The following is a 103,553-nucleotide window of genomic DNA, read 5'->3' as shown; positions in this document are numbered from 1 at the left end:
CCACTAACTAAAACAAGGTTATAGAAGGAGCACCAACCTTGACAGGGTCCTAGGTTATGATTTCCTACTAAAAATTCCCAAGTATTGAAAATGGAGATTGATCAATTTGCTCAAGTCCCACAGGAAATTACTAGTGACCAATTTCAGACATCCCAGCCTAGCTGTATCTCATACATCCATCTCCTTTTCATTTCAGTCTACTGCAGGCCCCTCCCTGACTCTACCTAGGACCACTACAGTTGCATCCTTACAGGGATCTCCCATCTCAAATGGATTCTGGGCAACACTGTCCAATTAATTTTCAAAAACATTACTGTGTCATCTCCTTAATCAAAAATCACCAGATTTTCCCTATTGCCTGCAAAATAATACTTCTTATTCTAGCATTCAGGCTTTCATGAACTAAGTCTGGCCTCAACCTACTTTTCTAATCTCATCTCCCACCACTTTGCTATATACATTTTACATTTCAACTAACTAGCCTGTAAAGTACCCCAAATGCTCCCTTATCTATACCTCTGCTCATGTGTGCCCTCCTTGTCAACAATCTTCCCATCACATCCCAGCCCTTGTTTTAAGATCCTCATCCAAGTGTTGCCAAACCAAACTTGGGTCTGCTCATCTGCACCCAGCAAAGCCAATCTACTGACACCAGGTTGTGGTGAAGGAAAGTACAGTGTTTATTGTAAGGAGAACAGACAGCTCTATGCTCAGAAGACCTGAACTTCCCCAAAGTCTTTCAGGGAAGCCTTTTTAAAGGCAAGGTAGAGGAAAGGGTTGAGGGATGCATGGTCAGCTCATGGACATCCTTCTGACTGGTTGGTGGTGAGGTAAATGGGTGGTATTTTGGGAGTCAGCACTGTCCACCATCTGGTTCCAACCGATCTGGGGTCTACGTGCTGGTGGTTAGCACGCAGTAGACTTCTTCTACCTGGTGGGGGGTTTAGTATCTATAAAACAACTCACGGATATGGCTCAGAATATTATCTATAGCCCTTGAAGGGCAACTAAAGGTCCTTGACTTTGTTCTATTGTTAACTATTATTATTTTGTTTTGTTTGACTGTTTTCCTTTGTCTCTGCATTTTCTCACTTCTCAGATTAAATTTGCTCTTTGGAACTCAGGGAAGGCCTAGGAGGCTACAGCTTTTCCACAAACAACAGGTGGGGGACATGGGCGGTGGGAGTCTATCCCCAGGAAGCCCCCACTGGGTCCTGCTCAGTTCCATATGTACCAGGCACTATTGGGGGTGGAAGAAGGCTTAAATCACATTACCTGCCCTCAGTGAGTTAGAGTCTATGTGGAGAGCTAAGTAATACAGGTGTCTGTAACAAATCCCTTGTTCTTCATTCCACAAACTTACTCTTTTGCCAGTTTTCCTATTCCAGTTAAAGACACTTCTATTCTCCCAGTTGCTTGGGTCAAAAACCTTGGGATTCTTCTTGATTCTTCTCTCTCTAGCTCCACACCATTCAGAATGCACATATGTTTAATTGATCAGCAAATCCTCTTAACTATTACCTACTCCAAAGACTGAACAGGTCAGCCTCTGCTGTAGATTCACCAGATTATGGTCCAGGTCGCCATTATCTCTTGTTTGCATTATTATAATAACCTCCTACTTTGTTTCTTTGCTTCCATTTTGCCTTTCCACATGCTCTTCTCCAAATGTAAGAATAAATAAGTCAGTTATTTCCTTCATAGAGTTTACAATCGGTGGAGCCTAACTCTTAATTAACACGAACATTTATTCATTCACCTTAGAGCACCCCATTCTTCAATGTCCTGGATTAAGCCAATCTCCCAGTATCCCTTAGAGATGCTTACAACAGAAAGCCCCAAAATCTAGGGGGGCAAAGTTTAGAGTTCGTCACAGTTGAGAGATTACTGTTGAAGAAAACTAAGGAAGAAGAAGTAAGGTAATAGAAAGTGGCAGGAAAAAAATGGGCTTTAGAGTCAGACAGACCTAAGGATGAACTCTGAATCTGACACTTATTAATTCCACGACTTGAACAGCAGTCAACCATGGAATAAACATGATGTTGATAATGATATCAGTAATAATATGGGGCACTTGCAACTTACCCAAGCTAATCAATGCTGGTCTGTCTGACTCTAAAAACCACTCTCAATTGATTTAGTGAAATGACATGATAGAGTTGAGGGAAGAGAAACTGACAATGTGGAAAATATATTTATAAATATATTTGATGAGACATTCAAGATGTACTATCTCTTCAGCATTAGAGTATCTCGTGTATAAGACGCCATTTTGGTTTTTTTCCTAGTCATTATTTGGGATCAAAATATTGCACAACTCCAAAGGTCACCAACTGCATTACAATCTATAAGTTTAAGTGATGGAGTCACAGGTATCTTTAGTCAACCAACAGCAGCTATAGTCACAAAGTAAAAGATCTTCCCCCCCCAAAAAAAAAAAAAAAACTGTCCTGAAAGGACCACCGGTTACAAATTGGTCTTTTTCATCCATACCCACACTCACGAGGATCACTCTGTAGAGGTGAATTTGCTAAACTACCGAGGTGTCAAATGTAGCCGTCGTTGAATCTCCTTCCTAAGCTGGGACTGCATTGAGGCTACCTGCTGCTGGGTGAGGGCCTTGTCACATGTCTGGTAAGTCAATCGATAGCAGAGGCTGACCTGTTCAGTCTTTGGATGCTGAAAACGGCTAAGGAATCGTATGGATATGACAGTGTCCTGGGACACTGCTCGGGCCACAGTGTGAAACTCTACTTCATCAAATCTTTTCTTTTCATCTATCCAAAAACTAATATCGTGTACATAGTGTGGAGGATGTAGGGAATAGCTTTTAAAGGGTTCTATTTTCCCAGGGACAAAATTCTTCAGGAAACGGGTATCAAAGGTCCACAACATCCTCCAATCAGAGATACCCCAGACAAGCATGGCCAACAGGTCCAAGTTCACAGACACACACACAAAACACTGGTCTTTGTGTATAGCGCTTGTAGCAGATGTGGTGACAGACCCAATAGTCAGATCCTTGACACAATCTGGGCCAAAACTATGAGACTTCACATTAATCACATAATCTTTCCTATTTGGTTGAAAGACGAATTCTACTGAACTGCTCCGCTTAGAGCCCTCCAGCAACGTCTGGCTCAGAAGGCTATCTAGAATGCACTTCAGGTGGTCCAGTAGTGACCGAAGACAGCCATCCTTCAGATTTTTATTAAACCCAAGGATAAATAAAGTCTCATGAAATGCTGGCATTGTGAAGGGTGAGATGCAGCACTTCTGAAAGACAGGTCCACTAAGGATGTGCACAGAGCCTGAGAGGAAGTCTGGTGCTTGGATTACAGCCTGAACATGAACTAGAAGAGAAGGTCTAAGGCAGACCTTGGCTTGGCCAGAGATTCCATTGTGAGCTTCTTCCGTACTGTCTGTAAGGCTCTTGGGAAGGCTAAGTTCTGAAAATGACACTAGAAAGTCCTCCATGTCTTGTGTTGTGCCACCAGTCAGGGACTCAGCATTTGAGTTATCTTCACAGAGACTAATCCAAAAGGCAGCTGATAGGATGTCATAGTTGCAGGAAGTAAGAACACTGGTGCCTCCCTGTGGCAGCAAAGGGGAGGAACACTTGAGCCGTTTTAGAGGGAAAGCTTTCCCCAATTCACCAATGAGTTTCTCATTTATGGTTTTGACAGGATGACATGAAGGTGCTTCTAGGAAACCCCTGTTTAAACACACACAAAAATGACTTTCTTAACTTCAAATTATAAATATAATGTAGCTAAAATCAAAAGCACAAATAGCTGTGTAGAAAAGAATTATCCTTAAGCTGATCCATAAAGGAAACAGAGAAATCACCTACCATAAAAACAGATATCATGTGTTTCAGGATTCTGATAGCCTACAATATTCCAGAAAACATGACAATTTTTCTTTCTAAAGAGGCTTGTGTAGGCCAGACTGACAAGTATTCACAGCACAAGATCATTAATAATTCATGTAGCACGCATTCAGTATATAATATGGTTGCCTGATTATCAAGCCAATCAGGATACAGCTAGAGATAGAAGTGAATTCTGGTAAAATCAGGTTACCTGTTCAGTTTTCCTACAAGTACTTCTGGTTCTAGAAAAGAAAACCACTGGTCACCCAGTTTGATCCTGGAGATTCTTGGTTGCAAACCTTCAAAGGGTAAGCTCCAGGTGAAGACATGGTTCAAAGCACCGTCTACATGAAAGGACTTATCTTGACTCCTGGCGAAATAGATACCAATTATGAAATCTGTCATTATTTTTAAAAAGCAAGCATTTCTAGAGACTGACTCAGGAAATTGGCCAAATTTTTTTTTAAAAGAAACTGGCAAGGAAAAAAATTTGTCTATGAGGTTTTTTTAAATCATTTATCATTTATCAAAATGGAACACTACTCAGCCATAAAAAGGAATGAAATAATGTCATTTGAGCAACATGGATGGACCTAGAGATTATCATACTAAGTAAGTCAAAGACAAATATCATATTATAGCACTTATATGTGGCATTGAAAAAAATGATACAAATGAACATATTTACAAAACAGAAAGAGATTCATAGACATAGGAAACAAACTTATAGTTACAGGGGGAAAAGAGGGGAGGGAGGGATAAATTGGGAGTTTGGGATTGGCTGATACAAACTACTATGCCCAGAGTAGATAACAAGGTCCTACTGTAAAAAATAATCATAATAATCATAATAATAAAGCATTAAGAACAAATACTTCATAAAATAAGGCTGAGTAATGAGACATAGCAGAACATGGTTACATATTAAAAAGTATATTTTTAATTAAAATCTATCTGTACATGTAGGGCAACAAATTGCAGATTCTATAGAAAAGTGCAAATGAGCAGGACTTTTCTCAAAAATATTAAAATTGGATGCATTCCATGTGCCTCAGATTTCACGAATATTAGATTACATGAAAGATGAAAAAGGCTTATGTCTCTGTTATTATTTACCTATATCCAGTGCACTTGTACCCTGACACAGCCTCACAGCTGAAGGGATGCACATCACTTAAGATGAATCCCCCCAGAGCTGCCATGGCAACCACTTGCCAACTGTTGTGCCATTCTCTCATGGGCTTATCAGCAGGAGTCCCACCTTGTCCTCTACACAGTGCCACGTGGACTTCTCCTTCCTCTGCAAGAACATCCGCACAGCTGATGGGGAGAGGGGAACACCGACCATTTATCAGAAACAAACAGAAATTACCACGGGAGTTAGCACTATATACACGGTTTGGCTGTGAAATAATTTAAGTCCAATCATACCGATTTGCAAAGGTCTATTAGACTTTAAACATGCAAAGAAAGCAGCTGGAAGTAAAAAAGAATTTAAATTCAGTGCTCAACTCATAACTGATTACTAATGACTGACCAGAGTGTTACCCAGCTTTGTATTTGCCTTGTTCATCTATATGTCATTGAAAAGTCAATGTCTGTAAAGTTCCTACATGTGATTCAGTGACTGAGCTGTCCTTCCACATTTAGAAAGTTGTTCTTTTCACTCCCCTCCTGCCCAGTAAAATTCTATCCATACTTCAAATACTAACTTAAAATACTGCCTCTGTGAAAAGTTCCCTGACAACTATGAGCCAAAGAGACCTCCAATAATATCACATGTTTTGGTATACTAGTGTAAAGCACTTTTAAGTTCACAATTTTATGAGGTAGTTACTGCTAATATCTTCAGCTTATGGATGAGGAAGCAAAAGCAGTTAAAGATTAAGTATATGTAATCACAAAAATCACAAACTATCAAGTGGTGAGTGGGGAATTGAATCCAGTTTGTCTCCTAAAACCATGCTCTTAGCCATTAGACTATACTGGCTACCATTACTTTGTATTATCACAAATAGGAGATCCTCCCTTTGCGGGCCCAAGAGTACATTATTTGTACTTTTATTTAGCATTCAGGGTTAAATGTCTTCCTTTCCAGTTAGATTGCAGGTTCCTTTGGAGCTTTACATTCTCTCTAAATCGATCATTACAACTTACACACGTATGCCCTATTTCCCAAACTAACGTGTTTGAGGGCAGTAACCATGTAATGTATATCTTAAACATTTTGCTTGTGAATGAGCGCCCTTCCTCACCTCTGGAAAAACTTGGCAAGCAGTTCCCTGTTCTTAGCTACTCCAGCTTTGCGTCCACAGTGCGGAAAGTTAAAATAAATTCGATCAAATTCTCTGTCGTGCAGTTCAAAAGCATCTGCCAGCTGGGTGCAGTCCACACCAAAACGTACCTCGGTCCCTGACACCAAATAGAGACAAAAGGCTGTCTTAAGATCTAGAACGTGAGAAAGCCCCTCCCCAACCTGAATCGTGCAAAACAACCCAGGTCTAGGCACACAGCGGGTTGTCTGTAGATGTCCGTGGGAAGATAAAGAGCAATCCCTACGTTCCCAGATTCCGCACGTGCCCACCCTCCCACTTAGGGCGGTGCCGGCAGCGGGGCGGGGCCTCGCGGGGGCTGGGCCCTCGCAGGGGGTGGGCCTTGCTACCTCGCTCGCGCAGGCGCTGCAGGTTCTCCCGGACCAGCCGAGACCCGGCGAGGTCGGCCGGGCGCTGGAGGCAGGTGGCGGTTAACCTGGTGCTGGGATCCAGGGTCTCGCTCAGAGCGGCGGCGAAGGAGAAGTTCCCCTCCCCGACCAACAGGAGGCGCCGCGGGGCCATGGCCTCAGCGTGCTCCCTGCCCGCGTTCTCGGAGGCGCTCTTTTTTTACGTCACTTCCTCCACCGATCTCTTGCCGGCCCCCTGTTCGCCGGTCGCTGATTGATGGCTCACCACAGGGCACGGTGGTTTTGACAAACCCGAGCAGCGACAGCCTAGGATGAAAATAGCCATGAGTGCAAAAGCGAGACGCCGACCACCCCTTCCCCTCAGTAACTCACCCTTTCAAGAATGTTCAAATAAATGCCTTTGAGCCCGAGGGCTCGACTTCGTCACACTTGCATGAGGTCACAAGCAGTCACTAGCGCGAAGGGCCAGGCCGAGGGTGAGGCGAGTTCTAAGCGAAGGAAGCAGGGCCGGGCTAAGGCCACGGAGAGGCCGTGTCCTGCCTGTTCCTGTCACAGAGGATTTTGTAACAGCCTTCATTTCACGCGAAATGGCTGCCACCCATTGCCTCTATTCGGAGTTTCTGCAGGTGCTTCTATCTCCTACCTTGTGTTCATTACAGAAATAGTGAGTGTGTGTTATGTGCCAGGCCAACGTGACGGCGATTAATCTGGAGGAACAAGATGTGGCCTATGATTTCACTGAGCGTGTAGTCTGGTGGAGTATACACAGCAAATGAGGCGATTCTGATTTGGTGTGATGCAGCGCTGAGTGGAGTAGTTCAGGATGCCGTGGGAGTGCACCGAAGGGGAACCTCACCAAGTTTAGGGGTGAAGTGGAAAATTTTCCTGGATGAAGTGCACCTGAGTTGAAAGCTAAGGGGGGCGGCGGGAGGTATCATATTACCTGGGTCAAGAGGAGTGAAGAGGCAGAAGGAGCAATATATGCAAAAGCATGATGGAGAGACAGAATAGCAAGTCTGACTGAATGTAGTTGAGGGGAGAGTGGATAACAAATGAGACTGAGAAGTTAAGCAAGTCATACAGGGATTGTAAGCCATTTTAACAGCCTGAATCTTACCCTGGAAACAGTGGCCAGCCACTGAAAGATTTTAAATGGGAAGGTGGCACAACCAGATTTTCATTTTCAAAAATTCTGCTTTCCTTTGGAGAAAGGATAAGAGAAGAACAAGGCTGGTGGCAAGGCGGTCAGATAGGAGGCTACTGCAGGAATGGAGACTGGGGCTAATAGTGATCCGAATTGGAACTTGTTGGTGGAAATGGAGGGTAGTGGACTGATTCAAAACTCAGCAAGACCTACGGATTGAATGGATGTAAACAACTGAAAGAGAAATAAGAGTCAAGATAAGCCCCAGGTTTCAGACTTGGACAACTGAGTGGGTAGTGATATCTGTCCTTACAGGCCCAGGGACAGTGTCATCTTGGTCTGCAGTCTGAGTACAGCTTGCTGGACTTTGTGGGACCAGCAGCTCTTTAGTCATCATGCTGTTTGTTGACATCAGTGCATGTATCTATCTTCACAAAGGCACATGGTGTGAGGGCAGTTACCTTTAAACCTACAGTATTGGCTTTGTCTCTACCTGTGGAAAGGTGGGTGGGTGGTGACTCCCAAATCATGGCCACCTGGTGATCTGGATAATTATACTCTTTCTTTGCTTGGAGAACTGGGAGGGCCAGGTTTGGTGACATCTCTTCCATTAAAGAACATGGAACGACAGAGTAAGGTCTTCTGTCACTCTACTACAAAATCTTCATACAACACAAGCTCCTCAGTTTCAAATAACTCATCTTCAGGAAAGGTATTGTCTTGCTCCTAAGCCAAGGGACCAGACTCATCTTTTAGAAAAAAATTAAAATGGTTAGGCTTTTGATTCTCTACAAAAAACTGAAATTCAGGCATTGATCATCTTGTCTGTGCAAAGTACTGTTGTTTGGGAGGGGAGGCAGAAGGAGAGAATGTGGTAACAAATAAGACACAGATCCTGTCCTCAAGGACTGCATGGTTCAGCATAAGAGATTTGACACTTATTTGAAGAACTCTAACATATGGTACAAAGTTATAAATATAGAAAGATATGAACATAAAGTTCTGTGTGAGACATGTGAGAGAGAAGTTAACTTGAGGGAAGGCATCATGAAAAGGGAATGCCACATCGTGAGAAGAGGCATTTGAGCTGGGCCCAGAAGGAAGGAAATTATCATTTATTGATCATTTATTGTATTATCCAGTTATCCAGCTCTCACTTCTCCCTGTTGACTATAGCAATACTCTTAGTCCTTAAATTCCTCCATCTCAAAATTACTGGAATATTTATCTAGTTCTCAATATAGTATTGGGGGTACTGAAGTTCTGTCTTTTTGAGATGGAAGGAGCATTTAATCTATATAGTCATCTGCTACTGCTGATTGAAAGGGTTGATCAAAGGATTCATGGACTTGGAGAGAAAGAAACAGAATCATGACAATTAATTATGAGGAAAGCCTAGATCCTCAGAAGGTGTGCTTATGTTCTGCTTGGCTAAGGGTGAGTAAGGGATGCCTTTTCTGCTCTCTGATTTGTGCCACAGTCTTTTCTGTTCTCGCCTTTTCCCAGAGACAGTTCCTCGCCTGCTTCCTTACAAACCCACACTGTGGCAGCCTCATTAATGCAGATGGCCATGCTGAAGTGTGGACAGATTGGAATGATATGTCCAAGTTTTTCCAGTATGGGTGGAGATGTACCACCAATGAGGATGCCTATTCGAACCGTACCCTGATGGGCAACTGGAACCAGGAAAGATATGATCTGAGGAATATTGTGCAACCCAAACCCTTGCCTTCCCAGGTAATTGAACTTCCTTGTCTTTGTTTCCTTCTGTTAGTATGTATGTGTGTGTGTGTGTGTGTGTGTGTGTATATATATATATATATATATATATATATATATATATATATATATATCAGTGGCCATTTGAGAGGCAGGAATCCGATAACTTCCAATGTGAGATCTCTCAGGCTTCTCTTCAGTGAAGTGGTTAGGGGAGGGCAGCAGTCCTCAGCTGGAACCCCTCTCCCACTTTACTATCAAGTTGAATATTTTATTATTGTAAGGTAATAAAAGGATGGGTAGCAGGCTTTTCCTCTTGCTTCTCTTGGACCTCATTCATCTACAGAAATATATATATAAAAGGTCTTCTGAGTCAGGCTAGCTTCTCCCCTGGTCTCTGTCTACCTAGACTTGTCATTTATCTGCATCGTGCCCTTAAATCTCCTAAATAGACAAACAAAGGATGTGAAAGTTAGTAGGATACTGACTAACGACACATAGACCTCTCGGCCATCTAAAATGTGACAGAGCCTGTTAGGATTCATGTCATTGTGCCCTTTATTTCCCAATATTGGTTATAGACTCCTGTGTTTTCAATCTATTACTTTTTCTTTCCAGTTTGGACACTACTTTGAAACTACATATGACACAAGCTACAACAGCAAAATGCCTCTTTCAACCCATAGTAGGTGGATGATTCTTTTTACTTCTTTTATTCTCAGGATCTAACTCAGTGCTTGGAACATAGAAGGAACTCAAATACGAATGAATTAAATAAGTGAATAAGTAAATGAATGAGTGAATGATTTCTCAATTTTGACAGCCACTGTCTGTTTCCCTCAGAAATAAGAGTGAGATTGCTTACTAAGACTCCTCTTTTCTCTTCCCTCAGGATTTAAGCGAGAGCCTCACTGGTTTCCAGGACATCAACCTGAGCTGGATCCCCCTCCGTACAAATGCACAGAGAAGTCAGCTTACACGAGGAGCTATTCAAAACCTCAAGTCGAGCATCGCTCTGTGTGTGTGTGTCATCCTCATAAATGTCAATTTCAGGGTCCAGGATTCTAAGAAAGAATACGAAGGTTCATTTTTCCAGTGTAGATTATAGGAAGGAGCACATTCTAAGCACAACTAAGAATTTAGCTGACTGTAGCACAGTTTTACTCTCTGAATAAATAAAGCACAAAAAATATTCTCTATCCCCCACTTTTTAAATTGAAGTATAGTTGATTTACAGTGTTGTGGCTGGTGTACAGCATAGTGATTCAGTTATATATATATATATATATATATATATATATATATATATATATATAATTTTTCATATATCTGTTTTTTTAAACCAAGATTTAAATGTCAAATTTAAGTTAATTATATCTACTGTTAGGTCTATATTAAGCATGGATTTTTCTATTTCTGCAAAAAGCATCACTGGGATATTCATAAGAATTCCATTGAATCGGTAGATCACTTTAGCAATACTGGTATCTTAACAATATTGTTTTCTAATCCATTTGTGTCTTCTTTAATTTATTTTAGCAATGCCTTATAGTTTTTAGTGTACAAGTGTTTTTGCCTCCTTAGTTAAGTTAATTCCTATGTATTTTATATGTTTTGATGCTACCATGAATGGAATTGTTTTCTTAATTCCCTTTCTGGATTGTTCATTGTTAGTGTATAGAAATGCAACTGATTTTTGTGTGTTGGTTTTATATCCTGCAGTGTTGCTGAACTTGTTTGTTAGTTCTAATGATTTTTTTTTTTTTTGGTGAAATCTCTAGGGTTTTCTACATGTAGTATGTCTTTTGTAAATATAGTTTTACTTTTTCCTTTCCAATTTGGATACTTTTTTTTTTCTTGTCTAATTGCTCTAGCTAGAACTTGCAATAATATATTGACTATAAGTGGTAAAAGTGGACATCCTTGTCTTGACCCTAGTCTTAGAGGAAAGGCTTTCAGTCTTACCATTGAGTATGACGTTAGCTGTGCATTTTTCATATATGATCTTTATTATTCTGATCCAATTTCCTGATACCTACAATTGAATTCATAATCTTCTGTCTCAAATTTTTTCCTTCTTATGTATTTCATATCTTGGTGAACTTTTTTTTATGTATCTTAACCACTCTTTCTTATTTTTAGTATTGTATATTACATAATAAGTTCACACGATTGTCAAAAACAGAAACGAAGGAATTATTTTGAATCCCCCTTTCTCATCCTCCCCATTCAAACAGATACCAAGCCCTATAAATTCTATCTCCAGGTTCTGTCTTGATTATGCCCCTCTTTTGTGCATCTCTGTTATTTTTGCTGTATTCCACTTTCCCATTATTTCTTACCCAGTCTCCTGCAATACCCTTTTGGTTGGTGTCTCTATTTTCCATTTTGGTCCCTACTTACCAATCACTGTATTGTTCCCAGACTGAGTCTAAAAATGCAGAGTTGATCATGCTACTCATTTGGTTAAAACCTTTCACTGGCTTCTATAGCCTTCAAAATAAATTCCAAACTCCTTAGCAGAAACCCTTTCTAACTCTTGCCTCATCTCCATTTCCTCTCATGTTTCTAGTGCTCCGTCCAAACATAAATACCTGGGCACTTCAAGCTGTTCCCCCTTCTGGATGCATTTTCTTCCCTCTTCACCTTGCTGAGTCCTATAAACCATTAAGAATTCAGATACCCACTAGAATGACTATAATCAAAAAGATAAATGATGATAACTGTTAGCGAAGATATCAAGAAACTGGAACCTTCGTACACCACTGGTGGGAATTTTAAATGGCAACTGCTTTGGAAAACAGTCTGACAGTACCTCAAAAGGCTAGACAGAGTGTTACCATAGGGTCCAGCAATTAATTCCACTGCTAGATATACACTCAAGAAAAATGAAAAGATAAGTCCACACAAAAACTGGTCCATGAGTGTTCATGGGAGCATTATTCATAATAGACAAAAAGTGGAAGTAACCCAGATGTCCATCAACTGATGAATGGGTGAATAAAATACAGTAGATCCATGTAATAAAATATGATTTGGCAATAAAAAGAAGTGAAGTACTGATACATGTAACCACATGGAGGAAACTTTAAAACATTCTGCTCAATGAATGAAGCTAGTCACAAAGGCCCCCATATTGTATGATTCCATTCATATGAAATATCTAAAATAAGCAAACCTATAGAGACAGAAAGTAGAATGGCAATTGCCTAGCATTGAGGGGTGGGCATTGGAAGGTGATAACTAATGGGTGTAAGTTATCTTCTTGGCTAGTGAAATGTCCTAAAATTAATTGTGGTAATAGATGTACAACTCCATAAATATAAATAAAAACCATTAAGTTGTATACTTTCAGTGGGTGAATAGTGTAGTAAGTGAATGGTATCTCAATAAAACTGTTAAAAAATTAATCAGGCAGAACAATCTCCAGGATTCCTTCCATGTCCAGAGTAGGTATTTCTCTTAAGGATCCTCATATCAGACATTTTGAATGGACATTGTAGCATCTTGAAAAAGTGTCTTAGAATTTTAGAATTGTCTTTTTACTTGTCTGTTCTTCTGCTCAATTCTTAATTGTGTTAGGACAGAAAACATATATTATTTTTGTAGCTGGCACATAGTAGACACTCAAGTAACTGTTGAGTGAATAGTCATTGTAAATCTTCAGAAGAAAGATCAAATCTGGTGCAAAATTCAAATAAAATGTGAAGTATAAAATAGAATTTTTCTAAGCATGAAAATCTGTATCATTCCCAAACCCTTAGGCAAAACATCCGTTTGGTTTCTAAGCGTTACATCTTACTGAAATTATGTGTGTGGACTGTACGTATATTTCCCAGATTTATTCTTTAAAAAATGATAGTTTTAAAAGGGTAAAGCACTGAGCATCACATTCTCATACTCCAACATCCAGAGGAAGAGAAAAAAATCAATCTCTTTCTGTCTCTGTCTCTCTCTCCATCTCCCTCCTCCATCCCTCCTTCTCTCTCTCTCCCCCATAGTCTTTTTAAAAGGTAAAAGGCTTTTCTAGAAGCATCTCCAGCAAACTTCTCTCCTGTCTCATTGACCGTAATTGGGTTGTAGCCCTTTCAAGACTAATCCCTACTGAGGGAAGAAAACTTCCATAATTTACTTGGACTGTTGAAGATATATCAACTGTGAAAAAAAAAATTGATCAACTATGGCTGGAGCGTTCATTCACTTTCCTGAAGCACGTGGCTAGGACGGATATGATGGATACCTAAACCAATCAGGGGTGCTGTTGGCAAGACTGACGGTGGCAAATAGGTTACGTAAGCAATCAACAGTGTCATAAAAATTGGCTCTAAGTTTAGAGAAACCTGACTCCTGGCTAGATCACAGCATTTCAGACTATTAGGAATTTGTTTTTTAAGAGAAAACATTTTGAACCTATATAGATTTGCAATGTAAATAGTCCTAGCTCCACACCCCTGCATCGTGAGAACTTTCAGCAATTATTTCATGAATAATATTTTTAAAGCATAGCCAGTCCCCAACTGTAGGTTTTGCTAAGGTAAGCATCCTTGTGAGAAATCAGAAATCACCTGGAAGCTGCTGCAGACGTGACGAGTTGTCTCTAAGCATTTATGCCAGATAACCTACACCAGGGCTATTTTTCATTAATTGAATCAGAAGTTTGTCTAGACTCGCAAAAGTGAAATAGAGGTATTTTGCAGAGTAACATGTCTTTGTTTAAAATGGTGGATCAAGGAATTGTATATTTCCCAGTCTTAGTTTTAATAGGTGTTTACTGGCTAATTTGGAGACTACACCTGAGAGGCTTGTTTGGTGATAATCACCTGTCTTATTTATCACCCTTGTGAAATCATCTGAAGGCAATGCTTATCAGTAGGAAAATGTCAAATAAAGTTGAGGGCGCCATCTCCTTCCTGGTGACATGATTAATTTCAGAGATACACTAAGGCCTTTTATGCATTGTCACCCAGACTTCAGATTTATTTTTGGAACTCGGGGACAAAATCAGAGGGAGAAGAGAGAGGAACTAATATTCCTTGAACTCTGCCAAGGGCTTTACCTATTTTTTCTCCTTAATTTACTTCTTACAACAAATGCAAAAATCAATACCCTGTGTTATAAATGGAAGACCTAAAGACCATAAAGTTTAAGTGACTTGCTAAACTTATACCATTAGTAAGTGTTGGAGACCGTCATTCTGACTCAAGTAACCTTAGAACCCCCTAGCTCATAATGTGATGATTAATATGGAATATTCAAACACAAGACAGTTATCTGTTGCTGAATGATATTTATTAGCTTAATAATTTGGGCCTGCCCTTAGCATTAATAAGCTTCAGCACTAGTCACAAGATTTTCATTCACTGGTGGGGAAATTTTGTTTTAAAAAATGCATTAGAGAAAGGGCATCTACTTCTTGGGGGCTGCAGTGACAGCAGGCTTCTCTTCGCGGGTGATGGGAATGGTGCGCTCAGGGCCAGAGGCCTGTTTCCTTGGTCCATTCACAGTGAGGACCCCATCAGATGACAGGGATGAAGTAATGGCGAGAGGGTCCACATCAGCTGGGATCCGGTATTTCCTGTGGAACTCCCGGGAGATGAAACCATGTTCATCCTGATCCAAGAGAATAAGGGAAGAGGCAGAGATGAGAACAGGAAATAACACCACTTGCGTAGAACTCAGACATTCTCCTTCCCTTTAGGTGTGACCAGATGCATGGCAACATGAGGAAAAGCTAAGTGGCTGTTCTGTTTGGGGCTAACATGAAATTTCCTAGGCTGTCTCTCCTACCAGTGAGAGTCTGAGAATATTGAACAGCCAAAACTTCATATCTTTCCAAGCCCTAAGGCATGGATGCGTTCAGAGGTATTTCCCAAAGGTTTAGATAATTTGTTGGGCCTACAAGATATGGAATGTCACCTGACATTGAAGATTTGAGTCCCTGAGGAAGCCCAGAAATTGTCCTGACTCTTCAGGAATGTTCCAGAATGTTCCAGAACAGTGGGACTAATAATAAAAGGACTCCATCCAGGGAGACTATGAACTAAAGTTAAATCATATGAACAAAACTGAAACAGCCTGAGGACCTCAAACTGTACTGTTTGATGCACAAGTTTCCGAGTTATCACTAATCAGTAGGGAGCAAACTCAAACAAACAAACAAACAAAACCACAAAAAAAAAAAAACTCCCAGAAAGTAATGAGAAGCTATTCAATTCTTTAGAATTCTGCTAAAGAGTAATTGACCTTAACCCTTGTATCTGCTGAATCTCAATCATTTATCCAGACAGGTTCTCAATTAACTGATTTCCACATGGGTCTAGGGTATTATCAGGAGCTAAGTACAGTTCTGAAACTTAGGCAAACCACATAGTTCAGCATTAAGATGGGCTAAAAAGAAGTAGGTTTCTAAACATCTAAAAGAAAAGTCCTCAGTTCAAGGGCCTTCTGGGGCCACACAGTTAATGTAACTATGTAAAGCAACCAGATGTCTAACAACCACTGTTCCTAAATCAGCAGTCTTCAATCTTGACTGACTGTATATTAGAATTCCCTAGGGAGATTTTAAAAATCCTGATGCCTGGGTTCCACCCCTAAAAATTCTAATTTAACTGACCTGGGATATGCCTGACAATTGGGATTTTTTTAAATTCCTCTGGTAATTTTAACATGACCAAGGTTGAGAACCCCTGGCTTAAGTGGGAAGTTAACATCTCATCCATCCTTCTTAAGGCAATAAAATCAAAACAAACAACAAAGATCACTTCTCTAGCCAACACAATAACTTTTAACAACAATAACAATAGGTCTATGCCTGTTCCAAGACTCTTATGGCTTAGGACTGGAATGTTGCCAGCCTCAGAAGCTGATGGCAGTATCTGGCATATAGTGCGCACTGGATGAGTGAGCAGAAGAGAAAGCCAGCTACTTACCTGGCGTTCTTCATGTTTGCCGTGCACCTCAATCACATCTCCCAGCACCTTGACCTTGAGTTCCTCAGGGGAGAAGTGCTTCACATCCAGGTTGACAGAGAATCTGTCCTTCTCCAGACGCATCTAGAAATAGCAAGGTGGGGAGAGGGTAGGAGAAAGGATGGTAGGAGTGTGGATTACACTAGTACAGTATCATTATTCTGCAAACTTACTTTATGTCCAGGTAGTTTATTCTTCTCTTTTTGGCTAAAAATCCCTTTGTGAGTAAACATGGCTCTCTCGTTCAGAAAAGCTACCACAGTGGTACCCCAGGTACAACACTTGGTCATCAGACCCTAACTTTATTTACAGGGACAGGGAAGAAGACAGGCCACCCAGGGGACAGATCACAAGGATGAGACTGGACATGGCTTCTGCTGCTGCTCTGACCTAATGCCTGGCCTTGTCGTTTGTCTGTGAGACAAAGGCCCCTTCTTCTTTCTCAGGTCTCTGCCAAGTTTCCCACCCACTCACTCTGGAATGTTCTGCTGGCTCTGACTGTCCTTCCAAAGCCCTCACCCACTCAGCTCCTGTTTACTCACACTTGAATATTTTTAAACCAGAGTGTTATCTCTGACAGCTTCTGTCACCCTTTTTTGTTCACCCCATTCTCCCACCCTTTTAGGACAAGTCGTTGGGGTGGGGGTCCCAAGACTAAACCTACATTCTTTCCTCATTAGGCTTGAACCCAGGCCAGTGCCCTGTCACAGCCCTGAGAAACTCGGAAAATCATAAAAGAGGGACTAGAAAGGAAGAAAATAGTGGTTGCTGTGTCCAGCTCCACGCAGCGAGGATAAAAAAAACCTCAGAATGAGGTAGCACTGTCTCCTGGCTCTGAAGTTTGAGATGACAATATTTGTCAGGAGTGTGAGATATTAGAAGAGTGAGCGAAGGTGTCTGAAGGCAGCTTTTCCCCTGTAGATCCTTATAAATCAAACCAGAAAGGACATCCTACTTAGGAGATAAGGAACACAGAGTACTATGCATAGCACATGGGGAAAATGTAATCAGTAGGATACAAAGGCACATCAGATGCACTGGCACTGAGGCAGAGCAGAACTAGGGACCTCATCTTGTTTCACTGTGAGACACACAAGTGCCTATGACACTTGAGACACTTAGACAGAGCCAGATTTAGGCAGGGAGGAAAAGGAAAGTGGATGCAGACGCTTCCAAAATGAACTCTCCTGTCCTGGCAGAGGGGAGACTTACCTCTGAGAGCCCAGTGTCAATCCAGCTGGGTGCCCGCAGAAATGAGGGTGGCCGAAGGTAGAAGGGGCTCAGGGAAGTAGTAGTTGGGAAGAGATCAGACTCCAACAGGTGCTCCCCAAAGAACTGGTCAAAGAGGCGGCTGGGGGAGTGGAAAGGAAAGAAGGGGCGGCGGATCCAGGGGTGGTGGATGGCGATGTCCATGGTGGCCAGGTGAGTGTGGGGGGTCAGCCGGCTGGTCAGCTCCTTCAGCTGCAGCTCCAGCCGGCCCCTTATATACGCAGGCTTGTGAAGCTTCTGGAATGGTGATGTCAGGGGTTTTATTATCCCAGCTCACCGCCCGTTCATGGAGACTTGTGATTGGGGATTTGGCAGTGTGACACATACCCAGTACTCACTGAGCTAAGAAAAGAGAAATACAAACACGTCCGAGCTGGCCAGTGACTTGTCCTGGTCCTGTTTCACTAGCTCTCTGTCCACACCCAATGGCACCCACCTCTGCCCCCTTCTCTGGAGTCGGAAACTGGCTCAGGAATCCCAAGCAGGCGGGCAGTGTGCCCCTCCTCCTCCTCTCCAGCCTAGGATGCCAAGGGAATGCGGCCAGCAACTATCTTGGGCCTGGGCAGGAACTGGAATCTTCCTAGGCTGGGCCCCAGGGACATTAACTCTTTGCGGGTCCCTGGAGGAGAGCCGTGATCATCAACATGTCACTGACAGGTTTCCTGTGGTGCCCTGCGTTGCCCAGAGAGGACCCTGACATCAATTTAGGCAGAAAGGCCCCTCACCTCATCTCAGAGAAAGAGTAGAAAGTTTCTTGCTTGTTTCGCTTTATGTGGCTGGCAGAACGTTAAATGCAGGGGAATTCTGCGAAACAGGGTGCCGGCTGCCTGCGACCGAGAAGAGATGGTGTGGAAAATGTGCACTGTTGGTGAGGGTCTCAGCGAGCCTCTCCAGGGCCTCCAGCCCCAGCCTCGCGTCGCCAGCTGGCTCCCCAGCCAGGACCCCCAGCTGTCCTCTCCGGGAAGGGAGGGGGGAGAGGGGGGAGGCTGCGACAGCTGAAGAGGGTGCGGGGGAGGGGACGGGGGGTCCAGGCAGCGCGGGCCACACGTTGTATCGCCGCGGGCTCCCCGCCCCTCCCCCTGCCCTCGGGCTCCGCACTATTTTGGGTGGTGTAGACCCCGCCCCCGCCTCCGGGTGCTCGCGGGCCCTCGGGCAGCTGCAGGGGTCCCGCCGCGCCTGTTCGGGCTGCACCTCCGACCGGGGCCGCCGGCGCGTCCGCAGCCATGTCGGGCCGCTCGGTGCCACATGCCCACCCGGCCACCGCCGAGTACGAGTTCGCCAACCCGAGCCGCCTGGGCGAGCAGCGCTTCGGAGAAGGTATGGCACGGACGCCACCCCCTTGCCTCCCACCCCCACCTCCTGAAATTCTGGGCTGATCTCCCAACGGTGCTGGCCTCCACCCCACTCCCGGCTTAACTGAACTCCTGGGGCGAGCCATCTCCCACCCCAGAGCCACCCCCCCTCCTCCAGGCAGGCCTCTCTCCCCTTCCCGCTGACCCCGGCGCAGAAGGGCGCCCGCCGCGCGCTGATGCCTGCCCCTGCCCCCTCCGTGTGCCTTCTGGGTCCCCTTCGGACCACCCAGACCCGGTTTGGTTTGCTCTCCTCCACCCCATCTCATGTTCTTTCTCAGTCCCCTCTCCCCAGCCGCCTCTTTCCAGCCGCTGGGACTCCTCCCTCCTCTTCCCTCCTTCTCCTGACTCCCCTCTGGCTCTCCCCAGGTCTCATCTCCTTTCTCTCCACTCATTCACCCACCCTCCTTCCCACCTCATCCTCCTTCATCCTGCTTCTTGCCTTCTCTCTCTCTGCCCTTCAGGCCTCCTGCCAGAAGACATCCTGACCCCCACCCTCTACCATGGCTACTATGTGCGACCCCGGGCCACCCAAGCTGGGGAGGGCAGCAGGGCAGGGGCCTCTGAGCTTCGGCTCAGTGAGGGCAAGTTCCAGGCATTCCTGGATGTGAGCCATTTTACCCCAGATGAGGTGACCGTGAGGACTGTGGACAACCTGCTGGAGGTGTCTGCCCGGCACCCCCAGCGCCTGGACCGCCACGGCTTCGTGTCCCGGGAGTTCTGCCGCACCTACGTCCTGCCTGCTGATGTTGACCCCTGGCGGGTCCGCGCTGCTCTCTCCCACGATGGCATCCTCAACCTGGAGGCGCCTCGGGGTGGCCGACATTTGGACACAGAGGTCAATGAGGTCTACATCTCCCTGCTCCCCGCACCTCCTGACCCAGAGGAAGAGGAGGAGGCAGCCAGTGTTGAGCCCTGAGTGCCACAGACCCAGCACCCAGTGAACCCCTTTCTAGCTCCCGTGGTGATACAGCAGCTGCTCACCACCCAGAGGTAGCAGCATCCTTGCGGGAGGGAGAAGTGCGTGGTCCACAATGTATGGTTTGGTCCCTTGGGACGTGTCATAGCATTTTCCTCTAGTTTTGGGTGGAGCTGAATAAACCCAAATCTCAGGGCCTTGTTTGTGCTGCTCCCTATTCTGCGGCCTGGAGGATGGGATGGGCAGGGAGGGAGACAAAAAGGACCGCTAGACCGAAAGCTCCTCAGTTAGATGCACCCAACGTCACAGCACCCTGAGCTCACACTTGGATGCTGAGATCATACCCGGAAGCTGACACTGGCTCCAGATCAAATTCCTGGCCATAATTTTCTCACAATGCAACAAAAGAGAGAGTGATCCTGGGAGGGAAAAGGGATATGCCATCCAAACAGCCCGGAGGGCACTGTCTGAGCCAGTGATTAGAGACACAAAAACAAGGGTCTCCAGACTGTCTGGCCTGTTTTGGGTAGGGGTTGGGAAAAGAGCTTTTGGTTGCAGAGTTGCCTAAAGCCCTGTTTTCCCGTGCTAAGTTCTGTCCACGAAAAATGGTCTCTGATACTGAAGGACACGGGAACAGTCACAGAAGCCTCTGCCATTGTCACCGAACCACAAAGTCCCCTCACCTCCTGCCTATGAAAGAAAGCATTTATTTCTAACCTTGAAACATTCCAAAGAGAGGAATCACTGCATCGTTCCACCCAATCCAAGGCTAAATGCAAGGGCGCTAGGGCTGTCGGTGTGGGGGTGATGACCAGAGAAACTTCCTTTGGAAGTAGAGTCTTACTTAATACTAGGGGTATGATGTATTAAGGAAAGTCTGGGGGGCTGACCTCTCAGTTACCTCTGTAATTAAGAGAGCATGCATGTATATGATTTGAGGAGTGTCCAGAAGACCCCCCTGCCCCCAAATATATGAGGCTGTGATAGACACCTAAAATTCATCCATTAAAGTGGTTGATTCTTAATTTTTTGGGTTAAAGATCCTTTTGAAAAATCTGATAAAAGTAATAGATCCTCTTACCAGAAAAATACACATGCTCCCAAATTTGGCGTACAGTTTGAATAGATTCACACAACTCTTGAGCTCCATTCATATGCCCCTTTTAGGGAAGCGTGGACCCCCAGGATAGGAACCCTCACTTGAAGAATTCAATTCTTCGTTAAAGGATTTCTGTCTATTAAAAATGAAAGCTTGCCTTAGAGAAATAACTATTGATGTATTCTTCTGTTCATTCATTCAACAAACATTTATTAACCCCTAAGTAATATACTATGGAGGTTATACATTGTAAATATAAATTTAAAACTATGCTCCTTTATGGCCTACTTTCAGGAATCTGAACATCTAGTTGAGAAGAAAAAGAATTTTAAAACGATCCTATTCAGACTTCAACTAGAACAGCTTCAGATTGATCTGTTTTGTAATTAGAATTTTTATATGAGCTTTATTTAAAAAAAAAAAAGGATTCCTTAGCTAGAAGAAATTTGAAAACTCTGATTTAGTTCAAATCCCCATCCCATTCAAATTCTTTGAAGATTATTAGTCAACTCCTGGGACATTTTGAGCGACAGCAAATTTACAACTTCATCAAGTAGTCCACTTCATTTTCTTATTGGACACATGTGTTATAAACTCTTCTACTGAAACAAAATCTGCATGTCAGTAACTTCTGTCCGTTGGTTCCAGTTTCGTCCAGAAAAATAAATGCAACCCTTCTTTCATTTGTGAGTTGCTTCAGATATTTAAAAATAACCATCCTGTCCTCCCATGGCTTCCCTTTCTCAACTAAACATGCCTCCTTCTTTTAAACCTATCTTCTTTTAAACCTATCTAGGACTTTTTCCATACCACTTTTAACTCAGACAGCTTTCTCTTGAACATAATAATGCCTTTTAACAATTTAACTTGAAGTTCAACATGTAAACCTAAGTTTATTATTCCAGTCATGGACTGATTGGCGCAGACTTCAGTGGAATAATCAGTACCCTTGTTTATCACTCTAGACTTCTGTTTGTTTTTTTTTTTTCCTAGACTTCTGTTAACGCTGCTTGGGGTATATCGGGTTTTCTGGCTACCACAAGACACTGTTGGTTCCTTTGGAGTTTCTGGTCATATAAAATCTCAGGCATTTTCCTTTAAGTTTTTTCTTTAGATTAGATAATGTGGCTGAAAAGGGACCAGATTGTGGAGGGCTTTGAGTGCTAGGCTAAGAAGTTTGGGTAACAGGATGAAAAGAGTACAGTGATCGGAAAAGTACAAAATGCATTACCAGGAAGGAGCCTGGCCATGCTTGTTGAGGCTAGTGCAAAGGCCCAGCACAAGATAGCAGAGGGGATGCTTTACCATCTAACAGTGAGCCGAGAACAAAAAAGTAATAATAACAGTAGCTAGGACTTACCAAGAGGGTCCCATGTGCCAGGCTCTGGACGAGAGCTTTATATATATTATCTCATTTAATCTTGTGTAGTTCTATACTGGGGATGAGAAGCTGAGTGGTTAAGAAGTGCTAAGACCATTCCAATAATAGAATCATACGATTTTTGAACAGAAAGGGTTTTAGTAACGAGTTCAGCCCTCCATTTTACAGTCCTAGGGGAAAAAAAAGTGATTTGCCCACATTAATTCCAATAGCAAGGGAGAATATAAAAGGAATCTATTTCCCTACATTTTAGTTTCCAAGAGAGTCCAGTATTCAACCTCAGATTCTGGACAGGGATGATAAGAGACCGATACCGATTACCTTGAAAGTGAAAGTCAATTAAACCTGAGTAGTCCTGGGGAAACGTAGGTAAGCCTCTTTATTATAGAGGATATATTTCAATGACAGTGTGATGTAGCAGAGAGACATTTCCTAAGGAAGCTCAGAGCCCTTTTCTATCTCAGGTTTCTTTTTACTGAAGTGTGAAGCTCCAAGTTCACGGCTTCATCAAAACAGCTCCAAATTGTGAAGGTGAGATTGCTCTCACCTGGAGCCCGTGTGTGTTCCTCTACCCTTTGGCTGGGAGCAGTCACCTGGGAATCTTTCCAGCAGGTGGCTTCCAAAGTCCAACCTGTTAGGTTGAAATCTGACACTGACAGAGGCTCCCTGGGAGCTGCTACTGAAAGCTAAACCAGGAACCAGGAAATGCACAAGCCTCTTTCTGTGGAAAAACAGCTGGACTCCCTGGGAGACAGAGCACCATGGGAAACCGGCTCTGCTGTGGGGGAAGCTGGTGAGTAGGGGCAAATGGTGGAGGGTAATGTCTCCGTCGGTGGACACGGAGGCCTCGAGATTCAGAGAGCGCCTGCAGAGAGCTCTCTGCCAACGTCCCACTGTCACCTGCTTCGCCTGGCGCCTCCAGGAGCCAACACCAGAGCAGCACTCCTTTTTGTGCCCTCTCCTTTCAGGAAAGCTCGAAAAACCCAGCCAAGCCAGCTGTCTGTAGAGTAGCCAGGGCAGGGCTGGAATGGTGAATTGATATCTTCTCTGTCTTCCTCTTCCTCTCCTCTCCCTTTCCTCTCTTCCTTTCTCCTCCAGATAATGATAATAATTGTAGCATTTGGGAACGTATTCTGTTCCAGACACGTTACAAAAAAATCTCATGTAATTTCCCCAACAATTCTGAGGGAGGTGGCCTTATTCCTGCCGTTTTACAGCTAAGAAGCTGAGGCTCAGAGACGTTCACTAATTTGTGTCTGGGGTCACATGACTCGTAAGCAAATAAACCAAGATTCCAACCCAGAGCTATCTGACTTCAAAGCCGATACTTTTAACCACTGCATAATACTGCCTGCCAAATCAAGCAAATCAACTTTGGAGAAATGTTTATGTAAAGGGGCAGAAGTGAGGAGGAGGATGAGAAATGTCCACGGAATATCTGAATTTAACTTTCACACTTATTTGCTGTGTGACCTTAGGCAAACCCTGTAACTTCTCTTTTTCCTCGTATATAAAATATAGATAACACAACCCGTGTTGCTTAGCTCATGGGTTTGAAGAGCAGAGGATGTGCAGAAGTCTCTCAATAAATGAATTATAATGTCTTTATCATTCTTTCCCAGAGTTTGTCATGGCTGTTGTCAAATAACAAAAATACAACCAAATACATTTTAAAGATTTCATTGGCTTTCTTGAATGGTTCATGAGTCTGGCAGCAACTCATCCAGCAAGCAGAAAGGAGCTCCAAGGAGCTGTACAAAATGGAAGGCTTTTATAGGCAGGAGGGGGAAGGGATCAGGAACTGGTTGGGTGACCTCATCCTCCTTTGGGCGATGGAAAAGGTCTGTGTGGCAGATGACCTCATTGGTGCTCACCAGAAAATTCCCAAATGGCCACTTAAGACTATGTTCGTTCCTGGGGAAGGCTGAAACTCTAGTTAGGCTACGTATTGAGTGGTGGTTTGGTGGTGTGAACTTAGCACAAGAAACTCCATTCGGGGCCTGTTGTTTCTTTTTAACACGATAAACCCCTGGACCTGGTTTTATCCTGTCCACTGCATTCTTAGCTCTACCACTCCGTGCCTGCATGAGTCTTAAGGATGTTCTTTATGAGTAAAGTGTCGTTACACTTAGAGAGGTAGGTGAGGTCCATTGAAAAGCACATGTGGTTTGGAGTCAGTACATTGGATTCCAGTCCTGTTCCTCCTACTCATTCATGTATCCATTCATTAATTGAACACATATTTTATTGAAAACCTATGTGCATCAGGCATAGTGATAGGTGCAGAAGACACAGCAATCATTGGAAATTTGGTTCCTGCCTTCTTAAGTAAGATACCAAAGTTCTAGGGCCTTAATTGGCTCATCTGCAAAATAAGAACAATAATATGTGTTTCCCAGAATATCGTCAGGACTGAAAAAAACAGATGAAACACTTTTTAAACTCTGAGATGTCCTATAGACATAGGACATCTGGAAACATAAAAACTTCCAGAGGAGGGGGTATAAAGCACCTTTCCCTCCCTTTCTTCCCAAGTCTTCATAGTCGTTGTCTTCTTTTTTTTTTTTTTTTTTTTTTTGAGTTCAGTTTTTGTTTAATTGAAGTATAATTGCTTTACAATGCTGTTAGTTTCTGGTGTACAGCATAGTGATTCAGTTATACATATATATATATATATTCTTTTTCACCATAGGTTATTACAAGGTATTGAATATAGTTCCCTGTGCTATACCGTAGGACCTTGTTTACCTGTTCTGTATATAGTAGTTTGTATATAGTAATGAAAAAAAAATCTTGATAAAGATGACCAATCAGCAAAACAAAAATAAAAACAACACAATTCACACTTAAGCTAGACATTAGAACATGTCAAACACTATTTTAACAACACAATTCACACTTAAGCTAGACATTAGAACATGTCAAACACTATTTTAAACGTTCTATATATATAGACTTATTTAACCTTCACAGCAACCCTATTTCCATTTTAGGAAATAGATAAGGAAACAGAAAAGTGAGATAAGCTGGTAAGGTGACAGGCTGGTTAGCAGTGAGGCCAGATTTCAAGTCTCCCTGTTTTAACTCTGAAGCCCAGTCCCGCACAATCACTACACTCGACCGAAAGACAGCCAGGTCTTCATAGTCTTCAGTTCTGGTTATTTCTTCCTCTGATGGTGGTAGTCATAGTAGCCAGCTTCTACTGATGCTCATGTGCCACCTAGCTGAATATTTTACATCTATTATTTTATCTAATTTTTACAATAATCCCCTGAAGTTTAAGTTCTATTATTATCTTCATTTTATTAATAAGAAAATGGAAGCCTGGTGAAATAAAAAACTTGCTGAAGGTCATACAGCTAGTTTGATACTGTCAGTAACACTCTAGAGCCTGGTTAGAAACACTACGTCAGATATTCTAACCAAAATATATTTTTTCCTCTTAAAACATGAGTAGGATAGGACAAATACTGTTCTCCTCTCATTATCTCAATAAATTTCCAGAAACTAAAAGACACTATGACACTTGGAGAGATTTTTATTTAAATTTTTTTCCTGATTACAAAAGTAATACACATTCACTGTAGAAAATGTGGAAAATACCAAAGAGCAGAAAATAAGAAACAATCATAAATTTGAGCACCCAGAGATGACAGGAACATTTTAGTATATTTCCATGTCATCCTTTTAAAAAGTCTATCTAACCCCAAAACATGCTATCCTTCTATTATCTTAAGAGGAAAAATTTCCATGCTATTAGGTGTTCTTCCAACATCTTTCTTAAATGCTTGTATGACGTTCCATTGATCGGAGATGCCATTTAGTTAGTTAGTTCCCAATGTTGGACATTAAGGATATTTCCTGCTTTTTGCAATTATAAATAAGCCTACAATGAGCTTCTATATCTGCACCCGTCTGATTATTTCTTAGGCTATGGAATTGCTGCATCAGAGGGTACACACATTTATGTTTAAGGCTTTATCCTTATTGCCAATTGCATTCTAGAAAGATTGCACCCATTTTTATTCCTACAGCCAATATAGGAGAGTGTCCACTTAGGTTCTTTAATTCTGAGCTAAAAATAAAATCCTGTCACCCGTGAGTCTAACTGAATATTCCATTTGGGTTGTGTCCAGGCATTGTGCAACCTCCAACTTGGGAACAGGCTGTGTTCACAAAAATGGAGTTGCCCAAGTCTATGTTATTTTAGAATTAATATTCTCTTTATCCGTTTAAGTAGAAGTAAGTAGGAAGACAAGCGTGACAAGGGACGAGGAATTAGAGGCTCAGGCTATGGCTGCAGCGGTACGAGAAAGGAAGAGCTGAAATGGCAGAAGAGGAAGCAGAAAGACACAGAAATAATTTCAAAGCTTTTCTTCCGAACCACCTGTAGAGTTCAGTGGAGACTAACTGCTCGACCCTCAGCAAGCTGCATTAAAACTGAAAATCCAACCAAAACACAAACCTCTGTCTGATACGTGTGGAAAAATCCCGATTTTTCTACAGTAGTGAAATGAACATGATTTAGAAATCCCTGCCCACCCCTGCCCTCTCTTTTTCTTTTTAATTAGGAAAAGAAAGAAACTTCCTTGAGGAGAAGTCAGACAAGTAGGGTTGGCTCTGGTGACAGTGGGAAATGTACGAGCAAGAAAAAGCATCCGGAGTAAGCCACAAACTATTCAGACAAGTGTCGCTTCTCTGCCCGTCAAACAGTTGACAATCACGTAGACACACTGGCTCCACTGGGGACCCCAGGGGCCCAGAAATGCGTCTGAGAGGCCTGTCCTGCAGCGAGGGCAGTGTAGCTGAGTCACTCACCAGGCTCAGAGCGCCCCGTGCTGTGGACGTTAAAGGTTAAGCCTCTCTCACTTCCTCTGTTAATTAAAAACAAGGACAAAGAAGTGAAGAGGGAGGTCACCTGTCAGGAAAGGGCTTTGCGGGGCCCTAACTGTTAGCCCTGGTGGTGGCAGCTCCTGTGACTCCCAGAATGAGAACCCCGGGTTGGCAGAGACCCTGAAAAAAAGACACCAGAGAAGAAGCAAGAGGGTCTCCGAACCCAGGAATATCCCATTATTTGGCAGGTTTCCCTTACTGTCTGCTGGGAATAGCCTGTAGACAATCCCAGAATAGCCCTCAGCCCGGCTCCATCCCTGGCACGGAGTGCCTGGTTGCCTGAGGCTGTATTTTGGGTTTGGTTATGTCAGTTGTACCACTCCGCCTTCCAGAACCATCCCTTTGGAAGATGTGTGGTACCCTTAATAAATGCTTTGGGGCTGGCTCAGGGTGAATCTTTGTTGGGGGGGTGGTGGTAAGGGAAGGTCATCCCAAAATATTAAGGAATTTACACAGCAAGTGATGTAGAGGGAAGGTAGAGCCCAGGTTCTCACATGTGAGTGATTTGTTTTTCCCTTCACAGGAGATGCCCATCAACTTTCCAGAGGAAAAAGAAAATAGGTAACGGAAGTTGGGAGGGTGGGGGGATTCGGGTGTGGGGGTGCAAATTAGAGAAGAGAATAGAACCAATGTCTTTAGAAAGGGCCTAACGGGCAAGGACTAAAAGGAGACAGATCACCAAAATGAATCTTTAAGTTGCTGGGTTCAAGACCAGTTCTGAAACTCAGAGTCTCATCCTTTCCATCATCTCAGAGTGGCAAGGTTGTTGCTCATTCTTTCATTCATCCAGCAAAAATTTATTGAATACTTATACTGTATGTGAGGCACTCTGCAGGGCCCCAAGGAGGCAGAGAGGCCCAAGAGGAAGGGCACGTGGTCTCGGCCCTAAAAGAGCTGAAAACCAAGTTTGAGAGAGAGATACATGTAAGCAAGTAATTGTAATTCCATCTACTAGTGCTTCTGAAAACACCAGTGAAGCAAGGTCACACGTTAGAAGAGGAGCAGAGAGGAGGGGATATTTTAGGCAGGGGAATTATCTCATGCAGAAAGAAAAAAAAAGAAAGAAAGAGAGAGAGAGAAATAGGAAAGAAAGAAAAAAAGAAAGGAAGGAAGGAAGGAAGGAAGAAAGAGAGTGACTTGACGGAAAGTGACTGAATGTTTGGCGCAGCTGAGCTCTAACCACGTTGCCCTGTAATAGTGTGTATACTCTTATGTGTCTCCCTGAACAGACTATAAACTCCCAGAAGCGAAGAAAACAGCTTACTTATCCTTCTATCCCCAGAATGTGGTACAGAGCCCGGCATACAATCGGCTCTCAACATACATTTGTTGAACTATGTGAGGGGCCAGTGAAAACTTAGGATGGAAGATGTTATGGGCAGATTGTGCAAGGGCCAGGTTGGATACTCTGCGAAGGAGTGAGAGATGAGAGGAGACACAGGGAGATTAGTTAGAAGCCCACCATGATAATTTAATAGAGATTTGAAGAGGGCAATCTTCACAGAGAGCAGGAAGAGAAAATGGATTTAAGTCATATTTCTTCCTCCCAGGGAACCACACAAGTTGGACACCAAAGCAGCAGCAGCAACAGCAGAGTTACACAAAGGTAATGACAGGCCTCGGTCCCTTTTAGGGGATGCTCAGACATGGGATCCTAGGACTCAGCTTTTCCATCCTGGGACAGACACTTCTCAGTCATCTGTAACCTTGCTGGTTCTACCCAGTTTCCTCTGTTCCCTCAACGGAGCAAAGCAAAGAAACATCAGTGTAATTGACCCTGCATTGGAGGTGAGGGGCAAAATCAAGCCAAGAATCTCCCTTAATGTTGTCCATTCCTCTCAGGGCCATGCCACAGCGGGACATACGTATGAGCAACTGTTAAAGCAGCCTGCGTCTCAGGAGAGGAGTCAAGGTCTCAGGTCTGAGGACAGCAGCTTACATTACGCAGACATTCAAGTGTGCAGCGGTACCCAGCCACGCTCTGCCCAGGAGGTGAAGCACCTGCAAATGGAAAATGCCACAGAGTATGCGATCCTTTGCTTCCCCCAGGCCACACCCCGCTATGATAACAAGAATGGGACCCTAGTGTGAGCCCTGGGGAGGGAGGACCTGTTTCATCATTTCATCACTAGGGCTGTGGGGGAGAATCTACTGCTTTGGGGGACTGGCTGGCAGCCCAGAGATGGCAGACGTGTTTTAAGCTTAAAGAACTCCAGAGTCCCTGGAATTGTGAGTGGCTCAAGTCTTGCTCTTTTCTCTAGACCTGTCTCTTATTTGCTACCATTAGCTTGGAGCTGTATTTGAGTTACCTGGGGGTGGACGGAGTTCCACAAAATGAGGGGTCTAGGTTGAGTGTGCAGGAAGGTAGGGTTCTGACCCCCCTACCTTTGCTCCTGCTCTCAAGAAAAGCGCAGATAGAACAGGTTACCCTTGAAGCACCTGCACATGAGCTAATTTTATTGGAGTTAATTTGATGGTATCCCTTTTACACACCTTTAACTCCAAGGCTGAAGAAGAAGAGGTGCTCTGGAAAGCTTCTAGGGCTGGCCAGGGCAATTTCCTCAGTGGCTGGGTCAAGGGTCCCAGACTTAAACAGACAAATGAGGGCAGGGGCTGAGGAAGCGTGTTCTGACCATCAGGTACAAGGACGTCAAATCACCACTCATATCGACAGCACTGAGAGGCCCAGAAACTCCTCTTGGTTGGACTGTTTTCTCTTGCGGGTGCAGAGCCATTAGGATCAATAAATCACATAAGGAACGTGCCTGGTGCCTTTTCTGGGGTAGAGGTCTGCGGGCTCTACTAAGCGCATCGGATCTCACGCAGCCTCAGGGCAGTGCGGAAGGCCAGCCACTTTCCGCCCCACTACCGGCGAAGGCCAGAGTAGAGGCCGGGGTGTGATTTGGCCCCGCGAGAGGCAGGCTCCCATCTGCAGCAGGCGGAGCTCCCTGGGCGGGGTCCGGACTGGCAGGAGGCGGGGTCGGGGCCGGCAAGAGGCAGGTCTGGACAGGCAGGGGGCGGAGTCTTGGCAGTCAGGAGGCGGGGTCGGGGCCGGCAAGAGGCGGGGTGAAGGCCGGCAGACGTTGCGGTCTTAGCCATTAGGAGGAGAGTCTGGATGCGCAGGGGGCGGGGCCCGAGCCGGCAGGGGGCGGGGCCCGGCCGGGCAAGGGCCGGCCCCCGCGTCACCATGGCAGCGGGAACGCAGAGGCGACACTGTAGCAGAAGGAGGCCGTGCTCAGAAGGGCTGGGAACCGAGATGCGGAACCAGACACACAGATGATTTAAGAGGTAGGTGCTAAAAGGTGGCGGGTACCTGGGAAGTATTATCTACCACCGGTTGTACCGTCTAGACCAGAACTGGGGACACACGAATGGGGCGAGGGTATAGTGGGAACAAAGAGGTGGAGATTTCAGGTTCAGAACTCTCTCCGAGCTTTGCAGGTTCCTAGTGTGCAGTTCCTGATTCAGACTTTCAGAGCTTGGGGACTTCCCTTTCTCAATCTATGCACCATCCTCCCCAAATACCGCCGCCGCTGGGTTTGTCCCTGAGAGGGAAGATTTCTTAAGGTTGATAGAGTACTGAAAATGGAATCACAGTACAAAAAAGTTTGAAATAATAGTACTTCTTAGAGTGTGAGATGAAAGCACTTGGAACAGTTCGTGGTATGTGGGCAAATGTTGGCCACCGCGATCACCATCATCATCGCTACCATTATTTTCTGGGCCTGTTCTCTGGCACAGAACTGGTGCAAGTGGATTCAGAAGAGGCAGAAAAGGTGGCTAGAACACTGCCTGCATTGCTAATTGCAGAACAACTTACTAGGCTGTTTCCTATCAGCTGGGGAGTAATAAAATGAACCCTATTTCCAAGAGTTGTTTACTATGGTGGTCAAATAAGACCATATAGGTGATAGCACTTTGTAAACTTCAAGTACTTGATAAAAATTTCTGCCTTGGGATATAAGTTCTGCCGTTCTAGGTTAAAACTTAATTCCTGAGGATGAAGGGAAGAGTGAGCCCAAAGCAGAGCTCCTGGTTATTTCTTCTCATTGTCTTCAGAATCCTTCCTGAGGTCTTTGACTTAATGGAAGAAATTTTTCACGTATTGAGATATGGGGAGGTCATTCTGGCTTATGCATGATTTAACTTGAATTTTGTGCTAACAATAAAAGCCTGTTTGTGGCCTATGAAACATACATTGTACATCTGCTTTAATCGTTATTGAAAAGGGTACATTGACTAGAAGTAAATAATGTCCATGTTAAAAGTAAAGATTAAACGTCTCCTTTCCTGGGACACCAATGCTGGTATTCCTTCAATGATGACTACCTTCCCAGGTGCCAAGGCTGTACTGGCTCCCTGTGTACATGCTGATCTATTTTTTTAAACCTTGAAGGAATGCATCCCTCACTTGTTCAATGTTCTTTGTTCTGACAAGACTTAAAACTGTGCTGAAAACCATGCTTCTCGGAAGCAGTTCCTCAGAGTATTTTGAGAGGCTCTTTCCAGACTATGGTCCTCAATTTGGCTCAAATAAAACTTTTTTTCTCTGCCTATTATAGATTGTCTATTTATTATTTCCATCAACAGACTGATAAATACAGGGAGGAGGGAAAATGCATTCTTGCTTGACTAATGATAGGGAAATATTTCTCTTTACTTCTGTACTATTAAAACTTAAGTTATTAGTATTAAAAATGTTGTTGGAATAGTTCTATTGTAATTATAGTATCTTGGCCTGGATTTCCTGCTAACGAGGATTCAATTTTTTATACTTCCAGATGACTTAAATGGGTAGGTTTGGGGCTGGGACCTGACCCCACTAAATTGGCTTAGCTTTTGGAAGTTTTTCCTGGCCTGTATTTTTGCACATTTCTTTCTCTTCCTATTTTAAGGTAGCCCTGATCCAGCTCTTCTAGGGACTCTGAAGATGGGGACCCAAGTGGCTATGAGACTCTGTAACTCCCTGCTGCCAGCAGAGCCCTCTGTAAGTTTCTGGTGTACTATTGAGAGGCATATGATGACGGTAATGGAATTTCAGTACAATGCTACAGCTAGGGGATTTCTCCATCAGAACTCAGATCCTGGAACAAAACTGTAATATATTTGCTTTCTTTTCTAGCTTCCCCTTCTTGTGGAAATTCTAGCTCACTTGATTTGTATCTTTTTCCAAAATTAATAAAATCAAGCAGAGTTTGAAAATTTCTAGCAATTAATTAGAGCATTTGGGTTGTTTAAAGTATTTTAATAATGTTTGCTATAGAAATAATGCACGTGAATTATAGAGCATTTGGGAAATACTGCAAACCATGATTTAAAAAACCATAATCCTCCCATCTAGAAGCAATCCTGTTAATATTTTAGAATATTTTCTTCTAGTCTTTTTTTCAGTGTATATTATTTACATATTTGAGAGCATGTTATGCACACAATTTTTGACTTCTGCTTTTTTAAACGTAATGTTTGCTCATACGGAATTGTTAAAATGTTTGTTTTAATGTGAAAACAAATGTTTGGTAAACATTATAATGGCTGTGATTTTCTTGACCATTCCTCTGTCGTTGGACTTTTAGATTCCACCCCCCTACATTGTAAATAACTCATTGATTTCCTCATTTAAGACTTATTTCCTTAGGATAGAGTTCCAGAAGTAGAATGCTAGGTCAAAGGATGTGAACCTTTTAAGTAATAAGTTACCTTTCAAAAGAAGAATGGCCCTGTCAGATTTTGTATACGTCTTTCAGAAGGCAGAGGGACATCAGTTGGGAGATGGAAAAGTCTTGGTAGAAATATGGCTACATCTTGCAGTGAGACCCGGGGTCCTGCAGAAAGATTATTTCCCAATAGTATATAATTAGTTGTGCAGAGCCCTAACACATTATGAATAGCGGGTGGGGGGGGGGGACATGGTGGCATTTACAGTTTTGAGAAACTCAGGGTCATTTCCAAAATATCCACCAGGTGTCGCTAGTCTTAATTTAATTTTTACCCACAGGATAGTTGGCAGATAACTTTTGAAATGTGAATTAAAAGAACTCATGTAGAATATATTTGCATATCTGCTTTGGTACAGTTTATATTAAGCACTAGCATCTGGTGATTACTTTGGCAACATCCTACTCTAGTCTGACACCATTCTGTCTCTTTTTTTCCTTTTTCTACACACTCAGTCTGTCACAATCACCCTGAACAGTGTCCCCACATACTAATACTGGATTCTCAGTTTTACTAGTCTTTCTTTTACTATTCTTTTTCTGGGGGTACTGTTTCTTGCCTCTATATGAGTGTGTGTGTGTGTATTTATTTACATGTAACTCTGAGTTCTTGAAGTTTTTGCTAAAAGAATAGGACCTGGCATATAATGATATATATTAGGTGCTCAATATATATTTAATTACAGTTTAATGAAAGACTGCATTGATGAAGGAGAGGAAAATATAGAAAGAAAACAGAAATTATTTATATTTGTCTTGGAAATACAGTAAAAGAGACAAAAATCCACATTCCTAAATTAACTATAATGAAGTGCTAAATGGCATAGTATATAGAGCATGCTATAAACTTTGAATTTTTTTGTTTTTGTTTTTTGGGGGGGAATTAGGTTTCTTTATGTATTTTTAAATTAATTTTTTATTTTATTTTATTTTTTAGTGGAGGTGCATGCTAAACACGCACTCTACCACTGAGCTATACCCTTCCCCTCACCTTTGAATTTTAAAGAGAAGATTCATTCATCCAGCTAATATTTATTGTGTATCAACTATATGCCATGAAATAGTCTTGGTTCTGGAAATAAATCAGCAACAAAACACAAAATTTCCTGCCCCCTTGGAGCTTCATTTTGGGCAGAAGAGAGACTGACAATAAAGAAATAAAAAAGTAAATATGCTGATGACTGTTAGGACGAAAAAGAAAAATAAATCAGGCAAAGAGGATTGGAAGTGCTGAGGTGAGGAGGTGTTGTCATTTTGAACAGAGTAGCAGAGAAGGCCAAACAGAGAAACATTTGAGCAGAGACCTGAAAGACGAGCAGGAATGCACCATGGGTTATCTGGGAGGTGAGTGTTCCAGACTGATTGTGATCGGCTGTGTCTTGATTTTAACAAAATCAGGAGTGGTCAGAACTTGAGCTAGGCATAGTGAAGGTTTGAGTAGAGGAAGCATGGGACATTCTAGGCAGAGGGACAGTCATGAATGTACGGAGGTGAGAATGAGCCTTTAAGTCTGTGAGACAGTGAGGAAATTGCAAACTGAGCATAGGCAGTGAGGGCGGGAGCCCTGAAAGCTGGACACAAGGAATGTATATCTGACATGCTAGGAAAAGGGAGCATTTGAAGACATTTGAGCAGCAAGATGAGTGTGTTGTCTAAGGAATATGAAGGGGTACAGACTGGCAGAAAAACCTGGAGACAAAGAGAGCTGTTTAGAAGCCAGGACACTTTGGGTACCTCTGACTGTAGACATGAGCCCTTTTGTGTGTATGTATTTATGTTGACTACTCTGAAGATAAATGCAACAGAAATTGTAAACATATGTTCCTACCAAGGAACTTGCAAACGTTAAAAAAAAAAAAAACAGAAAAAGACTAAGAAATTATTTCAGAGAGTTATTTAAAATACTTCCATTGACAATTTTAATTATTTGTTTATTCCAACTGCCTTTCTGCTTCTTGATAGTCATTAATGATTGCCCGTAATAGATGTGTCAAATTTTACATAGGTATGAATTTCACACTTCTCTGCAGGGAGAAGTCACAGTCAATATTTTCAGCAAATGACAGTTTTGTTGAAGGTTCAAAGTCTCACTTAGGCTAACATGTTATCATCTGTATTAATAGAAGTGATGAATGACTTTGCCAATGTTTCCGCCACTGGCTCATTCATTCATTCAACTAAAAACATATACTGAGTTCTTTCTATGCCGTAAACATCATATAAAAGAATTGCATAATGGTTAATAACCTGGACTTCGGCTTCACCACTTAGTAACTACGGAGTTGGGGCAAATTATCCTTCAAAATTCTCCTTCAGCATATGTAAAGTGGGGATAATTTTTAAAAAACCTACTGATTATGGTAATTGTGGCCATCAAATGAGCTCAGGTATATAAATGCTTAGTACAGGGCTTGGTACATAGTAAAAGCACAATTTTGCTATTGTTACTGTTGTACATAGATAGTTGGGTAGCTTTTAGTTGGTGAGGGAAGTATCTGCCTTTGTTGTTAAAGTAATGCAGAAATGAGGAAGCCTATAATTTCGGAAATCAGGCAGCATGGCAGAGATATGCAGACAGCAGCTTGCTTGGACTCTCTGCCTCTCCTCCAGGCGGAGTGAATAACAGACCTGCAGCGGTGGGACTGGTTCCAGCTACCCAGACCGGCTTGCAGCTTTCCCATGTTCGGGAGAGCGGATCACTGTCCCTGTTTCAGTTAGCTAACCCACTTACTCCCCCAGCTGCTGTGCTGGCATCACAGTAGCGGGTACCACAGTAGGGAGGATGGAAGGCACAGTAAATGTTAGTGCTGCTTTGAACTAAAGCCCAATTCTTTACCTGGATCCCTTTCTAAGTCAGACCATGATAAGTATGGTGAACGTATTTTTTGAGTAAAAAAGAAAAAAAAAAATTGGAATTAGCTGGTCCAACAAGAATTTTGTGCTTTTTTCCAAGTGTAAGAGGCAGACTATACATGAACATATTATGATTTTTGGGACATTCCGGTAGTTGTGTGGGGACAATGGAACAGAATATTTTGAAATTGTACTATCTAAATTTAAATGAATTAATATTAAATGCAATTTAAATTTTAGTTCCGTACTTGCATTTGCCACATTTTAAGTTCTCATTAGCCACGTGTGTCAGTGGCTGATGGATTGGACGGCATAGATATGGAGTATTTCTATCAGTACAGAAAATTCTATTGGACACTATTGCTGTAGGATATGTGGTAGGTACTATTATAGACTTCCAAAGAATAGTATATTCTTGGACCATATGCCCTGTAATGAATCTTGTGTCTATTTAACATGATTCTGTCTAATTCCTCCAGCACAGGGCAGGGCCTCAGAGGCCTTTGGTTCAGCTCTTAGCTCTTATATTGACTTAAGTGACTTTGAGCACCTCTGCTAGCCTTAGTTCCTTCATCTATGAGATGAGAGAGTTGGGCCAGATGAGATCTTTTTTTGGAGCATTAAAATTCAGTGATTTAATGAGTCTTTTCTTAGGAACACTGAGCTCACAGGTCCTACTTGGACAAATAACTTGTTTGAGAAACAGTGACCTCTTTGTGTAGATAACTGTCAGCACGACCTCCCTCTGATGTCTCAATATTTTCTGTTAAGTGCAAAGCATGATGGGCTGTCAACCAATCAAAATCCTCTATCCACGGACCGCCAACTGGGTGCTCTGGTTTTACAGCACTATGAATGTAGACGTGTTGCATGCAATTTTATGCTCTTGGAAGTTTCACACTTCTCTTTGCAAAGGGCCTTGTTGTGTTAACATGGGCTAGTGACTCATCTGAGTGTATCGCACCATCAGCTGTGGTGGTGGAGAGGGGAGTTCTTGGCAACTGAATTCCCCAGGTAAACGGTGAAGGATGTTGGTCTCCCGACTCGTGGGCTGCTCAGCTTCAGTTTGATTTGGCGCCGTGGCTTTTCCCCAGCTCTAACCCTCAGCACTCAGCCCCTGGCAGCCGCTTAACACCTCGGCTGACTGCTGCTCCCTGCTTGCTGTGGTCAGAGGGAGGTGTGTCGCTTCTCAGAAGCATCTTTCAGTTTGGCGGCTTTAGACATTCAAGCACGATGTGGCTAGTTCTGGCCATCCTGGGTAAGCATTTTCTTCTTCCCTAGTGACCTGTGGAGGAGGTCATTTGGCTGAATAAGGACCATTACTGACTTTTCATGCTAAGATTCTAATCTGGGAGAGGGAGTGAATCTGGGCCTTTTGCAAAATCATGAGTGTAGAGTCCTACACTCAGACAGCCTCTGTCACTGACCAGCTGTGTCCTTGGGCAAGGCCTGACCTTCTCTGAGCCCTAACACTCGTAAACCCCTCCCCCCACCTGAGATCACGAGGTGTAACACGATATGGGTGTTCTTTCAGCTTCCAGTTTTCCTATAGAAACAAGAGAGTACAGATGACTCCTATTTTTAAAAATAAATAATCAAGACCGTGACTGGAATAACTAGAAACAGAGGGGGATAGCTCTGTTTCACTTGAGGAAGCTTTTACCCAATTCTTCCAAATGCACCAGGACATTCTGCAGTTATTTTCATTAAAACCCATTTAATTAATTTAAAAGTCATTTAAAATTTAGGCTGCACATTTTAGCAGTTATTTTGAAAGAAAGAAGGAAAGAAAGAAAGAAAGAAAGAGAAAGAAAGAAAGAAAAGAGAAAAAGAAAGAAAGAAAAAGAAAGAAAGAAAGAAGAAAGAAAGAAAGAAAGAAAGAAAGAAAGAAAGAAAGAAAGAAAGTTTTTTGGTAAAGCCTTGTTCATCCTCGGTTTACCCTTGATGTGTTGTGATCCTGTATGATTGGTTTAGCTTGATTTTATTAAATGTGCCCTAATACCATCAATAACTAAAGTCCCCTCTATCCTCTTTTTGTGTCTCTCCTTTCCATATATCCTTCTTTAGCCTAACCTCACAGTCCAGGCCCCAGGGGGAAAAATGTTGCTGGGAGCGAAAAATAAAACCCCATGATTCACTCCCCTTCCCGCCCACCTTGTGGTGGGGCACTGGAGGCCTCAGGTCATCAGAGCTTGTGTTTGTGTGTGTGTGTGTGTGTGTGTGTGCGCGCGCTCGCGCAGCGCGGGCTCATGCCGGGCAGGCCTGGTGTGTGCATGTGTGGTTGCCAGCGCATATGCACACGCCGGCATGCCCGCCTGTGTGTCAGTGTGTGTGGTGTGTATCAATGTGTGTGCGTGCGCGCGCGCGTTCGTGTGCATGATCGGGGCCGCGCACACACCGGCACGCCCTCCTGCAAGGCTGCGGGGGTGTGTGTGTGTGTGTATCTGCAGCATACGTACACACGCCCGCGCTCCGGCCCGGTGTGTGCGCGTGTGCGTGTGCGTGTGCGTGTCTGTGCGCGCCGCGGGGCTCTCCCTGACGCACGCGGGACTAGGGGCCCCCCGCCAGCGCCCCCCAGCCCGGTGCGCGCCCAGCAGTTTCTATAGGAACCGCGGCGGCGCCCGGGCCCCTCCTGCAGAAGCCGCGGCGCGAGCATGCCCAGTGCAAGCAGCTAGTTTGGCCCGGGTCTGGGTTTCCAGTAAGTGGCATGCGGGACGCCGGAGCCCTCCCGATGAGCTGAGCCGGGAGTCTTTGTGCGCACAGGGAGGAGGCGGCGGCGGCGGCCGCCGGGCCCGGAGACCTCGTCCTGGGGGCCCGGCAGGAACAATGCTAGCCTGCCTGACCCGGGGGAACTTACTGGACGTCCTGCAGGAGGGCTTCAATGAGGTAACTGGTTTGCCCCTCCCACTCCCCAGCTCTCCTCCCCTAGCGCTTTCCTGCCTAATCTCTAGAAGGGGTCCTCCTCCGCCCCCATCCTCACGCGGACCATGGGGACCCCAGAACAGTCCCCTCGCAGAGCCTTAAGGAGGCTAAGGTGGTGGGTACGGTACAGACGAGCCTGGTGAACCCGCAGGGATCAGAAGGGCCGACTGCTTCCAGCTAAGCTGGGCGATGACGTTCCCTGGTAGCTTGCCTGAGCCCAGAAGACAGGACCACACATTCAGAGGTCATCTCCTTCCAAAAGAGGTGGTCCCTACCTTCCCCAAGGTTTGCCCCAAAGGAAATCCCCAGGGAAGCCCTGAATACATGGCAGAGGTGCTCATTCTATTTCCGGAGCCAAGTGGGTGAGCCTGGGGAAGGGTGGGGTGGTGTTGCATTGGTAGAAAGTTTGCTGGGGGTGGGGTGCGGGTGCAGCAAAAGTAGGTGCCCACAGGAAGTGCCCTCCTCCTGTTCGCATCTCTTTCTAAATCCATGGTAGTACGTTTCTCCACAACCACGGGCATCGTTGGTAGAGAGGACCTTAGAGGAGAGAGAGGTTTCTGGGCCTAATTCAGGGGAACCAGTGTTTGCTCCTTTCAGTGTGAGACTGGGAAACTGGGGCCTCCATCTGACAGTATGGCTTAGGGCTTTTCTCTTCACTTGTTTTCGCTCAGAATTTTGTTGTCCATTCCATTTTCTTCTCTTGTGACTCAGGAAATTCTGGTTTAGGACCTTTTCCCCTTGCGATTTGCTCCATATGTCTCCCACTGCTCCTGAAGCCCACCTCTTGGGGTGCCTTACCCAGCATCCAGGGGGACCCCTACATGAAGAGCTAGATTTTAGTTTGTGTCTTTCTTCCTTTCTCTCTCCTTTTCTTGCCACCTCTCCGGAGCTCTCTTCCCTTTGCATCTCTCTAAAGTTTAAGGTTTTTTTTTTTTTTTTTTTTTAAAGCCCGTTTTTAGTTAAACAGTTAACATATGACTACATTCTCTTCTTAAATAAGAACATTACAGGCTGATTGCCTTGACCACCCATGCAGTCCTGGCCTTCTCCCTAGAGGTAACCATTCTCATGAATTTGTGTTTGAGGTTTTTTTTCTACATCTGCACGACAGGCTCTTTCCTTCATTCCTGTTTTTAATTAAGAAGCTCTGCAGCCTGACCTGCCTCAGAACCTTCCCCAGTCTTGGCCCCTGCGCCCCAGCCTTGATCCACACACACAGAGGAAAACTGCACAAATGCTGTCCCAGCCTAACGAACGGAGTCAGAGTCTTCCTTTGGCTGCAGGGATGGGGGTCACAGCCTTCACCGAAGGGCCGAGCTCCCATCCCGTCTGCACTGCAGGGCTCCTCATCTGTGCATCATTCCCCTTTGAATACATGTAGGGGGATTGTTAACAAAGAGCCACAGTCTGAGAGTTGAAACACAGATGAGCCAGGAAGCCACCTCTTTGGGTGCTTCCAGTATTCCTGGCCCCTCTTTTCTCACTCTCTGCCTTTGGGCCTCCCCTGATCTCAAGCATCATTCATCTGACTCATCCATCAGTTGTGATAGACTCTCCTTAGGTCTTCTCATAGCCTCCCCTTTTTCTAAGTCAGGCCCCAGGTATCAGGTTCCACTGTCTTATTAAGAGGAGGAAACCAGCACAGAGTCACTCCTAGTCTTTGCCTTCTGTTTATTTTGCCTCCAAACCTTTTAGCTAAAAGCCAAGTAAACCAAGAGGCTTGATTCTTTTTCATCCTTTGCTGCTTTCATAAATGTCCCCTGACATCCAATTCTTATAAAAAAAATAAGGGAAAAGGAGAGTGGGAGAGTTTTCTTTTTGCGGTGGTAATAGAGTCTTCATAAAAATGACACACAACTTTATTCTGTATAGCACAGGGAACTATATTTGATATCTTATAGTAACCTATAATGAAAAAGAATATAAAGATGAATATATATATGTATCTGTATGACTGAAACTTTATGCTGTACACCAGAAATTGACACAACATTGTAAACTGACTATATGTCAATTAAAAAAAAAACTTCATAATTAATTCGTCTTTAGAATAGTGCAGTAATGCCTCTTCACCCTCTCTGACATTTGATTTTTCCATCCGTCTTGTAAACATCCCTCCACAGGCTAATGTCTATTCCATTCCCTTCTATTGGCAGATTTGAACTCTGATCACAAGTACTTTGATTTCTCTAAAAAATTAATGTCATCTAAACAATACAAATAGTAATATGTTTAATCTCAGGAGTCCCTTACAATTGAGACAGTTCTTTCACATACATCATAAATTACACTAAAGAATTCTTTGCACATCCAATATTGCACCTGGTATACTGAAAAATGGTACAGTTGGTCATTTCAGCGTTGATGGACCCCGGTTTGACCTATTCCAGCCTCTGGGGTTGCTTAACAGATCCAGTCATGTTCAATCTGCTTTGTTAGAATCACATAATAAGGATATAAATAGGGACTTAAAAACTAATGTCAGAATACACTTCAGTTCCTCTGAGAAACTTTTCCTCCTGGGGCTAGGAATACCACACATGGAGCCAGTCATCTCCTGGGTCTGAGCCAAGCACCTCTGAAGCTGTTCTTTATCACCCAGATGCTTTCCAGGTCTGTGTGGTTAGGGCTGTGACCTCATTCTCTGTGGCAGAGAAAACTGTCACGGGAAGTGAAGCGGTGGCCCTAATTGGTTAATTATAAGGGAACCCTGCAGCAGAGAAACCCTGTCCTCTGAATCAAGGCTTCCCTCTACCTGCTGTTGTCGGCCTCTGTTCTCAGTCTACTTGCCGTCTTTCATGACTATGCACGACGGAATTTTCTTCCACCACATTCCTTGAATAAAGCCCTGGCCGCCACACACCTGACAGGTTACTCACAGAACTGATCTACATTAGTGCTGTCAGTGCAAACCCTCTTACACTGACGTGGTGAATCTGCATTGTGACTCACGCACAAGTTTTGGCCTACGCCACATTCTGTAGCGCACCCTGGCTGTCACCCCCTGTGTCCTGTGCTCTGGGCCCGGCCAGGCTTTCTGTCAGTCACAATTTCTTCATTCTGCATCTGTCTCACAGATGTGTACTTGTTTTCTCTGCCCCTTGGTATTGATGTTTTCAGGTGAATGTGGTCTTTGATCACTGTGCCAACATGAATTTCTGCAAGTGTCTTTCTGGGGAGGGGGGTGCTGAACTTTCTTTAAAAAAAGACTTTGATGCTTATGATGAAAGGTTTTGACAGACCTGAGACTATAATACGGTTTGACCAATAAGCATTCATTCATTTAATTATCTAGTTTATCTGTTGGGAGAGGGGATGGGTAAATAATTGGAAAATCACCTGGTTCCTACTTCCAAGGAATTTGTAGGGAGGGATTTACAGGTGTACTAAAAAAAAACCATGATAGAATGCTTAATGTGGGAAGTGTCATAGAAGAGGTAATGTTTGTGGCAGATCATAGAGAGATCTTCTACTTAATGATATCACGAAAAGCACCAAATATTTACCAGCCTACGTACTCACCGAGGCCAGACTTTTTTTCCGCTGGTTTGGTAAACATGCATACAAGCACTCATTCGACAGACATTCACTGAATTACCGTGTTTACCAGGCACGGTGCCAGGCCCTGGAAATAGATGTCAAATAACATAGAGTCTGTGCCCAAGTGGAGCTCACAGGCCAATGAAGGTGGAGTAAATGGGCAGAGTGGTAACTTGGGAAAATTGTGATGATGTAGAAATCTTGCTGTCGGCCAGAGCCAGCCTGCACCTGGCTGTCGTGTGAATGGCCTGAAGGGCTGAAAATTGTGGGAATGATTTATTAAAATGCTGGTCGAAGGGAAATCAGTTGTCTGAGCCTTAACCTTTTAAACAGATGACTTGGAAGACTTTCCCTACCAGTTTCCCTCCAAGTAGAAAAGTAGAAATTTCAAATCCCACACTGAGAGTCAACCGCTTGGCAGGCCCTGAGAAATACAGGAAGAGCCTTTGTCTGGTGTCATCCGCATCAGGGGGACATAGACTGAATGAGGCAGGGGACTGGCAGGTGGAGCAGCTGCAGGGAACATCTCTAAGTGCCTCGTGCCTTCCATGGAAGAGGATTTGCAACATGGGCCAGCCGGAGGCTCTCAGTCATTTCCACAATGATTTCCTCTGTGTTTTGCTATAGAAATTAAAGGCCTGTTAAGTCTTCAATGTAACAAAGCGCCACACTCCCCAACCTTCTTTTTCCTGTCCTGGCTGATTTCTGCTCTCCTCCCCCCGGGCTCCTTGGCTTTGTTCCCACAGGCGTCAATGCCAGCTGAGCAGATGCTCCCTGGCAGCAAGCTGTCGGGCAGTTTTATGTTCCTTGTGGTGAGTGATGGCCTGGCCAGGCATGTGGGACAGTAATGGGGCACCGTTTGCCAGGTGCCACTCCCCCGGCAGTTCGGAGAGTCTGGGGAGCCCTGGAAGGGCTTCAGCAGCCATGACTGGCCTTGTCGTCCTGGCTGTGAGAACCAAAGACTCAAACGAACAATTTCCTGCATCTATTTCCTTATCTGTTACCTCCAGACCAGGCCCCATTTGAGTGGTCATGGGCATAGCCTTCGGTGGTCAGGTGGGAGGTAGGGAACCAACCCCAAAGGCCCTAATGGTGGGCTCCATGCCCTATTTCTGGGATAAAGGACACTCATAGACCATGCAGTGATACCTCATTCATTCATTCATTCAGTGCATCTATTGAGCACTTACTTTGTGACATGTACTTGTTAAGGAACAGAGTGCTTACGGAACTCACAACTAGTGGAAATTTTAGAATAAGGTTATAGGATGGTATCTTTCAGAAAGGTTTTAGTTCTTCACTTCCTGATATATTATCCTTTGACCACTGGGCTGAACACAAGGAGTCTGTCCACCTAGCGAAGAAGACATTTAATGATACTTTTACTTATTGAACTTAATTTTTACCTAATTACCCACCAGGTTCAACAAATAGCTTTTCCTAGTTCAGTAAAGGCTTGGAAGAGTTAATAGAAAAGAAATATAATATTGCATTCTTTTTCTGGCAGAATGTAGGCCAATAATAACCCAAGGTTTCCAAACCTCCTGCCTTCCTCTCAGTTTCTCAGCAGCATCTCCACCCCCATCTCACCTTCTGCAGCTGGAGGGTCTCAGAGTTCTCAACAGGTGTCCGGTTTCACTGTAAACCTGATTTCCTTCCTGAGCCGTTCTGGTCACCTCCTGAACTCTAGCGCACCACCAGAGCCCGCTGCTCTTCTTGTTTGCCTTTCTTGCTCCCCAGCAGGGAGCCAGAGAACCAACTTCTTGGATGTCTCACCCTGGGAACACTGGGTCTCCCAGTCTTCCCTGGTGAGGCCCAATCAAGTGCTTTTGCAACTCTGAGTTAAGTCGCCTGCAGGAATTTTCTTTGATCTAGAAACTTGGAGGAGGTAGAGAGCAGAGGCTGGGTTTACAAACTTATTTGGAGGGAACTGGAGATCCCAAAGAGAAACAGAAAGAAGTTTACATTTGGTGGCAAGAAAGCTTTCAAGGTCAAGGTTTCTTGCACAAATGAATGTGGACAGAGTTGCTTATTCTGAAAGAGTTTCAACTCGTATTATTGTACGGTTATTTGGAGTGACCTGGGGGAAGCTGATGGAGCTTGAAGCCTCCAGCCACTCCTTGGTGTTCCCGCTGCTCACAACCTGAGAGCGGTCCAGTCTCGTCAAGCCAAAATCCTGCTGACCCAGCTTTGACTGTTGCTGCATCTACTTTTTCTTCTGACGTCTGACTCAGGGTTGTCGTGAAAAACTCTCAGGCTATTTAGACCTCTGGCTTACACAGGCATCCTTCCAGCTTCCCCAGAACAAGCTAGAGAGATTGATTCTGGACTGAGAAGAGCTCTGTGCTGTCACTGACGCTGTCTGTTTGATTGCCGTGTTTTCTATGTTAGTTTGGTTGTAAGTGCCAAGAACCCGTCTTGAACTAGCAGAGATAGAAAGTGGAATTTACTGACTCATGGAATCCAAGGAAAGGCTGAAAAACTAAACCACGGAAAAGAGCAAGGATGGGGCAGAGACCCAGAAACAGTGAAAATCAAGAACTCAAATGCTGGTAGGATCTCTCCCTCTGCTCTCTGCCTCTTATCTCTGGTTGTTTCTGTAGGTGGCTTTATTCCATCTCACTACAAATGGCTTTTCTCTCTCAGGTGGGCAACATGGCTTATGACAACATCTAACTTTTATATCTTACAACTTTGCCAGGGAGAGACTAAGACAGAGACAGAAGACTGGTTCTATTCCTTTTTCTTTTTCATTTTTCATTTTTATTAGGTGGAATTGTTACAATTGGACAGCACATACACAATATATTGCATGTAAATACATATATACAATATACTGCGCATATTTTAAGAATTTACATATATGTACTGTTCATTGTTTCTAAGAATGTTTAAAGCTTTAGCTTTTTCAACTTACGTAATTATCAACGGAATAAAGCCAACTACAAAATAAGAATTAATTTAAAAAGATACATACACCCCACTATTAACAGCAACATTTTTTATAATTGCCAAGATATGGAAGCATCCCAAGTGCACATCAGTAGATGAATGGATAAAGGAGAGGCAGCATACATATGTAATGGAATACAACTCACCCATAAAAAAGAAGGATATTTTGCCATTTGTGGCCCTTCATTCACTTTTTTTTACTTCAAAAACCAGAATTTTATAATTGGCATAAACATTTCCATTGCATCAAAAACAACAACATACCTGGAAATAAACTTAACCAAGGAGGTTACCTATACTCTGAAAACTGTAAAACACTGATGAAGGAAATTGAAGATGATACAAAGAAATGGAAAGATATCTTGTGCTCTTGGATGGGAAGAATCAACATTATCAAAATGGCTGTACTACCCAAAGCAGTCTGCAGATTCAATGCAACCCCTGTCAAAGTAGTCACGACATTTTCCACAGAATTAGAACAAACAATTCTAAAATTTATATGGAACCATAAAAGACTGAACTGCCAAAGCAATCTTTTGTAAGTCTTTTTTTTTTTCCCCTCTCTCTCTCTTTCTTCTTTTTGTTCTCTTTTCTTATGGTGTGATGACTAGAGAAGTTCCTTTCACTTTTGTTGTAAAGCTGGTTTAGTGGTGCTGAAATCATTTTGCTTTTGTTTATCTGTGAAGCTTTTGATTTCTCCATCAAATCTAAACGAGAGCCTTGCTAGATAGAGTATTCTTGGTTTTAAGTTTTTCCCTTTCATCACTTTAAATATATCATGCTAGTCCCTTCTGGCCTGTAGAGTTCCTGCTGAAAAACGAGCTGATAACCTTATGGGAGTTCCCTTGTATGTTATTTGTTGCTTTTCTCTTGCTAATTTTAATATTTTCTCCTTACCCTTAATTTTTGTCAATTTGATTACTGCATGCCTTTGGGTTGATCCTGTGTGGAACTCTCTGTGCTTCCTGGACTTGGGTGACTGTTTCCTTTCCCAAGTTGGGGAAGTTTTCGGTTATTATCTCTCCAAAAATTTTCTCAAGTCTTTTCTCTCTCTTTTCTTTTTCTTGGACCCCTATACTGTGAATGTTAGTGTGCTTCGTGTTGTCCCAGAATTCTCTTAAACTATCCTCATTTCTTTTCATTCTTTTTTCTTTTCTTTTTTGTTTCGTTTTGTTCTGCAGTAGTGATCTCCGCTAATCTGTCTTCTAGCTCACCCATCTATTCTTCTACCTCGTTTAGTCTATTCCTGGTTCCTTCTAGTGTGTTATTCACTTCAGTGATTTTATTCTTCCACTCTGGGTATTCTTTATATTTTCCAACTCTTTGCTAAAAACTTCGCTTTGTGCTTCTATACTCCTCAAGGTCTCTGAACATCTTCACCATTATTACTTGAAACTCTTTCTCAGGTAGATTGCCTATCTCCTCACCACTTATTTCTTCTTCTGGGATTTTATCTTGTGCCTTGGCCTGGGAGATATTCTTCTGCCGCCTCATACTGTCTATCCTTCTATTTGTATTTTTAGGTAGGTTGGTTATGTTTCTCGATCTTAGAGAGGTGGCACTCTGTGGGAGACATTCTATGTGTCCCAGCAGTACACTCCTCTCTTGTCACCTAAGGGCCAGGTTGCAGCTGGTCCCTGTGTAGAGTCTTGCCTGTGTTTGTGGATTCCTTCCACAGGCTTTGGGATTGTTGTTTTCTTGTTTCTGGTATCTGCTCCCTTGTGGATGAGGCTGGACTAGAAGCTTATGCAGGTTTCCTGGCAGGAGGAGTCAGTGCCTGCCCACTGCTGGGTGAAAGTTGGCCCTGGACCTCTGGTGGGTAGGGCCATGTCTAGAGGCATTTGTGGCTCAGGAAGTCTGCTAATGGGCAGGGCTGTGTTCCCACCCAGTATGTTGTTTGGCTTGAGGCTTCCCTACAGGCTATTGGGAGGGGCAAGGTCTTGGTGCTAATGATCCTATCAAGATGTCAGCTTCCAAGAAAGCTCATGTAGATGAACACTCCTGGAATATCTGCCACCAGCTTTTATGTCCCTTGGGTGAGTCGCAACCATCCCCTATGTCCTCAGGAGACCTTCCAAAACTAGCAGGCAGTCTGGCCATGGTTCCTATGAAATCACCGCCTCTGCCCTTGGACCTGATGCACGCAAGGTTCTGTGTATGCTTCCCAAGAGAATGAAGTCTGTGTTTCCCCCAGTCCCGTGGGGCTCCTGGAGCTAAGCCCCGCTGACCGTTAAAACCAGATGTCCTGGGGTCTCCTCCTTCTCCCAGTGCCAGAACGTGGGGCTCAGAGCTCTCATTCCTGTGGGAGGGCCTCTGGGACTTAATTGTTCTTCAGCTTGTGGGTCGCCCACCTGGGGGATATGGGACCCAATTATATCATGAGCGTGTCCTTCCTATGGTCCTGCTGTGGTTCCCTCTTTATGTTTCCAGTTGAAGAAGATCTTTTTTGCTAGGTTCCAGTCTTTATTTTTCAATGTTTATTTAGCAGTCAGTTGTGGTTTTGTTGTAGTTGTGAGGAGAGGCGAACATGTGGATGTACAACTCTGCCATCTTGACCGGAAATCCTGATTCTGTTCCTAAATGCCAGATCAGAAAATTCCAGGGATTGCCTGGATTTGACCAATCAATTCAGCTAGACCAGTCACCTGTGGCCAGTGGCGGGGGTTATAGGATACCCGCTGTTCCTGGGGCCCTCCACTGTGTGTGCAGAGGGACATGTTTCTGTAAAAGGGAATCGCTGTGAGCTGGGCAGCTACCCCAAGAGCTGTGAGCTACAGCACCCCCAGGGGCCGGATGTGAACCCGACTGTCCTCCTACTGTGCTTCTCCAGCTCTAGTTGGAAACAGATCAAGAACTGGCGGCGTGTTTAAGGTATAGTTCTTAATAACCCAGATATTTTCTTATTTCAGAAACTTGTATCTTGTCTTTACTGAGTAACAGACTTTTAAAAAGACAGCATTAGAAGGAAACAAAATGCAGTGTTTTTGGTTTTTGTTTTCCCCAGTTGCTGAAAGAAGCCCCAAGGAGTTACTTCAGAAGATTGGGGGTCTGGGTGGAGGTGGATGGAGGTAGAGAAAAAGTGAGTGAACTGACCTACAGATAACCCCTCAGCCCTAACAGAGAAGTTCTGCTTTTCCCTATTTTATATATCTAGATTTCACAGAAGTTGTAATTTGAAAAAAGATTGAGACCAAAAAAAAAAAAAAAAAGAAAGGAAAGAAAAGAAAAGAAAAAAGAAAAAAAAAAAAAAAAGAAAAGAAAAGAAAAGAAAAAAAGAAAGAAAATTACTACTAGTCCACCCCCCAGAGAGTACCAGCCTCTTGCAGAAAGCACTGTGTTTATTTCATCTGCTGCAGGAGCAGCGCTAGAAAATTGTGAAACCAAGTAGCAGAGCTGCTCAGGGCCTGGGCTTGCACCACAGGCCTCTTTTAAGATAAACATCAGTGGGGGAAGGGGAGCGGGTAGGGTGGCTGGTCCTCATAAGTGCCTACTTGGTCTTTCAAGTCACTTCTTTCCAGAGCCAGCAGTAGGCATTTATAGCAAGAACAAGGTATTTCCCACCCCTTGGGTGAGAAGTACAGGCATTTTTAGGTCAAAGAGGAGACAAACGGAGGCTTAGTTTAGTGGTTGGCTCCCAACTTAGATTTAAAGGGTGGAGACCTGAAGTCAGTGTGACCCTTAACCTGTGGACAAGAATAGCCCCACTCAGTTGTGCATCTCTGATCTTTTGTTAGATGCCACTTAATAGACCATGCAGATGTAGTAATGTAATGACATGACAAAGGCCTTTCTTCAATTAAAATATTTTTGTCAATGACTTCATTGAAGGCATGCTTATCAGTTTTGAAAATCACATGAATCTGGGCAGAGTACTAACTATCCTGAGCATTTTAACATCAACCACTCTCCTGGAATGACTTCAGGGTCCATGATGAAGACAGCCCCCCGATTCCATGATGGTCCCCACTGCAATGATTGTCCCCTCTGTGCTTCAGTAAGGCCACATACTGAGGCTACATCCTGGAACTTATTCCACAGAATTGCCCTTCCCCTGGGATCTTGAACTCTGAGACTGTGCGCTCAATGCCCCACTTTCCACACTCCACCATTCCCATTAAATTTATTTTCAATCACATCAAGTTCTCTTCTCCATCATCTCAGTTCATCAACTTTCCTTTATCAGCTTTCTTTGATTTCTTCTCTCTGGTGCCATGATCAACATGATGGTGCCAGTGATCCCATGATCAGTCCCTTCAAATACACTCTCACTGTTGTGGCAAAGTGTGTTACAGCTCAGTGTTACAGCTCAGTTGTGACAGCAACCTGGATCCGGGCAAGAGACCAAGCAGCACTTGAAGGGTTGGAGAACTCAGGTTTATTACGCCAGCAGGTCCAGAGGAGTTAAAACTCCAAGCTCTGGACTCCGTCTGTAGGTTTACACAGGCTTTTTATAGGCTACCAGTCTAGACTTTGCAACATTTTGTAACATCATATGCAAATAAGGTATAACAAAGGTGACTAATTAGGAACAAGCTTTGTAGAAATGGACCAATCAGGAGTGAGAGAAATTGACCAATCAGGAGTGAGGGAAATGGACCAATCAGACATTAGCTCAGGGAACCAACAGAATCTTAGGGATAAGTTCTGCTTTCCTAGAAGTAAGCTGTTTCAGAGTTTAAAAAGTGAGATAATGCCACAGGTCCAGGGAACTGAATGGTGCTGGCAGGAGAGTAGTGGCCCTGCCTGGGGGTCCTGCCGTATTTTTCATGGGGCTTCCCAACTCATCACCACCACCCTGACTTCCTTGGCCCTGCTAATCACTGCCTCTCCTCTGACCATTTCCAGTCCTCCATTAAACTATTTCTGTTTCCTTCCACTCATGGTCTGGGCCTGCTGGTCACTTCTAGAGGAAATCATATAACCTTGCTGATTGATTCAATTACAAAATTATGATTTCCAGTCCTAGCTGAGTCTTGGTGCTACCAGGAAATCTTTAGCAGTCACTGTTCTTTCCAGCTTCCCACAGGGTCCTTTTTCCTGAAACCTCCTTCACCCTCCCTGTCCCTTTCACTCTCAACAGATGAACCAGGTGTAACGAATAGAAGGGTGATTGTACTTGAGCTCCTTCAACTGCCCTCTTCCCCACCTCCGCGTTTCCCCACAGAGGTACCTGTTCCTTCCTCATCCTGATCAGAGGAGGAGGTGGCCCTCTTCCCCTCCTCTGAAACCTTGCTGCATCATTCACACCCCTCCCCTTGTGTCTGTTTCTCCTTCACCAACCCCTCAACTCAGCCTGCAAATGACCTCTCATCCTAAAGAGCCCTGATTCCTTCCCACCTTCCTCTCCAGCTAAGACCCTTTCTCTTCCCCTCAGTGCTTCTGTCTTCCTACTTCCTGGGGTCTTCTCAGTTCACTGCCATCTGACTTTTCACCCCACTGTGCTACAGTGTCAGCTCTCAAAAAGATCACCAAAGCCTGTTAAATGTTAGATGAAATGGGCTTTACAGTCTTCAGCCTGACTTTTCTACAGCATTTGACCTTCTTGACCACCCGTCTTAACATTCTCTGGTTCCTGGATTCCCACATAACACTTTCTACTGATTCTTCTCTGTCCCTCTGATTGCATGTTCTGAAATCACTTTTTGTTGTTGTTGCTCACCTCACTTCACCTGTCGCTTTAATGTTGATGTATCCCAGCCTCTGCCCTGAGTATTCCTTCCTTTTCTCTCATTGTATGCTTTCTTTGGTGTAGTAGAAATGATGCATTCTTCATTGTAAGATGGAGTTGGTTCAGATCCCATTTTCATCACTTACCAGTGCTATGATCTTGAGCAAGGTTTCTTGTATGAAAAATGAGGCTAATAGTATCAATTTTAATGAGTGGGTATGAGGATTAAAGGAGGTGACGCATATAAAGTGCTCCATTCAGTGGCTGCCAAGGACTGGCACTCAGTGCATTTTCATTCTCTTCTTTCCCTTCAGTGCCCTCTCTCCCCACTCCCTGTCCTGCCAAATAACTTCTTATAGTTCACTTGCCTTTTGGGGATGTTGTGGAACCCAGATTTTGAAGTCAGCACTGTTCTGAGATCCTTGTTCTGCCACTTACCAGCCCTGTGACCCTGGGCATGTTGTTGCTCTGAACCTTGGTTTCCACATCTGTAATATGGGAATAGTAGTTCCCCATCTCTAATCAATGTCATGGGAGGAAATAATATATTTACATATTTGAGCCTTGAACAACAGGAGGGTTGGGGTGCCAACCCTCTGCATAGTGGAAAAACTGTGTCTAACTTACGGTCGGCCCCCTGTGCCACGTGCCTCCAGCTGTGGTTCTGCATCAGTGGATTCAAGCAGCTGCGGACCGTGTGGTGCTGTAGCACTTGCTACTGAAAAACATCTGGTGTAAGTGGACCCTCGCAGTTCAAACGCACGTTGTTCCCAAGGATCAACTGTGTACACACATACACACACTATATATATATGAAAAGATGTGGTGAAGTGCCTCGCATGGTACCTGGCATGCAGTAGATGCTCAGTAAGTGGTGTTACTGTCTCATTTGCACCTGTGGCTGTGCCCATCACACACAGATACTCTCAAGCATCCACCCCTCACCCCACACCCATCTCCTGTGCTCTAGATCTGATTCTTGCCGCTGGCTGCAGAACATCTCTACCCCGATGTTTTGCAATTGGCTCAGGATCTTGTTCAAAACTGAACTATTTGCTTTGCCTAGGACTTGCTCTTCACGTGTTCTCCATCTTAGTTAAAGCATCACCATCCGTTCAGGTGTGACTTTTTGGATTCTTTTTGTCACTGCCTCCCTCCCGTCAGTCACCTCTCCAGTTTGTCCTTTTCTAACTGTACTGCTTCAGTTTAGGCTCTCATCTTCTCTCACTTGAATTATTGCCTGGTCTTCTTTACAGCTCGATGCTCTCCTTTCTGTCCCATGTTCCACACTGTGTCCTGAGTGACCTTTCTAAAATACAGATCTCCCAGTCTCACTCTCCTGTTTCAAAACTCTGCACTTTCCTGTTGAAGGACTTCAAGCCTTAAGTCTAAGTGTGGTAGGCCTTTTGATGACCTATTTCTCCATCATCACCTGCCACTGACGGCTCTGCCAACACACTAATTTGCTAATTGGCTATTCCTCCAAGATACCATATGCCTTCAGGCTCTTCCTCTTTTTCTTTTTTTAATCATCTCTCCCTCAGATGCCCTTTCCTCTTCTCCAACTGACAAACATCCTTAAAGAACCAGACAAACATCCTCTTCCCTCTTGACCGTCTCTGAGATCCACCTCTTTCCATCCTGTTGCTCTTCTGTGCACAGATATTGTTTCTTTTTAACTCTTCTCCACTGTCGCAGTAATCACTTTCTGGCATAGTTATGTATATGCCTATAATCACTGGGCCTGGCACAATGCCTGGCAGTGCTGGTTGATTTGAGTACATGAAATGACAGGGTCTGGAAGGATCTGGTGAGATGGGATCTACCAAGTTGAAATGTGTTAAAGGTAAATACAGATCAAGAAGACCAGTTATACAAGAATGAAAATGGGAGAGATTGGCTCAACAGCAGAATGTGTTAAGAATTTTTAAGAGTTTGGTTGACAGTTCAGTGTGAGTCAACGGTTTGAGGTAGTAACAAAAAAAGAAGGAGAAGAAGGGGAGGAGGAAGAGAAGGAGGAAAGAGTGTGAAACATCTTGGATGAGAAAGCTGAGTGCCTGATTTTATACCTAGAATACTGTGTTTGTTTCCAGGTACTGTGATTTTAGAGGGATTTCGGCCAAAAAAGCAATGATGCTTCTAACCATTTTGTTTTGAAGAGTTTTGGAAAAAATTATGGAAATAGACAAGCTACTAGCTAACATGATGAAGAAGAAAAAAAGGAGAAAGCACCAATATACAAAATAAGAAATGACAGTGGGGAAGTAACTATTGAAACACGAAAAACTATGAGTCTTTGCAGGTTTGTGCAAAGACATTTAAAAATTTTGATGAAATGGATAATTTCCTAGGGAAATGCTGATTACTAAAATTGATAGATACAGAATATGTAAAACAGAGAAGTTTCTGTAGAAGAAATGGAGAACCTCAAGAAGGAACTATTGCTCAGAAAAAGTCCCAGGCCCAGATTATTTCACAGAGGAATTCTACCAAACCTCCGCTTATCAGATATTCCCAGTGCTCTGTAGATTATGTCAGGGGACTGAGAATGAGGAGAAATTTTCTGCTTTTTTTTAAAAAAATTAAGCAAGTATAATATATCTAAACATGATAGTGCAAAAAAGAAAACTACAGACTAATATTATTTATAAATGCCCCTGAAGAGGACAACAAATATAGTACTAATACAGCACTGAGAAATGGTTTATTAGTGAACAGAATTCAGCATCACATTAAAAATATAATTCATTATGATCGAGTAGACTTAACTCCAAGAATGCAAGGTAGATTCATAATTAGGAGATCCACATATACCATATTAATAGGTCTCAGGAAGAATAATCATAGAGTTATCCTCATAAATGCTGAGAAAACTTTCATCAACATTTAACATCTGTTCCTTATAAAACCACTAAAGAAAATAAGACTTGATGGAGTCTTTCTTAACGTGATAAAATATATATACTTTCTTCCTGAAAGCAGTCACTTTCTAAATTGGGAAATACTACAGGTATTTTCTCTAAGTCCAGAACAAGGAAAGGATGTCCACTGTCTCCACTACTGTCCAACTTTGCACCAGAGGTGTTTAGAAACTGATTAGAGGCACAGGGCTTAGTAAAGAAGTAAAACGATTTCTTTTTGTAGATGATATGATAGTAATCCTGGAAATAATTGAGAATCATTAATAAAACTCAAACAATAAAAGATAAGGTAACAGGATATAAAATTAACCTACTGAAACGAACAGCTTTCACAAAACAGAGAGTAATCAATTAGAGAAAGTAATGGTAGAGAAAACCTCATTTACAATCACAGTAAGGAAGTATTGAATACCTAGAAATGAACTTAACATGAAATGTATAAAAGCTACAGGAGGAAAACTTTAAAACATCCCTGAAACACACATTTCATCAGCAATGGAAAACCAGCCCCCATTGTTTTTTTTTTTTCTTTAGAGGTTTTAATAGAATTTAATAAATTGACCGAAAATTCTCAACAGTTGCCAAAAAACACAATTTGCTTGCAAAGAGACAGTAAATGGAGTTGATAAGATAAGACAGTTCACAGGCATGATCAACATCTGTGAGGAATAAATTCTTGAAAATGTAAAAGTGGAAGGAGAAAGAAGAGATTTAAAAAAATTTTTTTAAATAATTAAATTGAAGTATAGTCAATTTACAATGTTGTGTTAGTTTCTGGTGTACAGCAGAGTGATTTACTTATACATATATACACATTTGTTTTCATATTCTTTCTCATTAGAGGTTACCACAAGATTGAATATAGTTCCCTGTGCTATACAGTAGTTCCTTGTTGTTTATCTATTTTATATATAGTAGTTAGTATCTGCAAATCCCAAACTCCTAATTTATCCCTCCCCATGCCCTCCCCACCTCCTATAACTATAAGTTTGTTTTCTATGTCTATGAGTCTATCTCTATTTTGTAAATAAGTTCATTTATGCCCCCCCTTTTTTCGATTCCACATATAAGTGATATCATATGATATTTTTCTTTCTCTTTCTGGCTTACTTAGTATAATGACCTCCAAGTCCTTCCATGTTGCTGCAAATGGCATTATTTTATTCCTTTTTATGGCTGAGTAGTATTCCATTGTGTGTGTGTGTGTGTGTGTGTGTGTGTGTGTGTACCACAACTTCTTTTTGCAGTCATCTGTGGATGGACATTTAGTTTGCTTCCATGTCTTGGCTATTGTCAGCAATGCTGCTGTGAACATTGGGGTGCATGTATCTCTTCTTGTGGTTTGATGACTAGAGATGTTCCTTTAACATTTGTTGCAAAGCTGGTTTCATGGTGCTAAATTCTTTTGGCTTTTGTTTATCTGTGGAGCTTTTGGTTTCTCCATCAAATCTGAATGAGAGCCTTGCTGGATAGAGTATTCTTGGTTGTAAATTTTCCCCTTTCATCACTTGAAATATATCATGCCACTCCCTTCTGGCCTGTAGAGTTTCTGCTGAAAAATCAGTTGATAACCTTATGGGAATTTCCTTGTGTGTTATTTGTTGCTTTTCTCTTGCTGATTTTAATACTTTCTCCTTATCCTTAATTTTTGTCATTTTGATTACTATGTGCCTTGGTGTGTTCCTCTTTAGATTGATCCTGTGTTGAACTCTCTGCACTTCCTGGACTTGGCCAACCCACATTCTTGAATAGGATGTTTCAACATCATAAAGATGACAGTTCTCCCCAAGCCATGTCAATTTTTAAATTTAATATAATCACAATAAAAATTCTAACAGGCTTTTTTTGTGGAAGTTAGGTAAATAAATATTGAAGCTCATATGAGAGATAAATATTCAAGAATAGTCAAGAAAACATTAAAAAAAAGAAAAACTTCAGGGGAGAGGGACTAGCCACACCAGATATTAAAATATACCATAAGGCCTCTGCAAATAAAAAATTTTGGTGCTGGTGCATGAATAAACAAATACACAAGTGATGTAGAATACAAAATCCAGAAATAGACCCAAGAACTATGGAAATTTAGTCTATGATAAAAAGGTGGCATCTCAAATCCCTGGAGTAAAGAGTGACTTTTTAGTAAGTGTGCTGGAACAACTGGGTAGACATTTGAAGACAGATAAATTGGATCTATATCTCCCATCACATACAAGAATAAATTCCACGTGGATCAGGGATCTAAAGGGAAACAAATTTAAAGCCATATGAGAACTAGAAAAAAGCAGAGGTGAATCCTTTCACCTCAGTTTAGGGAAAGGCTTTCTAACCATGACTCAAAATTCAGAGGCAGTAAAATAAAATATCAATAAATTTCATTATATAAAAATAAAAACCTTTTCATGGGCAAAAAAACATAAACCAAGACAAAAAATTACTGACAAACTGGGAAATCTCTGCAACACATATGAAAGACAAAAGGGTAACATTCTTAATACATAAAGAATTCTTAAAAATGGAGGCACTAAAGGACCAAAAAAATAGGTCCTTTGATTAAAAAATAGGGAAAAGATATGACTAGACAATTCATGAAAAAGATATAAAAGACAAAGATATAAAATGAATTCTTAAACCTACAAAGAGAGGTTCAAACTCATAATTAAAGAGATGAGGATTAAAACAGCCTAGGATACAATTTCTCACCTATCACATTGGCAAAAATTTAAAAGCATGACAACATGTTCTGTTGGCAAGGCTGTGGGAAAATGCACTCGCGTGCGTTGCTGATGGGAATGCAAACAGATGCAATCCTTTTGGCAGGGAATTTGGCAATGTCTAATAAAGTTACCCACTTACGTGCCTTTTTACCTAGCAATCTTTGAATCTACCTTGAAGATAGACCTCCACCAACATGAAAATACTCATGCGTAAGATTACTCATTGTTGCATTGTTTGTAATTGCAAAATATTGGGAAAAAACCCTAAATGCCCATATATAGAAGAATGGTTGAATAAACTATAGTACGTCCACATAATGGAGTACTATGTAGATGTAAGATAAGGAAGATTTCTTGACCAATATAGCATGATTTACAGATTGTATTAAGTGATCATTAGATGAAGTGAAAAGTGCAGGTCCAAAGAGAATAATCAATGCTATGCTACTTTTCACATTAAGAAGGATACAGTAAAACCTCCTCGGCAGAACAGCATTAGAGAGAATGTGTTTAAAGGACCTAGCATAGCTCTTGACGCAGAGCAGGTGTTCAGAAAAGTGGTGGGTATTCTTACCATTTATGCCGTAGCATCCGCTTTTGTTGGAAGACCAGAGCTGTGGTTAATATGCGTGTAAAGTACTGTTTGGAACCTCAAAGCAGTTTTGCAGCAGAGACAACTTAACTTCTATTCACCAAAGTTAAGGTTAATGACCGAAAGAAGGTTGTGGTTACTTTAGTAAAATTATGTTGGCCTAATGAAAAATACTTGTTCTCATCTGCCCCTGCGTATTTAATTTTTCCAGTCATTTTAAATCTTGGCCTGATGAAATGTGACAAATGATGTACTGATTCAAACATATTTGTTGAGCACCTGTTATTCTGAGTCCAACAATTCTGAACTCTTACAACTCCCTGCATAGAACGCAGTTCAGACCTGAGCTCCCTAAGTCCACTGTCCTCTTTGCCTCCTTTCCTCCTTCAGAGGACTCCGCTGAGCGTGGGTTTCAGGTTGGGCAAAGACTCAGCCCCTGGAACACCCCTGTCGTAGCGCCTGTCTCTACCAGCCTGCAAGCTCCTCCTCCTCTTCCTCTCTTCTCTTTTTTTCCTGAAAGATTCTTGAAGGCATGAGGCTCCTCATGGCCCCACAACAGTCCAGTGCCTGCACTCAACTTATTGTTGAGCTGACTGTGTGACACAGGACATCCCCGAGGAGACCAGAGTTGGAGGTGTGTGGGAGAGTCGGGGAAAGCTTCCTAGAAAAGGTGATGCTTGAGATGAGATTGAAGAGGAGATGGCAGGCAGAGGGAGGTAGAGTGGCTGGAAAACGTGGTACGTTTGGGGCACTGCACATGGTTTGGATGAACTGAAACATGGCGTGGTGAATGTGGGGAGGAGTGAGTGAAGCTGGAGAAGAGGTAAAGTAAAGGCTGGCACAAGACAGACTTAGACGCAGCTAAGGAGATTGGATTTTGCTTGAGGATAATGACAGCGCACTGAAGGAATTTAAGCAGGAATGCATGGAGGGTGGGTGGAGGGTGAGATACAGGGAGATGGGTTAGGAGTTTTGTACCCAAACCAAGTAATCAGATCCCAGATGTTACCCTTAGTGCCTTTCTGGTCTTCACTGCTTTTCCCGGAGCAGAGTGATTTGCTTTAGAGGTGCCGTTTGCCTGGTCTGCCTCACACAGTGTCGTGGCTGTACCGGGGGAGCAGACCTCGACGGGAGTCTGACCCATGTTAAGGCGGAAGGTGCAGCTACCTCTTTTCTGCAGGGTGACTTGAATAGCAAGAGGCCCTGGGTAAATGCCTGGACCACTTTTTCTGGGCTTCATGACCAGGTCTGCTATCCTAGCTTGGGGACATTGGAGAAGTTACATAATTTCTCTGAACCTCATCCATAGAATGGATAAGATAGCGACCTCGCTTTCGTGCTTTTGTGAGAACTGAATTAGACGATGATCATAAAAAAGATAATGACCATTTAGTAAGCATCAATCGTGTGGCAGGCTGTGTTCCAGGTACATTATTAACTCTTTAAAACACATTATAAAACACCAAAATTAGTGTTTAGTTTGTGATAGGACTCCATAAACATCAGATTCCTCCCCCCACCTCCTGCTGATCATCGCACTTCCTGCAGTTTGTCAGTAGCTCATGGATTATTGCCTGAGCACTGGTTTCCAAAGGACTTTATTTATTCCCACAGATTGACAGAGAGAGAGAAAATAGGGAAGATTTAATTTAAGCTCAGGAAGCAGCCAGTGAGTAATTTCCAGTATCATTTCATTAAGGAAGTACTTGAAGCTTAGAAATCAACTGTACATTAACCAAATTATAATTTAATAGCATTAGCCCTTGAACTTAATTTTTAGGTTCTGGGTCGTGGGCTTCTGCAGAAACCAGACAGAGCTGCTGCCTGTACTGTGACATTGTTCATGTGCTATTTTGATATTTAGTGCCCATCTTCAGACCAAATAATCAGACAAAAACACCTGAATATAAAAGCTCTGTGTAAAATGGAGTCTATAAGTTTGTCTAAGGGTTGAGATGAGTTACATTTCCTGCTTGGGTCCGAAAGGCTTCTGATGGTACTGGGTCCTAGCTTTGTCTGAAAATAAATGAAAGCCACTCTCCCCAAGTCTTCAGGAACACTGTTCATCACAGCCCATTCTTTTTTCTTCTTTGTGCAGGTTTCAGATAACAAGATCCTCTTTGACACTGTAAAGGGTGGATTAAAACGAACTCTGTAGCAATCCCAGGATTATAGGCTCAGGAGAATAAATCTGGGGTTGATTTCAGCTAAGCCTCATTATGAAGAAAGCAGCTATGGGAGAGGCGGTTCTGAGCTTGGTTTACTGTGGATTCCTGATTCCCCAAGATCAGTTCTTACCAGTATCACAGTCCATTATGCATACAGGACATGAGTGATTGTTCCTGAGAAGCACGGTGGGTTGCTGGCAGCAGTGATTACATTTGATGAAAACTGGCTGCAGTTCTGGTCCAGCCCTTATCCTGGTCAACAGAGCAAAACGCAAGCAAAGCAGGAGTCACAATCACTGAAACACTCATCTGTGTCTCTGTGTCTACCCTGCCACCCAGGTTAGAGATTAGCTCATCCCTGGAGGCTGGTGTAAAACTAGGAATTTGAGAACATGTTGCATGTCTGACCATCTTTCTTTCTTTCCTTAAAACTTTCTCCTTCTCCCTCTGGATATAGATCGCCCACCATGGCCCAATCTCACATGCTGCCTTAGAGGGTGCAGGGCAGAGGGTAAGAATAATATGTAACCTTTTCCTAATTTCCACCTTTCATTTTCCAGCAACAGCTGCAGGCATACGTGGCCTGGGTGAATGCACAGCTGAAGAAGAGGCCAGCGGTGAAGCCTGTGCAGGACCTGAGACAGGACCTCCGGGATGGGGTGATCCTGGCGTATCTCATCGAGATTGTTGGTCAGTTCGCCCTGGATTCTGTTACTAGCATAAACCAGCACGTGGCCTCTTTTATCCTCCACGTGCCCTTCAGAGCAGATGTCTTCTCCTTTAATACATATGGGAATGGAAGTAGAGAAGACTTAAAATACTTGCCCAAGGTTAATTTCGGTCAATAAACACTGAGTGGCGGGCGCTGTATTAACCGGATTGGGAGAGTTTTGAGAGCACACACCGTGATGATACGGGCACGGTGTGTGCTCTCAAAAGTCTCCCAATCCGGTTGGAAAGCCTGGAAAGTAAAGTCACTTCCATTAATGTCCTCAGTACTCTGATGGGACAAGTACAGATGGGAGCACGGGGTGGGGGCCCCCAGCCCAGTCTTAGGGGTTCAGGGATAGCTTGCCAGAAGAACTGATGTCTAAACGGAGGCTGGGAAAGGAAGTGGTGGCCAGGCAAAAAGAAGGTGTGTTACCAGCAAAAGGAGCCCTGTACGATATTCACTACCATGATGCTCCACGAGAGGGTTTGTCCCCTTGAAGCCCCGGAGTTGCTGCCGGCCGTTCTTATTAGATTGTGCCATAATCATATTTCCATGGCATTTGCCCGTAGCCCTGGACAGATTTCTCTCATCAAATGGTAATTGTTTACCTATCTCCCCTGTATAGATTGAGCCCTTTAAGAGCAGGTACAGGGCATGCATGAGGTCCTGGGTTCAATCCCCAGTACCTCAGTTGAAAAAAAATTTTTTTTCAATTAAAAAATAGAAAAAAAAGAGCAGGTACAGTGTAATTTTTTTTTTTCTGTTTCCACAACCCTTAACCAAGTGCCGGACACATAATAGGTACTCAAACATTCATTGTCATCTAAGTCCGCTTACTTTGCTTAGAGTCTTTGAGGGGTGTAGGGTTTGGGAGGGGTTATATGAGAAGCCAGGCTTGCCACAGGCAGCCAGCCCATGAACACCTCGTTCGGACACTCAGGATTCATCAGAGTGTTTACGTACAATGATAATAACCACGTTCATAGTAATAGCAGCTGCCATTTATTAAACACCCTATCTCATTTAATTTCAGTTAATCAGCAACCTTTGAGAAACATATTATTCCCATTTTCAGGAAACAAACTGAAAAAGAGAGAATTTATAAAAATAAGTAAATTCATTGAACACATGTATCTCAAGCACTGTGCTGGGCATGTTACTTTGATTGATTTATGATGTGGATCTGATACAAGCACTACTATTTTACTCATTTTATGGAATTTAGAAAGATTAAGCAACTTTACAAGGTCACATAACTCTGAAGTGGCAAAGCAGAGATACAAACTTAGGTCTGCTTTAATTCTAAAGCTCATTTTACACGTTTAATTTTTCACTCATTTGAATAGGTTATACTGCAAATACAATCAGTTAGAAAATCCAGAGAGCACAGGAGGATAGAAAGTCAAAAGCCTTTTTTCCACCCGTGTGCCCCTGCCAGCGACCTGCTCTTTCTGGAGACAGCCAGTGTTAGCAATTTCTTGCTTTTCTTCTCAGAGATATTCTGTGCATATACAAGCAGTATGAATACATATTCTTGTTTTCCCCAAACCCAGGTTCTTACATGCTGCGTTCTGTTGTGACTTGGCTATATAGAAAAACTCGCTGAGCTCACTGCTCTGTTTCCCATTCTTTCTTCAGCCTTTTGGGCTTTTGATCCCACTACCCCACTGAAACTGCTCTCCTCAAGGTCACAGCCTCTGCCTTGTCAAATCCAGTGGCCAGTCCTCAGTTCTCATTTTATACAATTTAGTGGAACTTGACACAGTGGGTCACTCCCTCCTCCTCCAAACACTTTCTTCCCTTGGCCTCCAAAACCCTGTGGACTTTGAGTTTTCCTCCTTGCTCACTGGCCTCCCCTCTTTGCTTTGCTGGCTGTCTTCTGCTTTCTGGCTTCTAAATGTTGACGTTCTTCTTAGAGTGTCAGTCCTCAGTCCTTGTGTATTCTCTATCCCCTAAGTGATCTCTTCCCAAATTTGTATCTTTAGCTCTAAGCTTTTCCTTGAGTTCTAGACACGAATATCAACTTCCTGTTCAGCATCTCTACTTGGATGTCTAAAATGCAACTCTGACTTCACATGTCCTAATCAGAACTTCTCCTGCTCCCCACTGATGCCTGTATCCTCCGGTATTCTTCGTCTGAGTAACACATCACAATACCAGTTCCCCAGCTGTTAAAGCAGAACAGTTAGAGATTGTCTTGAATGATTCTCTTTTCCTCATATATCGGATCCAGTCCTTCGCATGTGCTGTCTGCTTTATATTAAAGATGTACCTCTCGGGAGGAGGGTGTTGCTCAGTGATAGAGTGCGTGCTTAGCATGCACAATCCTCAGTACCTGCATTAAAAAATTTAAAAAAAAACCTAATAACAGCTCCCCGCCCAATTAAAATCATGTATATACCTCTCAGCCTCTTCCCAAAGCATCATTATCTTTTGGTGACTATTTACATTTTCTTTCTAAATAATCCGCCTGTTTCCTCGTCACATAATCTGTGTCCACACAGGGTCAACTTTAAAAAACATAAATCAGATCATGGAACTCCTGGACATAGAAAACAAACTTAGGGTTACCAAAGGGGAAAGAGGGGGTAGGGGAAGGATAAACTAGGAGTTTGGGATTAGCAGATACAAGGTCCTAAGCAAATGTTTATATATAAAATAAACAGCAAGGTCCTACTGTATAGTGCAGGAAACTATATTCAATATCCTGTAATAAACTATAATGAAAAAGAATATATATATAAACATGTATATAAATAACTGAGTCAACAGTGTAAATCAACTGCTTCAATAAAAAAGAAATAAGATCACATACATCCCTTACCTCAAACTCTCCATTGGTTGCTCATCACACGTAGAATAAAATCAGGCTCTTTGCTCTTTTGCTCTGGTCCACAAAGCCCTACATGGCCTGGCCCTGCTTACCTCTCTGCCTTATCCTAGGACTCAACTCCTCACCCGCTCCACTCCAGCCATGCTGGTTTTGTTGCGGGTCCTCAGATAAGCTGAGCTCAAGCCCACTTTGGGTCTCTTAACCTGACTGCTTCCTCCTCAAATCTTCACGTTTCTTACTTTGTTCAAATCTCTGACCAAATGTGTTATCAGAGAGGCCATGATCACTCTTGTTTGTTTTTCCTCGTAGTACTTATCACTACGTGAAATTGTATCAAACATTTATTTGTTGACTCAGTCATCTGTCATCCCTACAGATATAAACTCTGTGATGGAAGGAAAGACAAGGTCTTGGTCATTGCTGTTTCTCTGGTGCCCAGAACAGTAGGTGCTCGGTGAATATTTGCTGAATGAATAAATGTACACGCAGTAACTTCACAGGCCCATGGGGATAGATTTGAAAATTTGGAGGCCCTCTGAAAGGCTTTCGTTTTCCAATTCCCCATCCAAACTGCAAACACCAAGTCCTAACTCACTTGCATATTTATACATCATCTTACATCAAATATTCTCTTTCTCTGTGTCTAGCTACTATGAAACTGTGATAGTACTGTCCCCATAACTTCATGTACTTTCTCTCTTCTAACAGCAGGAGAAAAGCTGAGCGGGGTACAGCTGAGTCCCAGTAACCAACAGGAGATGAGGAATAATGTGGAGAAAGTGCTACAATTTGTAGCCTCCAAAAAGATTCGTATGCACCAGACTTCAGCTAAAGGTCAGTGCTTCCTCATGCCCTTGGATGAGACACACATCGCTAACTGGTGATTGCCACCATCAGGAGAGCCATCCGGTGTGTAGCGGAGGGTTCTGAGTGGACTGGAGTAGGATTAGGCCCGAGACCTCATAGTGATTTTCCAAAAAGAAAGTCACCCTTTGGGATGGAGTAATTCTCAAACTCTAAGTGCTTTGTAAACCTGGGTGGAGATAGGTGTTCTCTGTTCATTTTAATTAAATAAAGATTTGCTTGAGTGAAGGAAACTAATAGAAAAGAAATTACAAAATTGGGATATTAATTTTAGAATGTTGCACTTAAGTAATCAAAAACGAAGATATGTTTTTCAAGTTCTTAGGGTTTCGTGACGATTATTTCAAATCGTAATAGTGTAGGGGAAGGGTAGAGCTCAGCGGCAGAATGCGTGCTTAGCATACACCAGGTCCTGGGTTCAATCCCCAGTACCGCCACTAAAAAAATAAAATAAAATAAAAAATTAATTAAAAAATAATAAACCTAATTACCTCCCCCCTCAAAAAAAAAAGTTTTTAAAAATCGTAATAGCCTACTGTTTTTCCATCCAGTTTTCCAAGAGGAAAATAGTTTATAGCATATTTATTTGATCATTGCAGAATGTTTCGAGGCAGGATAGAAAGGGCTCTGTCATCTCTGTGCGTGCCCTGTCCTTTAGCCATGTGGCCAGAAGAGGACACTTCTCAGTCCATTTTGAGTCCAGGCTACAAGGAAGAAATGGTGTAGGTGTCCTCAGCGAGCACAGGCTCCCTGGTCGTCCCACTGCCTCTCTAGGCCTGATTATAGTCTGGTTCCACTTCAGCTTCAGTTTCTGGACCTGATTGCCTGTGGTTTGTTGAGAATGGGGACAGGAGGGAGCCCTCCTTTCATGTATTATTAGTGTTCTCTGTGTTGGGGTCATTCAGGCGAGGCAGATCCTGGCTGGCGAGAGTGCACTGTAGAAGGTTTCAATCAATCCTTTTGGAAGACTTACATATTTAAAAGGCTATGAAACCAAAAAAAAAAGAATTTAACCCATTTCTGTACAGTAACTTTCACCAGACCTATCATATTATTTTCTCCCTGCATTCCTCTTTTTCTCTAGGACAAAATTTAGAATGCCATAATATCTCTGATCTGGTCCCCATAAGGAGTGGGCTTGGGGATCTGGCCCATTAAAGTCGGCTATTTTGAGGGAACACAGCCGTTCAGGACATCATTGTCTTTTACCTGGAAAAGTGCAGCAGCTTCCTAATTAGTCCCACTGCATCCATTTTTGTCCCCCTCCCGTCTGCTCTCCACACCGCAGCCAGAATGATCTTTCCAAGGGTACATGTGCTCATGTCAGTCTCCTGCATCGGAGAGCCCTTAGGGTAAAATCCAAATTCATTCCTCTGGCTTACCATGCCCTTTCCGACCTGACCTTGGATACATCCCCGTCATCTTTCACTCTCTCCCTCCGCACTCTGAGCTCTGGCTGTGCTGATCTTCTTTCCCTTCCTCTTCCGCAGTGCTGTGCCGTAGAAATACGACGTGAGTCATATGTAGCATGAATGTTTCTAATAGCCCCGTTTGAAAAAAAAGAAATGGATGAAATTAATTTTAATAATATATTTTACTTCACCCAATATTTCCAAAATGTTATTTGCTCAACAAGCAATCAATTTAAAAAACTATTAATGAGATAATTTGCATTTTGGTTTTTGTACTAAGTCTAATGAGATTTTTCATTCGGGTTTTTTTTTTTTAACATTATACTCTTTAAAAAATTTTTTAAAAAAATTTTTGTGGGGATACTACTTAGATTTATTTATTTATTTGTTTTTAGAGGAGGTACTGGGGATTGAACCCAGGACCTTGTGTATGCTAAGCACACACTCTACCACTTGAGCTATGCCCTCCCTGCTTTCACTCTGCTTGTGTGTGTGCTCAGTAAGTTCTGCACTTACAGCACATTTCAGTTCAGACCGTAGCTCCCTTTTAAGTGTTCAATAACCATACGTGGCTAGTGGCTCCCATACCGGACAGTGCAGCTCAGGTGTGTCATGCTGTCTCACCTCTGGACCTTTGTGCTTGCTGTTCCCTCTCCTTGGAATACCCTTTTCCTTCTCTTCCCTCACCTGATGAACCACTGTTGGTCATTCAAGTCTCAGTTGAGAACTCACTTCCTCTGGGAATCCTTCCCTGAGCCCTCTAGACTAGACAAATGTTTCTACTCTGAGCTCCCAGAGAACCCTGTATTTCTTCAATCATACCTCATTGTACTCTGTTGTCACTGCTTTTTAGTCGTCTGTCTCCCTTTTGAACACGGCTTTGTGAGGACAGAGACCTCGGCTGCCTTGCTCACCTGTTCACTAGCAAAGATGTAGTCATTGAATGAGCCCTCAGCTCTCTGCCTCCCTCTTAGGACCTCTGGCTGTTTGTTCTGTCCCTCAGATATTGTGGAAGGAAACCTGAAGTCCATCATGAGGCTCGTCCTGGCCTTGGCAGCTCATTTCAAACCTGGCTCCAGCAGGACGGTGAGCCAAGGACGAGACGCCAGAGCTCCTGTGCAGAGTCACCAGCCACACTGTGCCACTGCTGTGGCCCAGGGAGCAGCTGCTGCTCTGGCCGACGTGTGTCACGACATGTCACGGTCAGGGCGGGATGTCTTTCGCTACAGACAGAGGTAAGGGTGGACATCTGCGGATGGGAACTCCGCCCTCTCTGGTATTTCTCCCCTTAAATGATACAGTGCAGTAGATGGATGGGAATATCACCTAAACAGCCCACATTGCAGAGAAGAGCATGGCGTGGAGGTTGGAGAGGGCACTCCAAAAGAGAACAAAAGCCCTTTCTTTTAGAGATGTTTATTTTGCCATCAGTAGAAAGTAAAGGAACTATATATGTAGTCTTTGGCTCTGGTGCCTTTGGCACATTGTGTTTTCTGCACCAGGAGATAATGTGGGAGCAACGTCCCGGTTCTCCGGGCGGAGTCTCTCCCTGGCATGTGCACTAAAGGCCAGGCTGTCCTGGAGAGTCATGGCCGGAAACGCTTTGTGGGTTGTGTGTCTGTGGAGAGGGAGCGTGACTCTGAGATGTTGCAGGGATTGGTGAAATTACTTGTTTTTGTGTCTGTCTTCCCTGCAAGGTTTCAAGTGTCCTTAAGACAGCGGCTTTGCCTTATTCATCTTTTCCCCCATAGTGCTCACAGAGTGGCATCTGCCAGTTCTTGCTGGGCTGACGTGAGGGACTGACACCTCTCCTTTGCTGGTGCCCCCTGACTTTAGGAACAGCAGCATGGATGAGGAGATTGAGAATCCCTACTGGAGCGTGCGAGCCCTGGTGCAGCAGTATGAAGGTCAGCAGAGGTCCCCGTCCGAGTCCAGCTGCTCCAGGTAACTGTGGCCTCAGATTCTTCACCACTGCAGTCCTAGTGAAAAGCTGAATTCTTGGGGATTCTCAGGGTTGCAACGCAATAGGCAATAAGGCACCTAAGCCCTTTCTCTTCCTCTCCGTTTATGTTTGGCTTTAAAGGGGTAACCCGCAGCACTGCCTTGTGGGTTTGTGCCGGCAGGAGGGGTAGGGTGGAATGCTTGTGAACTTCCCGCGTATGGAAGCTTTGTGCAGAGCTCCAGTGCCAGTGCTTAGCTGCGTCCACATGGGGGCATGACTGGGACCTGTCAGAGCCCAGCCCGATGGTTCTGATATTTGCATATCAGCTGCCAGTGTTTATGACAGCCAGTTCCATTCCACTGTCTTTGTGCCTGAGTCTAACTCTAAGCTATGGCCTGAGAGGCTGTATACAGCTCACAGCAAGAGAAAATGAGCACAGTCATCTTAGAGCGTTCAAAATGTTCCCAGCTTTCATTTATATTATAAGGCTGGGAATTGTGGCAGATTAATACACATTTGAGTGGGCTAACGATGTGTGTGACTCCAGCTGAAAGGCTGTCTATATCCCTTAGAGCCAAACACAGAAACCAAAACAGGACACAGTGCTCTAATAAAAGCCTGATCGATGCCAAGTATAGTGGCAGAAAAAGATTACTTTCCTGGCTCATGTAAATCATGCTCCTATAAACACATCCCCAGATCATGTTAGCTTATTTACTAACTTCATTTCATTGCTGAATCATATTTAATTTATGCTCTATGACCATAAGTCTTTTCTAGTTAAGACTAATTGTTCTTTTTTAGGGGAGTTAATTAGATTTATTTGTTTAGTTATTTATTTAGAGACACTGAGGATTGAACCCAGGGAGCTATGCCCTCCCTGCTCTAATTGTTCTTTGTCTTACATATACACGTATTTTATGTGTCTTTGCTTTCTTCCTCCTGTTTCTTTTTCTCATAAAATTCCATCTTAGTTTGATGGACCAATGTCTAATTTGCTGAGGTCACATGATATTCTTTCCAGCATTTTAATGCACTGGTAACCTTGCTCAACTTTAATTTTCACACTTAACAGATGTGGTGTTTTTTTAATTTTTAAAATTCACATAACATAAAATTAACCATTAATCATTTAAAAAAGTACAATTCCGTGGTATTTAGTACCTTCATAATGTTGTGCAACCATCACCTCCATCCAGTTCAGAAACATTTTCATCACCCCAAAAGGGAACTTTGTACCCATTAAGCAATAAGTGTGTTTTTATTGAGAATCTAAACCGTTTCTTCCTTGCTTGCTGTTTGGATTATCACTTGGTATGGAATCAAAGTATATTTGGTTGCATAATGAGATAGATCTATTGCTTCCTGCCTGGCTTCAGGCTGTTTACTCTTCTGTGCCTGATAGTGCCTGCCAGAGTTAGAGAGAAAAAAAGAGTCTGGATTTTTTTCCTGAGAGCACCTGCTTCCTTCCTGTCTGGCAGAGCTCAGACTAGGGGCAGGATTATGAGGCATTGTGAATTAGGGGCCCTCTGGAAGTGGGGCTGCAGTGGGCTGACAGCGACAGTTTTCTAGGAGAGAGATCAGAGAATAGTTTGCATTCCTGATTCTCTCCTTCCTGATTTGGTGATTGTCTTCCAAGCCAACCTCTCACTCGCCACTTTGGGATGCTCAGTCAGCATGCTGGGATCCAGAAGGCTCTGGCACATTCTGCTCGGCTCCCTCTGCTCAGGGGGAGTCCTCCTAAGGGCTCAGTGGCCCATGAAGGCCTGGAGACCCCCGGGATGTGACTCAAAACGGGGAGTGGCTCAGAAGATAGGAAAGATAGCCTGTATGTCTAATCCCCTCCCCCTGCTCCTTGAGAGACACCCTGGCAAAGCCCTGTCCGACTGCCCGCCTGTTGCTTCCTAGACCTCACCTCGGGCCAGCCTCTTAGCATATCCCCGCGAAACGATCCTTAGTTGGAAAAAAAGAACACACAAAACGCCCAAGGGGAAGGTGGGGGGAGACGAGCGTTCGGCAGGTTTCTAGGGGAGCCCCTCCCGCGAGGAGCCGCGTTAGATCCACACTGACCCCAGTGCCCACCGAGGCAGGGGTCAGAGAGAAGGCACGCCTTTCAGTTCTGGGCTTTTCTGGCAGGGACCACAGACCCCTCCCTTAATTCTGCGGACCGGCCGCCCCTCCCCTGCCTCGCCGGGGGCTGCCACTGGGCCCCGCAGCCCCGCCCCTGCCTCCGCCCTGCTTTGCCCCGAGCTCGGTCGGCTGGGCGAGCGCTCGCCTGGGTCCGAGCCCGGCGCTGCCTGGCCGCGTGTGACAGCCTGGGAAGCGGGGGAGGGCGGCGGGAGGGCGGGCCTGGGGAGGCGGTGCGGGGCTGCGATCGCCGCCAGCCCAGGACTCGACCGCGCAGCCGGATCCGCGGGCAGCGTTTCTCCGGTGGGTTGGAGATGGGTTGAGATGCCTGCGCCCAGGGGCGCGCCCGGAGCCGCGCGGCCGCGGAGACCACGATGCCGCTGCCAAGGACCCGCAGCCTGCGAGGGGAGGCGGCTTCCGCCGAGGCCGGGCTGCGGCAGTGTCTGAGCTGCCGGGACAGCGCGCCTCAGCATCCCCGTCTCTGGGGCCGAGACGCCTGCTTCTCTGTGCTCCCGACTCTCTCCTGGGACCGGGGCAAGCGGCTCTGGTAGTTGGCCTGCCCGTGGAGTCGTCCTTCGGGCCCCAGCGCGGGGAGACATGCCCGAATTGGGGAGCGCTGTGACTCTCAGCCTCCCACTTCACCCAGGGAAGCCGACTTGCTGAAGCCGGAGCCAGGAGGGAGACCATGGGAGGGACGCAGGTCAAATGGTGAGCTGAAGCCACTTTGGCTTTGGAGGTGGGGCTCACGGGTGGGAGCAGGGTCAGGACTGGAGGATGCTGTTGACCAGAGACAGACGGGGCTTTGTGGGGGCGCTATACCGGGGAGAACGGGCTGCTGGTCTGGGATTATAAAATACAGTAGGTTTAGGAAGCTGCAACCAGCATAGGGGAAGGAGTGGCCCTTTACCCTGCCTTGTCTCTGCTGGAGGAGGGCACTTCAGGAGGGGACAGAACTCTTTCTTATTGCCCATTACCCATTTTTTTTAATTGATTCTAATTTGGAGGTATCTTTGTTGGGAGATTGCTTGTCTGATACATTGAGAGTGGAGAGACGTTAGACCTGTGGGAATTAAGAATATATCAGGCAGACCTGATTTGTAATCACTTGTTCCCTGACTTAAGATGATGGCAAGTAGGGGATTACTTGTTTATAAAATAGGGGTTTTAAGCTAGTCAGGGAGAGCGTAAATCATATACTTAATTAGCAACAAAATACTTTTCTTTGACTCATGTACCATCCTCATCCCGAGGTTCTTGGGGAGGCAGCAAGGTGCCTGTTCTGATATGCACCTCCGGAATTTTCTTCCTCAGATCCTTTCTCTTGTGACTTGGCCAGTTAGTTTAGTGGCTTTACCTCTCTGCGGCCTCACACACTGGCAGCCCCAGTTCAAGAAAGAGAAATGTTGTTTTCCTTTGCCTGCTCTGCCACTCCCCCAGTGGGGTTGGATATGTGCAGACGTCCGCCTCCTCCTGCCCTTATATGGGAGATGGCTCACTTAGGAGGGAGCCGTTGGAGCTGAGCATGCGTCTCTGCTTTCAGGAAAGCAGTTTTCCCGCATCCTAGGTTCACACCGCTCCTCTCACCCCAACCCCGCTCCGTCTCACACGTACCCACTGTGGTCCCGCCAAACGCAGGCAGTGGAACATGTCAGCCATTGCACCTTGTCATCTGAGAAAGTGTTGTCTTATCATTTCTTGACGAGGAGCAGCTGGTACAGGCCTCCTCCTGCACTTGGATCCCCGTTTCTGTAAGAAGGCGGATGCTGAGGCCTGAAAAGTCATAAATCTGTTCTTATAAATGACATAGTACCCTTAGACTGGTGCTTTTCCAGCAGCTAATTCATGTTGGCCTGGAAGTCAGAGTGCCCACGTGGTGAAGGATGGATAAGAGAGTTCTATAAAGCAATTACCTTTTCTAAACACCACTTCTTGCCTCCCTCCACCCTCTTGCCTGTTCAGGTTTTAGAGCTATAGATAGACTTAAGCAACTTTCTTTAATTTGGAGAAGCAAAAAACTAACATTTTTGCTGTGGTTCTAGTAAGGATGAGAATGTATTAGTGGTTGAGGTCATTCCCACCGAAGCCCTAAACTGGACAATGAGGAGGTTGAGACACTTAGTCCTCAGGCTGTGTCAGAGATTTTGAATTCTCTGACTACCTCCACTGTGCTTGGCTCTTGTTTTTCCTGGTTTCTAGGAAGATGAAATGTTAACTCCTGATCGTGGCTGTGAGGATTAGCCTGGGAGACTTCAGGGGCACATTAAGTGGGTCAGTGAATCCGAGACACTTTCACTGTTGTCTGGGTGATGGATTTGGAAAGAATTCCTGGGAGGGGGCTGGGCCTGTAGACCCCACAACCCCTGAGATTGTTTCAGCACTGATGTTCTCAAGGTGCAGTGCAGAGAAAGAGGGCCCTTCAGACAGAAGCGTCAGCCTCACTGTCCCTTCATGTCTTGTAGATTTACTTCCAGAGATTTAAAATTCCACTTCCCTAAAAATCCAAACAGTTCCTTCTGAGGCTTGTAGTTATATTAGAACTTAAGGGTTGTTGTGAGATTTCTGATGACAATTTGAAAATAGCATGGCAAGGATATGAATCTCTTTGATGACAGCAAATCAAATAAGCTTCTACCATCCCCTAGCAGGTCTTTTCCCCTTTTGACGTATTACCCTTTTCTGGATCACATCCTAGCTTTGTTGATACGTCGCTGCCCCTTTGCCTAGCCTGGCACTGTCCACACTCCAGCAGTTTCTCCCCACTGAGGCACCCTCCACACTGTCCCCTCCTTTGGGATCAGCTCAGAGCTAATCTGCCATGATAACTCTTCTGGTATTGCATATGTCTGTGAAAGATCAATGCATTGGAAATAGATTTTCCTTCCAGCTCCCAAAACTACTAGAACACATACTGTATCAGTCTCTGAACTTGAGCCCAGGGATGATTGTGGAGGAGGAGGTGGTGGTGCTGGTGGTTAAGTGAAAAAGAACAAAAACAAAAAGCCAAACCAAACTTGAAGTTCTTTAAAATGCTAGATTACCCATCCATATGATCAATCTCTTCTCGATGAATTAGGCATAAAGGCAGCCTCGTTGTGGAAAAGACTTCCTAGGACTGAGTCATTCACTCATTCAACATTCATTTCATTCATTCAACAGGTTCATTATTCACTTGACAAATATTTGTTCTTGTGGGCCAGGCACTGTGCTAGGCAGTAGGAGTGAGATATATAAGAACATGTGCCTGAGATAAATTAGGAAAGCTGATTTCTAAGCAGCGGTTCGTAGTAATTGTTTCTCTCTCTTTTCCTTTGGTCACAGCTTGACTTCCCCAAGTCCTATCCACAGTGCAAAGAGCGAATCCATTATAACCCAGTTGGAGGAGAAGGCAGACTTTGTGATTATTCCCACTGAAGGAATAGAGAACAGAACAGGTACTGTTTCTCAGCCTGCCTGGGTTGGTTCAAGGAACAGCCTTCAGCTTGAAGGGCTGGGGGTCCTGACTATCTGCCTGTAAGTCCCTCCTTCCCCCTCCATAGTCTGTGCGTGCAGGCTCTGCTCTGGAGGGCTCGAATCAGTCTGCGTGGTTATCTTCTCACAGATTGTCACTTCTGATATCCCAGCTGTCAAAAGTCCTGGCTACCTGTGAATTAGGAGATGACTTTGGAACAGTCTGAAGCCTTACTCGAGTAAACAGTTTCTGTTATAACTTCATTACTTCCCTAACTTAAATTAGGGCCAGGAATGTGTAATAGGAGTGGAGGTGTCTGTGAGGATGTTCAGCAGAGAGCAGGTCTGCATCAGACTCGGTATGAGGGCTACAGAAAGGCTACAAAGAGTTGCCTTTGTTCAGACATCTCCTTCCTCAATCTCAGTCGGTCTCCTTTTTCTTACATAAACACGGAGGAAAGCATGGAAGAAGCAAAATGCGTGATTTGGATAGAGTTTTATTCACCTATAGGGATATGATGAAACCGAAGCCCTCAGAAGGAAGAGTGGAATTAAATTCTTCCTTTATTGCACACCCCATCTAGCCCTGGCATTATACCGAAGAGTCCATCATGTCACTGAGTCAGACACTCCTGGGACCCTGGGGAGGAAGAGGGAGTGTGTGCTCTGGGCTGGGCCCCGCTGGGCCCTGCGCATCGGTTACCTCATTGAATCATCACAACAACCCAGAGGATTATACTTATTACATTCATTTTTATGAGTGAAATCAGAGCAAAGAGACTATAAAGGTAGGAATATAAAGCAAAACTGGGGAGAGAGATGAAACGGTTTGCACAAGGATCCTTTTGCTGGTTTGCTTCCTTTGTGACTCACACAGTGTTATGTGTGAAAGGGGTTCAGTGTGATAAAATGGTCAGAGGAATTTGAGCAGAGGTCTCCCCTCTGAAGCTCCAGGAGTTTTGTTTTCATTGCATCTGACAGCTTCCCCTTTGTGCCTGGCAGCATCAAGCTCTCGGAATGCCAAAAAAATCTGTCCCATACCAAGACGCCCAGGGAGGGAGCTTTATTGCTTCCTTAATGTTCTTAAAGAGGCTAGATCTCCCTAACAGAGCAAGCATTGCTCCCCTGAGCCCGGAGTCCGAGTTAATGGCCAGCTCTTTATGTCTCACAACCCCACCTGGTGGAGAGTCCGGTCTGTGCAGTGAGGGCAGGTTCAGAAGGCAGGTGACCTGAGCCTGTGAACAGAGGACTGCGAACGCTTTGTGCCCGAAACTCAGTCTTCTTCAACATGAACTGTACTAGCCCCTTTCACTTTCTAGAGGAGACAGACTCTCCATTATCCCGGGACTGGCGACCAGGCAGCCCTGGAACCTACCTGGAGACTTCATGGGAAGAACAGCTGTTGGAACAACAAGAACATTTGGAAAAAGAAATGGAGGAAGCCAAGAAAATGATATCTGGATTACAGGTAGCTTTTCCCCTGTAGTTTGTCATTGGTACGCCAATTGTTGGTTATTTTTTAAGTTGAAAATAACCTGACTCAGTTTCTTATGCAGTCAAAGTTTAGATGGGGAGTAGGGCCCAAAGAGGAGAAAGTTCCTTACACCTGAGTCCTCTTAGATGGATTTCACGGACTCTTGTCTTGGGAGCCGTATCCAGCCCTACCTGACCCGGACCCTGACCCTGGCTCTCTGCTTCATGGATGGGTTTCTCCCCTGTCTGTAGCTACACACCTGCAGTTGCAGCTTTCACCAAAGAATGGTACTGTGAGGAGTCTGGGATTTACTCCTAGGAATTCTCCAGCAGGAAGGCTGTCAATGCCAGTAATGCCACAGGTCTCCGCCTGAGTCCAGCCAAGGGATTTAGCTCACCCTTAATGCCTTTGCAGGCGGATGCCAAGGCGTAACGATCAGGTAGAAGAGGTTTTCCTTGGGCAACAAAGCCCTTCAGTTTTCCCTCTACCTTCAGTGCTGGCACATCTCCCCCAGAGGCCAACTGACCCACTTGACTTCATTTCTACCCTGAATGACCCTCGCGATCCTCTGTCTTTGAGTGCCTGTCTGTGTTTGGGGGAGCCCTTGTAGTGTTCCGATGACCCTGAAATTGCCTAAAAGTGTTCCTTCCTGTTTGTGCTGGGAATGGCACCGCTTCTGGATCGTCAAATATTTATGGGCACGTAACAAAGCTCACATTATGCGAGCAGCTCTGGCAGGGCAGGCGGTGGAGGGTGTGCTCCCAGCCAGCCAGCAGCAGGGTGGCGGCACAAAGTGTTCCTAAAGAAAGGAGGAGGTTGGTGCTGTGGTGAAACAGTTTGCATAATGTATGCCCCAGGAACCCGGAGGGCTGGAGGAATGTTTACTGCCTAAACATTCCCGAGGGGAGTTGTCGATCTTCCCCCATTTGCTCTGTATTTTCAAAATGTCTCCCTTTTAGTTCCCTTTTCTGTCTCTCCATTAAGGAACGATTTGATTAATGGAATGGTTTTTGTGTGCTGTCCTTTAATAGGAAGGATTAAAGCATGGAGAACTTTGGGATTACCCTCAACTAGATTTTTTTTTTCTTTTTTTCACGATACTTTCATTACGTGAACAGAGATATCCATCAGTTTGGTTTGCATTTTTCAGTGTGGGAGAAATCCGATGGCAGCTTAGACAGAAAAAAAAGAAGAGAATCAACAGGCAGAAAGTCAGCATCCTAATGCTCCGTGCAAACAGAGGAGTTTTAATTCACAGCCACAGGATCACAATGAGAATTCAGTTCCATCACAGAATACAATGAGGCTCACAGCATCCACTGGGCTTCTTAACTCTTCCAGTGATGACTGAGTTGCATGCTCAGCCTTTCTGATTTGTTTAGTGCACCTTTTTGGAGCCCCATGAACACTTTGCCATTAGTTGGTATTTCTGAAATTTCGCTCTCCCTAGCTCCCTGCTGCCCTGTGGCTCCTCGCACTTGTCTGTACCTTTTTCCATGACTCCATGGGATAACCAAGTTCATCTGATTGATGAAAATTTTATTAATTAGTGCTTGGTAGACCAGCTGGTGGCTGGATTTTAAAATGTTTTCAATACCAACATTTGATGTAATTAGTTTTATATTTAGTGAAACAAGATTTAACTCTGTGTATCTCTTCTCCTTGGGATTGGATTGAGAAAAGAACTGTGATACAGAATGACAATAGATTTTTAAATCTTTCACTGAGCTTTATAATAGGTCTCATGATACCTACCTGCAGGGGTGGATCCCAGCTTTGTGAGTCCTAAAGTATACCATTTGGGGGGCCTTCTTTAAGAATAAGATTACAGATTCGAATGCAATGTTAGATACAGGGTGGGGCCCTGAGGTTTGAGCTTCCTTAACTTCAGGGTAAACCTGCACCCTTCCTCCCCCATATTCTAATGGAAACAGCTTGTTGTGAGAAGTGGAAATGAATGAGGGCATCTCTCTGCAAGTATTTTTTTCCTTCTTGTTCTATCCAGATTACCTTAAGAAGCAAAAATGCAGAATTTTTCAATCAGAGGGAGGGTGTAGCTCAGTGGTAGAATGCATCCCCAGTAGCTCCATTAAAAAATAAACAAACAAACAAACCTAATTACCTCCCCCTAAAAAAGAGGGGGAGTGGGACAAACAAACCCAAGTCAGTGTTCTAACTGTATTCCAAATAATTCCTTGTAATAAATTTTTCTAAGCCCGGATAATTCTACACTGCTTTCAGTTCACTTTCCAGCTGGTAAAATTCAGTTTGAATAGCTCTGGTTTGAAATGTCACTTCTGAAAGGAAGGCTTATTTTTAGAATTTTTATGGGGCCAAGGAGCCTTGGAGCAGAGGATTCAGGTGTGTCCAGAGAGATGAAAGAGGCCTGGAGGATGGGCCTGACAAAAGGCACTCCAGATAGATCCAAGATGAGCAACTGCAGGTATCTAAGGGTCCAAGATTACCAAGGAGATTTCTAGAGGAAGCCTGGTTGTGGTTTCATTTTGGGTTCAGCTTACCAAGCCCAACTCTATCCTCTGTCATCTGATGGGAATTAAGTATTTTTCTGCCTTTGTGATCATTCAGGCCTTACTGCTCAATGGATCCCTACCCGAAGATGAACAGGAGAGGCCCTTTGCCCTCTGTGAACCAGGAGTCAATCCCGAGGAACAATTGGTGAGCTCCTTCTTTTGTGAATAATCTGGTTTGTGTATTTGATTTATTTTTAGCATTTGACACTCATCTGCATCTTCTTAAAATGCTCTGCTTCCTGACTTCAGCTCTCCTTGTCTTCCTCATCTATTTTTGACTACTCTTCCTTCCTTCCACAAGTATTTCTTGATGCTGACTATGTGCCACACCCTGTTTCAAAGAGCTGGAGACACGCTAATGACAAATCAGACCTCAGCCCCTATCCTCATGGAGTTTACATTCAGGTCCCCTTTGAAGGTTCTCTTTTTCTGCCTGTGCCTTAAATGCTGCTGCTTCTCAGGGTTCTGCTCTGGGCCCTCTTCTATTTTATACGTTCACCTGGATTTTATCTGCTTCCATGGTGTGGATGAAAAATATTCCCTGCCATAGCAGTAAACAAAGGATGTTACGGCCATCAAGACAGCAGCCACTGCAGCCCCAACTGTGCATCCTGAGGGTACTCAGGGTGGAAGAAAAGGAGGACACTGGCGCTTGATAGTTAAAGTGCAGATCAAAGGAATGATTTCAATGAGCCCAGACGCTTGCATCTTCCCATGCATAGAACAGCGCTAAATTGGGGAAGGGTATAACTCAAGTGGTAGAGCGCATGCTCAGCTCCCAAGAGGTCCCCGGTACTTCCTCCAAGCGGAAATCAATGAAGAAACCTAGAATAGGTTCTCTTTAATTAACAGTAATTCCTTGATGTTCTGACTGCCTGGTTTTTGTTGTAAAACTCCTATATATCCTGGCTCCTCCCTTACCTCTTTGGAGCAGTCCCTCAGAGCTGTCTAAGAGACTGTTTTCTAGGCTTAAGTCCTCAGTTTTGTCCACCAAATAAAACATAATTCTCCACTTTTAGGTTGTGCATATTTTTTTAGTTGATAGTGGCTTCACTCACTTCCCACCTGTCTCATATGTTGTCACTCAAATGTTTATTTCCAGCTCAGCTCTCTCCACGGAGTTCTGCATTTGTAAATGCAACTGCCTGTTGATTATTTCCACTTATATGTCCCACAAGCATCTCAGTTTCAATGAGTCCTAAATTAAACAGCTTTCTCTCCCTTCTGTCTTTCCCACCCCCAAAACTACTTGTCCTTTAGGGTTCTATTTTTTTTTTTTTATCACTATCGGTCTACCCAAATACCCAGAGCAAGTCTGAATTCCATCCTTGAATCCTTTGTGACCCTTCCCTGCATATCCACTGAACCAGAAAGCTTTATCCGTTTACTTTTCAAGTGTCTTCATCCAGTTTTCTCCGTCCTCTACTCCAGCTACTCCCCTCATTCAGACCTTCATCCAGTATTCTAGCGGCCTTCTAACTGGTTTTCCTGGTTCCTCTTCTGTCCTCCCCTAATTCATTTTCGATAAAATAGCAAGAATATTGTACCTTCAGTCAAATGAAATAAAATCCCACAATGTGAGAGTTGTGAGTTAAGTTTTGTTTGGGGCAAAATGAGGACTGTAGCCTGGGAGATGGCGTCTCAGAGAGCTCTGAGGAACTGCTCCGGAGAGGTGGTGGGGTGTGTGTGTGTCAGTATTATATGTGATTTTAGTGAAGGGAGGTACGTGCAGTCACGCACACATTTACGCAGAGGCTTGCTGTTGGTCACGAGGAGCAGATGTCACCATGAATGATTTTAGTGCCTTTCTAGCTATGAGGAGATGCAAGAATTTGGGGTCATAAAATCTTCTCCTGAAAATGTCTATCTGAAGGCCTGTTCTGCCAGTTTTTCGCAGAGCACAGAGCGCCTCATTCCTCATCTCTGCCCTGCACCCCTTTCAGGGTGTGTTGAAGGTCAGTGGCTGCGGTGGTTCGTGATTTAATCCTTGTAGCGGCAGGTGGCAAGTGCCAATTTTTAGTTGGCACTTCAAAGCAAACTTTGTTTTGTCATCCCTTTGCCTAAAACGTTTCATCAATTCCCCATTGCCCTTCATGACCCTGCTCCATCTCCCCGCCAGCTCCAGCTCTTGTCATCTCTCTTTCTCATTGCCCAGCCCCTTGCCCAACCCCCTGCACACAACACACACACTCATTCTCAGCTTTGCCCACGTTCATCCGCTTGCTCCACCCTGGGCATGCGCCCACTAGGGGCCAGGGACTGTTTCCTGTCCTTTGCAGCCACAGTACAGGGCTGGCAAGCAGTAACTGCTCAATAAACATTTGTTGAATGAATGACTTCTGAACTGTACAGTGTAGGCACAGAACCATCTCTTTTTGCTTTATATTCAGATTATAATCCAAAGCCGTCTGGATCAGAGTGTGGAGGAGAATCAGGACCTCAAGGTATGTCAGGAAATGCACATTTTATCCTTTGAAAAAATTTTGGAAAAGTTACACACCAGCTTCAGGACGGTAGTGGGGAGAGGGGAAGGGATGCAGACTTAAGACTTCAGCTGTGTCTGTTATTACGTCTTTAATTGAAAGAGAGATGGGTCCTAAACATGGCAAAAGGGTAATACCTTTTTAATCTTGGTGGTGAGTAATAGGTATCTATGTCATTATTGCTTACATCTTTCTGTGCTTGAAATGTTTTATTGTTTATCTTTTTTAATTAAAATAAAAATGGATCGAATATCAATATGGTCTTTTTTTAATAGTTGATGTAACATCATATTAGTTTCAGGCATGCAACATACTGATTTGATATATGTATATGTTGTGAAATAAACACAATAGACCTAGTTAACATCTGTCACCATGCATAGTTACACATTTTTTTTTCTTGTTAGGAGAACTTTTAAGATCTACTCTTATAGCAACTTTCAAATACACAGTACAGTATTATTAACTATGGTCCAGTATGGTCTTTTTTAATGAATGTTTCTCAGGATTCTTTCAGGTCAATGGGTCTTAGTTTTTCTGAAGTCATAAGCATATGACTGAAGCCACTAATCCTCTCCCCAGAAATATGCATGCACACCCACTCACCGACTTGAGTTTTGACTGGAGTAACTTTGAAGCCCATCTGTGAATCCCCATTTTAGCCACGTTAATTCCAAACTCTTGATGCGATGCAATAGGAAAAGAAGAAAGTGGAGTCTGAGTTATGGGTGTTCCTCCTAAAGTCTCTTTCCTAGTGACAATCATATACATATATTTAATCTATTGTAAGGGAGGGTTAACTACCTAGTATCTTATTACTGGACTAAATATGTTTTCATGTGGTCCGTAAAGAACAATACCCTTTTGGAGAACAAAAGCATACAAACTCTTTCTGAACATTAAACCTGAAGATCATTATTTCATGAAATTGGGAGGTAGGCATATTAAGATATGATCATATATTTCAGTAAGAGGGATTTAGATGATTACGATTAAGTTTTCCTGTCGGTGAAGACTGTTAAACATAAGAATGAGAGCCTATGGGAATGTATGATATCTTCTTTCTTGGCAAGAAAAACCATGGGTGGTTGAGCTGGGCAGCTGGGCCACTGAGCCTGGGGGCCATAGGGAAGAATGGAATGGGCCCTATTTGTTCCTATGGGTCAGCCTTTACTGTTTGTTGGACCAAACCTGCCTTCTGTCTCCATTGAGGGTTGATTTTTCTTGGAATGGTTATCTGAGCTATGTGTTCGTACTGACAGGATGAGGTAATGCTTCTGAAGCAACCCAGCTGCTACCATCTGATCTAACTATATTTGGTTTGCAGAAAGAGCTGCTGAAATATAAACAAGAAGCCAGAAACTTACAGGGGATAAAGGTAAAAAAGAAAGACATTTGACTTTTTAAATAAACTCTCTACAACGTAAAGCAGTGGGTGCATGGGTACTGGTATGATAGGTGGGTCCTGCAGTCTTTTCTGGTGTCCATTTGATGTACATTTGATGTGCACTTCACAGGCTCTGTGCTACTAGGAAAGAGAGGACTTTGTGGACGGGAAGTGAGACAGGTTGAGGAATATACCTTTGTTTTGCTGAGGCTTATTTCTGGTGGTTATGACTCATGGTCACGCCCCTCTGCCACCTTGATTGTGTCTATATGTGAAAACAATCAGTTTTTACAGTTTCCTTCCCTCTCAGTTTTTGGTCAGTTTTCTTCATTTCTAAAGAAGAATATACTCTTAAAATTGTAATTTACTTAGTTTTTGAATAGTTAGTAACATTCAAATGGTTTACAGTTAAAAAGGTATCAAAGAATCATCTACTTGAGTTCAAAGCTGCTCAATTACAGATACTATTCATTAAAAAATATTTTAAAAAGTATCAAAGAATAATCCTTGAGAAGTCTGCCTTCCAGCCCTGTCCTCCCAGTCACTTAGTTCTTTTTCCTGGAGGCAACAGTTGTCACCAAATATGGATGTATACAATTTTCCCCAAAATAATGGTATGCTATAAATTCAGCTCGACACGTTGCCTTTTTTGCTTAGCAATGTATCTTAGAGATCATTCTATTTCAGTAATAAAGACTTTTCTAGGTCTTTTTGGGGGCTGCATAGTATTCCAGTATGTGTATACATAATCATTTATTTAGTCAGTTCCTATTGATAGTTTTATGGGTTATTTCCAGTCTCTTGCTAATATAAACAGTGATCTAGCTAATAATCTTGAATATATGTTATTTCATCCAAATGGAAGCATATGTGTTACACAAATACCTAGTAGTGGAAAAGGATGCTCTTTAGCTGCTGCATTTGCTCTCTTCCCTACACTCATTTCATGGGCGAGACTAGAATATAACTCAGCAGCGTTTTCCAATGTCTATTCTGTAGCCTTAGTCCCTTGAGATACTCCAGAGAACAGCATGTTCCACGCATAAGTAAATTTGAGAAATGCCCTACAGGCTTAAAGAATCACAGTGAATAACAACATATTAAAGGATGAGAGAAGGTCTGTCATAGAGAGGTTGGCCTTAAAAAAATTTGGAGTATTAACCACAGAAGTGCTTTTTCTGTGTAACGCTTGTTAACATCCCGTGGAGCACGCTTTGGGAAATGTTACTCTGAACCACTGATGCCAAGGGCATCTTAGACCACCTTACCATGAACTGTCATGCAGACAGCATACTCAAGAATGGGCTCCCACATTCTCCAGAGCCTGCCCTCATTTCTTTGCAGTCTGTAAGGAGGGAAAAGTCAGGGCAAACATGCTGGGATGTAGCTCCAGTCCATTCGTTCCATTTGAAATGCTGTGGCTGGAGGACTGTGTCATAGCTGATGCTTTTAAGTGTGTGCAGCCCTGCCTTTTCTTAGGCCTGGTAGGAACCAAGATGGTCCAAGCTGAGAGAAAGAGAGCCTAAAGCTGTTAAGACCCGATGACCCTGGGAAGAGGAACCATCAGTCTCAGAACAGTTCTGAGCATGGAAGCAGAATCCCAGTCCCGGTCCAGACTCAGCACTGGAAGGCAGTGGAAGCAGGGCAGGAGCAGGGCTCTGGAAGGAGGGGTGGGAGCAATTCCGGGGCTCCTATATGACCTGGGTGTCAGGCAGTGATAGAGCCCAGCCCTCTAGGAAATAGGGACTTAGCAGAAAAGAAGAAAGAAGAAATGCTCATCTAGACTGAGTATTTATTGGCCCAAGACACAGATGAGAAAGCCAGGGAGGGAAGGAGGAAAGTGCATTGTCCAAGGTCACTGTCACAAAAGCAGGTGGTAGACATGTAATTTGAGTCTTGTTCTGTCTGATCCCAAAGGCCACTCATTCTCCCTCTAGTCCACCGTGCTGCCAACAACGCAGCAGGAGGTAGGGGCGCGTAATGGGTGGAGGGAAAATCAGGCTTCGGTCAGCTCGGTAGGACAGTGGGTAGGATTCTCCTTTGGTGTCCTGGAAGGGGACAGAAGAATCCCCGCTCATCTCCTTGTGGCGCTCTGTCTGTCTCCCAGTTTGCCAGAACCAGTGCTAGATATACAGTAGGGGGTTTAGTAACAACTGGCTGATTGATGAGTTGGGACCAGTAGTGACTGTGCTTTCTTCCCAGGATGCCTTGCAGCAGAGGCTGACTCAGCAGGACACATCTGTCCTTCAGCTCAAACAAGAACTACTGAGGGCAAATATGGACAGAGATGAGCTGCACAACCAGAACGTGAGTTGAAAGAGTGAACTTGGACTTCACTGAGCCCAGTAGCAAAATAGCATATGGCGTGAAGTCCTGTTAGATCTGCCATCCTGTTTTCTCTCATCTTACTTCTGTGATGCCTGCCCTCGGAGTCTGCAGTTCTTTTGTTCCCCATCAGGCTCCTCTCTGTTTCTAGATGAAGGCTTTGACCCCTTCAGCTTTGAGGACACTGAGACACTGAGGCTGCATCTTGGTTCTACAGTCTGATTACCTCACTAAAGACACGGAGAGCAGCTATGTGTTTTTTTACCATAGCCGTACCCTCTCTGTGATGTATGCTGTAACTGCCAGCATCAACTCCAGTTACGAAGTAGCTGGTTTCCAGCCGGGTTGGCAGATACCCTCCATGCCAGTGAATGCTTTCTTATCCTCCTTGCAGGTGGATCTGCAGAGAAAGCTTGAGGAGAGGAACCGGCTCTTGGGAGAATATAAAGTAAGACTGTGTATCAGTTTGGAAGTAATTTCCACCTGACCTTTTATGAACAATCTATTGTTGCTGTTGTTCAAAGAGCTCTTAAGTACTCTGTCATCCTTAATTTCTGTAAGGAAATCCTTTCCTGGGTTCCCTTGATTCACTGATCCTGAAGATAGCATGGTTAGGAGAAGGAACACAGAACTAAGAGTTTGGAACCTTGCGTTCAGTCTTCCCTTCTGTCTGTAACCAGCATGGGTGGCACGTAGCGGTCCTCCTACAAAAGGCTGTTCCATTCCTCCTTACCTTTCCCAGAATCCTGCTCTGTGTGTGGCCACTACGGTGTGTAATGTCTTCCCGGGAAGCTCCAGGAAGGGACTGTTCCCTCTGAGGCTCTGTGCTTCTCAGGTGGAAAGTGCATCACAGAAGGTGAACTGTTGGATGTCCTTGGCTTTGCCCTGCATCTGAAAGCTCTGTCTCTTGTTGCAGAAGGAGCTGGGGCAGAAGGACCGCCTCCTGCAGCAGCAGCAGGCCAAGCTGGAGGAAGCACTTCGGAAACTCTCTGAGGCCAGTTACCAGCGGGTGGGAACGTGTCTGGCCGCCGACTTTCCTGCCCCTCTGACCTGAAGGAATCCTTTTCTGATCTAGTGTCTGATTTGCAGGTGGATCTGGAGCGGGAGCTGGAACACAAAGATGTCCTTTTGGCCCACTGTATGAAAAGAGAGGCAGAGGAGGTAACCTACAAGTTGGGGTCTCCCTCCCACAGTCACGAGGGCAACGAGGGAGATTCTGTTTCTGACTCAGGGCTGAACCAAGGCCACAGGTCGGTTTGTCAGGAGGCTCTTTGGTGAGGACGTTAAGAGTATAAGTTCCGGGATAAGAAAATCTGGTTTCAGAAGCCAGCTGTATCACTTGTTTGCCATTGTGTGACCTTAATTTGCTTATTAGCTTCCAAGCCTGAGAGATAAGGCTCATTTGTAAAATGTTAATAACAGTGGCCTTCTCTGTCATTATGAAGAATACATAAGATAGTCTGCTAAGTAATTAAACACAGTCCCGGGAGATCCACATGGCACAGAGTTAGGCTCAGAAAATATTAATCATTGTTCTTCTCCTGCAAAGGCAGGAGATGCTGGAGCAGCATCCTTGGGCCCTCCAGTGGCTGGGCAGAGGCTCGGTGGGGGCCTCCAGCCTGAGGTTTCCATCTTGTTCACCCTTCACTCAACAGTGCCTTCCCAGTGTCAAGTATTGGGGATACAGCAGTGAACAAAAGGGGAAAAGAAATCTCTGCACTCATGAGGCTTAGATTCTAACAGAGACATTAAATAAATATGTAATTATATCCTGTGGCAGGAGGTGATCAAAGTAAAGAAGAAAAATAAGACAGGACACCCTGGGTTGGAATTCTCTTTTATAACAAGCATCCTTTCTTCTTGCCACAATAGGTAACCAATTACAACAGTCACAACTCTCAAAGCAACGGGTTTCTCCTTCCCGCGGCAGGAAAAGGAGCTCCTTCAGTCACTCACAGAGGGGTAGGTCCTTAGGATTTGAGTAGAAACCTGCTGCTTCCAGCTAAAGCCAGACGAGTACCCTAGCCATTGCCAGGAGATGAGGCCTTTTATATCCCGGCTGCCTAATTCTTGCTTCTATTAGGTGTGTAAAGATGTGGGACACTTGCCATCCAAAGGTAGGAATTAGTGGGCAAACAGCGCACACAGCCTGCTTCTGTGGAGGAAAATTTCCTCCAGCTCACACCTCCTCCTTCCAAAATGAAAGATCTATCCTGGAAACCTCTCGCTGGTATCTTCTTAAGCGCAGCGGTTGGGATGTGGTTAGTAATAATGGCACCGCGGTTTTGCCCGCAGACCAGCGACCTGCAGCTTGTTCGTGATGCCCTCCGCAGCTTGCGCAACAGCTTCAGTGGCCACGACCCTCAGCACCACACCATCGACAGCCTGGAGCAGGGCATCGCCAGCCTCATGGAGCGCCTGCACGCCGTGGAGACCCAGAGGAAGCAGGAAAGAAGGGTAATCTTTCTATGGTGTTTCTCTTACCTCCCGGAGAAGCTTAGCCTTACCAAGTTTAGTGTAGGAGAAGGCAGTGCTGAGATGGAAGACCCTGCCGAAGGTGACAGTTGCTTTTCTCTTTGGTTTTTGTCTCAGGGGAGCTGACTCTTTACCGTGGCCAGGCAGTCAGTCCAGGGAGGGAGTTCACCACAACTCTTGCTTTTAGAAACTGCCTAACTATCTTAGGAATCGTGGTTCTTGACCCCACAGGTCCCTCTTTACTGCTTGTTCCTCGTCCTCTTCCCCCTCAAATGAGTTTGGCACTGGTTGAGGAAATATATAGGAAAATATATTGGAAACTAGAAAGCTTTTTATAAATGTGCATTATTATTGTTAGGGTAAGTACGACCAATTTCACATACCGTGGAAGAAGATGTGGTCAAAAAGCATATACTTTAGGTACACTTTTATGATTTAAATTTCTTCGTTAAATTTCTCTCATTAATCGTAACTTTTGTGATTTTTGTGTGGCTCCCCAGGTTCGGGGTAAGTCCCCCAGAACTCAGGCAAGTAGTGAATACCGGGAGTCCTGGCCCCCAAATTCAAGTAAGTACTCGCTTTTGCTCAGTAAGGACTCCTAGTGTATTAGATCAGAAATTTAGTGTTTCTTGTGCTACTATTATTTTGGAGATAGAATTTTTCTTGTAGTACTTCGCTCTTAGAATATGTTATTTCTGTAGCAATGCTAGAATTGGGTTATTTCCAAGACTTTGAAGACACATACCATTATCATCACCACCACCATTACTCCAGGTACCATTTAGTCATTTGCAGGTTGCTACCAACTCGGAGAGGCTAAAATACCTTTGGAAAATATACAAGCTCAAAACAGTTATACCAAACAAAGCAAGATATACAACAACAAGCTCACATACAAATCATCCTAAAGTCCCAAATAACAGAAAATTTACAGTTCTTCATAGAGGCAGGAAGTTTAATTTCTTTGGGTACTTCCCTTAAAACTTGGAGTGCATAGCGTAGGTCATTCAGTTTGTTTTAACCTGCTGTATGCTCTCTCATTACATTTTTTCCCTTGTTAATTCCCATATGTTGGAACTCTACCCTGCCTGGTAATTTCTATTCTACTTTATATCTTACTTTTTGGTTTAATAACATTCACTTTTTTTTTAATCTTTTATAGTTTACCCAGGCCTAGTCTAAAAGTACCTAAATAATAATTTGTAAAAACTGAATAGTAAAAAGCTGACCATAACCAGTTCTGTATGTTAAATATATAATTTCTAAACCTACATTAATAAAGAAAATCTAAAGTAAAACACTTAAAGCATTTGCACAGATGTGAAAGGGAGCAGCATTCTCAAGCCTCCAGATATTTTTTCCTCTTGAATGAGATATTTACACTGGGAATGAAACAGATTACGTTAGTACCAGAATTTGTGTCAGTTTCTTTTTCTAGCATTGTTTTGAACCAGTCATTTCTGTTTTCTTGGTAGGCTTTTTATTTTATTGTTATCCTCTTCAGTACTTTCTTCAGTTCGTATATACTGCCAATGTACGTAGGTCTAACATGTTTGGAAATTCTTTTTCAAAAGTCTAATAAATTTCTCCCTCCCTGGAATAATTCTCTTGTGTCTATGAATTACTTATTTAAAATACTGCAGCTTCTTATAAACTAGGATGTTAGTCTAATGTTTATATTTACAAATAAGTTGAAATGTTTCTCATCTAAAAATACAAACACGTGTAACTTGCTTAGCCCTCTAGCTCTGGACTTATTTCTCGTATTCCCCTATGTCAAACTTCTTGAAAGAGTAGCCTGCAATTGCTTTTTTTTTTCATCCTTAACCTCCCATTCACATCTTAATCCACTAGTTGGAGTGGGTTTACTCAGTTACTCCACAATCAAAGTGGTTACTTCTCAAACCTTATCTTCCGTTGACTTTTCAAAAGCATTTACTATTCTTGAATAGTCTCCTTCTGGAAGCCTTTTTCTCCTTTAGCTTCAAGGCCAACCAGCTATTCATTCAAGAAATAGTTATTGAGCATCCATGAGGTAGCACCCTTATCAGGCACTGGAGATGCAGGGATGAACATGAGGGACCTGGTACCTGCCCTCACTGGATTTCAGCCTTGTGAACTAGATACAGTCTCCTGTTCTTTTCCTTTTCTGTCTAACCCTCGAATGTTAATATGCCCTGGCATTCCGTTGGAAGTCTACACCTAGGCTTTCTCATATTCTTTTTAGGTGATCTCTTCCACTCCCATGGCTTCATCTACTCTTGTGTGCCAATTATTTTAAAACTTTCATCTCTAACTCAAAACCTATCCTGAGCTTCAGAACTCTACTTTTGAACACCAACTACATAATCTCTCTCTGTAGGGTCAAAAGGCACTTTAAACTCATGTCCGAAACTGGACACAAAACAGTAATGTGGAAAAAATGTGGAGTATGGAATCAAAGAGATCTGGGATGCAGTTGTAGCCCTCAGCAGAGTATACCATGGGCAAGAGTGTTAATTAATATCCCTGCATTTAGTTTCTGTGTTGATGAAATGGAGATAATTTTGGAGGATTATCAGCATTAAGTGAAATATTATATGCAAATAATCTGATGTAGTGTGTGGCCTACGAAAGATGCAAGGCTATACCCTTTCTTTCTCATTTTCATCACAGCCAAATCTCCTGAAAGAGTAATCTCTCTGAACCCACTTTCTGTCTTGCCATTTACTCTTAAGGGAAAACAACAACAATAATTAATTCAGACTAAAAATTAATATAGTAGATTATTGGAATAGAATTGAGAGTTCAGATAAAATCCATACATACATCTAAGATCATTTGACCAGCTAATAGTATCTGCAGCCAATGTTGCGAGGACAACTGGACATCCACACGCAAAATAAAGTTGGACCCCTACCTCACACCATGTACAAAAATTAACTCAAAAATGCGTCATTGACCTAAATACAAGAGTTGAAACCTTAAAACTCTTAGAAGAAAACAGGGGAAAATACAAATGATCTTGGATTCCAGACATCAGAAGAGTGAGTAACAAAACTGAAAATAGGGAAATTGGACTTTATTAAAATTAAAAACTATTTTGCATTGAAGGATATTATCAAGAAAGTGAAAATACAACCAGAAAAGGAGAAAATTTGTGAAAATCATGTATCTGATAAGGGTCTAGGATGAAGAACCTATGAAGAACTTTTACAACTTAACAACAAAAGATAGAGAAATCTGATTAACAAATCGGCAAAAGAACTTGAATAGACATTTCCCCAAAGAAGATAAATAAATGACCAATAAGTACATGAAAATATGCTTAAACTCATTCGTTATTAGGGAAATGCCAAACAAAACCACCATGAGATACCACTTCATGCCTACTAGGTAGTTCCAAAAAATGGAAAATGAAAAGTGTTGGTGAAGATGTGGGGAAATTGGAACTCTCATACATTGCTGGTGAGGATGTAAAATGGTAAGCTCCTGTGGAAAACAGTTTGGTGATTCTTCCAAAAGTTAAACATAGAATTACTATATGACCTAGCAATTCCATTCCTAGGTATATACCCAAAAGAATTAAAAGCAAATGTTCAAAAAAAATCTTGTACACACATGTTCATAGCAGTATTATTCACAATAGCTAAAAGGTGGTAACAACCCAAATGACCCTTAATTGATGAATGGATAAACAAATTCTGGTATATCCATACAATGGAATATTATTCAGCCATAAAAATAATGAAGTACTGATACATCCTACAACATGGATGAATCTTGAAAATGTTGAGTGAAAGATTCCAGACACATAGTACAAAGTATGAAGATTGGGGTGGAGGAATTAGGACTTTACTGTTGTAAGGGCTCTACTGTTGTAACTTCTATAATTCTTATATTACATGTAAAGTGGTGTAATATCATTTGAAAGCTGACTAATTAAAGATATATACTTAAATCCAAGAGCAACCACTAAATTTTTAAAAGGTTAAGTAAAAAATTTAATAGTGGAGATAAAAAAGAAACATAAAATAATCTAATAGCAAAAAAGTAAAATATTTCATTATTAAAAATATCATTTACATTTGAAACAGTGTATCCAAATGAAGAATCTAAACACACTGGCCTTTGAAGACAATAACCGCGCCCCCCCCCCCCCCCCGCCAATGCACACACACAAACACCTTCAATCCAAAGGCAGGGTGAAAAAGAGGATAAGAGAAAAAAAGGCCAGGAAAAGTATGGAACAATTAGAAATAAAGGAGATGATAGAGTTTTTAAAAACAATTTGGTTTTTATTACATAGTTCTTTACCACTTACAAAATTGTTATCAGCATCATATTAATAGGGAGGCGGCCTTGTATGATGGGAAAAACATAGCTTTGGAGTAAAGCAGAGCTGTATTTTAACTCTGGTACTGCCAGTCATGAACTCTGGAACTTCAGGAGCCAAATACTTTATCCCTAACGTCTTTTCTTCATTGGTAAATGTGGGTTATGATACCCAGTTATGGATGCTACAAAGATGAGCGAGGTACCATATTCAAGTTCTCAGCAGAGTAGCTGGTCTGTGGGCCAGAGTTTAAAAAACATTTACTTAGAGGCTGTTACCATTTTATTATATTTTGTGGAACATGATAGATTTTAAACAAAACATATAATAAGTACCTTAAATATAAATGGTCTAACCATATCAATTAAAAGATTAGAGATGGTCAAATTGGATGAAAAAGCAAGATTCAACTATATGCTGTCTATAAGAAACCCACTTTAAATATAATAATATAAGTAGATTAAAAGTAAAAGGATGGAAAAAGATGTACCATGGAAGCACTAACCAAAGGAAAGCTGGTGTGGTTATATTAGTATTAGGTAAAATATATTTCAGAACAAGGAATATTTACAGGTATAAAGAGAGATAATATAATGATAAAAATGATCAGTTCACCAAGAAGACATGCAGTCTTAAATATGTATGTATCTGATAATAGCTTAAAAATACAAGAGGTAAAGACCAATAGAAAGAAGGAATAGATGACTCTCCAGTTGTCCTTTTTGCAGTGATGGATTCTACTAGTGGAGAGAACATCAAATAAGCATATAGAAAATCTAGACAACGCTCTCAGCCAACTATTCTGATGGACATTTAGGGAACATTCACCCGATGACAGCAGAGAACATATTCTTTTCAAGTACATTTGGAGCATTCACTGAGATAGCCCATAGTTTGACCATAAGACAAAACTCAACAAATTTAAAAGAACTGAAATCATACATAGTGTTCTCTGACCATTATGAAATTAAACAAGAGAGCGATAACAGAAAAATATCTGGAAAATCTCCAAATATTTGCAATTGAACAAACATACTGCTAAATAACCCATGGGTCAAAGAGGCATTCAAAAAAGGAAATCAGAAAATATTTTGAATTGAATTAAAAGTGGGAAGATGTATCAAAATTCATGGGATTTGGCAGAAGCATTGCTTACAGGGAAATTCAAAGAATTAGATATACATACATTATAAAAGAGGAATGGTTCAGATCAGTGATTTCTTAAATGACCTAAAATTCCACCTTAAAAACACAAAAAAGAAAAGAAAACTGAACTCAATGGAAGCAGAAGGAAGGAACTAATAAATACAAGATGGAAATCATTGACACTGAAAAACAGAAATTTGGAATAAAATCAATCATACCCCAAACTGGTTCTTTGAACAGTTTAATAAAATTGATGAACCTGTCACCAGACTTCCCAAGAAAAAAAAGAGAGAAGACACAAATTACCAATGTTAAAAATGAAAGAGAGAACATCACTCTACGTCCTATAGACATTGAAAGCATAATTAAGGAATGATCTTATGCCCATAAATTTGACAACTTTGATGAAATGGATAAATTCCTTGAAAGACACAAACTATCAAAACTTACTTGAGGAAACAGATAAGCCAAATAGGTACATAGTTATTAAAGGAATTGTAGTTTAAAGTACTCCATCAAAGAAAACTCCAGAACCAGGTGGATTCACTTAAGGAAAAAAGTACCAATTCTACACAAACTCTTCCAGAAAATAGAAGAGGAAGGAACACTTTCTAATACATTTTATTTTACCCTAATTCCAAAACCAGTATCTCTAATAAACACAGATGCAGGAAAAAGAAAGAAAAAGCATAGAAATTGGAAAGGAAGACAAAATTGTCTCTCTTTGTAGATGACATGATTGGCTATATAACAAAGCCCCCCCAAATCTATAATAAAGCTACTAATAACTAAGAAGTGGGTTTAGCAAGGTCATAGGATACAAGGTCATTATACAAAAAGTCAATTATACTTCTATATACTAGCAATGAATATTTGGGAATAGAAAATATTCAAGTATCATTTATAGTAGGACCAAACAAAATTAAATACTTGGATATAAACTTTACAAAATATATGCAACATTTCTATACTGAAAACTACAAAAAATACTGATGAAATAAATCAAAGAAGATCTAAATAAATGGGGAGATATATCACATTCATGGATTGGAGTACTCAGCATTGTGAAGGTGGTATACTCTCCCCAAATGGTGCATAGCTTTGTGCAATGCCAATAAAAATCCTATCAGACTTCTGGTAAATATTAACAAGCTGACATTAAAATTTATATGGAAGGTACTAAAATATTTCCCCCAAAAAGTTGAGAAAAATGAACAAAGTAGTTGGAGAGCCTCACTACCTGATTTCAAGCTTAACTATAAAGTTAGAGTAATCAAGACAGTGCAGTGTAGACGAATGGATAGTCACATAGATCAGTAGAGCAGAACAGCGTTAAAAACCATTTACCTACAGACTTATGATTTTATTATATTTAGTGGAACATGATAGATTTTAAACAGAGAAACAGATTTTAAACAGAGAAGTGAGAAATACTGTATTTGGCCAGTCGGTTTTCAACAATGTGCAAAAAGTACACAATGGCAAAAGGAGAGGCTTTTCAACAAGTCCTGGAACAATTAAAGACCCATATTAAAAAAAAAAAAAGAGCTTTGACCCATACCGGATACCATATATAAAAAATTAACTCCAAATGGATCATAAACCTAAAAGTAAAAGCTAAAACTGATTTGTGATTTGTCTTAAAATCATGTATTAAATTTATACACACACATATATTCACAAGGATATGTTTTTGTGTCCTTTGTTCTCTGAGGTCTTCTCTATATGATTTTTTTTCCCTAGAAGAGTATCCAGGTAAATTTTAATAATATTATTTTGTGAACACTTTATATTTTCTGGTTATTGTATATTATAGTAATTGTAGTAGCGATAGATTTTTGAAAATAAATGTATTTAAATAAAAATATTCAATACATGATGATACTAGGAGTATGGGTAGATTTAGAAGATACTTGTGAAAGAGGTGAGCAAATTACTGCAGTTTGGGAAAGAACAATTTAAAATATTTGCCTCTCCCTTCCTGTCTTCTGCTAATAAGCAGAGGAATGACTTGTAGACCGACAGACACCAGGGATCTTAGATAATCCATACACTACATAATAGCTCAGGAATAATGGGATGTTGGTACCTCCCTTTTACTGTACGTGATTTTTATAGTAGTACTACCCTGAAACAACAATGACCATTTTGTCATATGATTTGATGTTGAGTAAGACTATTTCTCTCTTATTCTCTTTCACTTGAAAAGTCTGTGCAATCGAACTCAGCCTTCTTCATTTGTCGCCTGGAACTGCTCTCACTAATGCCATCTATGACCTATTTACCAAATCTGTCTTTATCTACGAGACCTCTGTGTGGCATTTGACATGATTACTCTTAACCTTGAAATTCACCCAGAATATGTACGTAACATTTGTACTGGTTAGCTTGGGCTGCCAAAACAAAATACCATAGACTAACTGACTTGAACAACAGAAATGTATTTTCTCACAGTTCTGGAGGCTGGAGGCCCCAAGATCAAGGTGCTAGCGTGGTCAGGTTCTGGTGAGGGAGTTTTCTTCCAGGCATGCAGACGGCTGCCACCTTTTTGGTGTGTCTTCATGTGGTGGAGAGAGACCTCTAGTGTCTCTTCCTCTTCTTATAAGAGCACCAAGTTCTATGGGATCAGGGCTCAGCTCATAACCTCATTTAACTTGAATCCCTCCCTAAAGGCTCTATCTGTAACACAGTCACATGGGAACGTAGGGCTTCCACATACAAATTTGGGGAGGACATAGCTCAGTCCCTAGCAATAGTATTTTCATATTTTATCTTATTTTATTGTAACTGTTTTGTTATTTCACCTCATTAGACATTGAGCTCCTTAATGGATGGGGAGTGTATCTTTTTTTGCATCTCTAGTCCTCAATACATTTATAGGCACCCAATAAACCCTTTAAATGAATAATACTTCTGTTCCCCATCTTAGGTAGTGGTACTATCATGCATCTACTTTCCCAGACCATAAATCTGTTATTTTTCACTTTTCCCTTTTATCCTGGATGTTCAACTATATTCCAAATACTAAGACTTTTAACTTCTAAAGGTCTCTCGAATCCATCCCTCTTCTGGCTCCAGGGCTGTGTCTTCTCCTTCCTCATCTTTCAGGTTATTTTAATTGCCTCTTAACGGGATTACTGGTTTCCAAAATTTCTCCCATCCAAACCATACTTTATTTTGCTGCTAGATCGACCTAAAATGCCAGTCAGATTGCATCACTCCCTTTTAGTGTCTTCCCCAGAGCTTAAGACTAATATCTAAACGCCTTGGCTGGGCAGTCCTTTGTGATCTGGGCCCTGCCTACTTTATTATGCTCATCTGCTATTTCCCAGTGTATTATTATGCTCCAGCCTCACTAGTTGACTTTCAGTTTTATAAATATGTGATCCTTTTTCATGCCTTTATGTATCCTTCCTTCTTGGAATGCCCTTTCCAACCTATACATCCAATGATTTTTTTTAAAGCTGCTTTGTTTAACAATTCTCGAACTATAGGACCTTTCTGATCTCTTCCAGGTGGAATTAACTACTCCATCTTCAGTCTTCCTGCGCAGTTTGTACAAATCTGATTTTAGTGTACTGTAATTATTTGTTATCATATCTGTCATCCATACTAGACTGTGAAATCTTTGAGGTCAGAGACCACATATAGTTGACTTTACAGTTTCAAAATCTAGCACATGGTAGATGCTCAGTAAATACTTGTTGAATGAATGAATGAAAGGACCAATCATAAAATTTAGTGATAATAGTGAATATTTTATTAAAGAGCCACTGTATGCCAAGCCCCGTTCTAGGTGCTGGAGTCAAAAGGGCATCATGGCATGTAGGTTTCAATAACTGGCATTCTTTGAAAAAAATTCTGAAAAGTGACTCATTGCGATTGCTGTGCAAAGAGAAGAGTGTTCCCTTGTCTTTCTCCCCTGTATTAATTCATCCCTCATACACCCTTATTTTAACCCCCTTCCTAGAACTTCTCTCTAGTGGCTGCCAGTTTGATTGGGATCAGTGCCTAGAATAAGTTAAAAAAAAATGTGTAGCTGAAATTGCAGATTTTGTAATAAAAGTTTGGTTACTGTTTTTTTGTCCTTACGATAAAAGTTTTTAATTAGGCTTTTCTCTTAAAGTCATAATCACAAGTAACTCATTAATTAAAATTTTTCATAAGTACTTATACAAAGGATAGAGATAAGATGTGGATCAAGAAACCTGAGTTAAAAACCATGGGGACCAACACATATAAACCCTGTGTAGCTAAGGGATAAAGTTAAACCTTGTACCTTTCAGACTGGAAATATAGGGCCCCTTGGAATCTGAGTTTCTAAGGTTACTTTACTCCTGTGGTTCTTGTTCCTAATCATTTCTCTTTTCATGAATTGCATGCACTTCCTCTATCACTGATCTGCAAAATCTGAGTGTTGGCAGTGCCTGCAGCTCCTGCTACGTGTCCATTCTGCCCCAGCTGAGATCTTGCTGGGCTTTTCTGACCTCTTTTGACTCTTAGCAACAGTGCCTGTGAGAACAGTTGCTATTCCCCTGCCAGCATTACCTGGGATGGGTGAGAAATGATGGTCTTTGTGTAGCATCCATGTCCGAAGCACCTCTTGTTTTAGTGGCCTCAATGGGTCACTTCCTGTGGGTCACACCCTATGGACATGGTGTTTGGCAGGGGTGTGAAACTGTGCTGTGACCTCAGGCAGCTTCATTCTCCTGGGACATTTTAAATAACTGGAAATTAGGGGTGTTTGGAAGCAAGTGGAGTGTTCTGACCGCAAAGTCTCTCTCTGACCGCAGAGTTGCCTCACTCACAGAGCTCTCCAACTGTCAGCAGCGCCTACACGAAAGTGCTCTATTTCACTGACCGGTCACTTACGCCCTTCATGGTCAATATACCAAAGAGGTGAGATTTTGGGATCATTATTTCTCCTTTAACTATATTCCATATCTTATAATAACCTTTAATGAAAAGGAATATGAAAATGACTATATGTATATATATATATATATATATATATATATATGCATGGCTGGGACAATATGCTGTACACCAGAAATTGACACATAGTAACTGACTGTACTTCAATTAAAAAAAAAAAGGACAGAAAGGCAAAATCATCAGTTACTGCTCATCTAACCAGTGGAGAGGTGTTTGAGAAGCAGTGTAGTGAGAAGGGCACAACCATTGGCATTACAAGGGACAAGTCATGATATGCTAGATACAGACACAATAATAGTGCTTCAAATCCTGATATGCAAAGATGCTTCAAGTTAGGAAAAATAGCTCCTGCAGAAAGCCATGGATTGCAGCCTGGCATTCACTGATCTTTGTTCCTATTTGATGACTACAACTAACCTATAGCGAATTCATGTTAAAAACCTTCAAACCTTCAGACGCTCAGTTAATATACTTCCTTTTAAGGTAAATGGCTTCAAAGTAAAGATCTAGCACCTTTACTTAAACTCTAGCACCAACTACTGAGAGAGGTGTTAAGATTTCCTTTTTGTGAAGAGTCTGCTTACTTGGTCTGGATTAGAGGGGAGCTTTCTGAAGTAAAAATGGTGATAATTTAATTCTACCAGCCTGGAGAAATGGAATTGTTGCAAAGAAGGACATCAAGAGAACTCAGAGATGTAGTTTAACAAATTAGATTTTAGAGGCTTTGTGTCTTATTTCCAGAATAAAACAGAAAAAAAGTGATTTGGCTGTAACTGAAATAATAAATCTATTTTATTTTATTTAAAAACATTTTTGAGGGGTGGGGGTAATTGGGTTTATTTATGTATTTATTTATTTTAATGGAGGTGTTGGGGATTGAACCCAGGACCTCATGCATGCTGAACAAGCGCTGTACCACTGAGATAGACCCTCCCGCAATAAATCTATTTTAAATTCTCAGATTACCCCATTTGTAATGCCATTTTCACTCCCTGGTAGTGACTGGCTCCCTACCCTCTGCGGTTCCAGAATTGTATGGGTTATCAAGGGCCGTGAGCTAACAAGGCCATGCTCTTTCTGCCTGCAAAGACTTTGGCTGGGGCTTGGGTTTAAAGCTAACATGTTATCTTTCCAACCTGTTGATAAACAGTCTATTTTAGTGTTCTCTCCTTTTGTCACAGGTTGGGGGAGGTGACCCTGAAGGATTTTAAAGCCGCTATCGACCGGGAAGGAAATCACCGGTATCACTTCAAAGCGCTGGATCCCGAGTTTGGCACTGTCAAAGAGGAGGTACAGAATCCACGGGGAGTCTGCGTGGTATTGTTTGTTGTTCCTAAGCCCCAAAGACTCCAGCTCAAGGGCTAGTATCCAGGAGTACTCGAGTTCCTTAACCAGGTCAGAGGAGTTTCCTGGACCCTCAGACCTGTCTGATTCCACTAGAACCAGAAGCTTCAGGGAGTGGTCCTAGAAGTTGATAGCATCTGTAGTTCATGGACTTAATCACTTTGGATATCCAAGTTTGGTCCAAACTTGGGTAGAATTATTATTTTAAAAAGGAAAAAGTTTTGTTAGGGAAAATGAAGAATCTACATTGAACAAAAGCTTGGCGTTGGGGGTCTCTTTTCTCTCTGTAGCCAAACCTGAGAAAACTTTCTGCTTCCTACGTGGAGCAAAGGAAATAAACTGGCGTGAATATATGAAACTGTATAGTGTGGTGGTAGTGTCTCAGATAATGAAAACAAGGAAATGCTTTAAAGTCATCTATGTTTACTCTCAACTCCTTGACTAAGTTTCTTAGACTACATTTCTCTTTATAATCCATCTACCCAAACACTTCCTTTGGGGAAGAGAGTTCTGGGTTATGACATATTACAAGTGCTCTCTTTGCGGTTACAGAATGAAAAAGTTTGGAGAAGCCAATGTTTTCTTCTATAAAGATTTCCTCACTGAAATGTTTTCATAATCCTGTTCTATTAGTGGCTTAGGAAACAAATTGAATGAATTGCATGCACACGTTAAGACTGGTCTGCATTCTAACCCTTTCTTTACAGTGCCCAGGACCAGAATTTTCCCCTTTCTCATTTTTTTTTAAATGCTTATAGTACTGCTTTCTCCTAGAAGCCCAAAGTGCCTATGGTTAGTAATTTATTAACTCTTATAAATCTCTATGAGCAAAGCAGTATTAGAGGGATGGTTTTACCATTCCATAGATTTGAACTAAAGAATATATAAATTATATGTAGAGTTGACCCTGGGATGAGTTTGAACTGCATGGATCCACTTATATGCAGATTTTTTTAATAAACATGCACTACAGTATTACAGCAGTTCCTTGAATCTGAGGATGTGGAACCGTGCACATGGAGAGCCGACTGTGAAGTTACATGCGGATTTTCGACTGCACTGGGTCGGGGTGGGGTGCTGGTGCCCCTAATCCCCATATTGTTCAAGGGTCCACTGTATTTTTTTTTTTTTTTTTTTACCAGTTGTAAGTTTAGGGACAAAACCAGAGGGACACAGGCTCAACTCAAGAATTTCCTCTACACTCTCTTATCCTTTATGTTTGAAGTCTTGTATTTATCAGCTACAGTTATTTTAGACTGTGGTTTCAGAATTGTATGGGTTATCAAGACTCCCCATCTTACAGGTTTTTCACTGTGGCTTTTTTCCTTTCTCTAGGTTTTCCACGATGATGATGCCATCCCTGGCTGGGAAGGGAAGATTGTAGCCTGGGTGGAAGAAGACCATGGAGAGAATTAATGCTGAGTATTAGACTGGGGGCTTGTGGAACTTGGCACTCCCTGGCTGCTTCACTCAGGAAAGAGGACTAAAACCAGAACACAGTAAGAAGTTTTCAGTTTGTGCTGCCAAAACAGAAGTTTCTCCCAGGGTGAGAGCCACAGGCCAGTCCTGTTTCTGTGCCTGGCAAGTGTGTACTTAAAATCCCTGTCCAAATGTAGACCATGGGTTCTTCTGGAGTTCCTTGTCCGTGGGAACACAGTGTTTTATTCTACTCTGAGGACAACAAACCGAAGGCCTTAACCAATGGGGATGGATCATCCCGCTCCTGGATGGGCATGGCTGCTATTACCTGGAACCTGGGGACTGGATGCATCACTCCTGTGTGTCACAGTATTATCTGAATTGGCCTCAATGGTTGCAGCAATCAGAGTCCCAGCATTTGTACTCACAGACAAGGCAAAGGTACCAGCTTTTTTGCTTCTTTGCAGCTATTGCAAATCAAGAATAACTCATAAGGTGGTACCAAAGATGAAAGCCAACTCTTCAGGAATTTTTTTGGACTGGACACAGATGGTGCTGAACTGTTGATTGGATTGAAAAAGGGCTGCCCGTATTGTGCTATACTATGCTGAAACCATAATTAAGACAGACCTTGGGCTGCCTCTTGTGTCTTAACTGGTTCTGCAACTTGTCCTGTAGCCCACAGAGGGCATATTTCATGTACTGCTAGTTGTCTCTGGGGACTCTTTAACTTTAGAGCCATTTTTTTTCCCTTCCAAGTGATGAACTTTGTGTTTGAAAGGAATAAGGAGTGAAAGTCTCCTTCATAATCCAGGCGGGTATGGAAAGGTGCTGCTACCCACATCTTCTTGACTTTCTTTCTCTCATGACTTTCTTTAGCTCATGGTGTCTCCTTTGCAGTCAAAAGGAGACAGACCATTAGTTTCAGTATTTGTGATTTATGAGTACTAAGCATGAGTTACTTGTCTGCCCCCCTTCATTTCAAGGCCAGAGTTAATTTCTATTATATATTTAGTCTAGGCTAATCCCTTAGGGCACAGTAGAAACCATGGGGGCGTGGAGCAGGAGTTGGGAATGGCAGGGTTGATTCTGGGTGCAAAAACCGAGAATCCTTTCTCATGTGCAACACTGTCAGCTGTAGAAGCTAGAAGAGTTAAACTTCCAGAGATTACTTAATATCTTGGGTTTTCTCATTCCTTCACCACGGACCATCCACCAGTCAGATACATGCGTGTGATCACCAACGTACACTGCCAACCGGAAGAGTCAGACAGATCAGCTGTGGGTTCTTGAGCTGTCTGTCTCTAGTTCATCTCCCCTTTTCAACCATTTCAACAGACTACTTGTTGGAGTTCTGAGATGACATTTTATGGTTTTATATAGATGTGTCTTTTTAAAATAGTTCATGTTTGGAGAATTCTTTTGTACTCATTTGTTTTTTGTCCAAGAACCATGTCTATTTTTATAACTTGAGTGTGAGCTCTGTATATTCTCACATTCTGTATACGGTATCCATTTTCTAGAGAACCCAGTAGCTTTTATACAGGCTCTTCTCTTCTTACCAGCCCTTGTGGTTTCAGAACCAGCTTTATTTTATTACAAGTACACTAATGACAACTAACTCCTGTTCCAACCCTACCAGCCATTTTAGCTGTGGAGATAGTTTAACGTAACCTATGTAATTGCTCCTCTAGCAGACAAAAGGAACTCAAAAGACACCTAATGTCTTTCATGTGGTCTCCTCCGATTGAAGAATGATTTCTCATCAGAAATGCCTGGGAAAATTTGTGAAAGTCAGTTAAAAGCAAGAATAATTCATTATGAAAGCAAATAGAAGAAACCAATGTATTCCTCCGTGTTTCCCGCCCCTCCCCCGGAAGTCTGGAGAAAAAGTCCTCATGTCACCCATTTCTCTGTTGCATGAATTTCAGTGTTTTGCTCTAAGACAGCATGGGGTTATCAGGCCAGAATTTGTTACTGTATTTTCAATACAATTTATCTTGAATGTCTGTCTCTTAAGTCAGTTTTTACTTGTCAGGTTTTTTTTTTCCCCTAGCATTCTTACATTATGTAGAAATTCTTAAATTTCTGTAATTCTGTAAGAAATTCTACATTCTTAAATTATGTAGAATTTAACTTTGCAAAGAAAATTACATCACAAAAATTTCAGAGTCCTCTACCTTCTTTGTCTTTTATCTCTGTCTCCTTTGGAAAAGGACCTGCATGGCCTTAGTGCCTCCCTAGAAAGTCTGAGTTGAGTTAATAGCTCATTAATTTCACATGCCACGGGTAATAAATAAGCACACCCACAACAGGATGTCACTCCAGTAATGTTTGTGTAAAATGTGTTGGTAATCCTCATTCCACTTTCTAAACAGAGGAGCTTTCTAGGAGGAGTGCGCATCGATTCGTTCTGGTTTGAATAGTCTCCTATTTGAAACAATAGGAGGCCTCCTGACTCATTCAGAGTATTGTCCCCTACTGGCATTTGTGTAGGACAGTCCATCCTGCCACTGCTGAAGTTCTCTTTCTCTGCGAAAACTAAAGAACTAGAATGTTTAGAGTTCATGAAATAATCTCTAAGCCATGTTAGATTACAAAAAATGACCCTCTAATAAATACTAAGTTAGTAGAAAGCTCAATTCCTTAAAAAGTCTTCATTTACAAGCTGAAGACTTTGCACTCAGTTAAAGTAGCTGGAATTGGAACTTTACAATCTCTACCTAAAGAATTTAGGTTAAACTTACGTGGTAATGACAGCCCTACTTACTGACCAGCTTTTCAGCTCTTTTTGACAGATGGTTGTAAATTAAGGAAAACATCTTTATGCTCTACATCCAATTCCAGAGGACTCCAATTACGTAAAAGCATTTAGGTCATAATTATAATAATTTTCATTTTTCCATAAAATAAACATTATGATTGCACACTCTTTCTATTATCTGAATTTATGTAAGAGGTATAACTTGCTTAAAATATATATGTAAAGTTATATTTTCTTAGAAACATGGGTGTTTGCAACCATTGCTTTCAAAGAGATTATTACCATGTATTCTGTTTTACAGTATGTTTTCATGAAGACTGTGTTGTACCAGAGGCTTCTGATTATCAAAGTGACAACCAGTTTTAATTGCCTGTATGTACCAGATTTGTGAACTAATTAAAAAAACCCAGAAACAAACTATGAATAAAATGGAGTTTGCAAACTAAATACCATTAATCGTTTTCACTTGTGTTTATCAACTGACGTTAATCAATGAAGCCATTTACATTTAGTGAAAGTAAATTTCCTCAAGTGGTCTCCCAGCAGCATGTTTACTCATTACTTGGGGAGTGGAGATAAGGATTACTTTATTGCTACAGATACTACTATTGGTATTGCTAATGTAAGTGCAAAATAGGTTATTACTAGCAAAGAAAATTCATTTATTTAGCACTTCTTTGATATTATATATAAATGTGCAAACAAATACGAATTCAGGACTCTAAACTGTATGACAAGATAGTCTCCAATGCAAAAGCAAGAAACATTAACTAGAGATGCTCAGAAATGTATATTTAAAAGAACCAGAATTTCCAAATTAATTTGAAAGCTGCCTTCCAAAATTTAAGTAGCCTTCATTTATCACTTTAAATGTTTCATGCATATATTAAATCTTTAGCCCTGGGTGCTTTCACTTGACTTCCAATTACGTATTTTCAGCTATTAACCACAAGCCATTTTAAATGGGTTACTCCTTTACTGTGTTAAAATTAAATATGTAAAGAGCTTAACTAAGAATATTTTGTTACCAACTAATTCCTCTTTACATCTAACCTATTCTGTATCAGTAATATCATCATTTTACAAGTCTCAGGACTGATGTGACAAACCTAAGTATTCCTAGCCTACCTCTGGTAAACTTAACCACTCCTGGACTATCTGATCTATGCCTTCCTATGATTTAGCTACACCTGTCAAAAGTATATTCAACGTGCAAACTTGCTATACACTGAAAAGTGCAAAAGAAGGTTTAAGCAAGCCTACCTAAGTAAGTGAACAGCAAACTGAAGATCATCTCATACAAAGGCTAATTTTAGATCCAGTTGCTAAATTCAAATGCAGTGGAAGAACTGTAGTAAGGTATCTTGGCCAATTTAAGTTTTAAAACATTTATAATTTATAGTTACAGTATAAGCCCTTTCATTATTCACAATTATTCTTCCACTGCTTCTTGTAATTGTTATTCATAAGTAGTTTTACATAATTGCAATAATATAACTGCTCTACTCAATATTATTTCAAATGTGCCTTCCCATTTAGTCTGGGAATTTTCTATTTTTCAATTGTATTGCCTGCATATTCTGTTAGACAGCTGTGCCTGCTTGATCTTTTCCTCCTTTTTGAATAGTTATGTTTCTTCAATTCTTTTTCTGTTATAAAGATACTGAACCTTTTTTTTTTTTTTAAACTTTGTTTTGGATACCGTAAGGATACTAGAATAGGATTTGGGGGAAAGATGTAAGCCTTTTTTCCTCCTGATTCTTATTTCTTACTATATAGCCATCTCTAAAAATAACTAACATTCAGTGCCCCCAGAGTGCATCTTCCCCTTCAATCTCATTACTACTGAGATTTTACTTTTTAACTTTCCAATTTAAGTAGGTATGCAATACTACTTCCTGGCTGTCTTATTTTTCCAAATGTTTAATTACTAGCAAAGTTGAACATGTTTTCAAATGTTGGTTTTTCCTCCTACTTCTGTTCTTGGTGTTCTCGGACCATCTGTACACTGGGGACTTAAACATAAATACAGCACGTGCTTCCTTCTAGTCTGTCACCCTCAGCTGAGAAATGAGATATTTCCTAATTATAGGATGATAAACCTATAGTAAATGTGAACCTAACAAATGTACGTAGAAGGAAATTTATGGCAAATCAGAAACGCAAATCTGTTTCGTAAACCTTTTTCTTCATACAGAGAATACGCTAATTCTGCTACCGTACTCCTGAATGTGGGATTGTATCTTCCACTTGTCTGCCCTTCACACCTTTCACTCTTG

The 103,553-nt window shown here is 42.6% G+C and overlaps 6 protein-coding genes across 13 annotated transcripts; 4 read left to right on the top strand and 2 right to left on the bottom strand.

Annotated features, from left to right (window-relative positions):
* Nucleotides 1–656: 656 nt before the first annotated feature.
* Nucleotides 657–6,736, bottom strand: FDXACB1 (ferredoxin-fold anticodon binding domain containing 1). Its single transcript, XM_032472726.1, has 5 exons — nt 6,537–6,736; nt 6,130–6,286; nt 4,991–5,194; nt 4,086–4,244; nt 657–3,715 (listed from the first exon to the last, which is right to left on the bottom strand). Exons 1-5 carry the CDS (start codon nt 6,706–6,708, stop codon nt 2,536–2,538), a joined length of 1,872 nt encoding a protein of 623 aa, XP_032328617.1. The 5' UTR covers nt 6,709–6,736; the 3' UTR covers nt 657–2,535.
* Nucleotides 6,737–6,785: 49 nt separating this feature from the next.
* On the top strand, nt 6,786–10,682 carry C33H11orf1 (chromosome 33 C11orf1 homolog). 4 transcript variants are annotated; one of them, XM_006190372.3, is made up of 4 exons: nt 6,794–7,180; nt 9,205–9,435; nt 10,036–10,102; nt 10,310–10,599. In XM_006190372.3, the coding sequence occupies exons 1-4, from the start codon at nt 7,142–7,144 to the stop codon at nt 10,483–10,485; spliced, it is 513 nt and encodes a 170-aa protein (XP_006190434.1). In that variant the 5' UTR covers nt 6,794–7,141; the 3' UTR covers nt 10,486–10,599. The 4 variants fall into 4 exon arrangements, with proteins under 4 accessions (XP_032328623.1, XP_006190434.1, XP_032328622.1 ...); XM_032472730.1 differs by lacking the exon at nt 6,794–7,180 and adding an exon at nt 7,375–8,410; XM_032472732.1 differs by lacking the exon at nt 10,036–10,102 and having other exon boundaries at nt 6,786–7,180; nt 10,310–10,682.
* A 4,005-nt stretch (nt 10,683–14,687) lies between these two features.
* On the bottom strand, nt 14,688–18,040 carry CRYAB (crystallin alpha B). 2 transcript variants are annotated; one of them, XM_006190373.3, is made up of 3 exons: nt 17,598–18,040; nt 16,347–16,469; nt 14,688–15,027 (listed from the first exon to the last, which is right to left on the bottom strand). In XM_006190373.3, exons 1-3 carry the CDS (start codon nt 17,796–17,798, stop codon nt 14,824–14,826), a joined length of 528 nt encoding a protein of 175 aa, XP_006190435.1. In that variant the 5' UTR covers nt 17,799–18,040; the 3' UTR covers nt 14,688–14,823. The 2 variants fall into 2 exon arrangements, with proteins under 2 accessions (XP_006190435.1, XP_014419540.1); XM_014564054.2 differs by lacking the exon at nt 17,598–18,040 and adding an exon at nt 16,559–17,503.
* Nucleotides 18,041–18,135: 95 nt separating this feature from the next.
* HSPB2 (heat shock protein family B (small) member 2) lies at nt 18,136–20,119 on the top strand. 2 transcript variants are annotated; one of them, XM_032472568.1, is made up of 2 exons: nt 18,136–18,971; nt 19,468–20,119. In XM_032472568.1, exons 1-2 carry the CDS (start codon nt 18,878–18,880, stop codon nt 19,920–19,922), a joined length of 549 nt encoding a protein of 182 aa, XP_032328459.1. In that variant the 5' UTR covers nt 18,136–18,877; the 3' UTR covers nt 19,923–20,119. The 2 variants fall into 2 exon arrangements, with proteins under 2 accessions (XP_032328459.1, XP_032328460.1); XM_032472569.1 differs by having other exon boundaries at nt 18,139–18,971; nt 19,630–20,119.
* Nucleotides 20,120–22,052: 1,933 nt separating this feature from the next.
* C33H11orf52 (chromosome 33 C11orf52 homolog) lies at nt 22,053–30,055 on the top strand. Its single transcript, XM_006190374.3, has 4 exons — nt 22,053–23,195; nt 27,819–27,856; nt 28,846–28,901; nt 29,138–30,055. The coding sequence occupies exons 1-4, from the start codon at nt 23,164–23,166 to the stop codon at nt 29,384–29,386; spliced, it is 375 nt and encodes a 124-aa protein (XP_006190436.1). The 5' UTR covers nt 22,053–23,163; the 3' UTR covers nt 29,387–30,055.
* A 131-nt stretch (nt 30,056–30,186) lies between these two features.
* On the top strand, nt 30,187–101,721 carry DIXDC1 (DIX domain containing 1). Of its 3 annotated transcripts, XM_032472567.1 has the most exons (21): nt 30,187–30,583; nt 32,191–32,282; nt 59,900–60,029; nt 63,593–63,718; nt 66,164–66,395; nt 66,997–67,104; nt 72,548–72,660; nt 73,996–74,144; nt 76,737–76,826; nt 79,072–79,125; nt 80,492–80,542; nt 82,754–82,858; nt 83,271–83,324; nt 83,793–83,870; nt 83,966–84,037; nt 84,749–84,838; nt 85,172–85,333; nt 85,852–85,918; nt 95,606–95,711; nt 96,929–97,037; nt 98,427–101,721. In XM_032472567.1, exons 2-21 carry the CDS (start codon nt 32,226–32,228, stop codon nt 98,505–98,507), a joined length of 2,034 nt encoding a protein of 677 aa, XP_032328458.1. In that variant the 5' UTR covers nt 30,187–30,583; nt 32,191–32,225; the 3' UTR covers nt 98,508–101,721. The 3 variants fall into 3 exon arrangements, with proteins under 3 accessions (XP_032328458.1, XP_032328457.1, XP_014415099.2); XM_032472566.1 differs by lacking the exons at nt 30,187–30,583; nt 32,191–32,282 and adding an exon at nt 38,301–38,748; XM_014559613.2 differs by lacking the exons at nt 30,187–30,583; nt 32,191–32,282; nt 59,900–60,029; ... (1 more) ...; nt 66,164–66,395; nt 66,997–67,104 and adding an exon at nt 69,441–69,937.
* Nucleotides 101,722–103,553: the final 1,832 nt, after the last annotated feature.

Source organism: Camelus ferus, chromosome 33 (genome assembly GCF_009834535.1).
Source record: "Camelus ferus isolate YT-003-E chromosome 33, BCGSAC_Cfer_1.0, whole genome shotgun sequence".
In the NCBI taxonomy this organism is placed as follows: domain Eukaryota; kingdom Metazoa; phylum Chordata; class Mammalia; order Artiodactyla; family Camelidae; genus Camelus; species Camelus ferus.
Note: the sequence above shows the minus strand (reverse complement) of the source record. Positions and strands in the feature narration are given on the sequence as shown.

What these genes read in the sequence shown, in the direction of transcription:
- CRYAB (XM_006190373.3), bottom strand. Translation starts at nt 17,798, where the DNA reads ATGGACATCGCCATCCACCACCCCTGGATCCGCCGCCCCTTCTTTCCT. An exon ending in TTGACACTGGGCTCTCAGAG is followed by an intron (nt 16,470 to 17,597) that starts GTAAGTCTCCCC and finishes TGCTATTTCTAG; the next exon opens with ATGCGTCTGGAGAAGGACAG. An exon ending in GCAAACATGAAGAACGCCAG is followed by an intron (nt 15,028 to 16,346) that starts GTAAGTAGCTGG and finishes CTCTTGGATCAG; the next exon opens with GATGAACATGGTTTCATCTC.
- C33H11orf52 (XM_006190374.3), top strand. Translation starts at nt 23,164, where the DNA reads ATGGGAAACCGGCTCTGCTGTGGGGGAAGCTG. An exon ending in CTCTGCTGTGGGGGAAGCTG is followed by an intron (nt 23,196 to 27,818) that starts GTGAGTAGGGGC and finishes TTCCCTTCACAG; the next exon opens with GAGATGCCCATCAACTTTCC. An exon ending in AACAGCAGAGTTACACAAAG is followed by an intron (nt 28,902 to 29,137) that starts GTAATGACAGGC and finishes CATTCCTCTCAG; the next exon opens with GGCCATGCCACAGCGGGACA.
- HSPB2 (XM_032472568.1), top strand. Translation starts at nt 18,878, where the DNA reads ATGTCGGGCCGCTCGGTGCCACATGCCCACCCGGCCACCGCCGAGTAC. An exon ending in CGAGCAGCGCTTCGGAGAAG is followed by an intron (nt 18,972 to 19,467) that starts GTATGGCACGGA and finishes TCTGCCCTTCAG; the next exon opens with GCCTCCTGCCAGAAGACATC.
- C33H11orf1 (XM_032472730.1), top strand. Translation starts at nt 8,318, where the DNA reads ATGGAACGACAGAGTAAGGTCTTCTGTCACTCTACTACAAAATCTTCA. An exon ending in ATAACTCATCTTCAGGAAAG is followed by an intron (nt 8,411 to 9,204) that starts GTATTGTCTTGC and finishes GCCTTTTCCCAG; the next exon opens with AGACAGTTCCTCGCCTGCTT. An exon ending in CCAAACCCTTGCCTTCCCAG is followed by an intron (nt 9,436 to 10,035) that starts GTAATTGAACTT and finishes TTTTCTTTCCAG; the next exon opens with TTTGGACACTACTTTGAAAC.
- FDXACB1 (XM_032472726.1), bottom strand. Translation starts at nt 6,708, where the DNA reads ATGGCCCCGCGGCGCCTCCTGTTGGTCGGGGAGGGGAACTTCTCCTTC. An exon ending in CTTGCCAAGTTTTTCCAGAG is followed by an intron (nt 5,195 to 6,129) that starts GTGAGGAAGGGC and finishes TCTCCCCATCAG; the next exon opens with CTGTGCGGATGTTCTTGCAG. An exon ending in TACAAGTGCACTGGATATAG is followed by an intron (nt 4,245 to 4,990) that starts GTAAATAATAAC and finishes CTATTTCGCCAG; the next exon opens with GAGTCAAGATAAGTCCTTTC.
- DIXDC1 (XM_032472566.1), top strand. Translation starts at nt 38,689, where the DNA reads ATGCTAGCCTGCCTGACCCGGGGGAACTTACTGGACGTCCTGCAGGAG. An exon ending in AAATGATATCTGGATTACAG is followed by an intron (nt 74,145 to 76,736) that starts GTAGCTTTTCCC and finishes GTGATCATTCAG; the next exon opens with GCCTTACTGCTCAATGGATC. An exon ending in GAAACTTACAGGGGATAAAG is followed by an intron (nt 80,543 to 82,753) that starts GTAAAAAAGAAA and finishes CTTTCTTCCCAG; the next exon opens with GATGCCTTGCAGCAGAGGCT.